Below are 140916 nucleotides of genomic sequence, written 5' to 3' on the forward strand. Positions count from 1 at the left end.
AAAACAAAAAAAAGCTGGAAGTGCACTTAAGTGGCTCAAGTGGGAGAGTGCTAGCTTTAAGCAAAATAAGCTCAGGGATGGTACCCAGACCCTGAGTTCAAGCCTCAAACTGGGAAAAACAAAACCTGAAACACTTTTCAAGAAAATAACAAGAAAGAAATGCTGAAAAGCACTGGTGGCTCACACCTGTAACCTGGGTTACTCAGGAGGCTGGGATCTGAGGATTGCTATTCAAAGCCAGCCCAGGTAGAAAAATGAGCCAGCAAAATGCTAGAAGTGGAGCCCTTAGGGGCTCACGCCTGTAATCTTAACTATTTAGGAAAATGAAATCTGAGGATCATAATTCAAAGCCAGCCCAGACACTAAAGTCAGTGAGACTCTTATCTCTAATTAATCACTAGAAAATGGGAAATGGGGCTGTGGCTCAAGGTAGTCTTAAGCTGAAGAGCTCAGGGACAGCACTCAGGCCCAGAATTCAAGCCCCATGATCCACCAAAAAAAAAAAAAAAAAAAAAAAAAGCTGGAAGTAGAAGTGAGATGTAGCTGGTGGTAAGAGCGCCAGTCTTGAGTGAAAAAGGGAAATACGGTTCCAGGACTTACCCCATCCCCATCCCTGAAAAAATGCCACCTTCATCAGATTTGTCTTCCTTTGGTGTTAGACGAGATTGTCAATGAATGTATACAGAGCTGTTCATAGGAATATGAACTCTGTTCCTAGAATATCACTGTTGAGAACTTGGGAGTTTTTCTTTTTGTACTGTCCCTGAGCTCATTTGATCAAGGCTAGCATTCTATCACTGTGAGCCTCAGCACCACTTCTGGCTTTTTTCTATGTATGTGGTACCGAGGAATCGAACCCGGGTCTTCGTGCAGGCTAGGCAAGCACTCTACCACTAGGCCACACTCCCGGCCCCTGCAGGACACAGCTTTATCTTTGACGACACATCTTTGTCTCTGACGCACATCCTTATCTTTCACCCACAGACCCACCCCCCTCCTCTGGCTTCAGCGAAGCCACGCCTGCTCCAGGAAGGCGGGGATCATCCCCATAGCAGGATTCACAGGCTGTGTGCCCGGGCCTGCGGCGGGTCCACAGGGGTGGGGAGGGCAGAGCTAAGGGCTTGGAGCCCTTCCAGGAATCCCCCTCCTCCAAAACAACCCCGGATGACCAGGGCCAGGCGACCCTTTCTGTGACAGGCCCTGGAGTGGGGCATCGCCGAGCCCGGTGGTCACGCCTGGCTTCCACGCCAGACTCTTATCTCCAGTTAATCACCACAAACGTGGAAGTGGCTCCGCGGCCCAGGGGAAGCGCTCGGGGCAGCACCCAGGCCCACAGTTCCAGTCCCCCGGCCGGGGAGCCGCGGGGCGGGCGGGGCGGCCAGGCCGAGGGGCGCAGGTTGGTGGGTGCCCTGAGCTCCGATTACGCCTGGCCGGCGCGGACTCCCCACCTCTGCCGGGATCGATTCCCGCTCCCGGTGACCTCGGCTCGGGTCCGCGACCCCTGCTCCTGCCCAGGGGCGCCCAGCCGTCTCCCGCGGCGCGGAGGCCAGCGCTCGGCGGCCCGGCGCGCGTGCGCGTACGCGAACGCCTGTGGCTCACGCGCGGCCGGAAGGGCCCGCGGCGTGGTGCGCGTGCGCGGGGCCCGCCGCGGGGCGTGGTGCGCGTGCGCGGGGCCCGCCGCGGGGCGCGGCGCGAGGCCCGGGCGGGGCGGAGCGGAGGCCCCGGACGCCTGCGAGGCGGGCGGGCACGCGCGGGGCGGGCGGGGCCCCGCCGCGTTGACGTTGTCCCCGCCCTTCCTCCTGTCCTCCCTCCGCGCCCCAGGCCGGGGTTGGCAGCGGCCGAGCCCCCGCCCCGCCCCGCCCCCGGGCCTCCCGGCCGGAACCGATCGCGGCTGGTTTGAGCTGGTGCGTCTCCATGACGACGCGCACGGCGTATAAGTAGCGGCGCGGCGCCGGTCCGGGCTTTGTCAGGCTCTGCTGCTGCCGCCGCCGCCGCCGCCGGCCGCCCTCAGCCAGCAGCTCAGCGCCACCTCGGGCCGGCGTCTCCGGCGGGCGGGAGCGAGGCGGCTGACGGGCGCGGCGGCGGGCGGCCCGCGCTCCTCGGGCTCCGGCTCCGGCTCGGGCGGCGGCGGCGTCTCCATGGGGCCGGCGCGCGGCGCGCGGACGCCCTGAGGTGAGGACGGGGGGCGGCGGGCGGGCGCCGCGACCACGTGTCCCCACTCGGGACCGGCCCGCGGCCGCCGGCGGGCACGTGGCCCCCGCGCGCTCGCGCCGGGCGGGTGGCGGGGCGGCACCCGGGGTCGTGACCTTGGGGGCCACGTCGTCCTTGGCGCGGGCTCGGCGGGGCCGGGGCGGCGCGGGGCGCGGGGCTGCGCTCGGCTCGGCTCCCCGGAACCCACCCGGGCCCCTGGCCACGTCAGCGCCGGAAGCCGCGGCGAGGCCGCTGCGCCGCCGACCGCTAGGTCCCGCGGCAGGTGCAGGGGAGCCGGCCGCACCCCCTTTCTCCAGCCTGGAGGCCGGCGTGGGTCCAGCGCGGCGGGGCCTCCGGGGAGAAAGGGCCGGGCAGCGTGACTCGGAGCACACGGGGAGCGCGGCGGGCGGGCGGGCGGGCCGAGGCTTCCCCGCGTCCCAACTCACCGGGGCAGCCGGAGGGAAGGTCCGGGAGACAAAGGACGCGGGGGCTCCCTCGACTCAACCCGAAACCGGCTGGAGTCGGGGAGCTCTACGTTTCTGTCGGGATTCGCGGTATCTTTGAAGGTTGCCCTCTGCGTGCCTCGAGCCATCTGTTTATAGTTAAAGGAGACTAGGCGGAAACTAAAGTGTTCCTAAGGAACTCTTTTTTTTTTTTTTGCCAGAAAAAAAAATTAAGTAGCACTTTAAACGATACAAAGAAAGCGAAAATACTAAGGGATCGTGGGTTTCCAAGGAGAGAAGGTTAAGTATAGGCCTGAAGGTTGCCTCAAATATTTAACAAGACCATTTGGTTCCTGGTTGAGCCCCATTTATCAGTCTGTTGTAAATGTCATGCTTGTTAGCCAGTGAAAAGAGGCGGGCTGGCTTTCCCCTCGGGTGATTCAGGCAATTTAGGAGGTCCACAATGTCAAAAGGTCACATTGAATGGAAGCTTAAAGCAAGTTATACCATGCATGGGTTGAATTCATTAACAGTTTAATGAAAAGGGAGCTTGAGCCCTGGTGGCCAGCCTTGTAACCCCAGCTCCTCAGGAGGCTGAGATCTGAGAATGCAAATCTCAAAGCTAGCTGAGGCAGGAAACTTCTTGGAACTCTTATCTCCAGTTAATCTCCAAAGAAGCCAGAAATGAACCTGTAGCTCAGGTTAATAGAGCCACTGGCCTTGAGCAAAAAAACCCAGGCCCCAGGACTGGCACCAAAAAGGAGGCAGGGAGATAATTTCCTGAACTCTCACCAGTGTCACATTTCATGAAAGCCAGGGACAATGCCCTTTACTCATCCTAGCATAATCTTATTTTTTTACTCATAAGGTTAGCCAAGATGACCTCTGTGGTAGTCATAGATACTGTGGGGGCAGGTCTCTGGCCCATAGGGACAGCTGAAATGACCAGAATTGCAGTCTGGTAGGCAGCACTGGTTCCAGAATACTTACTATTCTGCTTAGCTGACAGCAACCAACAGTGTATTGTGTTGATTTGGAGATTAGCTTCTAAAAATACCTACACAGCTAGTATTAGCTCATACAATTGTTAGAAAATGTATGATCCCTTTCTAACTAAAGTCTTTGCTGTTAATAAAAAAAACCATATACACGAGACTGAGTAGTGGTTGCAACGCTGATAAGTTTCTAAGGAACTGAAGCAGTTCTCAAAGACTGGCAAGCCTTTATTCATAGCATCAAGCTATGTTGAGAGAAGCCTGCGCACCCTGCAGTATTTAAGTGCTCTGCAGGTGTCTGCAGGTTGCTTTGGAGACAGCATATTATGTTTGGGATTTTTTTAGTGTGCTGCTTTGAAAACCCAGTGTTTGCACTGCAGAGGTTTTATCGGGCCATGGCACTCAATGCCCAGGAGTATGTGATTCCACATCATTGAGTGATCTACTTAAAATGTGGGTGCTTGACCTGCAGTTCCTGTAGTGTGCTGTTACAAGGCCTGATCTTTCAGTTTGGTGAGATCCCCAGAGAGCACATTCATGGGTTTCTTTCTGTAGTGTATTTCTGCTGCAGCTTCTCTGTTGGAGAATTGCTTCCTTCATTCCATCTCTTGGTTTTCCATGGAAGTTTTCAGCTTGCCACTTGTTTGTTGCAGGTTCATTTGTTAAGAAGAGTTCTTGCTAAATCTTCAGAGTGAACTCTTTGGCTGCTTGGAGCTTGTTGCATTTCAGAGGCACATTCAGAGCCACAACCATGAGCCACTTTAATAAGGAAGAGGTTGACTGCCATATCCTCGATGAAGGCTTTACTGCCAAGGACATCCTGGACCAAAAAATTAATGAAGTTTCTTCTTCGGTAAGGATTTGAGGCCCATGCTGAGCTGGTAGCAGTTGGCATAGCTGGCCAATGGGAAATCCTGGTGTGGTCTTGGAAAGAAAATGTAGTGAAATACTGGAGTGTATGTGTCTTGTTTTTGTGCCAGTATTGGGGCTTTGAATTCAGAGCTGTTCACTGTCCCTGAACATTTTTACTCAACTGGGGTTTGTACTTTACCACTTGAGCCACAGCTCTACTTCTAGCTTTTTGGTGGTTAATTGGACATGAGTCTCATGGACTTTCCTGCCTCAGCTGGGCTTTGAACCAGTCCCCAGATCTCTCTGCCTCCTGAATACCTGGTATTAACAGATAACTCCCTAGCATCCAGCCCTAACATGTATGTGTTGTCAGGGATTTAGAGTTCAACTAGTTATAAACTGCCCAATGATAGTGGTGACCATATGCCAGTAGTTCTGAGCTAGATGAATTAAAGGCTGGGGAGAAAGGGAGAGAAGCTTCCTGTTGTGGCTGCGAGACTGTTAACAACTTACCTGTATCCACTGTCATTACAGGATGATAAGGATGCCTTTTATGTCGCAGACCTCGGAGACATTCTAAAGAAGCATCTCAGATGGTTAAAAGCTCTTCCCCGAGTTACTCCCTTTTATGCAGTGAAATGTAATGACAGCAGAGCCATAGTGAGTGCCCTGGCTGCCATCGGCACCGGCTTTGACTGTGCCAGTAAGGTAAGCAAAGGCAGGGGGTTTGAAGATACTCTAGATGATGGTCCTGTGTTGGTGAGGTGGTAGGAGCTGAGCAGAGGACACCAAGGAGGTCCACTTCCGACCACACACACAGGAAGCCTGATGCAAACATTTTTTTTTTTTCAGACTGAAATACAGTTGGTGCAAAGCCTCGGAGTGCCTTCCAAAAGGATAATCTATGCAAACCCTTGTAAGCAAGTGTCTCAGATCAAGTATGCAGCCAGCAGTGGAGTCCAGATGATGACTTTTGACAGTGAGGTGGAGCTGTTGAAAGTCGCCAGAGCGCATCCAAAGGCAAAGTGAGTCCTCTGAGAGTGGTGGTGCAGTGGGATTCTTTTTTCTTTTTGGAGGGGGGCCAGTCCTGGGCTTGGGCTCAGGGTCTGAGCACTGTCCTTGGGTTTTCTCAAGGTTAGAGCTCTACCACTTGAGCCACAGCACCACTTTGGACTTTTTTTCTATGTATGTGGTACCAAGGAATCAAACCCAAGTCTTTGTGCATGCTAGGCAAGCACTCTGCCACTAGCCCAAACTCCTTGCCCTAAGCTTTTCTTCTTACCCAGTTTGTAGCTGCTAATTTGTAACTCTGTGTCTGACTACAAAGGCAGTGAAACAGTTGACTTAAAAAGTCAAGTCAAGCTGGGTATAGTGGCTCAGACCTGTAATCCTAGCTACTCAGGAGTCTGAGGTCTGAGGATCAAGGTTCAAAGCCAGCCAGGCATTAAAGAACATGAAACTCTTGTGAGTCTTGGGGCTTGAGAACTGGCCTGGCCGTTGTCTCTGAACCCATCAGCTCAAGGCTACTGCCCTACCCTGGAGCCAAGTTCCACTTCCCTTTTTCTAGAGGTTAATTGGAGATAAGAGTCTCAAGTCCTTTTGTGCCAGAGCTGGCTTTGAATCTTGATCCTCAGTCCTTTTGTGCCAGAGCTGGCTTTGAACCTTGATCCTCAGATCTCAGCTTTTTGAGTAGCTAGGATTACAGGCATGAGCCACTGCACCTGCTTGGGCTGGTCAAGGTTCAAAGCCAGCCCAGGCACAAAAGGACCAGAGACTCTTATCTCCAGTTAACTTCTAGAAAATGGGAAGTGAGGCTTGGGCCCAGGCTGGCTTTGAACCTTGGTCCTCAGATCTTAGCCTCTTGAATAGTTAGGGTTACAGCCGTGAGCCAGTATGCCCAATCATGGGGATTGAGCTCAGCCCAGGCTCTTCAGCTCAAGGCTACCACCCTACCCTTGAGCCAAGCCCACTTCTGATTTTCTAGAGGTTAATTGAAGATAAGAGTCTCAGGTCCCTTTAGAGCCCAGTCTGGCTTTGAACCTTGATCCTCAGATCTCAGCCTCCTTAGTAGCTAGGAGAACATGAAATTCTTACTTTAGTTAACCACTAGAAAACAAACAAGCGAGGCTGTGGGTCAAGTAGTAGGAAGATAGCCTTGAGCTGAAAAGCCCAGACAGTGCCGAGGCCCAGAGTTCAAGCCCAATGGCCGACAAAAAGAAGTCATGTCAGATTCATTTGGACGAGTGTCTGGCCTGTACTGAGAGCAGGTTCTCTTGATTTGACTTTGGTTCTCCTCACTTCTAGGCTGGTTTTGCGGATCGCCACTGATGATTCCAAAGCAGTCTGTCGCCTCAGTGTTAAATTTGGTGCCACACTCAAAGCCAGCAGACTTCTTTTGGAACGAGCAAAAGAGCTAAATATTGATGTCATTGGTGTCAGGTGAGATCTTGGTGGCATACTTGGAGGTTAAGATAGTAAGCAATGTATTGCAAGTTCTAAACCCATTTCCACTGGAATTTGGGGAAATGTAAGGCGTGGCATCTGGGTTTTTTCTCCCTGGTCCTGGGACTTGAACTCAGGGTCTGGGCTCTCTGTCTTTGAGCCTCTCTGTTGCTCAAAGCTAGCACTCTACCACTTGAGCCACAGCGCCACTTCCAACCTTTTCCGTTTATGTGGTTCTGAGGAATAGACCCCAGGGCTTCATGCATGCTAGTCACTACCAATAAGCCACGTCCCTAGCATCTGTTTTTTGTTTTTACTTCAGCTTCCACGTGGGGAGTGGCTGTACCGATGCAGAAACCTTCGTGCAGGCTGTCTCTGATGCCCGCTGTGTCTTCGACATGGGGGTGAGTACACAGACCCATGAGGATATCAGCTCCCACCTCGGCATTCCCTCTTGCAGAAGTCTGGACCCATTTCCACCTAGTTGCTTGACTTTCCGGCTTTCTTCATTCTAGGCTGAGGTTGGCTTCAGCATGTATCTGCTGGATATTGGTGGTGGCTTCCCAGGATCTGAGGATGTGAAGTTGAAATTTGAAGAGGTGAGATAAGCATGAAAAGTATTGCTTGGTATAACAGTGAATGACTTCTGTGATATTTGAATTTTTATTTGCTAGTATTCTCCCCTCTATTTGTGGTTCTGGGGTTTGAACTCAACTACTTGCTAGAGGCAATTACCTTTACTAGTAAGCCATATCTTCAGCCTAATTTTGCCTGGTTTTTCTTGGTTTGCTTTTGTTTTTGTGTTTGGTTGGTCTGGTCTGTCCCTGAGCTCTTTAGCTCAAGACTAGTAGTGCTCTGCCACTTAAGCCACAGCACCATTTCCAGCTTTCTGGTAGTTAATTGGAGATAAGTCTCCCAGACTTTCATGCCAGGGCTGGCTTTGAATCTCGATCCTCAGATCTCACCCTCCTTAGTAGCTAGGATTGCGGGCGTGAGCCCCTGGTGCCCAGCATGTGTGTTTTGAAATAGGCTCTCAAATGTGCCTGAGCGTCATCAGCTAATTTTAGGCTTCCTAACAGGCACCTTGTCTAGCTGGTATGTGTGTACCACATCCAGCTCTCCCATGCAAGAAAAGGGTAGGCTTAGAACTTTCCTGTCTAGGTGGGCCTTCAAATTATGATCCTCCAGATCTCAGTCTCCCAACTCTCTAGCGTTAGAGATGTGAGCCATAGGCACCTGCTGCTAATATTTTCTTTTTTCTTTTTTTTTTTTTTTTTGCTAATCCTAGGGTTTGAACTCGGGGTCTAGGCACGATCCTGTCCCTAAGTTTCTTTTTTTTTTTGCTTTGTGGGTCATGAGATTGGTTCCTCAGCTCAAGACTACCGCCCTACCCTTGACCCAAGCCTCACCTCCCATTTTCTAGAAGTTAATTGGAGATAAGAGTCTCCGGTCCTTTTGTGCCTGGGTTGGCTTTGAACCTGACCAGCTCAGATCTCAGCCTCATGTATAGCTAGGATTATAGGCAAGAGCCACCACATCCAGCTCCTAAGTTTCTTTTGTTCAAGACTAGTGCTCTACCACTTGAGCTACAGCATGACTTCTGGCTTTTTCTGTGTATATGGTACCAAGGAATTAATCCCAGGTCTTTGTGCATGGTAGGCAAGCACTCTACCACTAGGCCAAACTCCTGTCCCCTCCGCTTGATTTTCTAAAAATACAAGTCAGCCTTTTGAAGAGTCTGGAGTGTTGATTATACATTAAGAAATGCTGTTATAGAATAGAGAACATGATAACTTCAGAACATTATGCAATAGGTTTTCTTAGACTTTGTACTTACCATTGACATTTTTAACTGTTTAGTCTCATAGGAAGTGAAACTATATAGTGCTGAGGTTAATAAATAGATGGACATTGTTACAATTTATGTGGACTAGGCAGAATATAAAGCTTGTTGGCCTATATTTGCTAAATGAAGCGTTTGGTGCCTGGACACTTGACTGTGATCGATTTTGTACTTAATTGCTAACAGCATGGCTAGCACATGTGAAGGGGTGGAGATAGGGTGCCCAGGCAAGAACGAAGTGGAGCACTAGGGATGTGCATGCTGGTTGGTGTCAAGGGAGATGTGTGCAGGCCTGCTGGTGGCAGCTTCTGGGGCAGCCTTATTTCTCCAGGTGAATTCCTATAATGAGTGGTTACTTTCTTCTATTCATTAGATTACCAGTGTGATTAACCCAGCCCTGGACAAGTACTTTCCATCAGACTCTGGAGTGCAGATTATCGCCGAGCCAGGCAGATACTATGTGGCATCTGCATTCACACTTGCAGTTAATATCATTGCCAAAAAAATCGTATGGAAAGAGCAGAGTGGCTCTGATGGTATGTGCGATGGCTGAGGAGAGGAGGCTTGGCAAGGGTAACTAACTGGAGGTTAGTGCAAAGTATGGTAATGTAGATGAATCTGTTTGCAGATGAAGATGAGCTGAATGAGCAGACGTTCATGTATTATGTGAATGATGGCGTATACGGATCCTTCAACTGCATCCTTTATGATCACGCACACGTCAAGCCCCTCCTGCAGAAGAGACCCAAGCCTGATGAGAAGTACTACTCCTCCAGCATTTGGGGACCCACGTGTGATGGCCTTGATCGCATTGTTGAGCGCTGTGACTTGCCCGAGATGCACGTGGGCGATTGGATGCTCTTTGAGAATATGGGCGCCTACACTGTGGCTGCTGCTTCTACTTTCAATGGCTTCCAGAGGCCAACTATCCATTATGTGATGTCACGGCCCATGTGGTGAGTGAGGCCGAAGTGACAAGCATTTGTTTCTGGGTTCAGTACCCAGCATTGAGCTAAAAGGCAGGGGATACAGAAAGGAGATCTTACTTTGTTGGGGGGGGGCGGGGGTCATGGGACTTGAACTCTGGGGCCTGGGCACTATCCCTGGAGCCACAACACCACTTCCCATTTTCTAATGATTAACTGGAGATAAGAGTCTCACCTTCTTTTAGTTCCTGAGGTGGCTTTGAACTGCAGTCCTTAGATCTAGATCTTCTTACCTTCTTGAATTTGTGCTTCCGTGTCTGATTGAATAAGAAATCATTTATTTGCTTTAGATTGAGCTACATACAGCAAAAAAAATTCTTGTGATTGTGCTGATCTGTATTTCCTGGATTTGAGTATCTTAGCCAGGTGCCAGTGGCTCATGCCTATAATCCTGGCTACTCAGGAGGCTGAGATCTGAGGATCACAGTTCAAAACCAGCCCAGTCACAAAAGTCTGTGACTCGTTTCCAATTAACCACCAGAAAACTAGAAGTGGTGCTGTGGTTCAAAGTGGTAGAGCAGCGTGAACTCATGAAGTTTCCAGGTTACCAGTGCTCATGCTTGAAAGATGCATTTCGTTGATTGCTAATGATGTAGAAACCAATTGTCCCATGGGGAGTGACAGCATTCTGAGTGTCCTTTCTTTGTGTCTCAGGCAGCTCATGCAGCAAGTCCAGAAGCAAGGCTTCCCGGCCGGTGTGGAGGAGCAGGACGCTAGCATGCTGCCCCTGTCCTGCGCCCAGGAGAGCGGCCTGGAGCGGCGCCCAGCGGCCTGCACGTCTGCCAGTATCAATGTGTAGAAACTTCTTGTAGCTGTCAGGTGCAAGTGTAGCTTGAATTAAGGGATTTGGGGGGACCACTTAACTTAATTACTGCTAGTTTTGAATGTCTTTGTAAGAATAGGGCTGGCACAGACTCAGCAATAACAAAAGACTAGGAGATGGGGCCACACTTTTCTGTGTTCCTATGGAAACTATTTGCATATTTGTTTTCTATGGATTTTTATTCACTTTTCCAACATGTTATAAAGAGTGCCCTTCGCTGCCAAGCAAGCATTTGTAGCTTGTACAATGGCAGCAAGGGCCAGAAGCTTAGTGTTGGGAGCTGTTTTGAAAATAAAGTATCTTGAAATAATGAGACATTGGAAGTGCTGTGTGGTGTCCGTTCTAGTGTTTCATGGGGCTTGTGCAGCCCAGCTGTGGTTGGCTGGGCCACCACCTAAGTAAAAGGGATGTAGGAGACTGCTGGGGCAGTCATGTGTTCGCGTGCATGCGCACGCGTGCATGTGTGTGACACCAAGGGTGGTCTAACCAGTCCCCCTTTCTAAAGCCCAAAACGTGTGTGTGTGTGTGACACCAAGGGTGGTCTAGCCAGTCCCCCTTTCTAAAGCCCAAAACGTGTGTGTGTGTGTGGCACCAAGGGTGGTCTAGCCAGTCCCCCTTTATAAACCCTAAAACACATTTTTCCTAGTTACAAGTTAAGAATACACTACTACTACTTGGCAATTATTACGTCCTAAAGCGTAAAGCCTTTACCTTCTTGTCTGGCTTTGATACTGGCCTTTGTTTTTTTTTTTTTTTTTTTTTTTTTTTTTTGCCAGTCCTGGGCCTAAGCTCAGGGTCTGAGCACTGTCCTTGGACTTTCTCAAGGCTAGAGCTCTACCACTTGAGCCTCAGCACCACTTCTGGCTTTTTTCTGTATGTGGTACCAAGGAATCGAACCCAGGTCTTCATGCATGCTAGGCAAGCACTCCACCACTAGGCCAAACTCCCGGCCCTGGCCTTTGTTTTTTGACTCAGCTTGGACCTCTGCTTCCCTGAATGATGTCAGGCTCTCAGACTGCTGAACCTTGGCTTTTTAAACTCGCTGCTTAGGGAGCCATAGGAAGAAAGCGAGGAATAAATTCTAGATGCTTGTGGGAAATGCCCACAGTAAACTCCTCAGAAGGCCAAGGCCAAGAGAGTGGAGTTATGAGGGGCTGGGAATGTGGCCTAGTGGCAGTGCTTGCCAAACATGCATGAATCCTTGGATTCAATACCAGTAAACAGAAAGCTAGAATTGGTGCTGTGACTCAAGTGGAATGCTAGCTTTGAACAAAACCTCATGGACAGTGCCCAGGCCCTGAGTTCAAGCCCCAGGGGCAAAAAAAGGTGTGTGTGGGGGAATAGGAGTTCTAGTCCAGACTGAGTTAAAAAGGTTACCTATTGTTCTAATGTTTTGTTTTGTTTTTAAGCAAGGGGGTGTTAGCTCCAACCTGAAGTCTAAAAGCCAGTGGACAGTGCCCAGGACTAGTGCACACAACGATTCTGAACATTGTAGAGGCTTGCCAGCACCACTGGAGGGTCAGAAAGACAAGGACTTCTGCCCCCTAGAGGAGCGTGTCTAAGTTGAGGAAGGGAAGAGTCCCTCGGCTAGACTGACAGGCTGACGCCACCTGGTCTTTTCCGGTTATGAAGACAGCTGTGGAGCACAGATAACTTGAGTTGGGCATAATGGGAAGAAGAAAAGCTGTGTCTGGCAGGCCACCCTCCCTCTCCGGAGCCCCGGTACTGCCCACCACGTGTGACCACTCACTACAGGACAGCCTCCGTGTTGGGCTCACCTGTTGGAAGAGAATTGGCTGTGATGTTCATGCCACAAGTCTGAGCTAAACACCAAACCTTGCTAGATTTGGGCTTCCATTTGGAAAGTTCCCAAGGCCACTGGATAGGAGTTTACATTGAAAAGAGTACAGAACTGTTCAGCCAGGGAGGATACTGGAGGTCTGGAGGCCACCCTCAGCTCATTAGGACTGTAGCTCACCATGGGGGGGTGGGCGGGAGCTGTCTTGGGTCATCCCCTACTGTCCACAGCCTGGCCCAGCCACTGGGCCCAGCGTGTCCAGATGCTGACAAGGCTAAGCATGGCCTGGGGACCTCTGGCCCAAGAAGCTCTTAGGTTCTCATTTGCAGGTGTTGTGTGCAATGCTAGATGTCTGTCCAGACCTAGGATCTAAAGCTGGTGAGGGGACATGGGGCTTGAACTGGGCCTGAGAGCTGCCCCTGAGCTCTTCAGCTCAAGGTTACCTCCCTACACTTGGGCCAAATCCACTTCCCCTTTTTCTACAGGTTAATTGGAGATAAGAGTGTCAGGTCCTTTTGTGCCCAGGCTGGCTTTGAGCCTTGAGCCTCAGATCTCAGCCTCCTGAGTAGCCAGAATTACAGACGTGAGCCATAGCGCCTGGCTGTGAATCAAATTTTTGACCTTAGAAATATGTATCTTAGGACCAAAAGCTTGTCCTAGTGGTAGTTCCATTCCTTGGAACCACATACACAAAAAAACGGAAGTGGCACTGTGACTCAAGTGGCATAGTGCTAGCCTTGAACAAAAAATGTCCAAGGACAGTGCCTAAACCCTGAGCTCAAGCCCCAGGACTGGCAAAAAAGAAACGAAGGAAAGGAAGGCAGGCAGGCAGGCAGGCAGGCAGGCAGGCAGGCAGGCAGGCAGGCATATCTTAGCCAGGCACTAATTAACCATAAAAAAACTGGAAGTGGGGTTGTGACTCAAAGTGGTAGAGGCTAGCCTTAAGCCAGGCTCAGAGTGCAAGTCCCTCAACCAGAAAAAAGAAAAAAAAAGAAAAATGCATATTTTTCTCACCTGTCGGATTGGCTAAGAGGACAGATATGTTCACACCACAGGTGGAAAAGGAGGAATGATGTGGCTAGAGGAAGAGGCCAAGAGAAAATGACTTGATCTTGGACCCACTTCCAAGAAATTTTCTGAAATACTCAAGACAATAAATTATGGCACTGGCTGTAGAAGAGTTTGTTCAGAAACGCTATTTGAGAGGACACAGATGACATCGATGGCTCGGGATGGGTCTTTATGTACCAGTGGAATAGTGAACAAGCAGGGTGTGGAAATGTGCATGTGTCCATACTTAACACATACTTAGAACATTTCTGGAAGAATTTAGGAAAACTGGAGGCCTGGGGAAGAGAGGAGCCTGAAGTTTCCCTGTGTTGCTGCCAGGAAGAAGCCCAGAGAAGGACATCTCAGCCACAAGCTCAGCCCACGAACGCATCTGATGACTCCAGTAAGCTGGGGTTTCCCTCCCCTTGTGCATGCTCTGAAACCAGTGGGAGGAGTGGCCGGTGGGCTGGCTTGGGGAGGAGCTGGTCAAGCCCGGTCCTCATCTTTGCAGGGCTGGTCAGCTCAAGAGATCAAGACCCAAGAAGCAGAACGTTTTGCCCCTGGAGTGTCAGCATATGGCCTCGCTGCCTTCCCTAGAGAAAATGCCCACCCAGTCAGACTCTTGAGTGGCAGACCTGCTGAGGGAACGGCTCTGCCAGGACTAGCCTGCGGCCACCACAGAAATCACAGGACACACGCCGCTAGCAGCCTGCCCTCTAGTTCCTGGCTGAGCACAACTTTGCCTTCTTGTTGGGGCCCCAGCACTGCCAGGCCTCACTTGGGGTGTCCTGGGCTCCCGTGCTCCTGTGGGCCACACGGGGACGGCTGCCACCTTTCCTCAGCAGGTTCCCCAGTGATCCTAACTATGCATGTGTGTGTGTGTGTGTGTGTGTGTGTGTGTGTGTGTGTGTGTGTGTGTGTGCGCGCGTGCGCACGTATGTGCTGGTCCTGGGGCTTGAACTCAGGGCCTGTGCACTGTCCCAAACCTCTTTCTTTTCCTTTCTTTTCTTTTCTTTTCTTTTCCTTTCTTTCTTTCTTTCTTTCTTTCTTTCTTTCTTTCTTTCTCTTTCTTTCTTTCTTTCTTTCTTTCTTTCTTTCCTTCTTTCCTTCTTTCCTTCTTTCTTTCTTTCGCTCAAGGCACTACTACTTGAGCCATAGCTCCACTTAAGAGTTTTTGGGTGGTTAATTGGAAATAAGTGTCTCATGAATTTTTGTTTTTGGCAGTCCTGAGGCTTGAACTCAGGGCCTGAGCACTGTCCTTGTGCTTTTTCAAGGCTAGCGCTCCACCACTTGAGCCACAGCACCACTTCTGGCTTTTTCTATGTATGTGGTACTGAGGAATTGAACCCAGGGCTACATGCATGTTAGACAAGCACCCTACCACTAGGCAATACTCCCAACCAAACTTTTTTTTTTTTTTGGTGGGTCATGAGGCTTGAACTAGGTCTGGGCACTGTCCCTGAGCTCTTCAGCTCAAGGCTACCACCCTACCCCTGGGCCTGGGCACTGTCCCTTAGCCCTTCAACTCGAGGCTACCATCCTACCCTTGAGCCAAGCCCCACTTCCCATTTTAATTGGAGATAAGAGTCTCAGGTCCTTTTGTGCCTGGGCTGGCTTTGAACCTCGATCCTCAGATCTCAGCCTCCTAAGTAGCTCAGATTACAGGGGTGAGCCACCATGCTCACTCACTTTTTTTTTTTTTTGGCCAGTCCTGGAGCTTGAATTTGGCTTAGGCACGGTCCCTGAGCTTCTTTTGCTCCAGGCTAGGGCTCTACCACTTGAGCCACAGCACCACTCCTGGCTTTTTTGAGCAGTTTATTGGAGATGAGTCTCATGAACTTTCCTTCGAGGCTGGCTTCAAACCATGATCTCAGACCCTTGAGTAGTTAGGATGACAGGCATGAGCTGCCAGCGCCCAGCTTCCCAGGTTATTCTTGCAGGAGTGGCGAGCTGGCCACTTCCCATAGGGGCCAACCTTCATTCTGTACCTCTCTGCCATGCTGGATCTGGGTCTGGCTCTGGGGCTTTCTTTGAGCCATCTCTGGACTAGAGGGAGGAGAGGCAACCTTTCCCAAACAGCTTTCAACCAACAAGGGACGCTGAGTAGACTCAGCAGCAGAAGAGGCATCAGCAGAGGCCACCCTGACCACTGGGGCCCTGGTACCTGAAGCCTCCTTCCCCCTGGGAACTGAGCCAAGTGCTGGACAGATCCAGCTGAGCCTGAGCTCCCCCGCTCTAGGCACAAGGCTCTACCATGGCTGCCCCCTGGTCAAATAGGAGGCAGGCCAGGCCCTGGGTTCTTGTAGAACCCAGAACCTAACACATGGACTGAAATTGCCTGAAATGACCTGCTGACAGGGGGACAAAGGGCTCAGTGCCAGGGTTCCTGCTAGCTAGCTGCAGGGCTTTCCAAAGTGGGAGCCTGGAGCTAGGGCAGACCGAGGATAGGACGGTGGCTTCGCCCATATGCAGGGCCCTGGGCTGGCTTTGGGCCTGGCCTCTCCAAATCCTAACCTGTCCCAGGTACTCTTGCAGGCTCGGCCTGTGGCTTGGTAAGGTGGCTAGATTTAGGAAATAAAAATGTAAGGCCTGGTACCTAGGTAAACCAAAACATTATTTGCAGCTTAGCTGCAATTCACATTTCCTCAGAGCCCTGTGTTCTCTCTGGAAGCACTACCCACAGATCTCTGCGTTGTGGGTGCCAGAAACCCCACCCTAACTTCTGTGTGCTGTGTGGGCCCCCATAAGGTGGCCATCCTGCCACAGCCGACCTAGCTGCTCTAAGTATTCCGCCATGTTCCCAGTCACGGCCACCAGGTGGCAGCAGCACTTTGTGCTTTAAGATGTAGTCAAGGCAGCCAGCCCCTCCCCCCCTTGTGCAATGCCCACAGTGACCAGAGACCCCCTCCTGGGCCAAGAGCTGTAGGTCTTTGGGGGTGGCTTGGACCCAGAGCTATCTGCCTGGCACCTGGGCCTTTTAAGGAAGACCTGACAGACTCGTCCTGGTGAGAAACCTTTTCCCAGCTCACATGGCCGTCCATGCCACCCCATGCAGCCGTCCTACATGAGGAGGGCAGGGCCTCTTTAGCCTCTGTTCCATTGTCCTATGACCTCAGCCATGGCCTCTTGAGCTGGCTCAGTCCCCGCACGGAGCCTGCACAGCAGTGGCTGGCCCACTGGCTCTCCACCGCCGCCTGCGGTCCACCCCACTGGGACTGGGTCTCAGGCCTCTGGCGCTGACCTAGAGGCTCCATGCTGTCCCCCTAAGAGTCCATCTAGGGTGCCTCATCTTCACCCCGTGCTCCCACACCTGGAGCCGAGTCCCATGGAATTGAGCCCATACCTACTTGGCCTTCAGTCCTGAGCTCTTGGCCTGGCCAGACCCCCCCCACCCCAGGACCCTGCAGCAGCCAGGGAATAGAGCGTAAAGGTGATCCCTTGACTCACAGGCAAGGGCAGAGACATGTCCAGCAGGATGGTGTGGCTGTAGGGATGAGCCAGGGGTCCCTGTGGGAAGGAGGGCGCTGCCTGGTTCTGAGCAGCCTAGGGGCCACATGAAGAAGTTGGGTTTCCAGGGCAGGCCAGCAGGAGGCTGGGAGGCTGGGAGGCTAGGAGGCTGGGAGGGAGTGGGGAGCCCAGAGCCACCCTTCCGACCTCACATGGAGTCCTAGCACACTGCCAGGCTTGGTGTGGGGATGGGGTGGGGATTCTGAAGTCTACCTTCCGGCCGAGATTCTGGTGCCGCCCCAGGGGACATCTCCGGCCCCAGGCCATGTTTTGAGTGAGAGCATTGGCTGTCCTGCCTTGACATTAGAACTAAAACTACTTCTCAGCTCTTCTGGGATCTTTCAGCCTCCAGAATCACATTTATTCACATCCAGTTTCTCAGGATTAATCCAGTAACCTCCATCTATCATTTATCTATCTACCCACCCATCCATCCATCCAACATTGATCTACCACCTCTCCATTTGCCCACCTTTTCCCCATCCCCTCTCTCCATCCATCCCTGTCTACCCATCTCTCCACATCCATTCACCCATTCAGTCCCATCCATCCATCCATCCATCCACCCACCCATCCAATCTCACTGCCTCTGTTCTTGGAAAACCCACAGTGCTCATTCTATGTCCTTTCCATGATTCTTGCCCATGGCAACTGCAGCTCGCCCCACCCAAGCACTGATTTAACCCTTGTCAGTCCCAGAAGTAATGCTTGTAACATCCCAGCACCTCTGGAATTTTACACCTCCTCTGGGCCAGAGACACCCAAGTCACCACCTTGCCTCTGTGCTAGGATAAATCTGGCCCCAAGGTTACATGGTCTTGTCCTCTGCAGCCCTCCCCCACCCCGAGGCTGAGCAGCGTGGAAGGGGGAGGAACTGAAAAACTGCCCTGCTGTCCCACCACCACCACAGAGAGCATTGGGCAGTGGAGAGGTGTTAAGACGACCAGTCAACAAACCAGCAGGTGCTCAGCACGGAGACCTTGCCAGGCCCAGGATGAGGAGTTCCTGAGGCGGAGAGAAGCCCATGCCAGCGGTGGCTCATGGCCGACCCTGTGGTACCTGTGTCTGCTCCCTGTCAGGGAGATGGGCTGCTCTTCAGCCAGTCATGTCAGGTGCTTTGCCAGGGCACTGGCCTGAGGGTGTGTGGAGAAGGAGCTGGCTGGTGAGCTGCGAGGCTGGCAGGGAGGAGGCGTTCTTCCTTTTAGAGAAAGGAGCTGCTTCTTCCTCTAGACCACAGCAGCTGTGCGAAAGGGAGGGGGCGGCTTTGAGGATGAAAGTTGACTTGGAGTCTGTGTGTGTGTGTGTGTGTGCCTGTGCACACGCATGCTACTCCTGGACTTTGAACTCGGGGCCTGGATGCTGTCCCAGAGCTTTTGTGCTCAAGTCTAATATACTATCAATGGGCCGCAGCCAGGACAGTCTCCCATTCTTTCCTTCCTGGGCTGGCTTTGAACCAGGATCCTCAAAGCTCAGCCTCCTGAATAGCTAGGAATACAGGTGTGAGCCACTGGTGCCAGGCTCTGCAGGTTTTCTTTGGCTGGGGCCAGATTTATTGACAACAGCACTGACACCCCTGGGTCATGGAGGGGCCCCATTTCCCAACAGCCGGGATGCCAGAAATCCCACTTTCACTGGAGAGCGCTAACTGCACGGACAGAGCCCCCACGACGAACACCACGCTCAGGGAACAGTTTATTTGATCAATTTAATACAAGAAATGGCAGGCGGATCCACAGGGAAGACGGAGCACAGGCGCCCGGCGGCGGTGGCCTGGTGGCAGGCCCTCCGCAGCCCGGGTCACCTGCGTCTCTGTGAACTAGGCAGATCGAGAGTATATAAATACCACAGAACAACCGGGCTCGAGGGGACCACAGGCCACGAGGGGGGGCCATGCTGCAGAAGCAATCAGAGGCATTAAATACAGGACCTACACGTTACGTGTCACGTCACCATACACATAATTTATGTATTCAAGAAAGGAGACCACGGAGTATGTACATGCGAGCGGCTTTGGTGGGAGGAGGAACCAGGGCAGGAGCCATGCAAGGGAGGGACTTCCCCTCCCCATCGGCCTTTGTCCCCACCTATCCCACAGTCACTGGGCGTATCTTCAGTCTCAGCCCCTGGCTCCCTGGGGGTCGGGGCCAGGGAGCTGAGGCGGATCTTCCCGTCATGCCCTCGCTGGGAGTGGCCCTGGAAGGGGCTGGGCCGGGTGGGAGGGGTGGGGCATTGCTCTGGGCAGGTGGAGGAAGGAGGCGTAGGCCCAGCAGTGTGATGGACGCCAGGACCCTGGTCCTTGGAGAGTGCGAGTGACCACAGGATGCTGCCACTGGTACAAGCAAAGCTGAACTGGCAACAAGAGGCTGTTTCTCTGCACTGTCCACACGCCACGTCCTCAGAACTGACTGGCGCTGCTGGGGTCACACTGCAGCAGGCGCACGATGGAGGGGTCACTCTTGGCACCTTTGATGAATTCTTCCAGTGACAGTTTGCCTGTGGGTGGAGACGGGAGAGACAGGGTTAGCCAGTTGTGTGTGTGTGTGTCTGCGTGTGTGTGTGTGTGTGTGTGTGTGCGTGTGTGTGTGTGTGTGTGCGCGTGCGCGTGCGTGTGTGTGTGCATGCACTCGCATACACTCTTGCTTGGCTTTTTGCTCAAGGCTGGCACTCTACTACTTGAGCCACACCTCTACTCCTGGACTTTTGCTGGTTAACTAGAGAGGAACACCTCAGACTTTTCTGCCCAGGCTGGCTTCAAACTGGGATCCTCAGATCCTCAGCTTCCTGAATAGCTAAGATCATAGGCATGAGCCATCAGTGTCTGAACTAGGGTTATCTTTTGTTTTTGCCAGTCCTGGGGCTTGAACTCAGGGCCTTAGCACTGTCTCTGAGCTCTTCAGCTCAAGGCTACCTCCCTACCCCTTGAGCCACAGTGCCACTTTCAGTTTTCTAGTGGTTAATTGAGATAAGAGTCTCATGGTCTTTAGTGCCGGGCTGGCTTTGAATTGTGATTCTCAGATCTCAGCCTCCCGAGTAGCAAGGATTACAGGTGTGAGCCTCCGAGCCCAGCCCAAGTTTCTTTTTGACAAGCTTTTTTTCCCTTTAAATTACATTCTGGTTTTTTGTTTTGTTTTCCAGTCCTCAGGCTTAAACTCAGAAAGCACTGTTCCTGTGCTTTCTCAAGGCTAGCACTCTATCACTTGAGCTTCAGCACCACTTTCGGCTTTTTCAGTATAGGTGGTACTGAGGAATCGAACCCAGGGCTTCACGCATGCTAGGCAGGCATTCTCCCACCAGGTCACATTCCCAGCCCTGGGTTCTTAATGAGTAGCACATCAGGGCAGCAGTCCCTGAGAAACACAGTGTGCAGAGGATGCCAGGATACTTCGCTACCCCAGCCGACACTCAGGGCCCTGGAGGCATGGGGGGGGCGAAGCTTCTCGGCCACTGGGTGGTCCCTACGCCGCAGAGGAGCAAACTGAGGCCGAGAAGGCCAAGATGAGTACAGTCTATCCGACTCCACAGTCTCCCCTCTCGCTATGCTGCCGACGGGAAAACACGTTTCAACTCAGTCAAAGGCAACGCGAGGCAGGAGGCTGTCTTGTTTTCTGTGGGAAGGTGTTTGAGCCCAGCTTCCCTTGTGGTCTGGAAGCTTTCTGCCAGCGCCGGTTCAGCAGGGCTGTGTCTTCCTGCTGGGCTCAGTCCTTCACTCACCTGCCCTGGGCACTTAAGACTCTACAAAGCACTTTCTCCAGCATTAGCGTGTTTTTAATCTCGGCACAACCCAGGGAGCGCATTCTTCTTTTCGTGCTGCCTTTCTTGGTGGGTTAAAAGCAAATCAGTTCTGGCTCCCCAGCTGACCGCCCAGGCAGCCTGGCCTGCAGCGTGGCTGAGACAGAGGCAAAATCGGGGCATGTCCTCACAGGCACTGCTGCCACGCACAGCTCCTCTGAGACCAGCTTTTCAGGGTCCCAGGCACAGCAGGTGTAAGCAGAAAAGACGACACTATTGTGCCTGACAGCTCCCCTTAGATTCTTTGGGTGTCTGAGCAGCCGGGAACCTTGGAGTGATAATCAGGGAGGCCTGGTCAGTTTCTCATGATCTGTCTCATGACCTGGGACCCTTCCATCCTGTAGTCCTCAGCACGCCGCCTCCGCTCCCGCCCCTCGTATACAGCTCCAGGGACCAGCAACAAGCCCACCGCCACACAGCAGGGGACAGGATGCGGAGTCTAGCCACAGTGGGTGGGCAGGGGTGGGTGGGTTGCAGAAAGGAGGGAGTCCCCAAACACATCAGGACCAGCGTCTGCTCGCACGTGCGCACACACACACACACACACACACACACACACACACACACACACCCCCTCCATACCCCGTCCCTACCATCGTTATTGGTGTCCATCTGCCTGAAGATCTTGTCTGTGCGTTTTTCCGGGGTGGACTCGTCCTCTGGCATTTTCATCACCGATGACACCATTTTGTAGATCGCCTGAAAGAGGCACACAGGTGCTCAGAGGATCTTCCTGGGTGGTTGGCCTTCCGCCCTGCTCTCGGCAACACCCGGGCGGGCGGGTCGGTCATGTGCTGTCTGGAGGCCTGGGGTCCTCGCCTCATCAGGAGATGGGAGGTTAGGGAAAGGCGTCCAGACATGCTAATGAAGTTGAGAAGATGGTGAAGGCTGGGGGTGGGAGGTGGACAGGGCCAGGAGGATGCTTAAGGGATCTCTGGGGTCCAGAGAGGCGGTGGCAGGCCGCCCCAGGGCACACACCGGCTCTCCCACCTGCAGATCTGACCGACTAATCACAAAGAACATTCAGGGAAAAAACTGCATCAGTATAAAACATGGGCAGCTAGTGTCTATCATGAATAATAAGAATTATTATTATTATTATCATTATCATCAGTAGTGGGGCTTGGGCTCCAGGCTTTGTGCTCTTGCTTGGCTTTGCTTGCTCAAGGCTGGCACTCAGGTGCCCGGCGGGTGCCAGGCCCCCCGCCGCCGCCTACCTGCACGATCTCCAGCATCTCGCTGCGGCTGATGTAGCCGTTGCCGTCCAGGTCGTACATGCTGAAGGCCCACTTGAGCTTCTGCTCCAGCTTGCCCCGGGAGGTCACGCTGAGCGCGATGATGAACTCCCGGAAGTCGATGGTGCCGTCCCCGTTGGTGTCGAAGGTGCGGAAGACGTGCTCAGCGAACTTGGAGGCGTCGCCGTAGGGGAAGAAGTTGGCATAGATCTTCTTGAACTCGTCCACGGTCAGGTGGCCGGTGGGACAGTCCTTGAGGAAGCCCTTGTACCACTCCTGCAGCTCGTGGTCGGTGAACTCGGTGTTCTCCCGCAGGTCCTGCAGCACCTCGGGCCGCAGCTTGCTGTTCTGTTTGCCCATGGCGGCCGGCGGCGGTGACTATACCTGCAAGACACCAGCTTGGCCGTGGGTCCCGCGCCACAGGCTGGAGGGACCCAGGCAAGGCCACCATTGTGCAAGCATCAAAACACATCACAGCTCCACTCCTACCACGAGGTGACGCCCCGGCAGCCCTGGCCACTGTCACAGCAAAAGAACTTGGCACTGAGCACTCACGCAGCACTCACTGGTGGCGGGTTCCCTCACCCTCCTCAGCTCAGGGCAAAGTGGCTGCACCCATCAACCCAGTTCCTTTGTTCTGACAGCTCTCTTCTTGTTGGGTACCATGGTATGTTTTTAGCCTTAGAAGACATAGCTGGCAAAGGCCACTGTGCTGGAGGCGTGACTGGAGCACTCGAGGACCAGCCAAACATGCTGACCAAATGGGAGGCTGAGTTCTGAGCATCGTGGCTGGAAGTCAGCCTAGAAAGGAAAGTCCATGAGACTCTCATCTCCAGTTAGCCACCAAAAAGCCGTGGCTCAAGTGATCGGGTGGCGGCCTTGAGTAAAAGAGCTCAGGGACGGTGCCTCAATGGCAGCGTCAGGGTGCACTTTTGGATGCCAGGATGGGTAACTGCAGGGCAGAGGCTGCCTTCTCCCCATGCTTGCACCTCCAGAGTTGTCTCAGCTGGATCTCTGCCTCTGTGGTTGGTCCCCTGCTAAACTTTGTGTCAGGCAGTCTCACGTGGTCTCCCTACAGTAACTTAGAGAGGTCAGATGGAGCCTACAAATGCCAAGTAAAGCAGAAGGCTCCAGGCAAGTCAAGGGCCCTGGGAAACACGAAATGCAAAGGGCCTATGTGAGCTTGGCAGAGGCTGGCTGTCTCTCAGGCAGCCGCCAACAACGGGGAACAGGTAGAGCAGCTGCTGTGACCCCCGCTGCTAGCACTGAGCACTGTGCACCCCAGGAGAGCCTGACCAGTTTTATTGACACTCAGCTTCCTGGGAAGATGGCTGGCCAGAAGCAAGCTTTTCTGGGGTGACACAAGGCCATGGTTCTGCCTCCCGCTTCCCAGCGGACAGGGCTGGCTTCATTGATCCGTGTGACTTTCCTCTCTTTGGGAACAGGAGGGGGTGGCTACCCCCTTCCTTCTCAGCTTCAAATGCTTCCTACTGCACAGGGCTCCGAGGAGCCATTAAGACCACGCACATCCTGGGAAACGGGGCGCGGAAGGCGTGAATGCAGCTCTTTGAAGCATCTCTCAGCTACCCGGTTATTGTTCTTAATGTGCTAAATTGTAAAGAAAAGCAAAAATAAACACACAGCTAGAGACCCCCAGAGTTGACACGGCCAGCAATGAAAGCTTTACTAATGGCAGAGCTGCAGCTGCTGCTGGCTGAGCTCAGGGAATGTCCCCTCAGCCCGGCGTGACGCACCAGCTCAAGGCCCAGGCTGCACTTGGCCCAGGCTCCAAAGCTTCCCAGGACCCTGAGGGGAGGTGAGGGGAGACGGGACACCCAGTCCTCACAAGGCCAGGGCTCAGGACAAGATGAGAGCAGCGTTCTGTCCGGGCTGGGACAGGAAACAGCTGGGTGTGTTTACCCCATCCTAGCTCCTTCTCTGGGTGAGACACACACTTCCTGGATTGAGCTCCTGCCCTGGACCGTATTTTTCCAAAACAACACGGACCTGTCTCATTCTTTCCTCCAAGAGCCAGGCCCTAGTGCCGTTCTCCCAGGAAAGAACTCAGTCTGGTCCCAGGGGGCTGCAGGAACCAGGTTCATGGGGTGGGGGAGGTGAAGACACAGCTGGGCCCTCACAGGCTGAGATGTGATCAGGGAGACACTAGAGGGCGCAGGCGAGCACGCTCTCCAGGCCTGAGCTCTGACACCTCCACCCTCCACATACCTGGGCCACAGCTAGGATGGTGCCTCAGTTTCTCCATGTATAACCTAGAACGTTTTGTTCCACATGGCAATCCACCATTTCCATATGCTGAGCACTGAAAATATGGCTGGTCTGAACTCAGATGTGTCCTCACATAAAACACACACTGGATATTGATGATTTGATATGGTATGGGAGGGGTTGGGGGGGGGACGGGAATCTCATGAAAACCTTCTCTATTTTGGTTACACATGCAATAATAAATGGTTCCCTTTGGTATGAAGCGAATTAAATCAAGTTGTTAACATTAATCATACCTATTGCGCCTTTTAAAATGTGATTGGAGAAAATAAGTAAAAAAGCTCATATGCACTGGATTCTGGTGGCTCATGCCTATAATCCTAGCTCCTCAGAAGGCTAGGATTGCAGTTTGAAGCCAGCCCAGGTAGGAAAATCTGTGAAGCTCCTATCTCCAATTAATCACAAGAAAAATACATAACTAAAGCCGGAAGTAGAGCTGTGATTGAAGTGGTAGAGTACCAGCTTTGGGCAAAAGAAGCCAAGAAGCTCAGGGACAGCACCCAGGTCCAGAGTTCAAGCCCCTGGACAGAAAAAAAAATCTCATATGCCTGTGTAATGTATTATATCTGTGCTGTTGTATCTCTACTGGGAGGGCGGGGCAGAGGAAGGGTATTAAATGGCTGAAAGCAGAGCCACTGAACAGGAGCACTCTCCAAGTTCACCAGCACTCTGGGGTCTTCCGCTTGCTCTATCCCTTAGTCACTCGAGTGTGTATTCACAACGCCTGTGGGTTTCTATTTCCAGATGCAGGGCAGTTTGGGCCTCTACAGGAGGCCTAACAGATCTGAGGCCTGAGGCCTGCCAGGGTGTGGGAAAAGGCTTCAGGCACAGCAGCAGCCTGGCCCTCTGGAGCCAGCTCAGCCAGTGCCCAATGTGGGGGGGGGGGGGGGAGGAAACTGGACTGTTATGGTTCCTGGTCCTCACCGCGCTGCTGAAGGACACGTGGTTAGGGTCCTGGACCCTGCCCCTGAGCTCTCTTCTTGCTCAAGGTTGGTACTCTACCTCTTGAGCCATAGCTCCACTTCTGTTTTTTGTTTTTGGAGGTTAATGGATTGAAGAGTTTCACAAGCTGGATGCAGTGGCTCACGCCTGTAATCCCAGCCACTCAGGAGACTGAGATCTGAGGATCACGGTTCACAGCCAGTCAGGGCACAAGAAAGTCCTTGAGACTCTTGTCTCCAATTAACCACCAGAAAACCAAAAGTGGTGCTGTGGCTCAAGGGGCAGGGCAGTGTGCCTGAAGAGCTCAGGGACAATGCCCAGGCCTAGAGTTCAAGTCCCAGGACCAAACAAACCAACAAAAAAGGTTTCAACAACGGCTCGCTTTGACCCGTGATCCTTAGATCTCAGCCCTGAGCAGCTAGGATTACAGACGTGAGCCACTGGCTCCCAGCGTGACTGGCCCTTGTAAAACTTCCCTGGCCCTGTGCCCATCTCCAGTAGCTCAATTCCTGCCTTGTGAGGCCTGAAAGCCTACAAGACACAAGAGAGGTAGAGACAGCCAGGCAGAGCAGGGAATCCTTCCCCACCCGGGGCCATTGTCCTCCATGCTGCCTCTATGCCACCGCCCAGGGTGGGAGATGAGAAGAATCCCCAAAGGAATGCTTCCTTGGCAGAAACTGCCCCAGGAGGAGGAAGAGGGACACGGGAGGCTCTCTTGGGATGCCCCGTGCCTGGGCAAACCCCAGTGCATCCATGGGTCAGATCTACTTCAGTCCTGCACTGAGCTCCTATCCACCCACCAAAGCCCTACACAAATATTACTTCCCCAAGATACATTTCCACACCTGGTACCATGGTTCTCGCCTTTGCAGTCCAACACTAGTCTTCATTTATTTCTACTGGGACGCCAGTTTTTGTGACATCGTTTGTCTTTTCCCTTCACTAGATTGGGATGAAGAGAAGACTTTGTGCACCCCAGGAGAGCCTGACTAGAAGGGACTGCAGCTGAGTCCCTCCACTTCTCTGCCCTTCCTTCCTTCGAGGGCAGAGGGTCCCACTGGTCTCTCAGCTCAGTCCTCAGCATGCATGCTTCTTCAACAGGCTTCCTAAAGAAGCCTCTTCCAGAACCCCATCAAGTCACAACTGCCCTCATGCTCGGGTCCCTCTCCACGGCACTTTCCCCTGGCTGATGGCACGTATGTGTCTTGAGTGACCGTTTTGCTTCACCGCCCAGCTTCTTTTACTCCCTGGAGCCCAGCACCCAGACTCGGAGGAAGGAAACCTCTGGGTTTTTCCCTTGTCCGACAGAAACTAGAGGCCACAGCAGGCTGGAGATGGTGGACAGAGGTCGGTACCCTTGGGGCAGCCAGCCCCGCACCCAGCCTGGCTGTGATTCTGGCTTGCCAGCCCCTGGTGCCAGAGCAGCTTCCTTGGGCTCTGGCATTGGCTGTGTGGAGTCCTGTGCCAGTCCCCACCTGGATGGGACAAGGGGCACACAGGAATTGTCATCTCAGCTCCACTAAGATGCTCAGCCAGGATGCCAGCCACAGCCCCCCTCCAGAGAGAAACAGTCTCCAAGGCTGGCTCTGTGGTCCAGCCACAGCCGTTCACATCTGCAATCCCAGCTACGCAAGAGGCTGAGATCTGAAGATTCTGGTTTAAAGCCAGCCCCAGCACACAAATCTGACGTTCTTATTTCCAGTCAACAGCAATAAGCCAGAAGTGGCAATGTAGCTCAAATGCTAGATCACTAGCTATGAATGGGAAAGCCCAGCAAGAGCGTGAGGCCCTGAGTTCAAACTCCAGAATACCAGCTCCTGTGTTTCAAAGTGAAGATGAGCAGAGGAAGAAACTGGGTCTCACAGCAGCGGGGCAGGCGGGATGGCAGCTGCCTGCCCTCCCAGGTGCCTATCTTCCAGGCAATCCAGGGACCACAAATTTGATGGACAGGAGGGAGGGTGGGGGTGGGGGGAGGCGTTGGAAGGACAAAGGTCACTTCTTTCATGGCAGTGAGTGTGCAGGGAGTGTGTGCAGGGTTTGGGGCGGGTTTCTGTGGAGTGTGGGGCTGTTGCCTGGCTTGGGCTTTTTCCAAAGACAGCAGGAGGGACCACAAATCTTCAGACACTAAAAGGACAGTCTGGAAACCACCCAGCAACAGGTCCTGCTAAGGAGAAACAGAAATCAGATCTGAGTTGGACCAGACAGAATCTGACCCTGTGCACATATGCGCGCGCACACACACACCCCCCTATACCACATACCTACACTATATACACAGGTCTATCCACACATATCCACCTTTCAGACCACACACACACACACACACACACACCAGACACACCCATCCCAAACACACCATCCACCACAGCATAAACTATATACACACACCACACTGCCCCATACCACACACACCCCGGAACAGACAAACACCAACACACAGCACACATGAGCCGGCCCTGTCACCGCTCAAAGGCCTCGATCCTTTCTAGCTACTGGTGGGAAGGATGCCCACGCTGAGAGGGTTGCTCCGAAGAGGCCTTCCTGGCCAGCCAGGTACGGCACAGCCGGCATTTTTCTAGTTCCTAGAGAAAAATCACGGACCATGTTTCTGTCAGTTCACCCATGAACTATTCACACAGGTTTGGGGTGACAGGTAAGCCTGTAGTGTGCAGGGGGTCTGCCATAGAGAAGGGCATCTTGTGCCTGCGCTCTGCCAGGGCCTGGCAGGAGGCCTCTGAAGTGAAACTAGCTTGCTGGCACAGGGAGGGGGACCCCAGAGGAATCCAGAATGCTGCAGGAGAGAGGGGATGGAAAAGCACAATGCGACTAGCTGGTGCAGAAATAGCCAAGCCAGGGTCCCCCATCCGGGGTACAGGGGCCCCTCAGAGCAGCTGGGCTTTAGAGGCTTGAGTTTGGGGAAAGTGGACCAGCTACTTCCTTGTATCTGAGGCACACCTCTGAGCCCATTACCTCTTTAGACCCCTCCACAGGCAAAGAACAGGTTCCCATAAAGAATGAAAACAACACAAAAGAGACTAGAAAACGAGAGACCTGGAACAGTCTAGAACAGTAAAGAGGAAAACGAGACAAATGCATGATGAGTGACAAACTGTCTTTTTTATATAAATGTGTTGCTTAAAAGTTCCTGCTGTGCCTGGTGGACTGACTCTTGTTAAGAAAACAAGGAACTTATTCGATATAAGGATCTTTGAAATGGTTTCTCAGCAAGATGGATTACAACACATCCCAGACTGTTCAAGAAACACCAGAGGGTGAGGCTTCGTTTTGAGATTACTTGTGAATTCAATCTTATTCAATGTCACTGTATGCAAATAAGTTTACCCTATTCAAACTAGCCAATCGCGAGCAGAGTGTGACCCTAAGCTCAACCAATCAGAGCAGAGGGGCAGGGTCTGCTGAGTCAGGGATAAACAGAGAGCAGCCAGCCGGCTCTGTGTGCTTGTCTGCCAGACTTTTGGCTGATGGTGCATCTTCCTGCAGAAGTAAATTTTGCCTTGCTAAGACAATTTTTTATCTTCATGCCTATAGTTTTTTGTTTTTGTTTTTTTCTTTTTTGTCAATTGTGAGACTTGAACTCTGGGCCTGGGTGCTGCCCCTGAGCTCTTCAACTCAAGGCTACCGCCCTATCCCTTGACCCACAGCACCACCTCTAGTTTTCTAGTGATTAATTGGAGATAAGAGTCTTATGTTCTTTAGTGTCTGAGCTGGCTTTGAACCATGATCCTCAGATCTCAGCCTCCTGAGAGGCTAAGATTACAGATGTGAGCCAACGTGCATGGCATTTCATGCCTATAGTTTTGACTCCAGTGATTTCCCCCCCCCCCTTTCTCTTTTTCCCTAGTCCCAGGGCTTGAACTCAGGGCCTGGCACTCTCTCTGAGCTTCTTCTGCTCAAAGCTGACTCTGTACCACTTGAGCCACAGCAACACTTCCAACTTTTTCTATGTATGTGGTACCAAGGAGCTGAACTCAGGGCTTCATATATGCTAGGCAAGCACTCTACCACTAAGCCACATTCACAACTCTCCAGTGATTCATTTCCCGCCTGCCGCCCCCCCCCCCATCCTGGGGCTTGAACTCAGGGACCAGACACTATCCTTTCTCAAGGCTAGCATTCTATCACTTGAGCCACAGCACCACTTCTGTCATTTTCTGTGTATGTGGTACTGAGGAATCAAACCCAGAGCTTCGTGCATGCTAGGCAAGCATTCTACCACTAGGCCACACTCCTGGTCCTCCAGTGATTCTTGGAGAGCATATTTATAACACTGAAGCCCTAGGGAGGAGAGGTGGCAAGGAGAAAGCTTAAAAAGTATCATCCAAGCCCGGAGTTCAGGCTTACTGCTTTGCTCCTAGCCCTAGAAATTAGTGTTGGGCAGACCCACTGCTTCGCTCTTTTCCCCATCAATGGCAGAAAGCTGAACTTCTTCCAGGTCTCTGCTTGAGTGATGAAAGCATTCTCAGTTTATGGACCAGCTTGAACTGTGGCCAGATGTGTTAATCCATGAGCCCCAGCCGAATGAGCTTTGGCCACATTCTAATCGGTGTTGGGTGGAAGGGACTATCCCTACCTATGAGGTAGGGTCTGGGCTTGGGGGCTCAGATGCCAGAGGCGCAGGCCCTGGCTGAGCACACAAGCCAAGCTGCAGCCATGAGCCTCCTCTCACAGTGCACACACTTTCTCTTATTTTGATGAACTTGGACACAGCTTCCCTCAGGGACCCAACCCACGTGCTAGCTGACCCACGGCTGTGTCTTTGGGAAGAAATCAAAACGAGACCCTCATGAAAGCAGCACCAGTCCACAGCGATGCTGCTGAAGCAAAGGATGGGCTGAGCCAGCTGCCCAGGTCAGCTGTGGCCTTGAGTTTTGCTCCACGGTGGGGCAGGTCGCCTCCCACCACTTCTATTAGTATTATTATTAGTGGGTCATGGGGCTTGAACTCTGGACCTGGGTGCTGTCTCTGAGCTTTTCAGCTCAAGGCTCCCACCCTACCTTTGAGCCAAGCCCCATTTCCTGTTTACCGGAGGTTAACTGGAGATAAGAGTCCCTTTGTGACTTTGAACCTTGATCCTCAGATCTCAGCCTCTTGAGTAGCTAGGATTACAGGCCTGAGCCACCGTGCCCGGCTACCACTCTTGCAGTGTGACAACAAAAGCTACAGATGGTGCAGGGAGTGCTGGCTGAGTGCTCCCAGAACGGCTGGGTCCCTTCCCCCCTCCCCCACCCAATGCTCCTGCCCAACCAGGTATGGCACCATGGAGCAGGGCAGCAGAGTGAAGAAGGGAGGCAGTAATGGTAAGATGGGCAGCAGAAGGGCATGCTCCAGCTTCCGGGCCCACCCAGTCACCTCCTGACCCCCTCCCCCAAGGACAGGGAGCTAGATCCACTTACACAGGGCGCAGCTAGGAATGATCCCCCAACCAATTAGTGCACAACCCGAACTCAGGAAGTGCACAGTCATTGTCTGATGGGAGGGAGGAAGGAAGGAAGGAAGGAAGTCACAAGGGAGGGACCCCCAATCTCTGCAATGGCCCAAAGCAGGGTCCCAGGCACCCTCCAAGGCCCACTTCCTTGTCTCTGAATTCACCAGCCACTTTTCTAAGCCAGAGAGGCCGCCGAGGTGAAAACCCAGCTTCCCGCAGCCCCGAGGCTGCAGGAATATCCAGCTGGCAGACATTTGTCCAACGCTGGCTGTGTTCTCCATGATTAGCTCTAGGCTGAAAATGTGCACAGGGGGCTGACAAGTCCTCGGCTGTTGAAGGGGTCGTAACCCAGGCAGGACCCTGGGCGCTGCAGAAACCAGCCCAGTGCCAGGGCCTCGGCGCTGACTTACCTGGGGCTGACAGAGCCGGGTCGGGCCGGTCCGCAGGGGAGGACGTGCAGAGCAGGGGTCAGGCTGCGAGGTGATGGCAGCTAGATCATGCCCTGGAAGAGAAGAGCGGGTCAGGGGGGCTCAGAGACCCGCCATGCGCGCTCCTTCCCCTGTGCCTGTCAGAAGGCAAAGCGTGCCCCATGCCAACAGACTGATGGCACATTCGCTGTCCCGAGGGAGCGCCACCGCCCTGCTCCAGTCCCTTCCAGTCCCTCCGTGGCTGCTTTCTCAGCTGGCACCACTGGGTGGCCCCTCCTCACACCCAGCCTCCTCCTGGACGGCCACATTGCCCAGGTGGAGGCCATCACGCCCACCACGGATGCCACATTCACACCCGCCACCACACTCAATGCCACCACTTAGCACGACTGCCACGCTCACCATGAATGGCACCCTGATGGTGGCTCGCCACCCTGTACCATGAGTAACACAGGCCCCTGCCCTGCATCGTGTTTTCTGCCAGGGCCATCCCTGTGCCTCTGGCCACTGGGCCAGTTTAGGGGAAGGTGCTGGGGGCTAGGTGAGTCGAGGGGAAGGAGCTCTAGTTCCCTTTATGTCTCCGCCTATTTGCTGTGGGCACACCCCCACTGTCCTTGCACAGTCTCCAGCTGTGCAGTCAGCCACCAGAAGCCAGCAGGCTGGGGACGGGCTCTGGGGACAGCCTCTGGGCAGGTCCCCCTCAGCATCTCCAGCCTCCAGGGAGCTCCCATCTCTTGAAATGCAAATTTGCTCCCTGCCCTATCACTGAGCTTTGTGGTTGCCAGCCACCCGCTTAGCAGCGGCAAATAAAGGTGACCACCAAGGCTGGAGCTGGCGTCTAGGAGTAGAAGCCATCAAGTGCAGGAACAATCAGGCTGAGCTGCGGCTGGCTGACCGCTGGCTGCGGATTGTCTTGCAAGTACATGGGCGTCAGTCTCTTGTCAGTCTCTGCAGAAGAGCCCCACGCAGAAGCTGTGTGATTCGCCCAGAATCATTGCATGTGGCTTTCCCCACCCAAACCCTTCCAGCAGGCTGGGTAGGGGCGGCCCCGGAGGGCTCAGCGTGGAGACAAAGGCCAGGAAGACAAAGGCCCTAGGGAGGAGACGGCACCCAAGAACCGAAACAGTCCAGTCCACACCTCCTTCTCTCCCCGTGGTGCTTCCTGACCACTTTGCTGCCTCACTTCCAGTTATCTGGGAAGCAGTCCTGGCCCACTGGACACGCCAACTCCTGTGCAGGCTCGCCCAGGGCAAGTGCAGGAGAGCTGGAGGGAGAAGAGGCAAGCGGAAATGGTGTGCGGGCCTGCCCTAGCTTGGTTGCTCTTTTTTGTTGTTGTTGGTCATGGGACTTGAACTCTGGGCCTGGGCGCTGTCCCTAAACTCGTCAGCTCAAAGCTACCACCCTATCCCTTGAGCCACAGCACCACTTCCAACTTTCTGGTGGTTAATTGGAGATAAGAGTCTCACAGACTTCAGTGCCTGGGCTGGCTTTGAATCTCCATCCTCAGATCTCAGCCTCCTGAGTAGCTGGGACACAGGTGTGAGGCACCGGCGCCCAGCTTTGCTTGCTTTTGAGACTTATTTACAACGATCCTGGAGGCCGTGCCAGCAATCCTACCTACTCAGGTGGCTAAGGTCTGAGGATCACAGTTCAAAGTCAGCCTGGCAAGAAACTCTAGGAGGCTCTTATCTCCACTTAACTACCAAAAAAGTAGGAAGCAGAGGTATGGTTCAAGTGGTAGAGCACCAGCCTTGAGTGGGAAAGCCAAGCAAGAGTGAAAAGCCCTGAGTTCAAGCCCTAGTTCTGCCACAAAAAAATAAATAAAAGTATGCTAACCAGGATAATCAGGCCAGAAAAACATTAAACAGAAGACATCTATATTGAAAAAGAAGGATTTTTCTCTATTTTCTGATGTCATATTTTACATTATTTTATATACAGCAAATCCCAAGTCATCTAACTAAAAAGCCAATGGAACTAATAAACAAGTTCAATGTGATTGCCAGATATAAGGCCACAAAAACTGAACTGTTATTGCTATATACCTACAACTCAACGCCAGGTGCTGGTGGTACACACCCGTAATCCCAGCTACTCAGGACACGCAGAGCTGAGGAGCAAGGTTTAAAACCGGGCAGTGCAGAAAAGTTTGCAGACTCTATCTCTAACTCAAAAGCGAAAAATGGTCTGGAAGTGTGGTACAGTGGTAGAGCACCAGCTGTGAGTGAAAAAGCCAAAGCAGAACATGAGGCCCTGAGTGCAAGCCCCAATACCAGCACACTAAAATGCACCACACACACACACGCACACATACACGCACCACACACACACACGTACATGCACCACACATACACGCACCACACACACACACACACTTACTTACAATTCAAAAACAAAATTAGTAATTCCATAAGAATAGCAATAAAAAGACTAAAATCCTAAGGAACAAATCTAATAAAAGAAATGCGAAAGTCCTAATCTGAAAGCTATAAAATACCACTGAAAGGAATCAAAGCAGCTCTAAATAACTGGAACAAACGCCATGCCTATAAATCAAAAGATAAATCTACAAGCAGGCTTTTGTAATTCCACAAATCATAATTGGATTATGAATAATTATTAAGTTGCTACTATTTTTTCACACTGATGTAGATTCAACATAATTCTCATCAGAATCCCAGCTTACTTCTTTGGTACAAATAGAAATGTTGATTTAAACACACACTCACACACACACACACACACACACGCACACACACGCACACACGGAACTACAAAGCAGCCTGAACAGCCAAACTCTGGAAAGGAAAAAAAGCAATTCCCCATTTCACAGTGTCCATCTAGGAACTATCACGAGCTGCATGTGCACTGGTGCAAGGACGGGCGACACAGAACAAACAGAGCCACCTTCCAGAAAGAAAGCCACATGTGCAGTGAACTGGCTTTCCACAAAGGTGCCATGCCAACCCAAGGGGAGAGAGGAGCTGTTCAAGAAACGGCGCTGAGAACTGCGCAGCCGCCAGCCAAAGAGCCGAGAGAGCGGCGCTGGGCCCGTCCCTCTGCCATGTACAAAGTTAACTCAACATGAAGGTCAGAAAGAAACCTCCTGGGTGCCCGTGGCTCACACCTGGAATCGGAGCTGCACTGGAGGCTGAGATATAAGCATGGAGATTAGAGCTCCAGGACACTCTTCTCTCTAACCACCAAAATGCTGGAAATGGAGATGCAGTGGTAGCATACCAGTCTTGAGCAAAAAAGCTAAGGGCAGCACAGCCCTGCATGCAAGCCCTCCTGCAGTGTGTCCACCTGTCACGTGTGTGCATACATGTCATACACACACACACACACACACACACCAAGTCGAAAAGAGCTATTAAGTTGTAAGAGCTATAAACATAAGACTCTTAGAAGAAATAACAGAGGTAAGTGTGTTCACGATTTTGATTGGAGCTTGACAGTCCATTTTCTTTTTTCCTTTTGGTCCTAAGGCTTGAACTCAGTGCCTGAGCACACTATCCCTGAGCTTTTATGCTCCGGGATAGTGATCTACCACACGAACCATCCCCCGTTTCCAGCTTTTTGGTGGTTAATTGGAGATAAGACTCTGTCCTGCCTGGGCTGGCTTTGAACTAGATCCTCAGCTCTAAATAGCTAGCATTATAGGTATGAGCCACTAATGCTGGGGGCAAGGATTCTTAAGCCCAAACAATCAAAGAAAAGATAAAGTGGACTACATTAAAATACATTCCATCATTCCTACATCTGAAATGGACTCATAACCAGAATAAAAAACACACGGCTCATGCCTGCAGTACTAGCTGCTCCAGAGGCTGACATCTGTGGATAATGAAGCCAACCCAGGCAAGGAACTTCATGAAACTCTTATCTCCAACTAACCTCCAGAAGACCAGAAGTGGCACTGTGGCTCACAGTGATAGTGGTACTAGTCTTGACAAAAGAAACTTAAGGATAGATCCCAGGCCCAGCGAAGGAGGAGGAGGAGGAGGAGGAGGAGGAGGAGGAGGAGGAGGAGGAGGAGGAGGAGAGGAAGAGGAGGAGGAAGAGGGCAGCAGCAAGGAGGGTGAGTTTGGACTAATGGCAGAGTGCTTGCCTAGCATGCATAAAGACCCAGGTTGGTACCACATACATGCAAAAGCCAGAAGTGGTGCTGTGGCTCAAGTGGTAGAGCTCTAGCCTTGAGAAAACCCAAGGACAGTGCTCAGGCCCTGAGCTCAAGCCCCAAGACTGGCAATAAATAAATAAGTAAATAAATAAAATAATAAGAAGTAGTCATCAGATCAATCTAAGTGTTGGCAGAAGTTTGGGAAAATCAGAACCTGCGTGCATGACTAGTGAGAATGTAAAGTGTGCCCGCTTTGGGAAACAGTCTGTTTAAATATATAGCTATCATTTAACTCAGAAATTCCCCACCAGGAGAAAGAAAACATACGCCCATCCAAAAACTTGTAAACAACTGTTCATGGCAGTGTTATTCATATTAGTTAACAAGACAGAAACAACCCCAGACGAATGGGTTAGCTAAGTGTGTTATACCCACACAAGAAATATACAACCATTAAAAAATAGAAAAATATTGATGTGTGCTATCACATATAAGCCTTGAAGACCTTTTCTAAGTTAAACAAACTAGCCATAACAGGACAACTGTAACTGGCACAGTGATTCACGCCTACAATCCTAGCTACTCAGGAGGCTGAGATCTGAAGAAGCCCAGGCACTAAAGTCAGTGAGACTTTATCCCTGGTTAACCACGGTGGCTCAAAGGGTAGGGTGGTAGCGTTGAGCTGAAGAGCTCAAGGACAGTGCCCTGGCCCGGAGTTCAAGGCCCACAACTGCTACCTATACCATCTTTCTAAAGGGTCTTGGACAGCCAGGTGTGGTAGTGTACATCCGTAATGCCAATGGGAGGCTGAGGCAGGAGCACTGCGAGTTCAAGGCCAGGTAGGGTTATGCAGAGAGACCATATCTCACAAATGAATAAGTGAGAGAAATCACAAAAATCTCAAAGACGGATAAGCTAAAGGGAAAGAAAGCATATTTGTGATTTGTTAGAGTTGGGGGAAAAGAGGCTGAGGTTAAAGAACAGAAGTCTTCTTAGAGGTGAGGACAGCATGGTCGCAGACACCTGTGACTTCACACGGTGTGCACTGGATGGGTAAACAGCAGCTGCGTGAATTCATGTTCACAAAGCTGTTCAAGGAAATGAAGAAGTCCAAGCCAAGGCTCTCCTCCCTCCACGCCAGAGGACAGAGGTGAAAAGCCAGAGTCCCAGAAGCAGGGGCTGCCAAGCCTTTCCCGCGGCAGCATCTCAGCACCCGCCCCTCACAAGCGAGCAGGGAAGAGGCACCCACTTAGCCGGCCACAGGAGCTCGGAAGCCGCTCTCACTCCCAGGGCATGGGCCCAAGTTCACTCTTGATGTGCCTCAGGGATGGGTGCTGCTGGCTCCACCTGTAATTCCAGCTACGCAGGAAGCCAAGATTTGAGAGCAAGGCTCAAAGCCCGCCTGGGGAAGGAAAGTGCATGAGACTTGAATCGCCAATGAACTCCCAAAAAGCAGGATGTAGAGCTGTGGTTCAAGTGGTAGAGGGCTAGCCTGGAGTGGAAAAAGCTAAGGAACAGCACCTGGGCTCTGAGTTCAAGTCCCAGCACCAGCACAAAACAAACCTGATGAGGAATCAGCAGGAAGGTCACCCTCAGAGCATCCTGGAAATGGCCCTGTGCAGGCCAGGCACTGATGGGGAGCACACCTAAGAGGGTCAAGTGCAGGTCTCGGGGCGAGGGCTGGGCCAGCTCCTCGTGGTGGCCCTAGAGGCTGTCGTGTCTCTTCTTCGCCAGCCAGCCCACACTGGACATGGCCTAGCCAGGCCTGGACTTACCACGCTACCACCAAGACCTGTGGGAAACGGGAAACAGTGCCTGCTGTGTCCTCACACAGGGCCTGCGTGTGCTCAAGAGATGACAGATGATCTTAATATCCAAAATCCAGCTTGGGGAGGAACACACCGAGTGGGCCCGAAGCCAGGAGATGGCTCTGTTTTTCTGAACTGGGCAGTGCTGAGGTGACTGTTTCGCCATGACTCATCCCACCAGGCCCCAGGTAATAATGCGGCTCACAGAACACAGTCCTTTCCACGTCACGGAGGCAGACTCCATTGCCCAGCTCAGGAAACCGAGTAATGGTGAAGGCGCCTGGCCCGCGGGTACCTCGGAAGCTGAGAGGACACAGGGGACCTCCAGTCTACAGACTCACAAAAGCAGAAGGCCTAGGCTGTAACCCTAGACTCAGGAGGCTAAGAGCTGAGGATGGAAGTTCAAAGCTACCTCAGGCGGGCAGGAAAGTCTGAGACTTTTTTTTTGGATCACAGGGACTTTTCTGCCTAGGCTGGCTTCAAACCATGATGATCTAAGATCTCAGTCTCCTGAGTAGTTAGGATTACAAGTGTGAGCCACCAGCCTTCCAGACTGTAAGATTCTTATCTCCAATTAACTCCCCAAATGCGGAAAGTGGAGCTGTGGCTCATGTGGTAGAGTGCCAGCCTTGAACAAAACAGTTCAGGTCCTAAGTTCAAGCCCCAGAACAGGCACACACACACACACACACACACACACACACACACACACACGCATGCACGCACACGCACACGCACACACACAATGGATATATCTAGAATAGAGCCTACAGGATCCCTAGACCTCAGGACACAGAGAACTGAGGCCTTAAGACCCACTGCCACCTCTAAGCTCTAGATGGCTCACTCTTATGAACGAGGGGCAGGAGATACAATGGCTCCCTGCTATTAACACAATTCTTGCAACCTCCTGGGCCTAGGTCAAGGCCGCCTCCCGCTACAGCTACTCAATGCCAAGGACCCCAGGCCAGGGCTTATCTAAGGAAGATGGAGACTGCTTGGTACTCTTCTCCAACATTGTCAAGAGCCCAGGGTGTTCACTGGGGTAGACAGGGGACTTCCTTCAACCTGGAGGAAACGCAAAGCCTGCTGGGGTTGGACTCCAGGAAATCCCTTGGTGGGCCTGGCCCAGTCCCTTCCCACTCGAACCCTTTCCTCCTCTCGTAGTCTATTTTAGGCTTTAACTCAGGGCCTTGTGCTCTCACTTGGCTTTACTGCTCAAGACTGGTGCTCTACCACTTGAGCCATACCTCCACTTCTGACTTTTTGGCTTGTTAGTTGGGAGATAAGAGCCTCCCAGACCTTTCTGCCTGAGCTGGCTTCACACTGCAGTCCTGGATCCTTAGCCTCCTGAGTAGCTAGGATTACAGGCAAGAGCCACCAGTGCCTGGCTCTGTGGCTCTGTTGCTGGTTTTAACATCCTAATTGCTGGCCTGCCCTCCAAGTCAGGGCCCAGGACAGGCGACTGGAAGGAAACTGGCTTCCTGCAAGCCAGGAAAGGAAGCGCCCAAAGCAGAGGCGCTGGTGGCCCTGACAGGCAATCTGCAAACCAGCAGCCTGAGAAGGCTGTGCGCAGGCGCAGGGCTGGGTTAGGCCATATCCAGCTCCTGGAGCCACAGAATCAGGACCCACAGAATGCAGAGGCTCGACTGCAGCGGCGCGACACAAGCTAAGCCATGTGAAACAGAAATCAATTACTCACTGCCCACAAATGAGCATCTGCCATCCCACAATAGGCGTGGTGCCCAAACACCCCAAGTGCCAAGAGTGCCATTAGTGACGGCTCGGCCGAGCACTGTGGGGCTCTGCACCCCCTGCAGACAGCCGGCCAGAACCTGCCCATGCCAGCATAGGCAGCAGAGCACAGCAACCAAGTCACGACCCAGTCTGGTAGAGAGGAAGGCAGAAGAGTGGTGCTGCTTTTGTGCAAGGACTTGGCCGGGACAAGGAAACCATATAGAGCCCCCATGCAATCCCAGGCAGAGTCCCAGGCCCTGCACAAACTCAGGTCAGCATTTCTCTAAGTGCCTGAAGCGAAGGCTGGGAGCAGGGGTTCCAGGATCACCCCCAGAGACCATCCTTGCAGCAGGGTTCCGTGGGTGCTGGGAAGACAGCTGAAACATTAACACAGCCAGCCCTCAGAGCAATGCAAAGGCTGGACTGAATCATGTCCAAGTCCAACGCTTCTATGACTGGTCATTAAGTTATAGTTATAATCCTAGCTACTCAGGAGGCTGAGATCGGAGCATCACGGTTCAAAGCCAGCCCAGCCACTAAAGTCTGTGAGACTTATCTCCAATGAACCTCTAGAAAACAGGAAATGGGGCTGTGGCTCCATGGGTAGGGTGGTAGCCTTGAACTAAAGAGCTCAGAGACAGTGCCCAGGCCCAGAGTTCAAGTCCCATAACCGACAAAAAAAGTTATAGTTAGGAAGAATTTTAATGACACAGGAAGTGGCCATTAAAAGTGTTGAGTGTGGGACATGCAATGGTTACACTGCACAAGGACCACGACGTTCCCCGCCTCTTCACCTTGTGAATGGACACTGTCCATAAGAACCAAACCTGACGGCGGATGCACTTACCACCGAACTGCAGGACGGCGGGTTATGGTTACTGATTTCTTTTCTGTATGGTTCACATTTTCTAGGATGAACATTGGTCATCAATAAATGTCCCAGTGGTCCCGGGCTGGGAGGGTGGCTCAGCGTAGAGTGCTTGCCTAGCATGCATGAAATCCTGGGCTAGATTCCTCAGCGCCATATAAGCAGAAAAAGTGGAGCCGGGAGTTTGGCCTAGCGGTAGAGTGCTTGCCTAGCATGCACTAAGGCCCAGGTTCGGTTCCTCGGTACCACATACATAGAAAAAAGCTGGAAGTGGTGCTGAGGCTCAAGTGGTAGAGCGCTAGCCTTGAGAAAGTCCAAGGACAGTGCTCAGGCCCTGAGTTCAAGCCCCAGGACTGGCAAAGATAAATAGTAAATAAATAAACAGAAAAAGCTAGAATTGTTGCTGTGGCTCAACTGATAGACCGCTAGCCTTGAGCAAAAGGAGCTTAAGGACAGTGCATTTCAAGCCCCAAGACTGGCAAAACAAACAAAAATCCATTGGTATATTTTCTATCTAAACTAACTGTCTGTGTCTGTCCCAGTAGTTAGGCTTGATTCAAGCCCACCTCAGCCACGTAGCCATTTACCATCTTCAAATCTGCTTTGGCTGCCAGTTCATGTCTACAGTCCTAGCTACTCAGGAGGCTGAGATCCGAGGATCAAAGCTCAAGCCAGCCTGGGCAGGAAAGTCCATCAGACTCTTACCTCCAAATAAGCACCAAAATGCTGGAATGGCCTAAATGCTTGTGACACGAGTGGTACAGCCTTGAGGCATGGTCCGAGTCCTGAGTTCAAGCCCTTGACTGGTACAGGGGGCAGACACACACACACACACACACATGCACGCACACATGCACACACACACACACACACACACACACACACACACACACACACACACACACAAATGTCTGCCTTGGCTGGACTTGTGCTCCCTGTGGCAGGCTGTGCGTATCCGAGAGAAACATCACTTCTTACAATTCTCAGCAACTGCCCAAGAGGACAACGTCATACCAACACTGAGGAGAAGGCAAACACAGTCCCAGGCCATGAGCCACGGCGCCTGTGTGAGGAGGGGGCTGCCTCTGGTGACGCCTTTTTACTCTGCATTATTTTGCCAACTTTCTGGCTGGTTGTGGCCTCTTATAATTCAAGTGTTTGCTGCAGTCTGTGGTCCCTGGGGCCCTGGCAGGCTGCCCCCTGCCCTGAGGAGCCAGGCCAGGTGGGAGGGGAGGATCTGGAATGCTCTTCAGGAGGAAGGCGCAGACAGCTTTGGGGGCCAGCAGGAGAGCGGAAGCGCGGCCTGGAGACCTGGGCAAGCTCGGCCCGGCTGCTCCCAGCTCCTGAGACTCGAGGAGTGGACTGAACTTTCCAGCAGCCCAAGGGGAAAGCAGACCTGGTACGGGCATGATGGTGCATGTCTGCAGTCCCAGCCTTAGGAGGCCGGGGCAGGGACCCACAGAACTGAGGCCAGCCTGCCTACAGAGTAAGACCTGTCTCCACTATAGATGAAATACTAATTTTTTAAAAAGGGCCAGGTGCCTCACACCTGTCATTCCAGCTACTCAGGAGGCCAAGATCTAAGGCTCAAAGTTCTGCAGCAGTCTAGGCTTTTATCTCCAATTATCTACCAAAAAGCTAGAAATGTCCCTGTGGCTCATGGAGTAGAACATTAGCCTTGAGCAAAAAAAGCTCAGGGACAGAGCCCAGGCCCTGAGTTCATGTCCCAGGACTGGCGTGTGTGTGTGTGTGTGTGTGTGTGTGTGTGACAGGGCCCAGGCCCTGAGTTCATGTCCCAGGACTGGCGTGTGTGTGTGTGTGTGTGTGTGTGTGTGTGTGTGTGTGTGTGTGTGACAGGGCCCAGGCCCTGAGTTCATGTCCCAGGACTGGCGTGTGTGTGTGTGTGTGTGTGTGTGTGTGTGTGTGTGTGTGTGTGTGACAGAGCCCAGGCCCTGAGTTCATGTCCCAGGACTGGCGTGTGTGTGTGTGTGTGTGTGTGTGGTGTGTGTGTGTGTGTGTGTGTGTGTGTGTGTGTGACAGGGCCCAGGCCCTGAGTTCATGTCCCAGGACTGGTGTGTGTGTGTGTGTGTGTGTGTGTGTGTGTGTGTGTGTGTGTGTGAGCCCTACAGCCCCGATGAAAGAAGGAGAGGCTTCCAAGGACCCTGAGGTCCAAAACTGGGAATAGGGAAGAATCCTGGGGACAACAGGAGGGCTAAGTGTGGGCCCAAGCTTCCTCAACTGCAGGAGGAAGGATGGGTGGGCAGGGGTGCTGGTGGCCCCGTGTGGCCTATCTGCACCAAGGGGCTGAGAGCCAGGTGGTCCCTGGAGACTGGAGGTGAGGACCGATCCCTCCCTGGGAATGAAGGCTCTGTCGTTCCTGTCCTTGGCTAGGAACCCAGACACTGAAAGCCCCTCCTGGGGCCTCTGCATCTGATAGCATCTACATCTACAGCCAGCGAGCGCTGCCCAGCAGGCCAAGCTCCGGTTTCTAGGAACGTTTCTGTCACTCGTCACTTTGGATCACTTTAAATTTTAATTTTTCTATTATCAAGTCAGCCGATAATGATGACATCGCCTCCCCGCCTCATGCCTTATTCATGGAGAAGAGCAGGCTAGGAACAGGGCCGCCTGGACCCCCCTTCCACTCCAGGTCTGGTTTTCCCAGACCCCCCTCTGCCTAGACAGGGTCTGGCTGTGCCTGCCACATGCTGTGTGGGACCTCATCTCCTCCCAGCCTCCCCCTGCCTGCCAGGCTTGGCCATCCTGCCTGCTGCTCTGGAGCCTGCCACCCTCCCATTGGCTGTCACTTGCTGTGCTCCCCTGGCCCCCCCCAACTTGAACAGGTGTTCAAAGGTCAGGCTGGATGGGGACGCAGCAGGGCACAGGTCAGAGGGTCCCTGATGGGGCATGGAGAAGGTGCGGGGCCTGGGGGGGTAACCCAACCCACAGGCTCCTGCTTCCGTCCTTGGGGCACGGGAGCTGCCGCCCTGCATCTCCAGTAGCCGCTGTCTAAACAAACTCAGGCCGCCGCTGACAGCAGCGTCATCCATGTCATCCTTCTGGCAGACAGAAAAGGTGACAGTGTCGGCTGGGCCAGAGGGCCTCCTGTTGCTCTGTCAAGCCTTGGTGACATGGTTTGTCAGGGGAATCAAGTCAGGTGTTGGGCCCGTAGCTCTGGACACGGCGTGGGGACACAATGGGTGCTGAGTGACTGGCCCGAGGGGGGTTCAGTTGGTCCCCAGTGCGATTTCTCATCCTTGACCTCCACTAACACGGCCCCAGGAGCCGCACAGCTTCCCACCGGGGCTCAGGCCCTGGGATGGGGTTTCTCTGACATTTAGCTTTAGCTATGGAATGACTGGACCCAGAGACAAAAGAAAACTAGAATGAGATGAACTGGGGAACTAGGAGGCGGACGCAAACTCACTGTGCAAGTGACGTGAAGCAACGCGTTCGCAGGCCTCGAAATGAGCCAAGGCAGCCACAACACATCTGTGAAATCGACAGGGCGAGCCAGGCACTGCGATCCTAGCCACGCGGGAGGCTGAGACCTGAGGGTCTCCAAGCCAGCCTGGGCAGGAGAGGCCGTGAGACTCTCAACTCGAATTAATCACCAAAAAGCTCGAAGTGGAGCTGTGGCTCAACCGAGAACACAAATACCCAGAGACAGCACCTAAGCCCCGAGCCCAAGCAAACCAGGAGGAGGCCCGGGGGGCGGGGGGGGATGTGAAATGGCCTTCCAAGAACGAGAGAAATGCGCACATGGCCTGCAGACTCGGAAGAGACAGCTGCTAGACAGGCAGACATGACTCTTCAACAGTCACAAAACCAAATGCTCATCCTCAAACCACCCAGCTGCCCAGAAACCGTGCAGAGAAAGCCAGGCCTACCAGGCCCAGGGCCACGCTGTACCCTGCACCGCCCGGGGTGGCTCTCCAGGGGAGGATGGGGACCTCAGTAGGAAGGAGAATCTCACCCCAGAGAAGAGGCCAAGGGGAAGCTGCTGAGGACCCGGCTCTACCATCGGCCCCTCGTGGCGGTGAGACAAGGAAGGGGTCTACAGCACCCCTGGAACGAGCCCAGGTAGAAAGGCACAGTGGTTCACAGACATGGACAGATGGCTGTGACTTCCCCTCCAGCCCCAGGGTCAGCCAGACCTCAAGGCCAGGAGTCAAGCAGCAAGGCTGTAGCAAATACATCGCATGTCCCTGGAGCACCCCTGCCACCTGCCAGCCTCTCTACGTCCCCTGCTCACCCTCTCCCATCTGGGCCTCACCGCCAAAGTCAGTGCCACGACTGGTCGAGTTCTGTGGTGACTTAGATGGGGTACTTCTTCTACAGGTGAGGAAAATGACAGCAGGGATGAAGGCCAGCCAGAAGCAGGTGGCAAAAGTCCCCATCTGAACCTAAGTTCACTCACGACACTGTCACCACCCAGTACCCCCAGAAGCATGGTCCCACTCAATGAAAGACGCTTCCTGGGAGTTTCCAACAGTGCAAGGGCTCAATGCACCTTGTGGGCACCTCTGAGTCAGGGCCAGTGGTCACTTCTCTCTGCCTGTCCTACGTGTTTGAAGCATCCCAGGGCAGCCTGGCCCAAGGGCCTTTGCTGGGCCCTGACATGAAAATCACCCCAAACTGATGGGTACTGGTGCCATACCTCCACAATCCTAGCTACTTAGGAAGCTAAGGACTGAGGATCCCAGTTCAAGACCTGCTGAGGGAGAAAAGTCCATGAGACCCCGATGTCTAATTAACCAGCAAAAAGATGAAGTTGTAGCTCAAGTGACAGAGCACTAACCTGAATAGAAAGGCTAAGGGGCGGCTCCCAGCCCTGAGTTCAAGCTTCAATGTCAGTATGTACACACACACACACACACACACACACACACACACACACACACACACACACACAGCAACTCACTGAACAGCAGCACCTTCTCTGCTCCCTGGTGCCTCTTCTAGCAGCAGCTTGTTCATATACAAAGGCTCTGGACTCTCATAGAAAGAAAAGAGCCACAAAACAGGGCAGGGTCAAGCCCAGGATGGACGTCCTAACCCCATGCATCCCATGCATGCGCCCCTGGGCCCCTGCAGGCACAGCCAGGTGAACTGCACCGCTTTTCCTTCATAACCCACACCGCAGACTCACCCCCAGCCCCGGGTCAGGACTGAGGGATCAGACTGGAAAGAGGGAAACGCAGAAAAGGGGCACAGGCTGAGGAGTCCTGCCACCCCAGGCTCTAACCTGGCCGCTGGGAAGGTAAGTGGACCAGGCAGGCGCCTGCACGCGGAGATAAGGCTATATTTAGACGGCAAGTTGATTTTTCCAGGATGTCAGGAAGCATGCACACTTCAAGGAGCACAGAGGTTTGCTTCTAGGACAGGCTGGGGTGGCCCAGCCCGAGGCCAGAGCCTTTTCCTTGAACTCCTTGGAGAACAGCGGGCTGGGGCTTCTGGCACCTGGACCTCCTTTGAGCTCCCTTTTAGCCTTCCCTAGTGGATCATCCCAACAGGCAACCAGTGGCAGTTTCCAAAGCACACTGGTGTACTTACCAGACCCCTCCTCCAGGCAGGCCTCGGGGGTGCCTCACGGGGCCACCATCAGGTCTTAGGAGAGCTCAGCCTGGCACACACCTCCTAAGACTTTCTCTGGAGATCAGCCATGGTGGCTGCCAGGAGCGACAGCCCCAAAGTGAACAATCCCACGAAGGCAAAAGAGGCACAGAAATCGGGCTGTGGGCAGGGGCCGGAGGGAGGAGCTACTGTGGCTACAGCGACTGCCACCACAGTGGTGTGGCAGGCATGGCTGGCAGGACGCAGTGCCAGTCTGAGTCTGGCTTTGCCGATCCAGGGAGGAGCCTCCGGCTGCAACCAGTTCAGGAGCTGTGCTTTTGGGAAAATCAAGTAATGACGTCTCTCCCGCTTGGGTTAGCTGTTGGCTAAGAAAACGAAGACGGTGTGGCACTGACTTCCAACAGATATAATCAAATAATCTATTCCTGGATTCTGCAAGTACTGAGACGTTGGTAATTCAATTCCTAAAATGTCATTCTGACGCTGTGGGCACAGGAGATGTTCAAGAAACACACTCACCCGTCAGAGTGCATGCACGCGCGCGCGCGCGCGCGCGCGCACACACACACACACACACACACACACACACACACACACACACTGACTGACCTTGAACCCCAGCCATACAGTGCAGAAGGTCAGGCTCCCTGCAGATGGCCACCACAGGCAGGGCCCAAGGGACCAAGACAGGGATCAGCAAGGACAGTGGACAAATAGTGTGACAACAGCTGGGAGGTGTTTGGCATACTACTAAAAGCCAGGCTGGAGCTGGGTACGGGCATGAGAGGGGATCACCTGCTCTTAAGGAGCCCTGCCTGCTGGCACACACACATATACACGCACACACACGTGAACATCTCCCCCTCAGTACCCTTCCCCCGCTCACTCTGCAGATGTGAGATATTTAATACGACGCACTAGATCGCACTTGGAATTGCCTGGCAGAAGTATCTCGTATTTGGAGACTGCTGCCCTCAGCACCCTCAGGGGACAGAGAACTGGAAATCCCACTGGAGCCAGCACCACACTGCGTGCTTCCATCCCCTCCCTTGTCTCGGGGCCTGTCCAGGCCCTCTGTCAGACCACCTGGGAGGCGTCCATCACTGGATGGCGCCAGCAGGCTGGGGTCAGGACACTCGTGTGTGTTTCTGGAGACCTCAGTCTTCCTTCCACACACAGAGGAGATGACCGAGTTCAAGGCTCTCTGTCCTCCTTGTTGAGTCCTGGGAGTCTGGTTACCTGGTCTTTTTCTGGGGGCCCAGAAAGCTCTTCCCTATTGGGGACCTAGAAGGCCTTACACAGTCTCAGTCCTCCTCCAGGCCCGCCCCATGACCCTTCCACGCAGGGCCACCCCATGCCCGCAGGCACCCTGAATCGCCTAGCCCTCTGGCTCCTCATCCATCCCAGCTTAGGCACCACTCACTGCGCATGTGCCAGAACCACACTCAGGCTCTGGACCCCCCATGCCGTCAAGATGAGCAGGAAAGCCAGCAAACCCTCAATGACAAGAGGCAAAGGTTCACAGGTCATGGCCCCAAAGGGGGCCCAACACACCCAACAAATCCCTACTCTACAGTCTCTCCATCCCCCAGCCTGCCGCCACACATGGCTGACCTCTGAGCTGGCCAGAAGACACCTGCCACTTGGGTCCCAGGCTCCTTCTCTTAGACCCCATTACGTAGATGGGGAGAACCTCATGATCTGCATTCTGCCAGCCAGTAGAGACAGGAACCCCACGTTCAGAAGCAGCCCATCACCTCCCACAGCACTGGAAAGCCACAGGTAGGGATGGCAATGAGATGTATTATGACACATTCTTCTTAGCATGTTGCCTTTCTCTTCCTCTTCTTAAAAATCAGGGCTTGATCGGGCTATCTCCACCCCCCGGATAATAGTTTCTGCTTATTTTTATGTATTATTTTTGTCGGTTGGTCGTGGGACTTGAACTCTGGACCTGGGCACTGTGGCTGAGCTCTTCAGCTCAAGACTACCACCCTACCCCTTGGCCTGGGTGTCATCCCTGAGCTCTGCAGCTCAAGACTACTGCCCTACCCCTTGAGCCACAGGGCCACTTCCAGTTTTCTGGTGATGAATTGTAGATAAGAGTGCCCAGGCTGGATTTGAACCACAATCCTCAGATCTCAGCCTCCTGAGTAGCTAGGATTACAGGCGTGAGCTACTGAGCCCAGCTAGTTTCTGCTTATTAAAGAAGAACCAGATGCACTGAACAATCAGGACACATTCTTAGCCAGAAACTAGAGCCTCACATTCTCCCTTCTATGGAGGGTGCCACACAACACGTGTCTGCAAGGTAGGGCCACTTGAACTTGAAAGGGACCTTCCAGGCTGGGCCTTAGCACCTTCACCCCAAGAGCCAGGCAGGCAGGAGCCAAGCTCAGGATCTCTGTAGGAACAGAACAGGCCAGACACAGCCCTTCCCCTCTCCTTCTGACATTTCCTCTTCTTTGGTGTGACAGGCTGTTTTCCGCCTAAAGAAGTAGCTGCTATTTCATAACAGGAAGACAGTTTTGTTGTTCTGATTCCGGGGATGGGATTATGAAGGGAGGAAAAACACGGATCCCTCGATTCGCTTCTGGAAACTGCAGGCGGGGAAAACAACAGGTGTAAATACAACGCTCTCTCTGCAAACACCTCACGGGTGTGGGGGAAGAGTCGTGATGTTTAGAACGTGGGTTTTGTGCCGGATCTCAATGGAGGGGAGATCTAATGATGATGCCAGGGCCAGCTCTGCTGGGGTGGGGATGCCCGAGCGATCGGGGCAGGGTCTACCCCTTCAACAGCTACCCGCAAGGATCCTAGACCCCCGTCTCAGCCTCCAGAGCCAGGGAGGAGGCAGGACCCCTGTCACACGGCTCACGCTGCTCCGGAAGCTGCCAGAGAGGGAAACACCACGAAATACACATGCAAGAGAGAAAGAACACAAGAGCTGACTCCTGAGGTGAGGCTAAGGAAACCTGGCCATGCGGTCTTGCAGACTTGCTGCTCTGGCCTCCTGTGTGCATGCCTCTCTCATCCGGCCTCCGCCACCCCTGACCTGCATTTAATCCTACGAGGCTTGAGCATAGCAGGAGGCTCCAGGGCTGTAGAGGAAGACAGCAGTGTTTTGTTATCTTTCACATGGGTCTTGCTAGGTTGCCCTGTCTGGCCTCTAACTCCTGATTCAAGGGATCCTTCTATTATAGCCTCCTGAGTAACCTGGACTACAAATGTGAACTCCCAAGCTCAGCCAGTATCACTGTTTTCAGACGTATGAAAGAGCCAGAAGTTGGTGACTCACATCTGGAATCCCAGCTATTTAGGAGGCTGAGATCTGAGGATCACAGTTCAAAGCCAGCCCTGGCAAGAAAATCCATGAAAACTGGAAATGGTAAAACACTAGCCTTGAGCTGAAGAGCTCAGGGACAGCGCCCAAGACGTTCAGGCTGCATAACCAACTAATTAATTAAAATAAAAAGTACAAAGGAGAGAAAACACCTGTTTATTGTTGTGGAATTAGAGGAGCCAACTGAATGAACGGACAAACCTGGCACACTCAAGATTAGCACTTCCTAGGTACTGGCAATTACTAGTATTGAACCCATTTCAAGTTGGCTGGCACCAGAAGGGAACACGATGTGTTCTTTTTTCTTCTTTTTTTAATTAATTAATTTATTTATTTTTGCCAGTCCTGGGCTTGAGCTCAGGGCCTGAGCACTGTCCTTGGGCTTTCTCAAGGCTAGAGCTCTACCACTTGAGCACCACCCCCAGCTTTCTTTATGTGGTATCGAGGAATCGAACCCAGGTCTTCGTGCATGCTAGGCAAGCACTCTACCACTAGGCCACACTCCTGGCACAAACACAATGTGCTTTCTTCCACTGAGGAAGAAGAGAAAGAATTATTTACCCCACCAGTTAACCAACTCTGCCAGAGAGCAGAAACCAGATTCTATACCCCAAGGCATGGAGCCAGAGGGGCTCTAGGCCAGAGCAGCACACAGTTCTGGAGCAGGGAAAGCACACTGGACAGAAGTCTCCTGGCAGCTGGGGAACCAGGGTTCAGCACGCAGGGTCCAGGTGACCCACAAAACTGCTTCCCAGGGCAGAGGACGGCCATGTGCACAGTGACGCAGGGTGGCACTTCATCCTCCTTCCCTCTCTTCGTATCTCTCCTCTCATTCTCCCTTTCTGTCTCCACGTGGCTTCTCTGTTCCCCCACCCTCTTCCCCTACTTGCTGTCTCGGTGCCTCTCCATCTCTTCCACCTCCACTCTGCAGGTCGCTCTGGAGCTGCCCTGGCCTGGAATGTCTGCAGGCTGGCTCTTCTGCCAGCTATGCAGCAGGATGCTTTGCAGGCCTCGAATCAACACTGTCCGACGGCAATTCCGGGGTGGATGGCAGTGCCATGCCTCAAATGCCACCACTCACTGTCCCAGACAGGCTCCCATCCCCACAGAGGAGGGAAGAAGATTGACTTCTCACCAGGTGCGGTGGCTCACGCCTGTAATCCCAGCTACTCGGGGGGCCGAGATCTGAGGATCCAGCTTCAGAAACAAATGAGGCAGGAAAAGCCCATGAGACTCTTATATCCAATTAACCAGCAAAAGGCGTTACACTCTGGTGCGTGCGTGCGTGTGTGTGTGTGTGTGTGTACGTGTGTGTGTGTGTGTGTGTGTACATGTGTGTGTGTTTCAACTCAAGTCTGGCACTGTAACCCTTAAGTCACAGCTCCATTTCCAGCACTTTTTGCTAGCAATCATCCTCTAGCAGCCTTGCTACTCTGGGCCCAGGCTGCGACTACTGCTACCTTTAGCTTACCCTCCTCAACCAAAAGCCAAAACCCACACTTCCCTGCAGGACTGGCAGCGAAGGCCAGTCTTCTTCGGTGGCCAGGGTGAACACATGCGAGGCAAGTCAAGACTCTAATGGGCTCGGATTTGCTTTTCCCCCTTCAGATGTGGGGCTTGAACTCAGGGTCTGGGCGCTGTCCCTGAGCTCTTCAGCTCAAGGCTACCCCCCTACCCCTGGGCCTGGGTGTTGTCCCTGAGCTCTTCAGCTTACCTTACCCATGGAGCCACAGCACTACTTCTGGTTTTCCAGTCATTAACTGGAGATAAGGATCTCTCAGACTTCAGTGCCCAGGCTGGCTTTGAACCAAGATCTTCAGATCTCTACCTCCTGAGTAGCTAGGGTGACAGGTGTGAGCCACCGTGCCTGTTTTCCCTGAGCTCTTTTGCCCAAAGCTAGCACTCTGCCACTCTGAGCTATGGTGCTACTTCTGGTTTTCTGGTGATGAATTTGAGCTAAGAGTGTCATGGGCATTCCTGCACGGGCTGGCTTTGAACTGGGATCCTCAGCTCTCAGCCTGCTGAGTAGCTACCGTTACAGCTATGAGCCACCAGCACCAGCTGATTTCTTTTCTTTTTAATGTCATGAATAGTACTCAAACTAGAAGGTTTTTAGGCTGGAAGTGTGGCCTAGTGTAGAGTGCCTGCCTAGCATGCATGAAGACCTGGGTTCGATTCCTCAGTACCACACACACAGAAAAAGCTGGAAGATGGCACTGTGGCTCAAGCCTTGAACAAAAAGTGTCCCAGGACTGGCAAACAAATAAAGAAACAAACAAACAACAACAACAACAACAAAAACTAGAAGGTTCTTTTCTTCATGCTACTCACAGAATGTGGAAGACTAGTCTGCATCTGGGCAGAAGGCTGAGGCAAAACTACGAATACCTGCAAACGTTTCCAGGCCCTCGAAGGCCTGGCAGCGGGAGTGATGCTGAGCGAGACCCAGCCTGCACGTGCCATGGTGGGAGAGGTAAGAGTGGGCCCACAACGCAGCGTGGCTCAGGCCCCCAAGGGCTGCAGGCCTCTGCTGGCATGGATACACTTGAGGGTGCAGTCACCCGATTCCAGGATGATGCACCCAGATTCCTGACACAAATCTACCTGGAAACCAGCCCATGGGGAATGAGAAAGAGAAGTAAGAGCAGACTACACACGTGGTCAGAAGAGGGGTAGGGCTGGCGGTACAGTCAACGTCCCCACCGGGCTGTGAGGATTGAGGAGGGAGGAGCAAGGACTGCGGGAAGAGCCCTCTCTGGACGCCCTGCCGTGGGGAAGGGGACACAGGGCAGAAGGCAGAGCCTTCTTTTCAGTGCTCCTCTGGATTTAACTCAGGACCTCTCCCTTGCTGGGCAGACACACGACCACTCGAGCCACCTCCAGCCTCTCCTTGACTGGTGGTTCTTTTTGGAACAGTATCTTCCTTCTCAGCCAATGCCACTGGGGATGGCAGAGATATACCGTGGTGCCCGGACTGCGCGATTTCCCTCCTAGCTAGGATGACAGACTTGTGCCACAAGACCCAGAGTCTCCAGAACTTTTATGCCTGTGCTGGCCTCAAGCCACAACCCTTCAATCTCTGCCTCTAGGATTACAGGCTGGAGTCACCTCGCCCAGCTTCGTTTAGAACCTTGTATTTCCCTTCAAAGCAACCTCATACCCATGTTTTCCCGAGCCACCCAGAATCCACTTGCTGCCTCTGGTGACGCGGCGGGAGGAGGAGCTTTCTTATAAATGGAACTGCACAATGGGTGGCCTTTCCGGACTCATTTCCTAAGTTCCTTCACTTAGCATATGGTTGCCAAGGTGACAGTGCACTGTCCAGCTGGACCTCTCCCCTGACCGTCATCCTCTGTCACAACAAGGGTTGCAATCAACACGCAAGTCCAAGTGTTTCTGTGGGCGGAGGTCTTCACCTCTTGGAGATATGCCAGGGTGGAGTTGCGGGGTCACGCGGTAACCCTGTACACTTTCCAGGAACTTGCAGGTTTTGAAAGCAGTTGTTCTGTTTTCATTTCTACCAGCAGAGGACTTGGGGGTGGAGGGTGGGGTCACCTCTCCATGACTGCCTCTGCTGTCTGCATTCCGCAGTCCTAGTGGGTCTAAGGTAGAACCACCCTGTGGATTGATTGTGCTGCTCCTGGGACTTGAACTCAGATCCTCGTACCCTTGATTGGTGTTTCTACTAAAGCCTGGTACTCTTAGCACTTGAACTACTACACCTGGCTTTTGGGTGGTTCATTGGAAATAAGAGTCTCATAGACTTTCCTGCTTGGGGTGGATTTCAACCATGATCCTCAGATCGCAGCTTCCTGAGTAACTAGCATAAAGTCATGCTCCTTGAACCCCAAGTTTGAGCAAAAAAAGCTCAGGGACAGAACCCAGGCCCTAAGTTCAAATTCCATTATCAACACCAAAAAAATTAATCAAGTATCTAGTTTGTGGAGGTGGGTGGACGGAATGTGGAAGGGGAGAGCAATGTTCAAAGCTTAATGTCCGCAAGAGGTCCTGGCCCACTGGAGGACAGGAGGGAGTCTCGCAGTGGGAGTGGGTGGGGACGCAGTCCTGGGCTCATTCTTGTACGATCGTGGTGTAAACAGCTGGCGTGGGCACTGCAGGGCAATGCCACATTGCACCACTCCCAGGTCTGGGGTAAGGAGTTTTTCCGAGGCGCCCCCAACTCCCCTGGCCCTGTGCCTGCAGTGGCGGCCACTCTGTCCTGGCTGCGGAGTGAGCTCACGCCAACCAGGGCCCCCCATCACAGCGCCCCACCACGTCTTGCCCTCACCCACCAGCCGAAGAAAGGCACCAGTGCAGCCACGCTGCGGTCCCGCTGTGAACTGAGGGTCCCAGGACCCCTGGGGCATGGCACATGTACACCAACTGGCCCGGCTCTCTCCTGCACACGCTCACGGGCAAGCACACGCGCAGATAGGCCTGCAGGCCCTGACTCCATTTATTTCCAAACGAGTCTCCTGGTTTGGGTAAACAGACCATCTGTGTGCTCCAGCTTCACTGCAGCGCCTACAAACTCACCTTCAATCAATCGATCTTTCTGTCTGTCTGTCTGTCCTGGGAGCTGGGACACTACCACTTGAGCCACAATACACTTCCAGCTTTTTGATGGCTGGTGGAGACCCATGAACTCTCCTCTCCTGCCCAGGGTGGCTTCAGACCTTGGTCATCAAATCTCAGCCTTCTAAGTGTGACAGGCATAAGCCACCGGCACCTCTCCCCCCCCCCCCCGATAAACGTGTGTGTATTAATTGGATTGTCTGCCCAGGCTGGCCTGGAACCTGGATCCTCCGAGCTCAGCCCCTGAGTGGCTAGGAAGACAGCGGAAGCCACCAGGCGTCTGGCTCGTGTATCTCATGTATATTCAGAAGAGCTGAAGTGTTCGATTATTTAAGACAGTCTTGAGGGGGCTGAGCCACTCGGCCAGGCTGCGGCTGCCCCCCTCGCACCCCCCAACTTCACAGGAAAACCCATCAAAGACGTGTGGCTGACCGCCAGGCTGGCGAAACCTGAGTGTCTCTCCACTCCTGGGGAGGGAGGAGGGGGGAGGAGAGGGAGCGTGGGAAGCTGTCTCACTCATTTGATTATAAAATATTTCTGAGCCACCAGATGGTAAGAGAGCCGCACAGATGCCCGATGGCTTGCCGTGCTTCTTACCCAGGGCTCCATTTCAGGGCGTGAGTGGTGACACCCCGCTCTTATGCGGTTCCATGAAGGCAGCCACACCACAGGTGCAACTTCTGCAGCACCCCACAGCTGTGCACCCCTTGCCCTTCCCGGATTAATGGGCCCGATGCCAATCCTGCCACACCTAAGGGCTCGCCGCCCCTGCTGGCACACGGCCACCCCGACTCTGTTGCGTAATTCCCTGAGCCCCATGCCCCCCTCACAAGGCATGCCTCTTGTTCCTGGGTGACCGGGCCACAGCCAACATCAAAGGACTTGCCCTCCTCCCTCGGGAGGTCTGAGGCTGATGGGGTCCCAGGGACACGGGGTCTTGTGTGGCCCATGCTGTCTGTGAACGGGTGCTCTGACAGCTCGGCTGTCTGCTGAGATAGAAAGCAATGGGCGCATGCAAACTGCCAGCATCCACACAGGTCTGTCCTGGGCCCCACGAACAGAGGCCCGGCCGGAACTGCAGGCTTCCCCTCCTGCTCTCCCCTTCTCAAGCCACCACACCAAAGAGAGCAGCGAGGGATGTTAGAGGCTACCCATCCCCCATCTCTAAACCTCTTGGCAGGGAGAGGTTTTGCCAAGGCTGGCCCAACTGCCTACCTCTACCTACCAGCTCCCACACAGGAGTCCTGTGTGAAGAGGAATGGTGTGTTGTCAGCCCTTCCCACACTAGTCTGAATTACTATCTGGCTGTGTTCGTTTTATCCTGGGAAAGTGCCATTGGATGGAAGATGAGCCTTTCTAGCAAATGGGCAGAAGAAAGGGGAACAAAATGTCAGTGGGTGTTTACAAGAGAATAGTCTTTGGCAAGAAGAGCACACCAGGGCAAGGGGTGCACAAAGTGCAAAGAAGCCGATGTTTCCCTTTTTGGGGGCCAGTCTTGGGCTTGAACTCAGGGCCTTCGCTTTTTAGCGCCAGGCCAGAGCTCTACCAGTTGAGCCATACCTCCACTTCGAGCTTTTTGGTGGTTAACTGGGACTTTCCTGTCCAGGCTGGCTTGCATCCCCTCCCAGAGAGGCACAGCTTTCTGTACCACAGGAGACCGAGATGCCCCTCGGCCACCCCAGAAATCTGGCGGTCCAGGGACACGGGGTGCAGACATGGAGGCCACGGGCAGATTGGGAGGAGATGGGTCTCCAGGAAAGGCCCCGCTGTGTACAGCCAGCCGGGCAATCTCCGCTGGTGCAGCAATGTCTCTAGTGCCACTCTGGGTAGAGGGGGTGTGACACACGGCAGGGAAGGGCCAGTGGCCATCTTGGAGGCCGAAAAGAGGCCAGCACACATTCGAGGGCCATCCTCATGAGAGCGAGCCCGGGGACCTGAGCCTCGGGCCAGGCTCACCCAGGACCACCTGCCCACAGCTTGGCTTCTGTGGTCTGGCCTGTCTCTAAGAAGGGCGAGTACAGACCTGAGGGCCTCGGTACTCAGATGCTTTTGCATATGCTGTTCCTTCCCCCTAGACCCCACTGTCCAATTCCTGCCCAGGCCCAAAGTCTGCGGTCCTAAGAGGCCCAGAGGGCGCCTGGAAGGCGCCACCCACCCCAGGAGGACTTCTCTGCCCTGGAGTATTGGAGCAGTGCTGTTTACTCAGTCCTCCTTCCCCCACCAAGGCTGAGGACAGCAGGCCAAAACATTTCCCAACATGCAGTGTGCCCCTGCAGGTGTGCAACATGGCACGCATGCGCGCGCGCACACACACACACACACACACACACACACACACACACCCTACGCCCCCTCATCTGGACGCCACAACCTCGGCTAAGCACCAGCAATCCCTTCCTCCACCGCAGGCTCCATCTAAACACACCAGGCTACGACTCTTCTAATCCTGGACCTTCCCACTCGAAATTCCGGGGAGTCCTCTCCCCCTCCTGCTGGAGAAGGGGGTCCCTTCTTCATCGGGAAAAGTCGGACAACTGCAAACTGGCTTTGGAATTCTTCCCCAGCTTCCATGAGCCCTCGCCTGGAGCCCCAGAGCCTGACTGACCCCAGGAAGACCAGAAAATGCCTGGAGGGGTTTGAGCCTTGGCATGTGTGTGCGTGCGTGCGTGCGTGCGTGCGTGCGTGTGTGCACACACGCACCAGTCCTGGAGCTTGAACTGGGCACTGTTCCTGAGCTTCTTCACTCAAGGCCAGTGCTCTACCACAAAAGCCACGGATCCACTTGGATGTTTTGTGGCTGACTGAAAGCAAGGATGGCATGGGCTTTCCTGCCTGGGAAGCTAGGAGTACAGATAGAAGCGCATGGCCTTTGCTGGCTCAATTTCTTTGCTTCGTGCTGGCCCTGGAGAGATGGGCCCGGTTCAGTGGGGCGTTGCAGGGAGTTGATGGGAACGTGCTGTCCAGCCAGTGTGCGTGGAAGGGGAGTGGGGGTGATATTTAAGCTGAAGAGCTGGCTCCCTCCTTCCCCAGGGGTGGGGGTAGAGGCTGGCCTCACACTGGCTACAACCACGCCTGCCTCGGGTCCCTGGGGCCCGGCCCTTAATCGGGGAGCGAAAGGCCAACCCCCAACCCGCTTCTGCTAAGGTAAAGAGATTCTGACTCGCCCCACGTGAAGGGAACAGGAGTAACTAAGATCTCAGGAAATGCTGTGTCTATGGACGCCGTTTTTAGCCAATGGCCCTACCATCCCACGGGTCCGCCGTACTTGGTGGGAACAGTGGGGATGGGGACCCCCGGGCAGAAAGCACCAAACCTTCCTCCCGCGTGAGCAATCAGCTCAGAGAGGCCAGGCCAGGCACACAGCCGTCCTTCTTAGTTCTCCATCTTCTCATTTCTTCACTGCTGGAAGAGGCGATGCGGAGGGCGAGGAAGGCAGACCCCCTCCCACTTGTTGCTTGAGTTTTTGAAGGGTCACACTACGAGAAACAAGGTGGCAACACTTCACAGCACCATCAAGTGAGGAGACCCAAGGAACAAGCAGTATGGTGGATGACACCATGAGAGAGGAGCTGGTTCCCCAGGCATAAGGACAGATTGCAGATACCGCCCATCTCACGCCTGTAATCCTGGCTACCCAGGAGGCTGAGATCTGAGGAGAGAAGTTCAAAGCCAGCCAGGGCAAGAAAGTCTATGAGACTCTTACTGTCAGTAAGCTACCCAAAAACCAAAAGTGGAGCTGTGGCTCAAGTGGTAGAGTGCTAGCCTTGAGCAAAAGAGGCTCAAGAACAGTGCTCCAGCCCTGAGTTCAAGCATCCGGACGGGAAAAAAATGTTTTAAACGTATAATAATAACAGCAGCAGAGACAGCTAAAGGACAAAATGCAGGCCCCCAGCTCAAACACACACACACACATGCACACATGCACACCCCTCACTATCCATTACTAATGACCCTGTATCCTCACCTGCCTGACCTAAACTCACAGCCTCCACCTGCTTTCCAATAAGCTGTCAAAATATCAGCCGTTCATGTTTGTGGTCCAATTCAGTGGTTTTTAGTTCACTGGTGGAATGGAACAATTACCTAACGTATCAACTGTATCGCCACGTATACATCCATGGCTTCTCTCATGAAAGGCTGCAAGCACGTATCCGTTCTTTCTGACAGCTACGTGATATCCATTAGAGGAGTAGACCACATCTTGCTGGTCTGTTCAACAGTGGTGGGCATGGCAGTGGTTTCCATTCCAGGGCTTCCAGGAATGATGAGCTCTACACCTCTGCACCCAAGCGTCTGTGATGCAGCTCAAACAGAACTGCTGTGTTTCATGGCAGACATTTCTGTGTTCCATGACTGGAGATGTGGCCCCGCTTCCCAAAGCAGCTACAGCCACTTCACTTCTCAGCAGCAATGCACCGTGGCACCCTTCCTCTACATCTTCCCAGCACTTGTCAGTGTCTTTTGGGCCTAGCCATTCCACTTACCCTACAGGCTGTGTGTGCGCACGCGCGCGTGTGAGAGTCCTGGAGCTTCAGCTCAGGGCCTGGGCACTGTCCCTGAGGTTAATGGTCTACTACCAGTTTGGGGGTGGTTAATTGGAGATCGCGTGTCATAGACTTTCTTTGGGCTGGTTTTGAACCTTGATTCTCAGAGCTCAGCTTTCTAGTAGCTAGGAGAACAGGCAGGAGCCTCCAGCACTCAAGCCAGAATACGTTTTTCGGGTGAGACAGAAAAAAAAGCAAACAATCAACCTCCTTGGAAAGTAAAAGTCCAAGTTACTATCATGCATGATTCAATTGCTCCTTTGATCTAGAGACCAGAGATTTGCATTTCTATGCAAGTTTAAAGAAGCAATTGCGTGATTTACTCTGAGGTTTCCATAGATTTCAGCAACTGCATAAATATCACTAAACATCACCTATCAACTTAGCTCTACGCTAGACATTTACATATAAACAAAATGATACAACGTAGGATGTAAATGTGTCATCATTAAAGTCACTGTCTTCAATAAACCGCCCAGTCTTCAGTGCTAACAGGATTTGTGATGTTCCCTGACTTTTGCTAAAAATAGTTAATCCCTTCCCCCAGTCCAATGGCGGTCAGCCATACTTTAATACAGATTATGCTGCAGTAGCCAGGGCAGTCCCACCCCCAGAAGGCAGCTCTGAGGTGCTGTAGGGACACAGCCAGGGTCCTTCAGGGCCCCCATAAAGCAGCAGCTAGAGAAGAGCCTGTTCTCAGCTCCCAAACTCGGTGGAGGCCACGGAGCCCAGCAGAGGCCAGGTCCCACTCAACATCTGCTGAGCAGCCACGAGCCAGGGGAGAACCCTGCGGCCAGGGTGTGTGGGCTTCCAGGTCCATTGGCTTGGATTATGAACTCTCCCGGGGCTGCCTCTGCCCCAGGCCTCCACTTCCTGTACCAGCAGTGTTCCTAGAGCAAAGGCGAGGGGCGGGGAGTATGTATGGCTTAGTGGAAGGGCACTTCCTAGAGAGCCAGGATCTGGTGGCTCACACGGAAATCCTAGCTACTCGGGAGGCTGAGATCTGAAAATCAAACCAGCTTGGGCAGGAAACGTTCAATTATCTCCAATTAACCACCAGAAAATCAGAACTGGCACTGTGGACCAAAGTGGCAGAGCACTAGCCTTGAGCAAAAAAGCATAGGGACGGCACCCAGGCTGAGTTCAAACCCTAGGACCAGAAAAAAAAAAAAGTGCAGTGACTTAATGACTTGTAATAAATCTGTTCACAAAGAATTAATAATAATAATAATAATATAATATTCAGACATGTACCAGTGGCTCACATCTGCAAGACTCACCACTCAGGAAACTGAAATTTGGGGGGAAAAAAATCGCAGAGACCCTCAATCTCCCATTAATCAGCAAAAAACCTGAAGTTTGTATGGCTCAAGGGAGAAATCACCAGCCTTGAGGAAAAACAAAAAGCTAAGAGTAAGGCCTTGAGTTTAAGCCCCAGTACACACACATGCACATGCACATATGCACACGCACACATGCACGTGTCAAGGGCTGGAGACAGAGCTCAGTGGTAGATCTGTTGCCTAGCATGCATGAGGCCCTAGATTCAATCCTAGCTCTGAGAAAAAGAAAAAGAAAAACAAACAAACCTGAAATCGAGCTGAAGACCACGACAGCCGGGACTGACCCTCAGAACATATCCTCCTTGCACAAAGGAGGCTATGGCCTCTCCCGGAGCCCATGGCTCAAGGACTAACTCCTTGACCTGCCACACGGGCCCTGGTCCCCAGAGACTTCCCCGAGAGCAGGGGAGGCAGAAAGGGCTAAACCAAGTCCCTCAGTACAAGTGCCTATGATTAATTATGGTCATCTGATTTATGATTCAAGTTTCTGTCACAGAGGAATCAATAAATTTGAAAATGAGGAGTGTCTCTATATATGATCCACAACACACAGGGGTCTGCTCAAGGGCTCAGGGGTTGTGCACAGGCCGGGTCCCCAGGGCCTCAGTCAGGCACCAAAGAGCCCTGGCAGAGATGGCCTGCCAGCTGTGCTCTGGCAAGAATCTCCGACTTGATGCAAGCCACTGGGGCCTGAGCCTGGGCAGCAGCTGAAACAGAAGGATGGCTCCAGAAAAAGTAGATACCTTTCGAGGCCATGGGCCTATGATTAAGGAACAGGTCAGAGCCAGGCGCCATAGCTCATACCTGTAGTCCTGGCCCTCTGGAAGGTTAGGTCTGACAATCGAGGTTCAAAGCCAGCCTGGCAGACAAATCCATGAGAATCTCATCTCCAATAACCAGCAAAAACCTGGAAGTGGAGATGTGGTTCAAGTGGTAAAGGTCCACCCTGGATGTAAGAAAGTATAAGGACTTGAGTTCAAGTCCCTGTACTGGGAAAGAAAGAAAAGGGAAAGGAAGAGAAAAAGGAAAAGAAAGAGAGAAGAAAGCAAGCAAGCAAGCAAGAGCGAGAAACAGAGAAAGAGAAACGGGGATGGAGAAAAGGGGGGGGCGGGGATGACAGGATTCTATCTATCCCGTAGTGTATAAATGGAAGAAAATAGCCAGTGTCTTAGGAGATGGGCAAAAAAGGAAAAAGGAGCCAGGAAGTGAATTTCTGATGAGCAGGGCTGCAGTCCCGGCTCTGCCCCTAACTCAGTGTGACCTCCATAAAGCCACATCCTCTCTCAAAACTGTCTTGTCATCTTCCACAAGGGTGGAAGTGGGGAGGTGAGCAAATTCCACATTAAGGCCCCTGACAGTCTGACAGCCCACAGGACAATTCTGTCATGTTCCGAGGGCCCTCACCTGCCCTTGGAGATGAGGACACAGTCCTGTGGATGACAAGCCAGTGAGAAGGTAAAGCCACAAACTCCAAGCGGGGGTGTGTGTGTGTGTGTGTGTGTGTGTGTGTGTGTGTGTGTGTGCAATTTCCCAACTAACCTCAGGCTTTTCTAGACGTGCACTTTCTTGGATAGCTTGACAGCTCAGTGGAAGGCTGGGATTCCTCCTGGGTTTTGTCCACAGGACGGGTGACATCATGCACCTCTCCCAGGGATCCTGCCACCCCAGCTCAGGAGGGAACCCCAAGTGTCACTGCCTCAAGCTGGGTTCCCTCCCTTTCAGTGTGGGCCTTCCCCACCAGCCCCAGTCCAAGGCTTGCCCAGTGCCCTGGCATAGTGGTGGCGGGGGGTGGGGGGGAGAGGAGGAGAAACCGAGGATGGGCAAGGAGTAGCACATGGCAGGGACAATCGTCCATCCCTCTGTCACAGGCGTGGCTCCCCTTCCCTGGTGACTTCCTGAGGATATCCAGCTCACAGGATGGCACAGACACACCAGAACCAGAGCTGTGGACCCAGAGGCAATGAGAGGACAGGCAGCCTTGGCCAGTCACATGGGAGCCACGTCAGCAAGAGGCAGGGGAGGGGCCGATGGCCCTTCCTGAGCCAGACAGAGGGCTTGGAAGATGCACTGAGGGGCAAACTGCCAGACCACCCCGCTAGCTCACAAGCCTGGTGTGCGCCAGGATCCACATTCGCAGGAAAACAGGCAGAGTCTCCACTGGAACCAACTCATGGCACATGGGGCCCAGAAGAGCAGCTCAGAAGAGTTGACTTCTTCAGGGCGAGGGCAGCGTTCCGCATGGATCCTCTTACAGGGTGAACATTCAGCACCAAGGGAAACAAGGAGCTCAGCGGTGAGTCCCCACATCCATGCGTTAAAGCCCTCTGACTACAACGCCCTGCCCTACGACATGGGTCCATCAAAGAGGTGGCTGTGGTAAAACTCAGTCACCAGAGGGATCCTAACCCAGGGTGGACGAGACCAAGGCACAGATGTGTACAGGGAGATGTGACCCCAGATGTGACCACGTGAGGTCACCAGAGAAGACAGCAGCTACAAGACCAGCTGGGAGACTGCAAGCGAAAGTAGTCCTGTCATGATTTTGGACTTCCAGCCTCCAGGACTGGTAGAAAATATGCATATGGGGCCAGGTGTTAAGAGTGCTTGGAGTGCTTGCCTAGCATGCATAAAGACCTGGGTTCGATTCCTTGGTACCACATATGTAGAAAAAGCCAGAAGTGGTGCTATGGTTCAAGTGATAGAGCACTAACCTTGAGAAAGCTCAAAGACAGTACCCAGGCCGAGAGTTCAAGCCCCAGGACTGGCAAAAAGAAAAGAAAAAGGAAGGAAGGAGAAAGGAAAGGAAAGGGCAAGCAAGCAAGCATGCACTTGCTGCTTAAGGTACCACGATCCCTGGAACAGACTAACTGCAAGCAGTAGGGGGCAGGCTCAGAGAGACAGTTTAAGCCTAGACCCCTACTCCTACTGTACTCTAAAGCCACCCTCCTTTTTTTGTTGGGGAGAAGAGAAATGCAAGCACTGGTGATGGAGTTAGGACATGGTGTTCTCATTTGGCTTTTACAAAAACTCAAGGCTGGCATTCTACCACTTGAGCGACACCTTTATAAATAGGCTGTCCAAGAGCCATTGGAGAAACAATGATGGACACAAAAATTAAGAACGGTCTCAGAGAGGCAAAATTTACTCCTGCAGAAGGTTTACCATCAGCCAACAACCTGGCAAGCAAACACTCAGAGCAGGCAGGCTGCTCCCCTATTTATCGCTAATGCAACAGACACCGCCCCACTGCTCCGATTGGTTAGTTTGAATAAGACAAAACGTATTTCTATAAGGGACTTTTTTTTTTTTTCGTCTGTCATGGGCTTGAATTCTGGGGCTGGGCGCTGTCCTTGAGCGTCTCAGCTCAAGGCTATTGCTCTACCATACTGAGCCACAGCGCCATTTCTGGTTTTCTGGTGGTTAACTGGCAATAAGAGTCTCATGAACGTTAGTGCCCAGGTTGGCTCTGAACCAAGATCCTCAGATCTCAGCCCCCTCGATAGCTGGGATTACAGGCGTGAGCCACCGGTGCCTGACTAGGGATTCTGAAATGAGATCAACAGTACACGAGTAATCTCAAAATAAATATATCCACCATCTGCTATTTCTTAAACAATCCGAGGTGTCTTAATTCTGTCTTGCAAAGAAACCAGTTTAGGACAAAACCCTACATTTCAAAACCCCTCCTATGCCAAAGCAGTTCCTCTTTTCCTTAACAAGAGCCAAGCCACCAGACCAGAGGAACTTTTGAGCAACACACTTTGATAGAAAAGACAGTTTTTCTAAGACTTTAGTGCCCAGGCTGGCTTTGAACCTCGATCCTCAGATCTCAGCCTCCTGAGTAGCTAGGATTACCAGAGTGAGCCACCGTGCCTGGCTTTGGAGCCAGCTTCTTAATCACTATCCTTAAGGTACCAGGTACCAAGTAGAAATATACATCTAGTTAACTATCAAAACTTGCCCGAGGGGCCTGGAGTTAGCCTAGTGGTAGAGTGCTTGCCTAGCACGCATGAAGACCCGGGTTGGATTCCTTGCTACGACATACACAGAAATAGCTGGAAGTGGTGCTGAGGCTCAAGTGGTAGAGTTCTAGCCTTGAGAAAACCCAGGAACAGTGCTCAGGCCCTGAGCTCAAGCCTCAGGACTGGCCAAAAAAAAAAAAAGAAAAGAAAAAAGAAAACTTGCCTGAAGGTCTACAATGGGCCATTTGCCCACCTTGCCCACCTTGTGAGAGAGCCGAGGCTGGAATCTTCCAAACAAAACTCACAGCCCCCACCCCAGGGACACCCACACACAACCCACTCAGAGATCACCAGAGCCTGGCTGAGAAAAGCAAGCCCTCCCGTGTGCCACACATGTCTTGTGAGTCTCTACTCAAAAAGGAACACATACACACACACATGCACACACATACACATGCAAACACACACACACACACACACACACACACACACACACACACACACACACTCAAAAGGACCGAGATTGAAACAACAGGAAGCATTTTGTGGGCTACCAACCATCTGTGCAGGTATAATGAGAACATGGACTCCTGCCTCACAGCCTGGAGTCTGGCCCAGAGTCAGCCTCAGACCCTGGCCCGCTAGGGTAGACCCCACTCTCCACCCTACACCCTACGTCCATTAGTTACCCGGAGATTGCCGCCGATCACTCAGGAAGACAGCTGCAGATCGGAGGCCAGCTTCTGTGAGCAGCACTGCTGAACCTGCTGTGTCCCCATTGCTGGGAAATCCAAGGCCATGGCAGAGCCTTGTGTTTTTGTTTGTTTGTTTGTTTTATCACTCCTGTAACTGAATGTGCTACACGCCATGGTGATACCTTTGATCAGGTTTGTCAGTCACACACTTCTGACGCTGCCTCCTGGGAAGAAGGTCTCAGCAGGCCACATGCATTCTGGATGCTCCAGGCCTTTCTCAGCCTGAACAACAGGCTGCCCACATTCCTTGGCTTGTGGCCCCTTTCTCCACCTATAGTGCCAGCAAGGTTGCACATCTTGTAATAATACATCCATTTGTCATACTTCCATCCAGGCAGACTCCAGCTAGGACAGGTGATTCTCTCTCTCTCTCTCTCTCTCTCTCTCTCTCTCTCTCTCTCTCTCTCTCTCTCTCTCTCTCTCTCTCTCTCTCGTGTTTGCATGCCAGTGCTTGACTGTAGGGCTTGGACACTGTCCCTTAGCATTTTTGCTCTAGGTTGGCACTCTGTCAGTTAAGCCACAACCTCACTTCCAGCTTTTTGCTGGTTAATTGGAGATATTCTCAAGGACTTTTCCGACTGTGACCCTCAAATCTCAGCCTCCCGAGGATCTATAATTACATTTATGAGCCACAGAATTGGTACAAAAAAAAAGGACAAAAGAGAGATTTACAATAAGCAATGAGCTGAACTCATTACAGAGGCTGGAGCGTTGCAGTCTCTAAGCTGGAAACTCAGCCGGTGATAAGGTTTCCAGTCCAAGGCCCAGGGCCTAAGTGTAAGAGAGAGAAGAGAGTTGGGCTCCAGTGGCTCACACTTGTAATCCCAGCTACTCAGAAGGCTGAGATCTGAGAATCAGTACAATGCCAGCATAGGCAAAAAGTCAGTGAGATACTCTTATCTCCAATAAACCACTGAGAAAAAGCCGGAAATGGCACTGTGTCTCGAGTGGTAAAGTGCTAGCCTTGAGCTCAGGGGCAGCACCTGGGCTTAAGTTCAAGCCCCAGCACAGGGGGGGACAAACCGGTCATTGAACAAAGACAGTGGCTCTCCCTGAGGCCACTTTTCGAATCTCAAGGTCAGATACACACAAATTCTGTTACCTGGGGAATCAACCCTTGGACCAGTCTTTTATTAACCTCCCTGGACCTCAAGGTTCTCTGTAAAATAGGGTCCTAGCCATCTTCTGCCTACTGTGTAGAGTTCCTGGGAGAGGGAGTGGCACTGAGACAGTGCCATGATCAGAGAAGCCGGCCCTGTGGCTGCTTCTCTGTGGTGCACCCAGCCAGGCTCCGCCCACAGCTGTCCAGAAGCCCATGCATAACTCGGGGACACAAAGGACCTCCGTGTAGGTCCATCACACTTACTAAATCTAACAGGCCATTACCAGTGAAGCTTCTGGAAATGGAAAGTTAAGGGTCTGGGTTAGCCATAAATCACCCACTTTGGGAAGACATATATAGTAAGTCGTTACCACAACCACCATCTGCAGAGAATGCTTCCCGGAGGATCACGAACCCAACAGCTTGGCTCCAGATAACTCCACACTCTACACCAAGGCTCGTAGCCCAAATTCCGCCCGACACCTGTGGATGACTGGGAGAACGGCTCCTGTCCTAGTCTTAAAATCAAATGGAGTGGGTAAGCCCAACTACTTAGGAGGCTGAGATCTGAGGATGAAGCTCCAAAGCCTGCCCAGGCAGGATATTCCATGAAATTCAATTAACCACCAAAAAGCTGGAAATGGAGCCATGGCTCAGGTGATAGCACCAGTCTCACATGAAAAGGCTTAAGGGACAGCACCCAAGCCCTGAGTTCAAATCCATACTAGTATACTAGCTCTCGTGTTCTCTTTCTCTCCCTCTCCCTCTCTGTCTCTCTGTCTCTCTCTCTTTCTCTCACACACACACACACACTCACACAGAAAAAGTTCATATACAAAAATTCATACAGGGCTGGGAGTTTGGCCTAGTGGTCAAGTGCTTGCCTAGCACGCACAAAGACCCAGATTCGATTCCTCAGTACCACATACATAGAAAAAAGCTGGAAGTGGTGCTGTGGCTCAAGTGGTAGAGCTCTAGCCTTGAGAAAAAGTCCAAGGACAGTGCTCAGGCCCCGAGTTCAAACCCCACAACTGGCAAGAGCAACAAAAAAATCATATAACTCTCCTACTCAGTTTTATCAGGTCAATAAGACTGACAAATTGGGGCCGGGAGTTTGGCCTAGTGGTTAAAGTGCTTGCCTAGCATGCATGAAGACCCGGGTTCGATTCCTCGGTACCACATACATAGAAAAAAGCTGGAAGTGGTGCTGAGGCTCAAGTGGTAGAGCTCTAGCCTTGAGAAAATCCAAGGACAGTGCTCAGGCCCTGAGCTCAAGTCCAGGACTGGCAAAAAAAAAAAAAAAGACTGACAAATTGGGAAACTGAGGCTCCCAGAAGTTAAGTGACTGTCTGGACAAAAAGAAGCAGGACCTACCTCTACCAAGCTCCCCTCCCACCCCCGGCGGACTCTCCTCCCTCTCGCAGGCCCCCCTCACATTCTGAACAGCACTGCTCTCCTCACAATGCACGCTTTGCAGTTTTGTCTAACACAGGCAAGAATAAAAGCTAAGAATTCTTCCAACTCTCAGCCACGGCTGTAGACCACAGGAGTGGCGGGATGGTGTCACAGCCCGATGCTGCAGACCACAGGAGTGGCGGGATGGTGTCACAGCCCGATGCTGCAGACCACAGGAGTGGCGGGACGGTGTCACAGCCCGATGCTGCCTCAGGAAGGAGAAGACCCAGCACGGGGCAGGGGACGGTGCTGTAGCAAAAAGGCTCCAGCTCCCCATCTTCCATGGCGTAGGCACTCTCCCCCAGTGTGTCCTGGCCACCCAGGCACAAGGCCCCCCTCCAGGTCCCTCCCTCCGGCTTCCTGGCTGAGCTGAAGCCTGGAGCTGAGCTTTACAGAAGGGGCACCCAGAGCAGAGCGGCGGGCTGAGAGGGAAGGCCAGCACATTGGGGAAATGGCAGGGGGCCAGCTCACTGGGAGAGGGGAGATGCAGGATGAGCGGCTGCAGTGGCCGAATGCCCAGGCTGGGAGCTCGAGCATCTGCTCATGAGCATCAGCCAAGCCTAATGGGGGGAGGACGGTGCCCAAATTCTGCCCAAAGGGAGAAATCACACATGGATCATCTACTTATTAATGCTGTGGAGGCAGGGGGAAAGCCCAGCGAAGCCGTGCGGGATCCTCCCACGTGGCCAGGCGTGGCAGGCCTCTCTGATCTCACCCACACTGGGTGGCCAGGCCAGGGTCCTTCTACCCTCACAGAAGGGGCCAAGGTTCTGAGGGCAGCACGGGCCCAGGGCGAAGGCCCAGCAAGCGCTGCCTGTCCTTCCATCCAAACCCCAAAGAGGGCCAAGTCGAGGTTTTGGTGTGGTGTGGGTTTTGTTCTGCCAGGACTAGGGCTTGAACTCAAGAGCGGGATGCTGTCCCTGAGCTTTTTCCACTCAAGGATGGCGCTTTACCCCTTGAGCCACAGTTCCACTTTGTCTTTTTTGGGGGTGGGGGTTGTTAATGAGATATTATAGTCTCATGGACTTCCATGCCCAGACTGGCTTCAAGCCACAGTCCTCAGACCTCAGCCCGCGGAGCAGCTAGGATCTCAGCCGGGGCAAGATTTTGAAAGCAGGGAGCACAGCATCTGCTCTGTCGGGCGGTGCACCAGGCGCCGGGCCTTCCACATCCACCTCCCCTGCAGCGCTGCGGTGGGTGTGGTATATTAACTTCCACACACATGCAAGCCCAGAAACAACGTTGTCTTCCATGCAGCCTGCAGCCGTCCAGGTTTGTTCTATGCAAGATGTCCTCACTGAGCTCTGCAGGCAAAGGACAGGCCATCCTTCAGTTTAATGGCCTTCTGACTCCCCGGACCACATTTCCAGATACACGTTCTGAGGCTGACCTGCAGTCTATTCCTGCATGGTTGAAAAAGCTCCAACGTCTTCTTCTCCCAATAACTGCTTCCTCAGGGTGTGGGGAGAGGCCAGGCTGTGTGAAAGGGCGCAGACCTGTGGCCCCTGCTGTGGACACAACTGAGACAGAGCAGCAGGACTGTGGGGAAAGGGGGGAGGGAGCTGGGAACAGAAAGAAGCCGATGTGTAATGGGGGCTAGCAGCTGCTGTGGCCCTGGTGTCTTAGTCCCCCAGTGTCAGGAAGGCATTTGGCAGGGATACTCGGAAAGACACAGCAAGGCACACAGGACTCAGCTTGAGAACTGAGGCAACCGCCCTGCAAGGCCAGTCAGCTGAGAGGGGAGAGCCACGTGGGCTCACCCTCAGCAGGGAAAGATGAAGCACAAGAGAACGGCAACACACCCCAAATTTCCCTTCTCAGCTCCACTCCGGCACTGCCACCTGGAGCCCAGAGGCTGTGGATAAGTCACCATCTGAGCCTCAATCTTCTCACCTGTAAAAATGAAGGCCTCTGGGCCAGGCGTTTGGACCCAGGTTCAACTCCTCAGTACCACATCCATAGAAAAAGCCAGAAGTGCAAAGACCCAGGTTCAAGTCCTTGGTGCTACATACATAGAAAAAAGCTGGAAGTGGTGCTGAGGCTCACATGGTAGAGCTCTAGCCTTGAGAAAGTCCAAGGACAGTGCTCAGGCCCTGAGCTCAAGCCCAGGACTGGCAAAAAAAAAAAAAAAAAGAAAGAAAAAGAAAAGAAAAAGAAAAAGCCAGAAGTGGTGATATGGCTCAAGTGGTAGAGCTCTAACCTCGAGAAAGCCCAAGGACAGTGCTCAGGCCATGAGTTCAAGTCCCAGACCTGGCAAAAATAAAAAATAAAATAAGGCCTGTGAGATCAGTGGTGAAAACCAGGGTCATGATACCACAGAAGGGAAGAGTCACTAGGAGTTCAAACCCAACAACCAAGTAGAACCATCAACCCCCAGACCAGTACGGCTGGCCCTTAGCCACGAGGATACAAGGTCTGCCAGTCAACTGTCACCAAGTTATGCTGGACAGGCAGGACTGGCCAGGGCAGACCCTGTCCTGCTCTCACCTTTCTAATTCAAATTCCTCCCAAGCAGAGCTGAAAACATCAAGAAATCCAAATCAGCTGGTACCACTGGCTCACGTCTGTAATCCTAGCTACTCAGGAGGCTGAGAACTGAGAACCTCAGTTTGAAACCAGTCTAGACAGGGAAGTCTGTGAGACTCTGGTCACGTAGAATCTCAGTTTAAAACCAGCCTAGACAGGAAAGTCTGTGAGACTCTGGTCACGTAACCACCACCACCAACAACAACAAGACAGAAGTGAAGCTATGGCTCAAGTGCTAGCGCAATAGCCTTAAGCAAAGAAGGCAGAGACAGTGCCTAACCCTTGAGTTCAAGCCCCAGGGCCAACACACACACACACACACACCTCAGTGAGTTTAGAAATGCACGGAATGGCCACATTACACTCCAGCTGCAGGACAGCAAGCACTAAAGCAAGTAAACTGAGGTAGAAGGCTACTGTCATGCTAGATAAGCCTGGTCTAGAGTTCACAGCCCCCCCCCCCCAATCCTGGCAGCCCGGCTGTACCTGCCCAGTGTAGCTTCGGGACAGCGCTGGCCCAGGGAAGACTGGGCACACAGACCAGGCTCAGTGCAGCCCTGCTGCCATGGCAACCACGAGCTTCCCAACTTTGGCATTAACACAACCTCAGATGGATCCAGGGCTCCAAATTAACATGACAATGAATCAGTATTTGCATTTAATTTGTTTTAATGGACTTGTACAGGTCTGGGCTTCACCCTTAACAGCAGCAGGTTCTCAGTGCCCCACACAGACCCTGACACCCCCACGCCAGCAAACTCTCACTCTTAAGTATGTCTGACTCCATTGCATGTCCCCCAAATACACACACAGGCACCACAACCTTTGGCAGTTCAAAGTTCAGCCCTTCGAGGGTAATCTTGGAGGCTGAGAGCCAAGGACTGAGTCAAAACCTGTCTAAGCAGAAAAGTCTATGAGGCTCTTATCCATTAACCACAAAAAAGCTGAAGCAGAGCTGTGGCACAAGTGGAAAGATCAGCCTTGAGTGGAAAGCTAGGGGACAACACTTAAGTCCAGTACTGTCATGTGTGTCACACACACACACACACACACACACACACACATATGCAACTTAAGAGTCAGGGTCCCAGGAATTAACCCCAAGCCCCGGGCTCTGTGCTGTGCCCTCTGCCCTGGGCAAGGCCCTGCTGCCGTCCCTTGCAATCCTGTTTGCAGGAAGAAAGAGAAGATCCCATAAGCATCTGGGTGGAAGGCACACTGCCTCGCAAACAAGCAAGGGCTCCTTCTTGTTATCTAAAGCAAACAGATAAAAACAGGAGAGCATCTTGTTCCTGCTCCCTTCCAGCAATAAAGCAACAACCATTCTCCAGAGCTCCACCTGGGACAAAGACCAAGCTCCAGGTGGGCCAGGCCACCCTGAGATCTGGGACTGTTTACCTCTGCAGGCTCCAGCTCTCCCTGTGTAACCTGAGGTGGCCGGCCCTAACTTGGGCATGTGGGCTTTGGGTCTGGGGTCTCAAAACCTGGTTTCAGGATGAGAATGCGTGAGAAGTCTCTGTGAAGGAACTGCAGAGGACGTCCCCAGGGGGTGAGGGCTCCCTGTCCCTCCAGGGCTTCCCCAGGCACAGTGGACATGCCATGGATACGTGTAGAGTGTGGAAGGAAGGAGTGGGGAAAGCTCCGGGAGGTCAGCGCGCTGGCCGCTCTCCTTAGGGGAGGGGTGGCTGGAGGAGGGCACGTGAGGCCCGTGAACTCCAGCCCTGAACTCTAGGCAAGGCGCACAAGGGGACCTCACCTGGCCCAGACACCTCATCTGCCTCTCCACTGCACCTCAGCACCCCTACCCCAAGGACCAGGCTGCCACCGCCTGAGACTAGACCCAGAGTGGAACACAAAGACGCTTAGTCACCAGCTGTCTGGGGACTCTGTCTCCTGGGAAGACACTTTCTTCAGGGAATGTCCCCCCTTCTCTCCCCCCGCCACACACAGATGACCTGCGTGTTTCCTGAGGGACAGTGGGTGCTGGCCAGGCGCAGGTAGATGAGACACACAGCAGGAAGGAACAGCAGAAGGAAGAGTGCTATGCAGAGTCCTACAGTGGTGAGCAGGTAGTGAGCAACTGCCAGCGGGGCCCAAGATATTGAAGGAAACCATCAGCCAACTGGTTCAGGACAACGTGCCGGCTCCCAACCAGTGACACCGCCCAGGGGAGGGTCTTCTTTCAAACAAACCAATCACCCTCTGATGAACTGCCAAAAGGGAGGAGAACACGGCAGGGGAGACAACACAACACAGCCCTGCCCGGGCCACTGCTCACGCTCCTCAGAGGCCTTGAGCTTTTAAGTAAAGTCTTGACAACTGTGCTCACAACTTGACTGATGCATCCTGTCAGCCCAGGGGACCCCCAGCAAGCAGCTTGCTGGGATGGGAGGAGGTGGAGCTAACTAACTAACAAGGTGTCTGACGGGCCCAGAGCCAGCAGAGGTCTGGCTGAAGGCTGGGGACGACATGCCCCATGTTGGACATTCTTCGTGACTTTTGGTGGGGTGGGGGCAGGGAGCCCACCAGGCACCCCATGTTTTTCTGCTTCACTGTCCAAAGCACACAGATCTCAGCCCCAGCTCACCAGGGCTTTCTGCTCTGGGAAATTCTATGAGCCTTCCAGGGAGGAGGAAGATAAGAGTGACCCATTGTCTCTTATCTGGGGATTTGCCCTTCCTTCTCAAAGGGAAGGGCTTTTAACTGACCTTGAACGAACATAGCAAGGCCCGAACTCCCAGGCTCCCCAGGCTGGGGGTTTGTAATCTTAGAAGTAGTTTTCTGCCTGCTGTTCCTATGTCAGCTGCCTCTTCCTCAACTCTGCTCAAAGGTCACCCTGCCTTCTCTGACTACGAGAAGTGCTGCAGCAGCTCTCCCATCCCTAGAAGAGATGAAACACAAGTCCACACAAACCTATTCACAACTGTTGCCAGCAGTGGCACTTATAACAACTCAAAGTGGGGCCAGGAGGATAGCCTCATGCTAGAGTGCTTGCCTAGCATGCACAAAGACCAGGGTTCAATTCCTCCTTACGACACAGAAAAAGCCAGAGATGTAGCCTTGAGAAAGTCCAAGGACAGTGCCCTGAGTTCAAGCCCCAGGACTGGCAAAAAAAAATAATACTAATAATAACCCAAAGTGAATGACACATTATAGATACATGAGTTCCCCCTCCAAAATAAAGTGGTATATGCATACAGTGGAATATTAGTCTGCCAGTGCAAAGGATGGAGTGTGGACATGCATGGCTATGCCACTTTGTCATGTGAAGGAGGAACCATAAGTACATGCTCAGGAAAGGACGCCAGAACCGGCCACAGGTGCATTATATTGATCATTATGTCCACAATAGGGGAATAAAAAATTAAGTGGTTTCCAGGGCTGGAGTAAAAGAGACTGGAGGTGATTGCTAATAGCTATTGGGTTTTTTGGGGGAGCAGGGGCTGACAAAAATGTTCTGGAACCAGACATAGCAAAGGGAAGCTCAACTTAATGAATATAGTATAAAGAACAATATTATACATTTTTAAACAGTGGCTTTTTAGGGTATGTGAATGTCTGTATGAGAGAGAGAGAGAGAGAGAGAGAGAGAGAGAGAGAGAGAGAGAGAGAGAGTGTGTGTGTGTGTGTGTGTGTGTGTGTGTGTGTGTGTGTGTGTGTGTGTGTTGGTACTATATTTTGAACCCAGGGACCTGAGTGCTGTCCCTTTTTCATTCAACTAGTGTTCTACCACTTGAGCCTCAGCACCACTTTTGGTTTTTTGCTAGTCAATTGGAGATACGAGTCTTTTTGACTTTACTGCCTGGGCTGGCTTCAAACCATGAGCCCTAGATCTCAGCCTCCTGAGTAGCTAGGATTCCAGGCATGAACCACCAGCTCCAAGCTGCTGTTGCTGCTTCTTTTGAGGCAGTTTTCCAATGGAGCCCAAGTTGGCCTTGAATTCAAAACCTATCTACTTTATTTAGGTGGTACAATCATGCTAAGCTCCATAATATAAAACTTTTTGCCCTGTCTCCCCCAAAATTTCCATGTCTTGGGCTGGGAGTTTGGCCTAGTGGTAGAGTGCTTGCCTGGAATGCACAAAGACTGGGGTTCAAGTCCTCAGTACCACATACACAGAAAAGGCTAGAAGTGGTGCTGTGGCTCAAGTGGTAGAGCAGTAGCCTTGAGAAAGTCCAAGGACAATGCCCAGACCCTGAGTTCAAGCCCTGAGTTCATGACCCAGGACTGGTCAAAAGAAAAAAAAAATTCCATGTCTTACCCACCCAGAACCTCTTCTCTTTTTTGTTTATTTAGTTAGTCATGAGGCCTTGAACTCTGGGCCCGAGAACTGTCCTTGAGCTCTTTAGCTCAAGGCTACCCCGCTATGCCTTGAGCCATAGCACCACTTCTGGTTTTCTAGTGGTTAAATGGAGATAGTAGTCTCACGGACTTCAGTGCCTGGGCTGGCTTTGAACCACGATCCTCAGATCTCAGCCTCCTGAGTAGCTAGGATTACAGGCATGAGTCACCGAGCCCGGCTTCTCCTTTCTTTTATTCGTCTTCTCCACAGCCTTACCACTCCTAAATATTATTACATAATACAATCTACATATCCAGTTTACTGTCTACTGCTCCTGGCTGGAAACCTAAGGCTGAGAAGAGAGCATTTCTCTTTGGATGCTTCCTCTCGGCAGACCATGGGCGCTATGTCACCATGTGAATGAATGAATGAATGAATGAATGAAGGATGGAAGGAAGCAGCATGGTTCAAGCTCCATGACCAACAACAACAAAAAAGGAGCACTGCCCAGTAGATATGGGGACAGCACCAAGAAACATACCTGCTCCCCCAAACTGGACTTGAGGAAAAACATGCTGTCTCAAAGCTCTGGGGTCCACTAAGAAGCCAGGGCACTCCAGCCATCAAGCCCTGCTTTTAGTAACTACAGAGATGGGAAGGTCCTAAGGAGAGCCACTGATGGATAACTGACTAAGCACTGCTCACAGTCGGAAGATGCCTGTGAATAACAGTTCCAAGAGAGACAGCAAAAGGTTGGCAGGCTGGCAGGGAGGCAGGAGATCGGCCCAGGGCCTCTTCGACTTCATGCAGTCGATGGTGGTTAGGCTGGGATCTTTTTTCTTTTCTCTTGTGCTGGCCTCAGGGCTTGAACTCTGGACCTGAGCGCTATCCCTAAGCTTTTGTGCTCAAGGCTAGTGCTCTACCACTTGAGCCACAGCTCCACTTCCAGCTTTTCTGGGGCTTAACTGGAAATAAGAGTCTCACAGGCTTTTGCCCATCTTGGTTTTGCACCGTGACCCTCAGATCTTGCAGCCTCTTGAGTAGAATCACAGAGCCACCAGCACCCAGCTATAGTTTTGGATTTTAACTGTCTCTCAAAGGCCCATATGAGATAAGACTTGTCATCTGCTACATATGGGACAAGTTTATGATGACACCCTTGGGAGATGGGAGGAAGTGACATCCTAGGGGAATGCCCTCAAGAGAGATGCTGGGACCTGGTTCCTTTCTGTCTGCCTGTCCTCCTCCAGTTTATATTCCTGCCATGATGTACTTGCGCCACGGGTCCAAAGTGGCAGGCCTTGATTAGAACTTCTAAAACTGTGGGCTAAAATAAACCTCTCCTCCTCAAAGCCTATTGCTGGTATTTTGTCCCAGTCAAGGAAAGCTGGCTAACTCAAGACTTGTGACCATAACACAAAGGCACAGGGAAGGGCCCCGGCAGTCCAGCTGCAAAATTATCCCAGGGCCCAATTAAGGCTTGGCCTACAGAATGTCATTGTTAAACTAATCTGTTGAATTCCAAAGAGGGCACTCATCATTCACACTACAGCAATCATCCTGGCTTTATTGAAAAATTTGAAGTGAGGCTCCAGTGGCCCCTGCCTCTCATTCTAGCTGCTAAGAGGCTGATACTTAAGAGGACTGTGGTTCAAAGCCAGCCAGGGCAAACAAACCAAGAGGAGGCCAGGAGTTGGGCCTAGTGGTAGAGTACCTAGCATGCACAAATACCCACGTTTGATTCCTTGGCACCACATACATAGAAAAAGCTGGAAGTCGGGCCGGGAGTTTGGCCTAGTGGTAGAGTTCTTGCCTAGCATGCACGAAGACCCGGGTTCGATTCCTTGGTACCACATACTTAGAAAAAAGCTGGAAGTAGTGCTGAGGCTCAAGTGGTAGAGTTTTAGCCTTGAGAAAAATCCAAGGACAGTGCTCAGGCCCTGAGCTTAAGCCCAGGACTGGCCAAAAAAAAAAAAAAAAAGGATAGAAAAAGCTAAAAAGCTGGAAGTGGTGCTGTGGCTCAAGTGGTAGAGCACTAGCCTTGAAGAAAGCCCAAGGACAGTGCTCAGGCCCTGAGTTCAAGCCCCATGACTGGGGGCGGGGGGGGGGGGGGTAGAAACCAGAGAGGAGAGTCCCTGAGTTTAAATTCACAAAAAAAAAAAAAGAAAAAAAGGGCAGGGAGTTTGGCCTAGTGGTTAAAGTGCTTGCCTAGCATGCATGAAGACCTGGATTTGGTTCCTTGGTACCACATACATAGAAAAAAGCCGGAAGTGGTGCTGAGGCTCAAGTGGTAGAGCTCTAGCCTTGAGAAAGTCCAAGGACAGTGCTCAGGCCCTGAGCTCAAGCCCAGGACTAGCAAAAAAAAAAAAAAGAAAAAAGAAAAAAAAGAGAGAAAGGAAGAGAAAGAAAAGAGAAAGATTTCAGGCTGGGCTCTGATGGTTTACGCCTATAACCCTAGCTTCTCAGGAGTCTGTAATCTGAGGGTCGTGGTTTGAAACCCATCTGGGACAGAAAAGTTCATGAGACTCGTATCTCTAATTAATCACTAAAAAAATAACCCACAAGTTAGCTGTGGTTCACATGGTATCGTGCCAGCCTTGAGCATAAAAAAGTTCAGGGACAGCACCTAGGTCCTGAGTTCAAGTCCAGGGACCTGCACAAAACAAAAAGAAAGAGAGAAAAAAAGAAAAGAAAAAGAGTAGCCAGAAAGCAGAAAGATTTCATCGTCATTTTAGATATGCAATCTTAATACATTTACATTTTCTGTCAGGAAAAGAAAGAGGTTATATAGAATAATAAACAAAACAGAACTGAGGGCAAGATTGTGTCAAAAATCACCATGTCTAACCTTTGTTTAGAAAAATAGCTTAATTCACAGACACTTTCTCAAAAATATTCCCTAAAGCGAAGCTTGTTCTTTCTCCAGGATGGCTGGGATTCCCAGGAAACCAGACACACCTGGTCTCCATGGCAACACACCTGTCTCCAACGACAGCGAGCATGCTTCCTGCCTTAGTGTGGGATCCCAGAATGATCTGAGGACGTTGCATTTGAAGGAACCATTTTGATCACGAGTAATTATTTTCAAAATTCAGTTTCCTTATGGTGAAGATCCCGAGGTTAGATCCCAGACATGATGGAATTCTGCTGACAATTGCAGACTTGTTTTCTATTTCATCTCCAGATCATAAACACTCACTGAACTTGTAAAGATGTGGTTCGCTATCCATCTCATGTGGGTCCCTGAGCTGGCAGAAAAGAGCAACTTGGGTTTCCTTGACTTCACAGGGATGCTATCTGCCTGCAAGGGCCCAGCCCCAGGCGGCTCTCCCTCCTTCACACTGCCATAAATCTTTCCTATTAGCCCGTTTCTCTGATGGCTGTCTCATTTTCCTAATTTCCTACTCCTGACTCAATATCCTAGACTCAAATTAAACCTCTGAAAAACAACAGGGAATAACAAGCTTTTGGAACAATGCCATCTGAAGTCAGGCTGGGCCTATCAAGGGCAGAGATGGCCCCTGCCCCCAGCCAGCAGATAAATGCAGTCCAGCCAGCCCGGCTGAGGTACACAGAAAAGAGACGCTTGGTCTCCAGACAGATTCCATCCCCAGGAATGGAGACCTGGAGGGCACTGCTTCTCTGGAGGTCATGAGAAAGGAGCAGGGATAGGAACAGAAGAGGTTATAACCAAGAAGGGAGCTAGGAATATATTAACCAGACAGACAGACAGGCAAAGCCAGCATAGGTTAGTGGTAACAAAGGCATCAAACCACTGCATTAAAACACCCTGATGGGCCAGGCACTGGTGGGTCACACATATCATCCTAGCTACTCAGGAGGGCCGAGATCAAGGATCCCAGTTCAAAGTCAGCCCCGGCAGAAAAGCCCGTGAGGCTCTGATCTCCAATTAACCACCAAGAAAGAAGGGGAGCTATAGCTCAAGTGACAGAATGCTAACCTTGAGCACAAAAGCTCAGATGCCAAGGCCCTAAGTTCAAGCCCCAGGGCTGGCACCAAAAACAGATAAATAAAAATTAAAAAGAAACCAAAACAAAACAAAACAAAAAGATGAAAATGTCAGGAGCCACAAGCCTCCTCCAGGTCAAGAGAGCAAGCAAAAAAACAAAGAAAAAACTAACCAGGCACCACTGGCTCACACCTGTAATTCTAACATTCTAACTACTCAGGAAACAGCTCTGAGGATTCGGGGTTCAAAGCCAGCCCAGGCACTAAAGTACCTGAGACTTTTATCTCCGATTAACCACTAGAAAACTGGAAGTGGCGCTGTGGCTCAGGGGTAGGGCGGTAGCCTTGAGATGAAGAGCTCAGGGACAGCACCCAGGCCCAGAGTTCAAGCCCCATGACTTGGTGAATCAAAGGCAAACTCTCCCCTCTGCCACAATGAAATGGCGACTTGCTCGGAAGACTGGGACAATTGTGCTTTATGTGCAGTTAATGCATTTGCTCAGAATTGGATTTAGGTTTGTTGAACAAATTCTAATGATGTATTAGGATAAGTGTCCATTAACTCAAGGAATCACAGTGTAGAGCTCTGGGTTCCAGTCAGTCTGAGGACAAAGAGGACATATGCCAAGCAAATTAAGAAGATAAGCACTTGTGGGTGGGACAGGAAGGAAAAACTGGGAGAGGGCAAGAGAAGACGTGAGATTACCTAAAAAGAAATGTACTCTGCCGGGCCTACAGAACAGTAAACTCTCTGTACATCACTCTCCCCCCACCCCCAGCTCAAGGCTAGCACTCTACCACTCTCAGTCACAGTGCCACTTCCAGTTTTCTTATGGTTAACTGGAGATAAGAGTCTCACGGACTTTGGTGCTTGGGCTGGCTTTGAACCCTGATCCTCAGATCTCAGCCTCCTGAGTAGCTAGGATTACAGGTGTGAGCTGCTGGCGCCTGGCTAAGATATGTAGTTCCTTCTCATTGGTTTTCTGGGACTTTCCCCACCCTGAACAGAAGTGACATAAGCCGTCTATATAATTCTCTACCTTGCTTTCTAGCCCCACACTTAGGAGAAATACTCCAGCTCCAGCTTTTCATCCCCTTAGCTAATTACTATTATTTTCTACCATAGCAAAACAAGTCTTAGAAATTCACTAGACAGACCAATTTGTGGCAAAATCTGGCCAGAAGTTTGCATACTAAATATACTTTTGTCTGAAAATAATACAAATGGCTCTGTGCTGTACAATCCTTCCTAATGCCTTTCTCTCTAATTGTAATTAGGGGAAACAAGGCGTGCAGTCTACCAGTCTCTTGCATAATCGGAGGTGTGACCTCCTGAGAACACAAAAGCATCATTAGAAAGAGGAAACCAGCATCCTGGAGGTGGCAGTTCTTGCTTGTCTGTCCTTGGGGAACAGGAAATCGATTCTAAAGAAGGCCCAGAATTAAGTGACTGGGCTCTGAGCTCACCTGGCCACCTTTCACTGCTGCTTCCACCAGTAGCCAAAACCATTCACTTTCAGGTGTGCCGGCTTCCCCTGGAACTGTCCCGTGCCTTCTTTATTATCTCAGATCCCTAGGTACAAGAAGTTAAACACACACAGTCCCGCCCCCTCCCCTGCCACACTCTGCACATTTGTCTCTCAGTACTAGCCGTTCCTTCTGACTTGAAATGCCATTTCTTTTTTTTGCATCAGGGGGCTTGAACTCTAGGCCTGGGCACTGTCCCTGAGCTCTTCAGCTCAAGCTACAGCCCTATACCTGAGCTACAGCCCCACTTCCCATTTTCTAGAGACTAACTAGAGATAAGAATCTCCCGTTCTTTAGTGCCCAGGCTGGCTTTGAACCTTAATCCTCGGCTCTCGGCCTCCTGAGTAGCTAGGATTACAGCTGTGAGCCACCGCACCCAGCTTTTTTTTTTTTTTTTTTTTTTTTTAAACTCTAGGCCTCTGTACTGCTCTAAGCTTCCTGGCTCAAGACTTGAAACTTACTTCTAATTTTGGCTTTTTGGTGGACACTGGAGATGAGACTCACAAGCTGCCTGCCCAGGCTGGCTTCAAACCTCAATCCTCAGATCTCCCGAGTAGTAAGGACTGCAAGAATAAGCTACCAACACCCAGGTAGAGACGTCACCTAGTATCAGCCACCCAGGTGTCTGGATTTTCTAAGACACTCGTTTTTGTTTTTGTTTGCTTAGCTATGTAAATTCTCTCTGCAGCTTCAGGTGGATAGATCCTGAATGCAAGTTACTGCTTCAACTTTTTCCCCTGAATTGTACATGGAGAATGTGAGATATGAATGACGTGGGCTCACTCCACCAGCCCACAGAGCCTCAATGGCTTTTAATATTGTGGCACAAGGGCTGGGCATTTGGCTTAGTGGTAGAGTGCTTGCCTAGCATGCACAATGACCCAGGTTCGATTCCTCGGTACCACATACACAAAAAAAGCCAGAAGTGGTACTATGGCTCAAGTGGTAGAGTGCAAACCTTGAGAAAGCTCAAGGACAGACCAAGTCCTGAGTTCAAGCACAGGACTGGCCAAAAAAAAAAGTGCCACAAGTCTAACCAATGCACACAACAAGTCTGCATGGGTCAATGCTGGGCATAGAAAATACCACTGCTCACTGCCTGGACACTCAGACCTGCAAAGTGGGCCAAGCAGTCAAAAACTCAAGATTTTCAATAATTCAGTACACCCACCGTCCTAACAGCTAATGAAGCAGGAGTGGTTCAGCAACCCCCACCCACCCCCACATACACATCTGGGCATCCATCATGTCCCAGGCTCTGGGCTACCCTGGAGGAAGCTTCAGGTCCTACAGCCCCTGGAAGAGGGGGACAGGCATGGTGCCAAAGAGCATTCAGGGTCCCCTCTGCGGGAAGGCTGGCCTCCTCCTGGGCCTGAAGGAATGGAGAGATTTTCCTCAAAGCTGCCAGATCGGTAATTCTCATTAAGCCACGTTCAGAAGCAAATTCCACCATCCATCAAGTGCTCTACCGGCAACAATTAGACCATCCTGCCGCCCTCACTAACTCCCCGAAGCCCGAGCAAGGCCGACAGGACACCTCACCAGGCAGAAATGTAACAGCGCCTAAGGCAGACTCAGCGCAGACTGGATGAAGATGATGGCGACAGGATGACAACAATGGTGAGGGGGTGAGGATGACAGTAACCACGGTGATGCTGACAGTAGTGTTGATGGTGGTGACAATGACGGTGCTGGTGGGATGGAAGTGGAGTTGGTGATGATGAGTGAAGATGACAGTGACGACGTGGTTGTCCTGGGAAGCCAACAACTGGCCCCCTAACAAGTCACAGGGGAGGAGCTACAGCTGCAGGGAGCCCTTCATATTACACGGGGCCCCTGGCTCAGGCTTCCCCTCCCCAGATCTCACACTGAGGGAAATCATCCCCAAATGCACAAGCTCTGCCCTGGCGTGAGCCGAGCATGACCAGGCCACACTGCGGGACAGAATCACCAGGCACGCGTGGGATCACAAACGCAGAGCTTCTCGCTCATCTTCGGGTGAAATGAAACAGCACCCCCTCCCCAAACAAGCATGAAAAGAGGCCCCTGGCCTCTTTTCACCTTCCACCAACTGAGCAGAAGCTACCCAAAGGAATCACACCTCCCGGCCTCAGGGCACAGCCCACCATGAAGGTGGAGCCTCTGCTGGACCCACACGGCCTGGACCGCGGGGAGGGCACATGGCCCCTTTACAGGCTTTCACACAGTGTATCCGTCTGGCAGCGGCTGCCCTCTGCTTGGAGAGGTGGAGCCACTGGTTCCGGGAACCCCTGTCCTGCCTCAGCCCCAGGCGGGACACCACTCTGGACGCCCCACATTCACTCAGCCAAGAAGTGTTCCTCCAGAGAACCTCAGAGTGCTGAAAACGGATTTCAAGAGGTCCACAGTTCCCTCCCAGAGTGGAAAAGCTGGGGTGATAGGGAGCAGCGGGGCGGGTGCTTGAGTCCCTTTTGGGGGAGCATCAGTCACAGGCATGGAGAGCAGGCAGAGAGCCCTTGCACTGCGGCCTGGCCAGCTAGCTGACTGGCGCTCAAGCTCCCCCAAAGCTCTCCAGCCTCTGTGGGGCTGAAGAAAAGCCTGCAGACCACCGTGTGCAGCCCCCAACAACAGAGACAACGTGGGGTACACATCAGGGACATCAGGGACCCTGAGTGATGCTTCCCAGAAGTCATGAGAGGTCCAAGATGGCTCCCTGAGCACCAAACTGCGAGCCCCTAGCCAGAGCCCTTGAAGAGGCCTTCACATGACACCTATCACATGCTCCCGACACCCTAAACCTCAACTGGAAATGGGGAACCACCAGCGCCCTGCACACGTGACCAGCCACCCACTCCCTGGCGTGGACTCACAGCCATGCATCCTTTCATATGAGCATGAGTATGGTACTGGGCTGACACTCGGGACCTGGACACTGTCCTTCAGCTTTTTCATTCAAAGCTAGTGGTCTAACACTTAATACATAGCTGCTTAGTTAGAGACGAGAGCCTAACAAACGGTGTGGGCTCGATTCAACCTCGTCCTCAGACCTTAGCCTCCTGTGTAGTGAAGATTAAGATGTGATCCACCAGGGCTCTGTGTATACTTTGGTTGTGTATACTATGTGTACACTTTAATTATCTACGTGGCCTAGAACTCTTTTTCTGCCTATGAGCAAGTAAGCCTAGAAAACGTCATCTAGACAACAAATGTAGAACAGATAGACTATGCCTGTAACCCAGGTCCACCTGGCCCACAAAAACCTTGATGATTCCCTGAGGTATTTTGAGTCTATCTAGGAACCCCAACCCTTGGCAAACATGTTCTCAGCATCTACCATGACCATTTGCCACAGCGACTGCAGAGAGACCCTCTGTGAACTGCCATTTGGCATCAGGCCTAGCGCTAACGAGTGCAGGAGGCATGGCTGCCATGTCTAAGCCTGCTCTATGCCTCTGACACGGCCTCCTCTGTTTGCTTCCTAGAAACCTGAAGAGGCAAGCCAGACACGCTGCAATCCCAGCAGCTCAGGAGGCTGAGATCTGTGGGTCAGGGTTTAAAGCAGTCTGCGGAGAAAGTCTGTAAGACTCCAGTGAACCCACAGAAAGCCAGAGCTAGTGCCTCATGCCTGTAGCTACTCAGGAAGCTGAGATTTGAGGTTGGAGTTCAAAGCCAGCCCAGGTAGTAAAGTCCATGAGATTCTTTTCTCCAATTAACCACCAGAAAACCACCGTGGCTAGGGCCGGGAGTTTGGCCTAGTGGTTAAAGTGCTTGCCTAGCATGCATGAAGACCCGGGTTCGATTCCTCAGTACCACATACATAGAAAAAAGCCAGAAGTGGTGCTGAGGCTCAAGTGGTAGAGCTCTAGCCTTGAGAAAGTCCAAGGACAGTGCTCAGGCCCTGAGCTCAAGCCCAGGACTGGCAAAAAAAAAAAAAAAAAAAAAAAACCCACCGTGGCTCAAAATGAGCTGAAGAGCTCAGGGGCAGCATCCATATTCAGAGTTCAAGCCCCACAACTGACAAAAGCGGGGGGTGGGGGGAGAAGAGGGGGGAAGGAGGGAGACAGAGGGAAGAAAGGAGAAAGGGAGAGCAAGAAGAGAAAAAGGAGGAGGAAAGGAGGGAAGGGAACCTCAAGGTCTCTCCCATCCCCATCTATTTGCCAGGGGCCCTCTGAGCCGCACAGGCTGTAGTGTGTGGACTGGGCCCTGGGCAAATGAAGACACATCCTGGACCACTCCTGACCCAAAAGGCTGAGGCGGGATGACAGGACTTGTGCTGGAGAAACCAAACACCACCCAGGCTAGGGTGGCCCAGGCTAGGCCCACAGGAGGACATATAATTATGACCAAAATAGGGGAGGAAGAGAAAGTGGCCTGGTTTAATTTCTGCTTCTTCTCACTTCCTGCTGCTCATAGTGTTGCTCTGCGTCTCCTCAGTTTCCCACTTTAAAAAATGAGTTTAGCCAAGCACTGTGGCTCAAATCTGTAATCCTTGCTACTTGGAAAATGGAGACGGGGGACTGTGGTTCAAGACCAGACCAAGCCAAAAAAAAAAAAAAATAGTTCATGAGAGTCTACCTCAGGCAAGGCTGAGTGCACGGATCTATCACCACAGCGGCTAGGAAAACTCGAGGAAGTGGATCACAGACATAAGGTGAGACCCCATGTCAAAAACAGCCAACAGAACAGGGGCTGGAGGCATGTCTCAGGTGGTACAGTGCCTGCCTGGCACGTGCAAGGCCCTGCGTTCCAACAAATACCACCAACCTCCCCCCCCAACCCTGCCAAAAGAAGTTTCATGTCCTTTGTCTCACATAGTCTTTGTGAACAAGACAAAGAATGAAACAGACACTGCACACCCTGGATTCCAAATTCTAGCCTTGCTAGGTACTCAGAATAAAAGAACGGTGAGAAAAACAACCCCAGTCTGCACAGCGGAGACGCCTTGGGCATACAGCAAGCGCCAATGCTGTGCAGGAAGGAAGACAGCTCATCATCTCAAAAGAAGGTGGACAATGGCCAGGAGTTTGGCCTCGTGGTAGAGTGAAGACCTGAGTTCTATTCCTCAGTACCGCATACGTAGAAAAAAAGCCAGAAGTGGTGTTGTGGCTCAAGGGGTAGAGCTCTAGCTTTGAGGAAAGTGTTCAGGCCCTGAATCCAAGCCCAGGATCTGGCCAAAATAATAATAATAATAATAATGATAATAATAATAATAATAGACAAGTGCCCACCTCCCTTCCCTGGCACCGAGTTAAGGATGGGTTGGTCAGAAACAGAGACTCCAGGAAAGCTTCTGATAGAAACGTTTCTAGGAGAGAGAGGAAGAAGAAAAAGAGGCGGCTCTGGGGCGGAGAGCAAACAGCAACAAGCACCCTGAGATGATGGGAGTGCTGGAGTACGGTGAGGCTGCACAACTCTGGAGACTCACCGGAGACCACGAATGACACTTAAGAAGAGCCCGTGGTGTGAACCATCGCACATCTTCACACGTGGCAACACTTTAAAAGGGCGGCTCCAGGGGCTCCACCCATAGTCCTCGTTGCTCAGTAGGCTAAATCTGAAGATCACAGTTCAAAGCCAGCCTGGGCAAGAAAGTCTGTAAGGTTTGAATCTCTAATTAACCAGCAAAAAAAAGCTGGAAATGGAGTGGTGTTCAAGTGGTAGAGCACTAGACTGGAGTGAAAAGGCTCAGGGACAGCACTCAGGCCTGAACTCAAGCCCAGGGCACCCGCACACAAGCCCATGCGCATGTGCGCATGCACAGAGAAGTGTGAGGGAAAAAAGCAGAAGGAAACATCCAGTTCCACCTCCAGCCCTCCACTGCCCACCTCGGCTCCCAGGCAGAAGCTGCCTTCCCCAGCCCCTCAAGCTCTGGGGTTCTCCGGTCCCCCTACATGGCCACAGCCCCCGCCTTCTCAGAACTAGCTGGACCGAGGTCCTCGTGAGAGGAGAGGGCCAGTGACAAAATGTGTGTGGTGAAGGAAGCGGGAGCCTCGCTCCAGGTCAGGGGCCTTCAGGCCACTCCACGGCCTCAGAAGTGGAGCGTGGGGCTGCAGTGCCCGGCCCAAGGCCACAGAGAACACGGGGCCACCCAGACAGGTGGGGCAAGGAAAGGAACGTGCTGGAAGATGTCTGGCTTTCGCAGCTAACTAGTAACTGAGTCTCAGGTTCAGCCATAGGGAGAATCCTGGAAACCATCCTGGAGGAGGGTAAGCGTGGGGGAGGGGACTGCAGCTCACAAGGAGAATGCAACACAAGTGTGGGTCACCTGTCTCTGCACTGGTGTAGGCACCTGTGGGCTGACACACAAGGAGACACACAGCAAGGGAAGATCTCAGCAAAGAGACCCAAGCAAAACCAAGACTGCAAAACGGAATCCCCGCTCCCTCCAATCCACAGGGCCTTCTTCCTTTCTTTACAATCATGGGCACCTTAACCAAGCACTCTTAAGTCTTCCTAGCCAAAGGTTAGAGACCCACGTGGGACTGGTTCTGCCTGAGAAAACTATATAGGGAGGGGGAGGGCACTTGAGTTGTGCCTCACGCAATGGAAAGAAATCCATCCAGAGTCCATGCTGGTGGCACACATCTGTCACCCTGGTTACTCAGGAGGCTGGGCTCTGAGGACTGAGGTTTGAAGTCAGCATGAGAAAGAAAGGCCATGAGACTCTTGTCTCCAATGAACCACAAAGGGCTGGAAGTAAGCTGTGGCGCAAGCAAGACCCTTGAGCAAAAAACAAAAAAGCTCAGAGACAGCACCCAGGTGTGAGTTCAAGCCCCAATACTGGCACATCATACATCCCTCCGTGGACGTGTGTCTCAGTATGTCTGCATAGATGAAAGTAGGGACAGCAGTTCAGCAAGCACCCCGTGCGTGAGCACTGTATCTGGGAAAGGGCGTCTTGAGTTAGTCGTGCCTCATAAATACACAGATGTGAAGCTTTGCCTCTGCAATTCAATTTTACTTGAAACGACATAGCCGAGGTAGAACTCTAAAAGATTTACTGTGCTCTGCAGATGATTAAAAAAATATATATCTAGACTTACATCTTGCTCCTCAGTACCTAAGAAATGTTTCACCTGTCAAACTGTATTGATTACCTGAAGTTATATTACAACCTGCACCAACAGAGCTCAGCCAATGTGTGTGTGTGTGTGTGTGTGTGTGTGTGTGTGTGTGTGTGTGTGAGGGGGGGGAGGGAAAGTGACTGAAACACCTTCCCCACACCAAAGGATATTGAGATCCTAAACCCATCCTGACATCTCCATGTGCAACTATCCATCTGTCTTCTCTGTATTAGAAATTAACCCAAAGGGACTCAAGTTCAAGAGCCACATGAGATTCACACATGCTTCATTGCCTGTGACATAAAAACAGTAAGACTGCAGTGGCTTACACCTGGAATCCCTGCTTCTCAGGAGATGAGATCTGAGGACTGAGGTTTGAGGTCAGCGCAGGCAGGCAAGAAAGGCCCCAAAAAGCCAGAAGTGGAGCTGAGTCTCAACTGGTAGAACACTAGCCTTGAGCAAGAAGGCTTAAGGGCAGCTTCCAAGCCTGAAGTTCAAAACCCACAACCACACACACACACACACACACACACACACACACACACACACACACAAAGACTGGGAGAATGGGGAGCCTCAAAATACAGCAAAATTCAAATCTACAGGATCTGCTCATCTAAACTCCACAGAGGCCCAACCGCCCCACTGTCATGACGTCAGCTCTAACAAAACACACATAATCCTCCATCAAGCCTAGACCAGCAACTCATAAATCAAAAAGGCCTTCTCCCACAACGAACAAGTAACGTTCAGAACATGCTGGAAGGCCAAGTCCTAAGACAAACTGATGCCAATCTAGATAAAAAGGGAGCTACTGAGACGCTGGATCTTCATACCAAGCAAACTCGATAGTTTCCTGTGGGTTTCCTGAATTGCCAATGGGTTATGGGATGGTGGGGGACTCTATCGTGAACAGCCATTCAAGGTCTCAGATTAAGCTGGGGAGAAAGGCACGAAATCACGCAGTGAGAAGCACGCAGCACATGCCACATGGTTCTAGGCAAGGCCCTGTCAAACGTGGAGCGGTAGGAACGGTGTCAGGACTTCACTCCATAGTCTTGATGCTAAGAAGTGAGCAGACAGGAACCCATGGCACATCCAGGTAGAAGAGACCGAGGAGCAGAGGCCCTAGGCTGGGTGAGAGATGTGAATCAAAGTGAATCAAAAGTTCCTTTTGTCATGCTGTAGCTTCCTCATTCTGCAGAGCCTTGCGGCTATAAAGAGGCACTGAGATGAACTGTGACGCAATTTCGCCTGAGTTCTTTTTGTATGGGTGTGTGGTGGTACTGAGGCTTGAACTGAGGGCCCATGCGCTAGCCTTTAGCTTTTTTGCTCAAGGAAGATGGTCTACCATTAGAACTACAGCTCCACTTCTAGCTTTTTAGCAGTTAAGTGGAGACAAGAGTCTCAAGGATTTTTCTGCTCAGGCTGGCTTTGAACCTAGATCTTCAGACCTCAGCCTCTGAGTAGCTAGGATGACAGGCAAAGGCACTGGCAGCTGGTGTGCTTTAAGTTCTTTATTTCTCTTACCGCGTTCTCTGGAAGAGGGCCTGCTGGAAATAAATGGGTTACTGGTAGCTCTGGGGAAAATCTGTTGGGGAGGAGGGCTCAGATGTCCAGTTTCTCCTCAGATCTAGTGACCTTCCCATTATGATTCCTAAAGCTATGGCTCCCAAACTTGTGACACATTCACAGTCATACACCACCTTAAAAACAGAGCACAAGTGGGGCCCGAAGGGAACAGGACAGGCTAGGAGGTCCCACAGCCAGGCAGAGGTCCCACAGCCAGGCAGGGCACAGCCCTGGGCTTTCCCTAGGCACATTATCCAATAAAACCTCAAGAGCGCAGTAATTACAGGCACTTTCAAAAGTGAAACAGAAATAGATTTGGAGCCAAGCGCTGGTGTGCTTGAGAGACAAAGGGCCTGGCTTTCACTCAGAAAAAGAAAACAAAAAGCAAAACAGCTTTGCGATTTGCCTTGTCAACTGAGAAACCCATTGATTTATTACTAGTAGTAGTAGTAGTATTAAATCTGATTATGAGGGAAGAACAGCACTCAGATCAGGATCCCTTTTCTCTTTCAGGATGTAAAAATCACTCCACTGAGCACAGAACAAGGTGCATCCTACCTGCGCCCCTGGGGTGGAATCCAGATGAGTTATCAGCTTATGATCCTCCCCAGACAGCCACCGTGCCAAAGACCTCAGATTTCCATCTAGCAGAAGACACACCAGAGAGCCTCACCAGGCCCCAGGTTCCTGCTGTGGCGTCCAGCTGTGGGCCTTGGGGGACACACCCCACACCTAGGGCGGGAAGGTGTGCGCCCTCCCGGGCCCATGCCCCGCCACAGCTCCATTTTGAATGCCTGGGGCATCCGGAGGTGCGCTGTTCCCTGGCTAGAAGGCGGTGTTTTCCACCTGGGGAAGAAGAACCGGCTCGCTGGGCTTGCTGGCTGGGCAGAAGGCGGCAGGGCCGCCCCGGGGCTGCCAGGCTGGTGCGGAGCAAGTGAATGGCGGAGGGCGGCAGGCTGCGCAATTTTACCATAGGCTTCCAAACCAACGATTTATTGTGTAGGACCCAGGCCCCAGGCTGCCGGGCAGCGGGGAGGCAGGGGTCCCACGCTGAGTCCCCGGGGACCGGGACTTGTTGAAGCGAAGCCCCCCCGCCCCCGCCCCGACGCGCAGTCGCTACCTGCCGGCCAGGCGGGGAGCCCCTGCCCCGGCGGGCCGGCTGGGCTGGGGACCCGAGGGCGGCGGGCAGGCGACGCACCCAGCAGCCTAAACTTTCTCGTATCGACAAGCTGCGCGGTTAAGTTTAGGCCAGGAAAAGAGGCGCAGAGCCCCGCACGGGAGGCGACGTAACAGCTTCACCGACAATAAAACGATCTTAGGAAAAAGAAAGGAATTCGGACACGCTACTCTAGCGCCGCACCTACTGTGCGCAAGGCACCGGGCCAGGAGCTGCCCCCATTAGAAACCCTAGCGAACCGCGACCCCGGGCAGGTGGCGGGGCCGGCGCGGGTCGCAGGGCGGCTGGATCGGGAGGAGCGGCGGGATCGCCACCCTCCCTCCGCCCCCCACCCAGCCCCCAGCCCACCCACAGGAGCGTCCCGACCGCCCCCCGGGGAGGTGAGCCCCGTACCCGAGCAGCCGACGCCGGGGCGGGCGGGTCCCAGCCATCTCCCCAGGGATCCCCGGCTCCGCACTGCGCCGACCGGCGGAGCTCGGGGGCTCGCGCGCCGGGCCCGCGCCCGCCCACCCCGCCACCCCCGCGCTGCGCACGGCGCGCCTCCCGCGACGCCCGCCGGCACCGGTCCCCGCCGGCCGCTGCGCCCCGACACCCGGCTCCACACACGCAGTCCGGAATGCGCGCAGCGCATCCCCACGAGGCCACGCCATTCCAGACGCACCGCCGCCCGCGGCCACCCGCGACTCCGCCGCGCAGGTACGCGAGCCCTCCGCACGCGCGGACACACTCACAAAGCGCGGGCACCGACCCCGACCCCCGCGCACGCCCGCCGCCCGCCCCTTCCTACCGGCTCCGGCGCCGCAGGACGCGATCCGCTCGGCTGGCCGAGCCCAAGTTCCGCGCCCGCGGAGGCTGCGACGGGCGCTGCCCGGGACGAGCGCCGAGGCCGGAGAGGAGGCTAGGACGTCCGCAGCCGCCGCGCTGGCGCTGCGCTCATCGCCGCCCAGGAAGACAAAAGGAAGCGGGCGGCCGGGAAGGGAGCGAGGTGCTGGCGCCCGCTGGCCCGTCGGTCCGCCGCCTGCCGCCGCCGCCGCCGCCACCCGCCCGCCAGCCTGGGAAGGAAGGGACGCGAAGGCGGGACCCGGAGGCGGGAACCTGGGCGGGGCCCGGCGGGGCGGGGGCCCGGGCCCCGCCCCCTCAGAGGCCCCGCCCGCCGACCCTAGCCACGCCCCCGACCGCCGCGGGGCACGCCTCCTCGGTGACCACGCCCCCTGCGGTGCCCGCGCCCCGGGCTGGCGCGTCCGCCTTCACCTCGGTCGTCAGCACCTCCGGCAGCCTCGTCACCTTCCTGACCCTCGCTGCGTCCCAGGTCCTCTCCGGGTTCCAACCCCCGCGTGGATTTCGGGACCGAGGCGGATGTGAGCGCCGGCCCCGCCTCCCTAACCTTTAGCCTCTGGTCTGAGGGTGTGGGAGAGGCCCAGGCGGTGCCCGGGCGGGGACGCCCTCCCTCTGCCCTCCCCGGCCGGCAGGAAGTGCGGCCCGAGTGGCCTGGGCCGGGGAGGAGGCCCGAGTCGCCCTGGGCAGCCCAGCACCCCGCCGGGCCACCTGCCTGGCCCTCCGCCTCCCCTGCAGTCCAGTCCCCCTTCACACTCCCCACAGGGGAAGGCGCCCGGCCGGGCTCCCCTTCTGGTTACTCCTGCCCACCCCCAGCCTTGCTGCCCCCACTCATCCAATGGCCGGGAGGGCAGCCTCCTGCGGGCTTTCCTTCCCCGAGGCCCCTGACCCGCGCGCTCCTGGCTGAGGACTAGGTTGGCATCTCTATCCGAGACTGGTGATCTCCTGGGTCTGTTGATTTTCCTGCAGACTTCCAACCTAACTTGCCAGCTGTACCTGCCATGACTACCCACCCCTACATCCCAGAAGACAGGTAACCACAGAAACAGCCCTCCGTGCCGAGCTGGGTGATCCTGGAGTGCTGCAAGAACACTGTCTTTCTGGCATCTCTAGGGAAAAACTCAAGTCCTTCCTCAGATCCTCCTCCACAGAGTGGGGGGAGCGGGCGAACCACTGTGAGTGAACTCCTCCTTCACAGGCTGCTGAGGAGCTCTGAGTAAGGGGGCAGGCCCACAGATGGAAGCCCCTCTCTCTTCCTCCTTTGCCTCTGCAAGTTCAGTGGCCAAGTTAGCCTCCTGGCAGACCTGATGAATGATCAGTGAAATGTCATAGAACTCACTCGGCTCCCCTAGGGCTGGTACCTTTCTTCCTAGCAGAGCTAAGCTCATTGGTGGCCTCCTATGGGGTGTCCCCATAGAGACGAGGTAGTATTACAGGTGAGACGGCTTCCTCAGTCACCCAGTTCAGCCTCGGCAGCCAAGAGGTAGTGGTCAGGTATTGGGGTCCGCCAGGGTAGATGATGCTGTTCTGTGGTCCCTGATTTGCATCGGGGTTATAGTTCAACCAGAAAGGGAAGGGCTGCCTTGGGCATTGGAAAGAGCTTCTAGTTGTGATCTCAGCATCCTTACTTCCTAGGTCACTCCTGGTTCTTCTGCTTCCAGTAAGAGTAAAGAAGAGGGTTTGAAGAGATTCTTAAGGAGCTGGTCCTGAAAACGCTGAATTCACCAAAAAGTTCAACACATAGAGGTTTAAGTGCACAGTTCAATGGTAGAATACTTGCTTCACATGTATGAGGCCCTGGGTTTCATCACACACACACATGTAAATGCATGTAATATGAAATTAGTCACATGCCCCTGTCTGGGTGCAAGGGACTCTGGGAGTATTTACCAGAAATCAGAGTCAATTTGTTGTGGGATATCCTCCCAGAGAAACCGCGCACAAGTCTTCCAAGCACTGGGCCACAGATATCTGCACTAGCCCCAAGTTACTGTCCTCAAGGCCTGGCCTGTGACCAGCAGCAAAATCAGGCCATGAGGGCAGGCCACAAAGGCTCGCCAAGGAGGTGATTGAAGCCAGTCTCTGCCCAGCCCCTGTTGGACCCTTAGGGGCTCTGCATTAAGCACTATTTTTAAAAATTACTTGTAGGGCAGGGAGTATGGCCTAGTGCTTGCCTACCATGCATGAAGCCCTGGGTTCGATTCCTTGGTACCACATACCAAGGAAAGCAGTGCTGTGGCTCAAGTGTTAGAGTTCTAGCCTTGAGAAAACCCAAGGACAGTGCTGAGTTCAAGCCTAGGTCTGTCCAAAAAAAAAAGACTTATATGCCACTTGAATAAACCTGAGCATGTATTCTACTAGGAAATATATTTCAGAGAAACATGGCTCCAGCTCACACAGTGGTGCTCAGGAATGCATGAGGAAGTGGAAGCCAGCTGTCGCTAGGTCCTCTTAGGATTCTGTCAGCTCCCTTCCTTTGTTTGTAATCACAAAGTATAAAAATGAGGCTGTGAAGCTTAGAGTGCAGGAGGTTCCCGCCCTGCCAGCCCCACCTCGGCCTCTGCAACCGCACCAGGCCCCAGAAGTTCATTCCCAGTGCAGCATTAAAGACCAAGAAAACTCCAGCAGGGGGACATTGGGGCGGGGCATTCTTTAGCTCCTAGCCCGCACAGTTTCTGGGTCCTGCCTCAAATCATCAGATGGGTCAGAACTGGGGCTCCATTGAGAACATGGAGAGCTTAATTCTGTCTTGTGCAGATGCTAGAATGGGCCTTGCCCTTTGTCTTTGCAAGCTCCAGGAATCAAGATAAAGTAGGGCACCCCAATCTGACTGAACTGTGCACACACACACACACACACACACACACACACCCCTCAGGTAAGGAAGCACTAAGCTCCCATAAACTGTATTTGGAGACAGGGCTTGTAGGAGGTGTGATAACTCTGTGTTCCTCCAACGAATATCTGAGACAAGCGACTTATAAAGAAAGGTTAGCTGGGCACTAGTGGCTCATGCCTGTAATTCCAGCTACTCAGGAGACTGAGCACTGAGGATCACAGTTCAAAGCCAGCTCAGGCAGAAAAGTCCAGTCCATGAGATATTTTTTTGTCAGTTGTGGGACTTGAACTCTGGGCCTGGGTGTTATCCCTAAGCTCTTCAGCTCAAGGCTACTGCCCTACCCTTGAGCCTCAGTGCCACTTCCAGTTTTCTGGTGGTTAATTGATTATAAGAGTCACACAGATTTTAGTGCCCAGGCTGGCTTTGAACCACAATCCTCCTGAGTAGGATTACAGGTGTGAGCTATCTCACCCGGCTCAGTCCATGAGATTCTTTTCTTTCTTTTTGTGGGTCTTGGGACTTGAACTCAGCCTGGACACTGTCCCTGAGCTCTTCAGTCCAAGGCTACCACCCTACCCTTGAGCCAAGCCCCACATTCTATAGAGGTTAATTGGAGATAAAAGTCTCAGGTCCTTTTGTACCTTGGCTGGCTTTGAACCTTGATCCGGAGATCTCAGCCTCCTGAGTAGTTAGGATGACAGGCGTGAGCCACCTCGCCCAGCTTTCCATGAGATTCTTGCTCCAATTAATGGCCAGAAGACTGGAAGTGGGCTGTGCCTCAAAGTGGCTGAGTGTTAGCCTTCTGTGAAAAGGCTCAGGGACAGTAGCCGGGGCCTAGGAGTGTGGCCTAGTGGTAGAGTGCTTTGCCTAGCATGCACGAAGACCAGAGTTCAATTCCTTGGTACTGCATACATAGAAAAACTGGAAATGGTGCAGTGGTTCAAGTGGCAGAGCATTAGCCCGCCGTAGGACAGAGCTCAGGCCTGAGTCCAAGCCCCAGGACTGGCGAAAACAAACAAATAAAACATACTTGTGAGTTAGCCCTGAGTTTGAGTCTCAGTAATAGCATAAAAAAGAAAGAAACTGGGCACGGTGGCTCACGCTTGTTATCCTAGCTACTCAGGAGGCTGAGATCTGAGGATCAAGGTTCAAAGCCAGCCCAGGCACAAAAAGATCTGAGACTTAATCTCCAATTAACCTCTAGAAAAAACAGGAAGTGGGGCTTGGTGACAGAGGCAGGGCGGTTGCCTTGAGCTGAAGAGCTCAGGGACAGCGCCCAGGCTGAGCTCAAGCCCCATGACCCACGAGGGAGGGAAAGAGAAAGAGGGGGAAAGAAGAAAGAAGGGAAAGAAGAGAGGAGGGAGGGAGGGAAGGAGGGAGGGAAAGAAGGAAAGAAAAAGGAACCAATTCCAACTTTCAAGTCAGAAGTTGGATGCTGGATGGTGTGACTGAGCGAGACGACTGCGTTCCCCTCCTCAGAGGCTCTCCCGGCAGATGACCAGAGGGAGGGAGCCAGATCACTGAGGAAGGAGAAACGGCTTTGTTGGCTATGAACACATTAAGCTGACCCAAGATTTGCTGAAGCAAGACTTGCTAGGTTGGATGAATGCCTTGTGCACTGGGTTGCACAGCTGGATGGGAGAGGAGCCCGTGGAGGCAGCAGCTTGAGAGAGGCACTCGTAAGACAGGAGTCCCTAGTGGGGTCAAGAGGGAAAAACTTGGAGAGGGCAAAGAAAGGGATGATATAGTCCAAAAAGATATGTGCTCTTTACCTGACTTAGGAAAAAACAATTACCCTTCAGAATAACAGTTTAAAAAATTAAATATATATATACATACATACATAGTGAAAGAGTAAAAAAAAAAAAAGAGCATCCCATCTTTTCCTTGTCCTTAAAACATGAGAGAAGTGGCCAGGGTCTGTTTGCCATACATACTCGTGCCATAGCACAGAGCCCCAAGCCAAACACAAACATGGCTTTGACTGCTCTTCAAACCAGCTTGAACCAGAAAAGGTTGCTTCCCTTTCCAGCTCTTTTTCCAGTGGCTTCTCTTCTGGGAAATAAGAGCTCCCAGTGCCTGCTAACTCTGTATGTCCCTTGTACAGGACATAGGAGACATTTTTGTGACATATAGCATACCATGGCTTAAAGAAGTAAAAAGGCTAGCAAACACAGCCCTGCCAAAATCCCAACGGAAAATGCAACCCACGTATGTGATTTAAAGCTTCCTTGCATGACCACATGTGAAAAGTAAAAACATACAGGTGAAATAAAACTTAATGACACATTTTATTTGGTCCTATAAGCACTATTATTTTTCAACATATAATCAGTGTCATGAATGAGATATTTCCTATTTATGAATGAAGTATTTTTATCATCTGCCACATTTACTCTTTGAAATTCAATGTGTATGCTGTACTTACTGCACATCTGTTTGGACTGCAATTCTGATGCTCACTAGCCACCCATATATGTTAGCTACTATCTTTCTAGACAGTGCAGCTGTGATGAAATGAACCCTAGACCTCAAAGTCCAACAGAAACTCTTGAAGGGCTTGTTAAAACAGAATTCAGGGGCTGAGAATGTGGCTTCGTGGTAGAGTGCTTGCCTAGCATGCATCAAGCCCTGGGTTTGATTTCTCAGTGCCACATAAACAGAAAAAGCCGGAAGTGGCACTGTGGCTCAAGTGCTAGCCCTGAGCAAAAGAAGCTCAGGGACAGTGCCAGGCCCCCGGAGTGGCAAAACACATACACACACACAGATACAGACACACACACACACACACACTGCACTGGCCTGGTGGTGCACACCTCCTTATTCAGGAAGCTGAGATCTGGATAATTGCAGTTCAAAGCCAGCTCGGGAAGAAAAGTCAAGATCCCAGCTCCAAAATAACCAGTAAATATCTGTGCTAGAGGTATGGTATACACGGTAGAGCATTAGCCAGGCAAATGTGAGGTCCTGACTCCTGGCACCAGCAAACAAACAGAAACAAACACAGAGATTGCCAGGTCCTCGCCCCAGAGTTTCACATGGAGCAGATTTGCCATGTCTGAGAATTTATATTTCTGCCAAGTTTCCAGTGAGGCCAGTAGGTGTGACTGGTTTCAGGGCCATACTTGGTGAACCACTGACCAAGGCAGTCCTCTGAGGCAAGCAATAAACATGCTTTCTACCTTACATTTGAAAGACTATGCCATTACTACAAAGTACTGATTAAGACAGTATAGTGCTGAGGTAAAGTTCAATGTCTGAATAGATGGCATAAAATCAGAAGTCCAGAAAAATGAACCTTCACACCTGTCAACTGCCTTTTTTTTTTTTTTTTTGCCCAGTCCTGGGGCTTGAACTCAGAGCCTAGGCACTGTCCTTGAGTTTCTTTTCTTCAAGGCTAGCATTCTACCACTTGACTCATAGTACAACTTCTGCTTTTTTCTGATTCTATGGTACTGAAGAGTCAAACTCAGGGCTTCATGCATGCTAGGCAAGCACTCTCCCACCAAACCGCATTCCCAGCACTCACCTGGCTTTCGACAAGAAACCAAGAAAGCTCGGTGGGAGAAGACTAAGTCTTCTCAGCAAATGTAGCTAGAACAACTAGACAAAAAGAACGAGTGTGGATCCCTACCTCACACCATGTTCAAAACTGCACTCAAAGACTCTCAGACTCTTAAAAAAGAAAGCAGGGCCAGGAATGTGGCCCTAGTCTGCATGAAGTCTGAGGTTTCATTCCTCAGTACCACACATACAGAAAAAGCCAGAAGTAGTGCTGTGGCCCAAGTGGCAGAAACAGAAGTGCTAAAGGACGGTGCCCAGGCCCTGATTCAAATCCCAGGATTGGAGACAGAGACAGAGACAGAGACAGAGAGCAAGCAGTGCACATCTTCATGGCCTAGGATTAGAAATGACACCCCAAATTCATATAACCCCCCAAAAAAACTCAATAAGTTGGAATTCATCAAAGTAAAAACTGTTTCCAAGGACAATATCACCAAAGTAGGGGGAGGGGCCAACAAATCTAAATAGTAGATCTGATAAGGGTCTGGAATCTGGAACATAACTGGAAAGGAATGGAATAAACAGCTCTCCAAGAAAACCATAGGCAACTGACCAAAGAGCTATGAAAGAAAGAAGTTCAGTATCTTTAACCCTGTGGGGAATGCAAATGGAAACTTCAATGAGATTCATTCCACACTTCCTAGGACAGTTAGAGCCCAAAGGATAGACAGCTAACTGGTGTTGGAAAGGAGGTGAAGATGGAACTTGCCACAGTGCTCGCAGGAACATAAAATGTTGCACCAGCTGGGGAAAACAGTACAACGGTTCTTCAAAAATTTAAGAGAAATTATCATGTGACCAGTCCATTCCTAGGTTTATAACCAAGAAAAAGCTAAAATGTATGCCCAAATAAAAATTCAAATAGGGGGCCAGGAGTTTGGCCTAGTGGTAGAGTGCTTGCCTCGCATGCACAAAGACCAAGGTTTGATTCCTCGGTACCACATACATAGAAAAAAGCTGGAAGTGGTGCTGTGGCTCAAGTGGTAGAGCTCTAGCCTTGAGGAGAGCCCAAGGACAGTGCTCAGGCCCTGAGTTCAAGCCCCAGGACTAGCAAAAAAAAAATAAATAATTCAAATATGGCTGTCCTACAAAGTGGAATCCACTCCCATCCACTCCATCTACTGGGGAATATCGAACCTTGCCTACCACTGTGTACAGAATGAAAGAAGTCATACTGCGTGATCCCCTCTATACCAGAGAGAGCCCGTAGGTCTGTGCCAACCAGGGACTGGCAGTACAGGGGAGAGCAAAGTGACAGCTGGTGAGCATAAGGTTTCTTTTGAGATGTAAGTGGTACTTATGGCTGAACAAATTTATGAATCTACTAAAAGCCACTGAATTGGTGCACTTAATAAATAAGCTGAGGAAAATCAGGAAGACATTTACCTTGGAATCATAAATAATAAACGTTAAGTGGGAGTCAGACCCTGGACTACCAATGCCTAAGTAGATTTCCCCACCCTGTGGGGAAGGCCTGTGGGCCTTCTCTGCCATAAGTACTGTGAGCACATGACATTAAAAGGAACCCAAAGGGCAAAATCTTTGTATAAAACGAAAACAAATTGCACGGAAGGGATGGGTTCAGCCTCATTAGGGGTCAAGCAGGCAAATCACAGGAAAGGGAGGTGGAATTTGCCATCACTGGTCCAGTATGGGAGAGGGCATCAGGCACTCCCACATGCTTATGGGAGGTATGTGATTGGATGATCACTTTGAACAGTAATCTGACTTTATCTAATAAAGATAAAAGAGACAATTCCCTTCCACACAGGAGTTGCCTCTCTAGTTATATATCCCTAAGAAAGCCATGTGGGGGTCAGAAAGCCCTGTGCAAGGGTGCTATTGCAACACTGGAAGAGTGAACATTCAAATAAAGAGCATTGTACTTACACTGTATGGACTATCATTAAAATGAGTTAGCAGCCAGGTACCAGAGGCTCCTGCCTGCAATCCTAGCTACTCAGGAAGCTAGATCTGAGGACCATGTTTCAAAGCTAGCCTGGGCAAGAAACTCTCCATGAGACTCTTATCTCCAATTAGCCACTCAAAAATGGGAAGTGACACTGTGGCTCAAGGAGGTAAAACACTAACCTTGAGCAAAAGACCTCAAGGATAGTATCCAGGCCCAGAACTTAAGCCCCACAACTGACAATAAACTAAGTAAAATAAATCAATTAGCTAGGTATATGTGAACCAATATGAACAGAGCTCAAAGAAAGCACTGAATACAAAAGGCAAGAAATGGAAATGAACAGTATGATATTTGTCTTTACACAACACAGCACTAAGCTTAAGCACTAACTTTAAGGAGCATGGCAGGCCCCATAACTGACGAGAGAGAGAATTCCATACATTCAGGAGAGTAATTGCATCTGAGACAGGAGGCCATAGGCAAGAGATTAAAGTGACAGGAAGGAAACTTCCAGTGCAACTGATGGATTATTTGTGAAACTGGAAACACATATGAAATCATTTTTTTTCTTTTTCTTGATGTGGGATTTGAACTCAGGGCTTAGTCACTGTCCCTGAACTTTTTTGATCAAGGCTAGCATTCTACCACTTTGAGCCACAGCGCCACTTCTGGTTTTTTGGTGGTTGATTGAAGAGTCTCATGAGCTTTCTTACCTTAAAGCCACAGATCTCAGCCTCCTGATTAGCTGGAATTATAGGTATAAGCCACCAGTGCCTGGCAAATATGACATCTTGATTATGAATTCATCCATATCTGATTTTTTATTCTCTATAGTCCCCTGTGTTTAAAAAATATGGTTTATTTTTCAAGTATGATTAGTAAATTGGACAGACCAGTGGCTTCTACCTGTAATCTCAGCTACTCAGCAGGCTAAGATCTGAGGATCATGGTTCAAAACCAGCTTCCACAGAAAAGTCCATAAGTCTCTTCAATCAAAAGTAGAAGTGGTAGCTGGGTGCTGGTGGGTCGCACATGTAATCCTCATTATTCAGGAGGCTGAGATCTGAGAATCACCAAAGCCAGCCTGGACAGGAAACTCTAATTTCCAATCAACCACTACATGAGACTGTGGCTCAAGTGGTAGAGTGCTAGCCTTGAACAAAAAGGCTAAGCGACAATACCCAGGCCCTGAGTTCGAGCCCCAGAACCAACACCAACATAAAAGAAAGGCAAAAGTGCAAGTGTGGCTCAAGTAGTAGAGCCTCAGTATTGAGGAAAAAGCTAAGCAAGGACTCAAGGCCCTGAGTTCAAGTCCTAGTGAAAGCTAACATGAATAATCTACCTCAAACTTCCTTTTATCTTTTACAAGTCTGGATTCCCCAGCTCATTTGAGAGTCAAAGCTGCAGAGAGCACAACCATTCGGAAGATAACCCTCGACCCAGGAAGAAGAGAGGGAAGAGCTCGTGGTTGGAGGAGGCAGCCATTGTGCTGGTCCCAGAAGGCAAAATAAAGCAGAATCCAAGACACAAGGGATGTTTCTAGAACGTCTCAGAAGGAAGCCAAAGGTCATGCCTTGCAAGGAAAGCCCAGGAAGTCACTACCAAGCTTAAAATAAGGCAGTAGTAGGACAGACAAGCACAGACAGAGTGGCACAGGGGGACGGAGGTCAGACGTGACAGCTACAAGACATTCCACCCCAACAAAGGTCAGCTCAAGAGGGTGATGGGAGAAAGTACCTGGAGCCCAGCCTCTTAGGAATGGGGAGAGGAGGGTGACGTCAGGAGGAAGGCCAGAAAAGCCGTAGACGCAGACAACGTTGGAGACAGGGACTTGCTTTTGGCAGTGCCAGGGCCCTGTTCTTTCCAAGCTTTAGGAGCCACACAGAGCCAGACACCGGCTCAGGAGACACTCGGCTCCCAGAGCAGGCTGTGACGAGGCAAATCCATGGAGACTGACAGTGGATGCCTGGTTGCCAGGGGCCTGGCGTGGTGGAGAGTGGGATGTGATGGCTGCTGGGTGCGATCGCCTCACACGCAGCGAAGTGGTCCCGAGCATGCTCACTCCCCCGCTGCCCCCAGACTGTGGCTAATGGTGCTCTTCTCCACTGCCACCAGCGCCATGCCCCCTCTGTGACACACACACACACACACACACACACACACACACACACACACACACACACACAGAGCTGATTGCCCTCCCATAGAAAAAGCCCTGAGCCTCAGCTTCACCTATCCCCAGGGCCAGCCCGCATCTCAAGACTGGCCATACAGAAAGAGAGTACAAAGCCAAGACCCACATATCCATGACCCCTGTCCTGCAACCCTGGCTGACTGAAGACCTCACCCCCCTTGCACAAAACACAAGGCCACAAAACAAAGCAAGCCAATCACATCGCCTCTGCTTAGAATCTTGATAAGTTTGCTCTCATCACCAATTTTGACATCAATTTGGAGTATAAAAACATTACTTGAAAGGGAGGGGGAGTGAAGGAAGGAGTGTCATTGTCTAAAAAGAAATATATTCAGTACCTGACTTCTGAAAGTCCTCTGTACCAAAACCTCGTGCCTTAATCCTAACTACTCAGGAGGCTGAGATCTGGAGGGGTGAATTTATTTCAACGTCAGTCTGGGAAGAAAAATCCTTGAGACTCTATCTCTAAAATAACCAACAAAATGCAGGGCTGCAGACATAACTCAAGAGACAGGGTGCCAGCCAAGCAAGGAGAAAGCACTGAGTTCAAACCCTGGCACTAGCAAAAGAAAGGCATGGGTGTGGGCTGCTAAGTACACCAGTCCAGCTGTTTGGGAGAGAAGACCAGAAGGTTCAGCAGGACAAAAACTTACCACGACCCCATTTCAATCAAGCTAGGTGTGCTGGCGCATAAATGTATGGGAGGCTATGGTTCAGAGGATGGCATGGGAGGCCAGCCTCAGAATTGGGCTGGGAATGTGGTTTAGTGGTAGAGCACTTGCCTAGCATGCAGAAAGCCCTAAGTTTGATTCCTCAGTACCGTATAAACAGAAAAAGTCAGAAGTGGTGCTGTGACTCAGGCGGTAAACTGCTAGCTTTGAGCAAAAGACCTTCAGGGACAGTGCCCAGCTCCGGAGTTTTAAGCCCCAAAACTAGCAAAAACAAAAAAAAGCAAAACAAACAAACAAATGAAAAAAACCAAAGCAGATTTACCTGAAAAATAACTAAAGCCACTCTGAGAGAGTGGCTCAAATGGCAGAACAGCAGTAGTCTAGCTACTGTAGGTAATAAGTTCAACCTTTAGTACCAATCCCCCCCAAAATGAGAATGGGGGGCAATTGGAAGAAATGAGGGGTGAAAGAAGAGATTCAGAATGAATATAATCAAAGTATTCCTTACGTATGTATTAAAATGGACTAATGAAACCCTTTTAAAAATTGTTTTTGAAGCTGGGCGTGGTGGCTCACACCTCTACTCCTAGCTACTCAGGAGGCTGAGATCGGAGGATCAGGGTTCAAAGCCAGCTGGGGCACTAAAGAGCTTGAGACTCTTATTTCCAATTAATCACTAGAAAACAGGGAGTGGGGCTGTGGCTTAAGGGTTAGGGCTGTAGCCTTGAGCTGAAGAACTCAGGGATAGAACCCAAGCCCAGAGTTCAAGTCCCATGAGCCACACACACAAAAAAATTGTTTTTGAAAGAGGAGGAAGAAGGATAAGAAAGAGTAATCAGTGGGGTAAATTTGATCAAAGTACATCATAAACATGAATGGAAATATCACAATAAACCCCTTTGTACAAGTAATAGACAATAATAAAAATTTACTGAGCCAAGTGCCAGCATCTCACACCTGTAATCCTGGCTACTCAAGAGGCTGAGATTGGAGGATTGTAATTCAAAGCCAACACAAACACACATTATATTAAGATAGATTTCTTTGTGATGGGTTTACATTTTTTAGCACCAAATGAGAGTTCTGATCCTGAAGTTTTTGCCCCCATTTTTTGTATCACCTCCTACAGCCTGCTCCTACATGCTTCTGGAATATTCTGATCACTGCGTTTTGCTATAAGCTCTGAATGAACTTGTCTCTGACCTTACCCTGGGGAGAGGGACTTGCCTGAGTCTTCATCTCTGTACACAAAGCTTAGACAGGCTGTGCCTTGGGGCCAGCACAGCAAACAGGTGCCGTGACGTTCTTCCAGTGAGGTCTTCCAGGCACCCTTGGCCATTTCTCCCTTTATAGGAAAAGAACAGAGTCCACAATCCAGTGTCCCTGCCTGTCCCCTCACTGCTTCTAGAGAATGTAGCAGAGCCATACGCTAAGTTCCATTTTCTCTCCCAAGTAAAGCCATTTGCACTGGGCCAGACTTTATCCACAAGGCTAGCTGGTGGTCTCAGCGGAATTGTTATCCTATGCCCTCTGTCCTTGGGGTACTCAGATCAGTGGCCAACAGACTCCCCAGGTTTGGTGTGTTACCTCAGCGTCTCAGCCGCAAGGGCCATGGGCTCCAGGAGGCCAGGGCTTGAAGATCCCCCTTCAGAGGCATGGCTAGCAGAGGCCAGGGGCAGCTCTGGGTGAGAACCAAGATTCTGTCCCCTACCTACCTTCCACACCCAGCCTCTGTCCCCATCTCCCTTCCCGCTGCCCCAAAGCCTCTGGGGACAAAAGCCAACCATCCCATGGTCTTCAGGAGGGGCAGGAGCGGAAGGGAGGGTGCTGGTTTCTCTATGTGGCCACAGGCTCCACGCCGGGAGCCACCAGGCTGGGCTCTGTCCCCAGGCTGGGCTCTGCCTGAGGGAGGCAGCTTCTGGGAGGTTTTGCTTTGGGGCAAGGTCAAAAGCCCAGGAAGCCCCGAGTGTCCTCCCTGGAGCCCCAGAAAAGCCATCCACTCCCCAGAGGCTGGGGCGCTGTGCCCAGGAGTCAGGCGTAACTGGATTAGAACCAAGGCTTCCTGGGGTATTTTGACAGAGCCAGGTCCACAGCAGCACATTCGCCCCATGCTGTCCAATCTCATTATGGCTGGGACCGGTCTGCCCTCCAGCTCCAGGACAGGCAGGGAAAGTTCGTACCAGGTTGCCACATGGTAGCAGCTGGGCTGGGTGCCCTGGCAGAGGGAAAAGGCAAGGGAGGACTTTACATAGGCCAGGCCTGTCTCTGTGTATGGGAACCAATCCCCATTCCTACCAGGCTGCAATGTGAGAGAGAGAAGAGAGAGAGAGAGAGAGAGAGAGAGAGAGAGAGAGAGAGAGAGAGTGTGTGTGTGTGTGTGTGTGTGTGTGTGTGTGTCCGACTGTCTGTCTGTCTGCTATGTATGTGGCTGTGCATGCATGTGTCTAATGTGTGTGTGTGTATATGTGTGCACTGACCCACTTGAGCAGAAGCTTTACGTCCAGCTTTTTTATAGCTGATTGGAGATAAAAGTCTCGTGGGCTTTTCCTGCCTTGGCTGGCTAGGTCCTTGATCCTCCTATCTCAGCCTTCCCGGTAGCTAGGATTACAGGCCTGAGCCAAAGGCACTGGCTCCAAGGCTGCTCTTGAGGCAAGATCTCCACCTCCTCCTTTTCTACCCAGGATACCATGTAGACCTGTCGGAGGCAGACTAGTGGGCACCCAGGGCCTGAGCAGCGGGGCCCAGAGCAGGCCGGGGCCCCGCCCCAGCTCCACATCCTTCCATAGTGCAGTCTGCCTGCACCCATGCACTCTGCCTCTGCTCTTCCCAGCAACCCTTCCCTATCAGACGTCTTCCTGCCCAGCTAGCACCAGCTCCTCCCACAAACCCTGCAGCCCCAAGATGGTTGCTTCCCTGCATCCCAGCAAGCAGGGAAACCCCAGGCCATATGCAGAGGAAGAGGAGGGGCTGGAGGATGTCGTGCTGACGTCGTGCTGGCTTGTGTGCAGCTGGGCAGGACCAGGGGGGTGCTGGAGACCTGGGAAGAGGCTGGGTGGTCACAGAAGCCTCGGTGACTCAGCACTAGAGACAGGCTTCCTGCTGAGGAGGCAGCCATTTCCATTCTGGGGCTGGAAATTCATGTTTCTGACATGACATCCCTGGAAGGTGGCCAGGAACCTCAGACCCTAGCTCCTCTCTCTCTCTCTCCCTGTCTCAGCTGATAGCTTACCACTTGAGCCACAGCTCCATTTTCTGCTCTTCGGTGGCTGATTGGTCCTGAGAGTCTCATGAATTTCTTGCTCTGGTTGGCTTTGAACCTCAGTCCTCAGATCACGGCCCCCTGAGAAGGTAGGATTACAGGGGTGAGCCACTGCTGTCCCTTCTGAGTAGTTTTGGGTATGTTGGACCACAAAGCTGAGTCTGGCCTTCCCCATCTCTGAGGAGCAAGAGTTTGAACTTAGCATTTCCCCAGAAGCTGATTGGAGACTTTAAAAAGGACTCCCTCCCCTGAAGCTCCAGCCCCTTGATCACGTAGGCCCTGTGGTCTCTCATGCAGCGCTGCACCTGCTACACAGCCCAGCGTCCTTCCTACTCTAGTGCCAGAGAACTCAGAACGCTAGTCTGCAAGGCAGGGCTTGCTCCCACGACCTCCTGCAGCAGAGTTAGGTGTATGGGTTTCATTCACAAGGGCTTGGTAGGCGCTTCAAACAGAAAAGATGGCCAGGTATGAAGGTGCAGGTCTGTAACCCCAGCACTCAGGAGGCAGAGGCAGTGGCAGGAGGACTGAGAGTTCTAGGCCAGCCTGAGCTACTCAGACAGCAAACAAACAGGCCAGCTCAGTAGGGTTCATGTAACACACAGGAGGCTGAGAGCTAAGAATCACAATTAGAAACCAGAGCTGGGCACTCCTGTCCTCCTAGCTACTCAGGAGGCTGAGATCTAAGGATTGCAATTCAAAGCCAGCCTGGGGAACTGAAGACTGGGAGACTCTTATCTCCAATTAACCACTAGAAAACCGGAAGTGGCACTGTGGCTCAAGGGGTAGGGTGATAGCCTTGAGCTGAAGAGCTCAGGGACAGCGCCCAGGCCCAGAGTTCAAGACCCATGACTGACCAAAAAAAAAAAAAAGAAAAAATTGGAAACCAGCCCATGGAAGGAAAGTTCATGAGAATTTTACTTCCAATGAACCAGAAAAAGCTAGAAGTGAAGCTGTGGTTCAAGTGGTAGAGCACCACTCTTGAGTGAGAAGGTTAAAAGACAGCGCGTAGGCCCTAAGTACAAGCTCTAGTGCTATCCCCCCCCCCCCCCACACACACACGGGGAATGTTCAGCTGCAAAACACTGACATAGCATGTGCAAGGCCCTGGATTTGATCCCTAACACTGCAAGAAAACTGAAAACTCCTTCCACCCCTGAAATATGGAAGCAGAGCCAGCAGTGTGATTCAGCCAGCATTTGCTCTGGGGCCTTAGTTTCCAAATCAGAGTACATGCCACACGGTCTGAACTGAGGAGGGAGTTTTAATACTTGTTCATCCTGGAATCTCTGGGTCCTCAGGCTGCTCCGGGTACGTCTGCCAGCTCCACAGCGGGCAGAGAGGGCAGGGAGCTGATATTTCAGGGCTACACAGGGCCCCTCTTGGAGACATCTCCTTAGAGCTGACTGGGTTTCCGCTGGCTGTGAGGCTTTATCAGCGCCTGGCAGAGAACACAATGCAGCTTTGTGCTTGCCCTGGCATCTCTGCCATCCCAGGCCTCAGCTGCCCTGGCTGTAGTGAAGGGGGGCTGGGCATGGGGGGTCCTGGCTTTGAGCCAAAGATGTGGGAGCCTGGGGTCTTCCTAGGATGCCCTTCACCCTCCCGAGCCCCTCCCCCGCCAGCGTTGATGCCACCTCCAGATCCTGTGGCTCAGGTCTGGGCCATGGGTTTGAACTTGGAATCCCTTTCCAGTCTGGCCAGCCCCCGTCATTTTGAACCCTGACACCGCTCAGAGGACTGAGACTCACACCAGGGGCTCACGCCTGTAATCCTAGGTAGCCTTGAGCCGAAGAGCTCGGGGACAGCGTCCAGGCCGAGTTCAGACCCCATGAGTCACCAAAAAGAAGAAAAAAAGAAAAAAAGCCAAGGTACAGTGCTAGCCTTGAGCAAAAAAGCTAAGGGACAGCACTCAGGTCCTGAAATCAAGCCCCAGGACAGGCATAAAAAATAAAAATTTGGGGGCTGGGAACGTGGCTTAAGTGGTAGAGCGCTTGCCTAGCATGCATGAAACCCTGGGTTCGATTCCTCAGTACCACATAAACAGAAAATGCCAGAAGTGGCACTGTGGCTCAAGTGGTAGAGGTCTAGTCTTGAAAAAGCCCAAGGATAGTGCTCAGGCCCTGAGTTCGAGCCCCAGGACTGGAAAAAGGTATCAAGGAGAAGGAGATAAAAGTGTGTAGGAGCTTTCCAAGATGGGGGGACAGCAGGGCACCTGAATCCAGAGAATGTGGAGAAGATGGGAAGCTAACGCCTGCCATTACAACCCAAGATATATGTCCTAGCACATCCTCTTCCCTGGTGAGGAGAAAAAAGACACAGAATCTCCACCACACAGTGTCAACCTGAAAACCAAACCCAGGGAACCAGCCTCAAGGATCCATGCTCTCAGCACCTCACCCTATAGTCTGAAGCACCCCAAATGCCAGGCCAGGCTTTGAGAGTTTATCTTGCACTGTCGAGAGTGTCCAATAAGCTAGAAGAGCAGGGGACACGTAACCTTGGATGTTCTGGCCAGAACACTCTCCCTCCCACTTTCTCCCTCCCCTCCCCCTACTACCTCTCTCCCTCTTTCCATACAGGAGAGCCTTGGAAGTAGAACAGAGAATTAATCATATGTTTCCTCTAATTTCAGCTTTGTAGCTACCCCTGAGGTGGGCAAAACTGAAGAAAGAAATTGCTTTCCTCCTCATCCCTTTCTTCTCTGCAGATACCCCATCCCACACAGCGGGTATCTGCCATGCCATGCCACTCTAGCCCTCCATCTCTTCTCCTTCCCTCAGCCCCGGTCTCTCCCTCCCGTGATCTGTGAGGACCATGGTGTGAGTGGGAGGGGGGCAGTGCTGGAGCTTGAATTCAGGGCCTGGGTGCTATCCCTGAGCTTAGTTGCTTAGGCTTTTGGGGTGCTTAATTGGAGGTAAACGTCTGGTGGACCTTCCTGCCCAGGCTGGCTTAAGACCATGATTCTCAGATCTTAGCCTCCAGAGTAGTTCGTATCCCAGGGGAGCCACCAGCACCTGCTTCTGTTTGTTTATTTATTTATGCCAGTCCCAGGGCTGGAACTCATAGCCTGGCTGGGCACTGTCTCTGAGCTTCTTTTGTTCAAGGCTAGCACTCTACCACTTGAATCACAGTGCCACTTCTGGCTTTTTCTGTGTATGTGGAACTGAGGAATCAAATCCAGGGCTAGGCAAGCATGCTAGGCAAGCGCTCTACCACGAAGCCATATTCCCAGCCTAGGTACCACTTGTTCTTTCCCCACCTGTCCTGGGGCTTGAACACTGTCTTTGGGTTTTCTCAAAACTAGCCCTCTACCACGGGGGCCACAGCATCGCTTCCAGCTTTTTCTATGTATGTTGTATTGAGGAATCAAACCCAAGGCTTCGTGTTTGCTAGGCCAGCACTCTTAGGAACCATCTTCTTCTTTTTTTTTTTTTTTGCCAGTCCTGGGCTTGAACTCAGGGCCTGAGCACTGTCCTTGGACTTTCTCAAGGCTAGAGCTCTACCACTGGAGCCTCAGCACCACTTCTGGCTTTTTTCTATGTATGTGGTACCAAGGAATCGAACCCGGGTCTTCGTGCATGCTAGGCAAGCACTTTAACCACTAGACCAAACTCCTGGCCCCTTAGGAACTACCTCTAAGCGCCCTGTCTCCCACAGCTTAGCCCAGACTCCCCTTTCTCTTCTTCCAGGATGTCTGCCCACTAGCCTCGCTGGGGCCTTTCTGCCCCATGGGCTGTCCTCATGTTCCCCCTTCTATCCTTGTCCCTGCTCCCCTGCATTCCAAGTCCTCCTCTACATCATCTTGACTCTCTCTCTCTCTCTCTCTCTCTCTCTCTCTCTCTCACTCACTCTCCCCCACAAGCCCCCACCACCCCCACATCCTCCTCTATTCCAGTCCCCCCCTTTTCTTTTCTTAACAAGCATTAACGCCCTCTTGGCTCTCTGAAAGCTTCAGATCGCCTGTGCACACCTGGTTCTGGACAGATGAGCTCCCGCGTCTCTTGGTGACACACAAGTCATCAGACAAAAACATCTTCCTTCCCTGCTGCTTTGTCTCAGCCTCTAAAGCCCGTCCTTCCTCCCGGCCCTCCTGGAGAAGTGTCCAGAACTTTCTGCTCTACTTGAGGCAGACCCCGGCCTTTCCCCCATTCCAGGTTCTCAGGAATGGGAAGCCAAAACCATCTACCCTCCCCACAACGTAGGCATTGCGCATTCATATTTCAATACAACGTGGCCGTGGCTGCCGGGGGGGGCACCAAGGTCCATTCTCAGTGTCCTTAGCAACAGAAGCGTGGGCAGCAGGTGAGGCCGAGGGAAGGAGTTCTGGCCGGCGAGGTAGGTGCGGGCAGTGGTTGCTATGGCCGAGGTCAGGAAAGAGGAAGGACAGGGCTTGCCTGGCACTGCGAGCTGAAGCTGCTGCCATTCCTGCCAAGCCACCAATCTCTATGCCTAGAATTGGTACCACAGCCAAATCCAGTCATATCAGTTACACTCCACTCTCCCCGATCAGGGGCGGAAATAACAATAACGGCCCATCTTCCCAGAATTCCAGGCGCCTTTCTGGGTTCTGCCTTTTCCTATTTAAAGTAGAATTCTACTCAAAATAATAGAATAGAAAACAAGAAGATTGATGGTTTCCATGCATGAACCCCTCATTGGCTTCTGGAACAATCTGGCATCAACTTCCATCTCATGTACAGGCCAGCCGCCTGTACTCCTAGCTACTCAGGAGAGAGACTGAAATCTGAAGATCACAGTTCAAAGCCAGTCTGAGCAGAAAAGTCTGTGAGACTCTTATCTACAGTTAATTAATTACTAAAAAGCTGAAAGTAGAGCTATGGTTCAAATGGTAGAGCACCAGCTTTGAACAGAAAAGCTCTAGGACAGGGCCCAAGCCTTAGTACTGGCGCTAGCATAAATGCATGTGCATGTGTACACACACACACACACACACACACACACACACACACAGAGCCCTCGTGACCTCCCAGCCAGTCACTTTCTGGCTGTCAGTGTCCTCTACCTGGCTCCTCCCTTGTCCCCAGCTGGCCTTGCAGGCTTGCTCCTCTCTGGACTTCCACACCTGAGGCCTCCGGCCTGGAGTGGGGCCTCTCCTCCAATTACTGCCAGTCTGCCCTCACCCCCAGCCTCGCGTCCCAGCTTCTGTCACCACTGTGGCCTCTCACACAAGGCCTCCAGGGAGCATTCTCCTCTCCCTCCTGATTCCATTCATCCAAGTCAGCTTGTAACTCACCAGGGGGCCCAGTCACGCTCGGGTATAGCTGTGGCAGTCCCTTCTTCTTCTGCCCACCGCACGCCTCAATCTAGGTGGCACCTCTGGGTTGGCTTGTCCTCCAGCGGGCCCACCTCTGTGTCTATGTCCACCATGCCTCAGCCTCGTCAACTGTCCCTTGATCATCTGGCCAGCCTGGAACGTCACTCCTCTCGGCCAGGTCAGGTGTGCAGTATCTTTAGTTTTGTGCCGGTCCTAGAGCTTAAACTCAGGGCCTGGGCACTGTCCCTGCGGTTTCTCACTCCAAGTTAACCTCCCACTGGAGCTCCACTTTCAGCCCAGTCCGGCTCTGAACCTGGATCCTCAGCCCTCAGCCTCCTGAGCAGCTAGGATTACAGGTGTGAGCCACCAGTGCCAGGCACGATTATCTGATTAAACCCACCCCCCCCCCCCCAGGTGGAAGCTGGGAAAGGACCAGGAGCAGCACCAGGCGTCTCTGTTGCCAGCAGAAAGGGAGAAGGGAGGAGGCCTGGGGGCCTGAAGGACTCTATGGGGAGAGGAAATCAGGGAAGGGAAAGGCAAGGAGCCTGGCGGGGCTCCTGGCCCAGGGATGGGTAGAAGAGCCACCATTTGTTGGCAATGGACACAGTAGAGGGTGAGGGCCAGGCCGGGGGAGGAGAGGGAAGAAAGACAAAGCCTGGAGGAAACGGACAAAATGCCAAGTGGCGGCCACCTGCCTGGGCTGGAGACCAACCAGGCTTTTCTTTTACCCCTTAAGCTCCTGAAACAAAGGAAGAAACCCAAATTATCTTCCAGCTCAAGACTGGGACAAAGGTAGAAGAGGGACGCAGCTGCGCAGAAAATCACCTCCAGCAGGAACTCTGCAATCTGTCCCAGCCGACGATGCTGGAAACTTCCTAAATTTAGTCTACGTATTTATTCCCATTTTGTGTAAAGTTACCTAATGGGATATCAATTTTCAGATGTTCGTGTATTTGTTTTGTGCCAATACTAGGGCTTGAACGGCGGGCCTGGGTGCTTTTCGCTTTAGTTTTCTCACTCAGGCTTCTTCATTGGTTTTCTACCACTTGAGCCACAGCTCCACAATTGACTTTTTGCTGGTTAATTGGAGATAAGAGTCTCTGGGATTTGTTGGGCTTCAAACTCTGATCTTTAGCTCTCAGCCTCATAAGCAGCTAGGATTACAGGCAAGAGTCACCAGCACCTAGCCTCGACTCCTATGTGGAAGTAATCTCCAAGTCAATAATATTCTGCAGGGGAAGAAATAGTCCCCACGCTGACCCAGGAGACCACGTGGGCCTCCAGGAGGGCCGCTGCTGCAAGGAGTCCTGAGGGCTAAGTAAGTGTTTTCTTGGCAAAGGGAAGATGGAGGGGAGCTGGGCTTGCTGTGGTCTGCAGGGAGGAAAGGCCACAGGCCTTCAGTGTGGTGGAATGTGGGGCTGGGCAGGAGACGCCTCCCTTGTCTCAGAAGCAGTGGCAGATGGGGCGCACCCGGCCTGCTCCCCCTTCTCAGGGCCTCACAGGGAGAAGAACGAAGCCATGCCAAGTCCAGGGCCAGGCCGCTGCCATTGGTGATGGAAGGGAGGGACTCCTGTGTCATTTGGCCTTGGGCATGGAAAGTTAAATCAGCTGGAAAGAGTAAAAGGATGTAGGGGGGATTTTAACTCCAGTACAAGCAGGATAGCGACAATGAGATGAGGAGGCAGGGGGCCCATTGGAAAAATTGGTTTGTCCAGAACCCATGAGTTGGGCATGGAGGGCCAGGTCTTGGGCCAGGGTTCCCTGAGTGGATTAGAACCTTTGCCATGGAGACATCCAGATCCGTGGGCGTGGCAGTGGTGGCTCGTGACCCTGGTCCTAGTGGCTCAGGAGGCTGAGAGCCGAGAGCGTGGTTCAAAGTCTGTGAGATTCTTTTTTTTTTTTGCCAGTCCTGGGCTTGAGCTCAGGGCCTGAGCACTGTCCTTGGACTTTCTCAAGGCTAGAGCTCTACCACTTGAGCCTCAGCACCACTTCCGGCTTTTTGCTATGTATGTGGGGTACCGAGGAATCGAACCCGGGTCTTCATGCATGCTAGGCAAGCACTCTACCACTAGGCCAAACTCCTGGCCCAAGTCTGTGAGATTCTTATCGCCAGCAGTGGTGCTGTGACTCAAGTGGCAGAGCACTAGCCTTGAGCATGGAGAGGCTCAGGGACTGAGCCCAGGCCCGGAGTTCAAGTTCCAGGACTGGCAAAACAAACAAACAACCCCCACAAAACCACAAAAGATCTCCACACCTCTGTGAGCTGCTTAGCTGCTGTGCCTAGAACCCACCCATGGGAGGAGGGGTGGCGTTCCTGTTCTGCCCCTGGTCGGGCTTCATGGAAGTGGATGCTCTTACCTGAGGGCACAGGAAACTCACAGAGGCACAGGCAGAGTGGGGTCAGAGGCCTGCATACCCGGCCCAGATCCCTATCCACTGATTCACCACGCCCCAGTCTCCTGCCCCTCAGTAGAGATGCAGTGTGATCGCTGCCAAGAACCCTGGGCTTAGCTGGGTGCTGGTAGCTCACACCTGTAATCCCGACTCAAAAGGCTAAAACAGAGATGTGGCACAAGGGGCAGAGCACTGTCCTTGACCATAATAGTTAAGGAACAGGGACCAAGCCCTGAGTTCAAGCCCCATAGGGGTGAGCGCGTGTGCGCGCACACACACACACACACACAAATAAAACCAAAAAAAAGCCTGGAGCTTGTGCCCCTCCTTCTGAGCCTGACTCTGGGGTCTCTGAGCAGCTGAACCCCTAAGTTCTTAGGGAACAGCCAGAGAGTGGCACCAGTACTAAGTGGACTGGGCTCCAGCATTTTAGGCGATGGCACCGGGTGTGGTGTGTGAACCCACCAGCAGAGGTAACGTCGCAATGAATAAAACTTCAGTTGAGGGCCGTTGCATGATTTACCTCAGTACAGGAATCCTTGTGCAAATCCGTACATGAATAAAGCAGGTGCATGTTCTAGACCTTTCTGAGGTCCCAAACATGTCCTCTCACTAGGCAGACCTGGCACTGTGCATAGTTCCCCGAATCACCCCCTCCCCCCCGGCCTCTCTTGCAGGCTCTGTGCAGAGACAGAGCTGAGAAGCTCTGGGGGCCCTGGTACTCCTTCCTCAAGGTCAATGTGACATTCTAGTCCAAACAGAGCCCCCCCCCACCGCAGCCACCCAGCTTGAGCTGCCAGGTTTACCAGCTGGGGTGCTTTGGGTGGCACTCACCAGATAAGGCTCCTCAGCTGGTACCATGTGGAGCCAGCTGGCACAGCCCAGGGGCCCTGACTCCAAGGGAGTGAACTCAGGCTCTCCCCGAGCTTTTCCCCCCACTGAAGCTCTGCCACTGGAGCCACAGCTTCCCTTCCTGCTTTCTGCTGACTAGTGAGAGAGACTTTGGGATGACTCTGAACCTGTAATTCTCAGATCGGAGCCTTCTGCCTAGCAAGGATTACAAGTATAAGCTGCCAGTGCCTGCTTTATATTTTGTTTTTGAGAGAGACTCACATGAACTTTGCGGCTGGCCTCAGAAACTCAGCGTCCTCCGTCTCCACCTCCCTCATAGCTGGGATTACAGACATGTGCTACCAAGTCCTACTTCAAGCCCTCCTCCACAGCCCTGCCTGCAGCCAGGGGGGAGGAGGTCCTGGACGAAAAGATAGGCCCAAGGCCACCTATTTATTTCGTCAGCCGCCGTGGCAGGCCTCAGGCTCCTTCTACTGCCCTCTCCCCCTCTGTGCCTGAGTGGCCATCAGGATGCTCAAGAATAGTCAGGTCCAGAGGGGCTGGGCTGGTCGGGATGGGTCCAACAAGGCAGAAGCTGGAAGAGGAAAGTCCTCTGCCGCCTTCACAGCCCGTCCCAGCCTCGCCTGCTTGGGAACATTTGGCACCGGCTGAGAAGAACACTTTCTCATTGCTTCCCACCTTTCCAAGTCTGGAGGCCTTCCTCTCGCCTCCCCCTCTCCCTCTGCCCCCCTCCTCTCAGGTGCTTCGACCCCCATGCTTCGAAGGCCTTAGGGAGCAGCCTGGGACGGCAGGCCGAGGGGGTGGAAGGGGAAGAGGAGGGCATTCCACGGCAGCCATTTACAAGGTGCTTCCTTGGGGGAACTCCTGGTGCAGAGCCGCGTGGAAGGCCCAGCAGCATGACGCTTGAGGCGCCTTTCTCCCACCCTCCACCCCGGCTGCTTTTGGTTCTCTTGAAGCTCTGAGGCAAAGCAGGACCCATTACAGTCCCTGGACAGAGCAGGGGTTGGCCTGAAACCACCCCACACCTTGAGTGGGCCCCAGGATCCTGTACCCCCCCACACACACCTCCCGACTTCTTCTCAGCTCCACACTGCGGAGGCTGCTGGGACCATGGGACTAGGCCAGCTTTCTCAGAGATCTAAAGACATCCGAGTTACGAAGGATCCCAGAGCATATTTTTCAGAAATAGGGGTGTGTGTGTGTGTGTGTCTGCATGTGTGCCAATCCTGAAGTTTGAACTCAGGGTGTGGGCACTGTTACTGAACTTTTTCTTTTTTTGGTGAGTCATGGGGTTTGAACTGGGCGGTGTCCCTAAGTTCTGCAGCTCAAGGCTACCGCCCTACCTTGGAGCCAAGCCTCACGTCCCATTTTCTAGATGGTTAATTGGAGATCAGAGTCTCAGATCCTTTTGTGCCGGGCTGGCTTTGAACCTGGATCCTCAGATCTCAGCCTCCTGAGTAGCTGGGATTACAGGCATGAGCCACAGCGCCCGGCCTGTTCCTGAACTTTTGTCCCAAGGGTAGCACTCTACCACTTTGAGCCAAACCTCCATTTTCAGCTTTTTTGGTAGTTAATTTCAGATTTAAAAAGTCTCAAGATAGCTTTGAACCTCTATCCTCGGATCTCAGTCTCCTGATTAGTTAGAACTACAGATGCGAGCCACCAATGCCTGGCTAGAAAGGTTTTAATTCACTTAAAAATAAACCTATGTGGAGAGAGAGAAGGAAGAAATGACATTGTCCAAAAAGATGTATACTCCTTACCTGACTTATGTAACTGTCACCTCTCTGTACATCACCTTTATAATCATTTTTTTTGTCAATCCTGGGGCTTGAACTCAGGGCCTGGGCACTGTCCCTGAGCTCTTCAGCTCAACGCTACCATGCTACCCCTGAGCCACAGTACCACTTCCGGTTTCCTGGTGATTAATTGGAGATAAGAGTCTCAGGACTTCAGTGCTGGGGCTGGCTTTGAACCGAGATCCTCCAATCTCAGCCTCCTGAGATTATAGGTGTGGCATCTTGTGGCTTTTTCTGTGTATATGGTACCAAGAAATCGAACCCAGGTCTTCATGCATGCGAGGCAAGCACTCTACCACTAGGCCAGACTCCCCACTGATTAAAAATTTTTCATTGCATGAGAAAAAACATCAACCTATGTGCCTCCCTGACCGAAAGATGCATCCTCGATCCTGGACGCCTCGCAGTGTCTGCCAGCTCCTCCCATCAGGTCCTCGTTCATGTGATGGTCCATCTTTTTAGATGGAGATCAGGCTCTGTAGTAAAAGGATCACAACAGCAAATGTCTGGATCAGGCCCTGTTCCTGGGTGGGAGGCACTTGTGCCCATCTTCCAAGGGCCTGGGCAGCCTTGCGCTGGCACCTGAGCAGCCAGGTATGGGCACGCAGGAGGCACAGCCCCTGGTGGATTTGTGGCTCCTGGGCTGACTCCCTATCTTGCCCTGGCCACTGGTCTAGGTCTCTGTCCCTGCTCCCATGGCAGGGGAAGGGGGGACCGTGGAGTGGTTCAGGTCTATTCCTCTAGCCCAGGACCTGACATCCAGCCAGGCTTGGGTGCAGGCCAAGTCGGTGGCTGCAGGTGGGGCTGAGCTGCAGGAGGGCCTTCCCCGCTGAGCAGCTGGCATTTGGCACAGCCAAGGCTGTAACTGGACACGGAGGAAAGCTGTGCTTGGCAGCTCCTGGCTCCTAAAGATAAGCAGGGCAGGTCTCGGGAGGGGAGAGCTTGCCCAAAGGGAACTGCTGGGAATCCCCAGGAGAGCACTTGCAGAGGCGGGGACTACAGGGAGGCACATGGAACCCCTACCCCCTCAACTCAGGCCCGCTGGTCTCTTCCTCCCATGAATACCATTTCCTGCTCCGTGTAGCACCTCCACCTCCAGTCCTGTACCCAGCCAGCACTGTGAACCTGATAAGCACTTCAAAACTTCAATGTTTTAAGTGTAGTGCTTTGATTAAGGGGTTTTGTTTGTTCACTTGGTTTGCCTACTGACTTCTTTTTTAAAATTGCACTGTAAAGGCAATGTATGGAGGAGTTCCAGGTACATAACATCTACTGACTTCCAACCTCCTGTGTCAGCCTCCTGAGTAGCTGGAACTACAGGCGTGACCCACTGTAGCTGGCGGGAAACTTGTATTGAGATAAACCATCACTCATGTACTTTCTGAGTTACGTTTTACTTGATTTTATTATGTTAAAGGAAATCTTCGCTAACCACAATGCCAAGGAAGCTGGGATATTCAAGAGTTCTGTATAAAGCAGAGCAGAATGTGCTTAAAAGAGGTGAGCAACTCCATAAAGAAGCTTCTGGAAGTCCTGAAGGATTGCTGGGGACCGAGCAGGATTCAGACAATAAAGCTTGTAATGCCTGGGTCAACCCTGTGCCCTTCCCGAACTGACAGCCTCGAGGGCTTCTCCTCATGCAGTTGCCAACTGTGAACTGGAAAATTCTAGAAGGCTCACAGACCAGTAAGAAAGGCCAAAGAAGAACAGGGCTAAATACAAGCAGCCTACTGAGTTGTTCTAAGCTGCTTAGCATTGCTGCAGGAGAGCTGTGCACGCAGGCCCAGATGCAGGAGAGGGTGTCATGAGGGCACAGGAGTGACCACACACACACACACTTTTCTAGGGCCATCCCAGAACAGCTTCTAAAATCTGACTATCAGAGACTCACTGTTGTACAAAGGACACATACAGAACCTGAAGAAACAGGGCAGTCCAAATTGGGGTACAAATATCTTAGGGAGGGCTGGGGGGCACTGGGGGGCGTGCATAGCCATGCTGGACAACACGTCTTTCTGGGCATCCATAGCTCGCAGATTTGAGGAGAAAACATGAGCTTTATGATAGAACAAAGAAGAAAGCCTCATGGGAGCCAGCCTGTGTGTGTGTGCGTGTGCGCGTGTGTGTGTGCGTGTGTGTGCGTGTGCGTGTGCACATGTGTGTGCGTGCACGTGTGCGTGCGCATGTGCGCGTGTGTGTGCGTGTGCGTGCGCATGTGCGTGTGTGCGTGTGCATGTGCATGCGCGTGTGCATGTGTGTGTGCGCGTGTGTGCGTGCATGTGTGCGCGCGCATGTGCGCGTGTGTGTGCGTGCGCATGTGCGTGTGTGTGTGTGCGTGTGCGTGTGCATGCGTGTGCATGCATGTGTACTTGTGAATGTTTCCTCTTTTGGCAACTGAAAAGTCGTGGCTCTTGGACTATTTCTTCCTTCCCTACCTCCTGTGCAACAACTCAGGTGAGTTCATCTGAGCATGGGTCATGCAGTCCACTGCTTGACCCAGGGTACGAGCCCAGTAGATATGCGTTTCAGAATCAGTATTTGTTCCAGGCCTGGCAGCACATGTCTATAAACCTAGGCACTCAGGAGGCAGAGACCCAGACTATGATGGTGATGGGCCCCAGGCAAAGCTAGCAAGACCTGCCTCAAAAACAAGCCAGGCAGGCTGGCAATGTGGCCTAGTGGTGGAGGGCTTACCTAGCATGCATGAAGCCCTAGGTTCAATTCCTCAGTACCACATACACAGAAAAAGCCAGAAGTGGTGCTGTGGCTCAAGTGGTAGAGCTCTAGCCTTGAGAAAGCCCGAGACAGTGCCCAGGCCCTGAGTTCAAGCACAGGACTAGCAAAAAAAAGGAAAGAAAAGAAAGAAAGAAAAGAAAAGAAAAAGAAAAGCCATGCCTATGATCTCATCTCCTCAGGAGGCAGAGATAGGAGACTCCTGGTCTACGCGAAGTTAGCTCAAGACACTATCTGAAAACAAACAAAAAAACAACTAAAAGTAACCAGGTACCAGTGACTTATACCTATAATCCTAGCTACTCAGGATTACAGTTCAAAGCCAGCCCAGGCAGAAAAGTCTATGACTTTTATCTCCAATTAGCACCCTGAAAACTGGAAGTGATACTGTGGCTCAAAGTAGTAGAGCACTAGCTTTCAATGAAAGAGCTCTGGAACAGTGCCCAGGACCTGAGTTCAAGCCCTACTACAACAGGAAGAGGAAGAGGAAGAAGAAGAAGAAGAAGGGGGGAGGGGAAGGGGAAGGGGAGGGAAGAAGGAAGAAGACAACCTAAAAGTGAAAGGCTTGGAGGCATGGCTAAGATGGTAAGGAGCTTTTGAGGCCTTGAGTTCAATCTCCAGGGGAAAAGGAAAGAAGAAAAGGGAAGGAAATAAAGGGAAAGAATGACCCAGAGTTGTCTAATTTTTCCTGGAACAGTTCCAGAATTGAAGAACATATTTCTAGAAAAATCTAGAACCCGGCAGAAAGATGGCCTTGGTCCCGGGTGTCTTTCTTCTTATCCCATCCTGTTTCCTTTCTGCAAGGCTCTAGGTTTGGATTGATAAAGCCAAAAGCTGCACTCAGGATAGTGCAGGTCACAGAGATTTGACTACGAAATCAGCAAGAACGTCTGCAGGCACTTGCAGGGCAGTGAAAATGATAGAAGCTGCCCCAGGAGGATGGGACCAGGGGCCCTGGAAAGGGAGGTGAGAGGGTATAACTTACCCACAGGGAGGGCGTCAGGCAGGGAGGGCAGGAGCTTTGCAGACACGGATCCTGTTTAAAAGGCAATCATTTGTTCCATTGTAATTGCAGGTCAATTCAGCTGTGGACGCTGAGTGTTCCTAGAGCAATTTAATAGAGCAATAACAGTTTTAATGACACCCCTCCAATGCCACTTACCTCACCTTTGGGTAATAGACAGACTGTGCTTTAAAAAAAAAAAAATGGGTATTAAAGCTGGGAGTTTGGCCTGGTGGTAGAGTGCCTGCCTAGCATGCACGAAGACCTGGGATCCATTCCTTGGCACCACATACTTAGAAAAAGCCGGAAACGGTGCCCTGCCCAAGGACAGTGCTCAGGCCTGGAGCTCAAACCCAGGACTGGCAAAAAAAGAAAGGGGGGAGGAGGGGGGGCCTTAAGTGGGATCCTATGGCTCCTGTCTGAAATCCTGGGGTCTGAGGACTGCGGTTCAGAACCAATCCAGGCAGCAAAGTCTATGAGACTCCTATTTCCACCAGAGAACTGGAAGTGGTGCTGTGGACCAAATGGTAGAGCACTAGCCCTGAGAGAAAATGCTCACAGGAACAGCGCCCAAGCCCTGAGTTCAAGCCCCAAGTATGGGCCAAAAAAAAAAAAAAAGCCTCAGCAGCCATGCAGGTAGACAGGGCCCTGAGCCTGGGTGGAGGGGAGATGCTGCAGAGCCCTCTCCGCCATCGTTTTCTAGGATCTGACAGCGAGGCCCCGCTAAGACAAGAAGGCCCTCTGGATCCTGAAAGAAAGGACTCTAACCCCAGTCCCTGCGTCTCTGGCTCTGTACATGGGTTTCGGCATGCCAAGGCTGTCACCAGGGGTGACACGCTGCCTCCTTAGTGGGGTACAGCTGTGGGGGTCTGAGAAGATGGCATTATAAAGTGCACAGAAGGCTCTGCCTACACTTCGTTGTTCCCACACGCCCTCTGCGGGGCGGAACAGTGAACTGGGCTCGAGCCGCTAATCATAGCTACGCAGAAGGTTGAGATGCGGATGATTCAAGTTGGAAGCCAACCTGGAAAGTCTGTGAGAATCCATTTACAGGGCATCAGCAAAAAGTTGGACTGGAGGCATAGCTCAAGTGGTAGAGCACCAGTAGACCAGAGGGCTTGTACTCAGTGGGCCCTAAACACATATTTGTTGCAGGAATAAATAACTTTGGTTGTGCTCAATTTCATGCAATCTGATGAGTTAGGGGTGTGACAAAGCAGCCCCTTTCCTGGGTGTCTCCTGACAGGGCCTCCCCTCCCAGGAAACTGCCGAATGGAAGCCCAGCCCATGCCTGTCTGCCCCAAGCCCAGGGAAGCCAATGGTCAAGGGTCACCCCTAGAGCAGAACCAGCTGGCAAAAGGGTGACTCAGGGCTCATTTCCCCTCCCGGGCTCTGGAGTCCACAGATTCCTTTAAACAAGCAGGCGCATGTCTTTCCTGTCCCTGCAGACATTTCTCGAAAGCATTTTGGCAGAGGATGAGTTGGGAATGGTCCCAGAAAAAAAGAAAGAAAGAAAGGACAGCTCTGTGCAGAAGAGGAGCCCCGGGGGGTTAAGGGGAGCCCGTGGGGAGGGGGTACCCAGACCTCTGCCCACCACAGGCCTCCAGGCCCACGGAACACACGGCATCTGCCTCTAATTTGGGGGTGTAGAGTCTCCAGCACAGCTCTGCCAACCAGGCTTTCAGCAATCTAACCACTTCCGGGTCCAAACTCTGCCCTCGCCCACTGGCAATGGATCAGGGGAGCATGGAGAGAATGACGGCAGAAGTGACAGGCGCCCCATCTCACTCCTTCCAGAAAAACAGACAAACCTGCCCAGCCAGCTCATCAACAACCCCGGGGCACAAAGCCAGTGCCTTCTACACCCAGACCCTAAAAATAGTCAGTAGTAGAGTGCCTGCCGGGCACGCACCAAGTACCACATAAGCAGAAAACGCCGGAAACACGCGGGGCTCAAGTGGTAGAGTGCTAGCCTTGAGCAAAAGAAGCTCAAGGATAGTGCCTAAGCTTTGAGTTCAAGCCCCAGAACTCCAAAAAAAAAAAAAAAAAAATTCAGCTCTGCAGCCAGGCACCAGGTTAGGAGGCTAAGGATTGGGTTCAAAGCCAGCCTGTGTGACTCTTATCTCCACTTAACCATAGAAAACTGGACATGGAGCTGTGGTCCAAGTGATAGAGCGCTAGCCTCGCTCAGGGACAGAACCCAGGTCCTGAGTTCAAACCCCCACACTGGTGGGCATGCCCACACGCACGTGTACGGGCGCGCATGCGCGTACACGCGCGCGCGCGCGCGCGCGCGCACACACACACACACACACACACACACACACACACACACACACACACACGCACACACACTCCTCCAAACTCTGGAGAGAATGTTCTAGAACCCTCAGCCTCTGTGAAGGCTCAGTGAGTCCATCACACCACAGCAGGGCTTAAGCACAAGCACCACCCTGCCTGGGAATCTGGGCAGCTCATTTTGGGTGTTAGAGGCCTGGCAGAAATGAAGCCATTTCTGCAAGCAGCCAATGAGCCAGCTAGACAGTGAGGTGACGCTGACTGCTACAGGTGGGTCCAAGGTGAACAGGCTCCCAATCCCCCCCACGCGTCGATGTCCCTGTGCAGAATGACAGTAGTCTTCGTGTCACTGGATAAGCCGTGTCTGCTGGGGTCAGGAATTTTTGTTAAACCACCAAGATATAATACATGCAAAATGGTGTGTGTGTGCACGTGTGTGCATGTGTGCTGATGTCCACCAAATACAGGACATGGCAGGGCATGATGGAGGACTCTGGGAGGGAGGGGGAGGGAGGGGGGCCAGTGCTCCGAGGCCTGAAAGTTCTAGGTCTCAGCCTCGGGGTTGTCTCTTGTCGATGCAGGTCGGGATGTGTGGAGGACAAGCCCGCGGCAGCCAGGACGAGCCCTGCATGCGGTCGGCCACTCCCCATCCACTACTGCACAGGATTATAAAGCAAAGCTCCAAGAATCACCCTTGTGGGAAACTTCCCACATCCTCATTGTTATTTGTGTGTGTGTGTGTGCTAGTACTGCGGTTCAAACCCAGGATCTCCCACTCATTCTTTCCCCTCTCAAGACTGGCACTCTACTACTGGAGCCCCCGCTCCCCTGTGGCTTTTCTGGTGGCTGACTGGAGGTGCGTCTCAGCAGCTTTCCCGAGCAGGCTGGCTTTCAACCGCTGTCCTCGCGCATGGCAGGTGTGACGCTCGGGCGCCTGGCTCGCTTCCCCACATCCCCGAGCTCCTTGCCTCCAGCAAGCTTCGGGAAGGGCTCTCTGCAGTGTGTGCGGGCCTTGGGGTCCTCTCCTTGGACAGCAGAGCTTCAGGCCACGGAGGGCTGGGTGTGGGACAAGCTGAACGGACACTGGGCCACTACTGAAGTTTCTGTGCAGAGATTCCAGTCCACTCGTGTGTGGTGGGCTCTGAATGTGGCGCCATCTCCCCAGCTCACATCCCAGGGAGCTGTGCCCCTCGACCCTGAGCACCAAGAAGAGGGCAGCAAGAGGCTGCAGGCCTGAGTGGCCAGGTTACTACCCAATCCTCTGCGTCTCGGAGTGCCTCCTGTTACTAGCTGGGCACAATTATCTTTGTTCCCTTGGGTGCCACCCAGTGCTTAGCACCCAGGCCCTGGGGAAGCAGTGTGGGGGGGAGGGAACTCAGGAAGGAGAGAGGGCACCTGCCGAGGCTCCGCCCCCAGCACTCAGGCCTTGGGCCTCCCGTGGAGTGGAGCCTGCTCCTGAGCTCACAGACCGCAGTGAGCGTCATGGGCTGCCCAGAGCTTCTACAGCAGCACAAGCCCCTGTGGACAAGCCTTTTTTTTCTAGTGTCAGTGAGCACTGACCTGGGACCTTACCCTTCACTGGGTTCTGGAGCCCTGCACGCAGGAACCACCAGCGAGGGCGGCCTGGTGCCCATGGCAGATGATTGAGGGTGAGGAGAGCCAGGGTGGTCTCCGTTGTGTAAGGCAGGGTGATTGCTCCCCAGCTTCCATCACAACTGCCCGACAAACACTCTTGCTCAGTTGTGGCCTGTGGCTCTGATATCTTTCGGTTCCTTCTCTGGCCCTCCCAACACTCAGTACATGCACACGGGACCAGCCCTGCTACACCACAAATCTCCCCAGGACAAACATCCTCAGGGCCTTTGCACATGACATTCCCTAGCATGGACTCCTTCCCCTCTTATACACCTGTCTCTGCTCAGACATTTCCTTCCAACTCCACCTGTAAACTGGGCTTCCTATTCTGGATCTTTTACTTTTCTGCTTAGCATATGTCCTGCAAGACAGACAGATAGAAGACAGACACAGACCGAGATATCTTTTTTAAGGGAGGAGGTAGGGGGTTGGTCGTGGGGCTTGAACAGCCTGGGTGCTGTCCTTGAAGTTTTTTGTTTTTTGTTTTGCTTAAGGCTAGCATTCTACACTTGGAACCACAGCACCACTTCTGGTTTTTCTGGTGGTTTATTGAAGATAAGAGTGTCACAGACTTTCCTGCCTGAGCTAGCTTTGAACCGCAATCCTCAGATCTCAGCCTCCTGTATAGCTCGTTTACAGCCACGAGTGCCCAGCTCTGCCTCGTACATTTTTATTTATTCCCTCTCATCACGTGAATGTGAGCAGGAGGGCAAGCTCACTGCTTTGCTCACTGCTGGATCCCCATCCTGGCATGAAGTAGGTGCCCTGACAATATTATTTAATGGAACAGAGAATGGCGTTGAAAATATCTACTCAGCAGAATGCTTGGCATATAAAAGGTGCTCAGTAGATGTCCTGGCCAGAGTCCTGCACGCAGTCGTCAGACTCAGCAAATAAAATACACGCACTAAATCTGAATGTCAGGCCTCGCGGGGGCGCCCTCTCTCCCCACCCCACCAACTCTCACAGCCCTTCTGCGACCACAGCCTCCCCGTCTTTTCCTCCATGGTCCCCTGAAACCCCGCAGTGCCACTGATAGCCAGCCAAGATCAGAATACCCCAAGACTCGAAACTCCACGGGGAAAGCACAGGAGGCCTGAGCGCCCTGTCCACTGCTTCCTCCACGGCTGGGGTACCCCAGAATTCTGTCCCTTTGTCCCAGAGGCTGGTCCTCCGTCTTACGAGCCTGATGAGAAAGTGGCCACGGGGTGGGCTGGATTCAAGCCTGCCGCAGGGTTAGAGTCAGACTACATCACTGAGAATAGTCGTAGGAAAGTGCTGCAAGGCGGAGCCCGGCCCACCCCTGTGGAGCCCCCGTGAGCGTCAGGTCTCTGTAATCCAGCCGAGACTCACGGGAGGACCAGAATGTTCCATGTAGCATCGTCGGTAATCAATACAGCCTTGCCAGCCTCCCCTGGGAATTCCAGGGCTGTGGCGTGCCTGGGTCCCAGGCAGGTGACCTGAAGCCTCAATGAAGAGGGGGAAACAGAGCAAGGAACAGAACACGTCTGGGAAGAGAGGCAGCAATCTGCAGGCCTGCAGGCCTGCCCACCCCTCCCTGAGCACAGCTTTGGCCTTGACTGTGTGGGTCCTTCCGCTTGGCCCACGAGAGCCCGGGGACTGCAGAAGGAAATCTGCAGCGTTCCGGAAGGCATACCCTGCCAAGGCGTCTTAGGCCAGACGCACTGCAAATGGAAATTTCTTATTTCCTTTAAATTTCTTATTTTGTTTGTGTTGGTACTAGGGCTTGAACTCAGAGTCCGGATACTGTCCCTTAGCTTTGTCACTCAGGGCTGCTGGCACTCTATCCCTCAAACTACAGCTCCACTATCAGCTTTTTGCTGCTTAATTGGAATTAAGAGTCTCATGGACTTTCTTGCCTAAGCTGGCTTCGAACTGTGATCCTCAGATCTCCGCTTCCTGAGTAGTTAGAATGGCAGGAGGAGCCACAGCACCCTTCACGAAGCACCACCTCCCCACCTTGCCCACACATGGCAGGGCCACTGTGCATGTCTTTTCCTTCTCAGTTGCCAGGAGAAAAATCATTTCCTGCAAGTGTTGTTCTCATGTCCCTCTGATCAATATTAATAACGGAGGTTATTGGGCTGCCGTGACGCGCCGGGCATGGAGACAAGCTCTCGGAACTCATTGCTCTTAAAGATTGCCTGGCACCCACGAAGAACTCCAGGGAGCTGACTTTCTCTAGGGACAGGGAGTGTGGGGTCCCAGGCTCTGAGGGGACTTAGGGCCCCCCTCAGGAGGGGGTTGTAGCCTAGATCTAGCACTCCTCTGTGCAACAGCCTTGGGATCACGGGTCCTCTGTGGACCTCAGTTTCCCTGTCTGCAGGACACAGGGCCTGGAAGAACCAGATGCTCCTGGGGTCTCTTCTGGCCCTACACTGATTCTGTGCTGAAATGATGACAGCCACACAGGACTTTGCTTACTTACGAGAGTCCTGGTTTCCTGTCTCCATTAATACAGACACATTTTTAACATCCTCCAGTGCCCTCAATTTGTTTTCTCATCTTCGTCCTCATTCCTGTCGCCTCTTGGGAGTTGGGACCTAATTTTAGTGAAGGTCAGGGGCGGTCTCTTGGGACTGCCTCCTATCTGGGTACCCACCTCTGCAGAGACCAAGACAGCAGGCTACCGGAGGCCATCTCAGTCTCCTGGCTATGAGGAAGGCCGTGTGGGCTTAGGCTGAGACTGAGAATGGAGACCTCCACTGGCAAGGAAATTTCCCAGCTCGCCTGCAGGGAATCCTGGCTTGGGTTCACTGGAAATCAGGGCGGCTATTGGTCTCAGTGGTCTCAGCTGCCAACTTCTCACTCACAGCTGGGGAAAATGAGGTACTAGGAAGGAGCCTGGTATAAACCAGGTCAAGTGTGAGCCCAAGTCCGAGCTGCATTCTGATTTCACCTCAGGATGGGGGCAGCATAGAACGTTGCGTCCGCTTCAGCAAATACACCGCTATGTGTTCTGGGAGGAGGGGGTCATAGAATCAGCCTTTCCTCAGACCTGTGCCTGGCTCAGCATGGAGATGGAATGAAATGATGGCTAACGAGTCCTACAGTAAAGTGTGCATGGAAATGAACATGAACTTGAATGTCCATTAGAAATCCAGGGTCCAGGAGGAGGCCTTCTTGGCTTACCTAGTCCACAAAGGATCTCCTGGGCAGAGAGCAGAGACTGGGAGGCAGGACAGGGCGGGCCGGTTCCCTTGGGCTTGATGTCTTTGTGCCTGGGAGGAGAGCTCCAAGATTAGAACGACACTGATGGCGCACTCTTGTAATATTAGCTACTCAGGAGGCTGAGAGTTGAGGATCAAAGCTTGAATCCAGCCCGGGAAGGAAAGTCTGTGGGGCTCTTCAATCAATGACCAGAATGCTAGAAGGAGAGCTGTAGCTCAAGTGATAGAGTGCCACCTTGAGTGAAAAGGCTAACGGGCAGCACCCTGAGTTCAAGTCCCAGTACCAACACACACACACACACACACACACACACACACACACACACACACACACACAGCCAGCACCCTGAGTTCAAGTCCCAGTACCAACACACACACACACACACACACACACACACACACAGCCAGCACCCTGAGTTCAAGTCCCAGTACCAACACACACACACACACACACACACACACAGCCCCAGCCTCCTCTGGCCCTGACCCCCACGCTCTGGGCAGTCTGCTTGGCCACTGCGTCTGTGTTGCCCTTTCCTGTGTGGAGTGCTCCACCTCAGCCTCTCCTGGCTTCGCTCTCCTCTTTCTGGTAGTGGCTGCTGCCACCACAAGCAGAGAGGTGGCAAGGACAGGGCCTCTGGATAGTGCCCGCTGAAGCCAGGGGCTGGCCAAGGGAGGGGGTTTGCCCTCTCCCTGCAAAGGGGAAAGGGCTTCCAGTTGGGCCTGGGTGGGGTGAAACACAGAATGACCTTGAAGACAGAACTTCTGCCTCCAGGCCCAGAGGCCTGGGTGTAGGAAAACCCCAGCAGGTGCGCTCCACAAACTCAGAGGACAGAGATAGACAAGCTGAAACGAGGCCAGGAGGCAGGCCTGTGGCTCGGAGGGAGGCTTCACGGCAGTCCCTCTCTGGACACCGGCAGCCCAGACCACCCTCTCCAGGCCCCCTCTCCTGCACCCTCCCTCTGTGAGGAGAACCCTGCTCCTGCTGGCTTGCCTCAGTTTCTTCTCTTGCCAGATGTTCCTGAAAGTCTCTAACTCTGCCTCAGCCTTCTGCTTCCCTGATGTGGATTGTGTGTGTGGTATGTGTGTGTGTGTGTGTGTGCGCGTGTGTGTGTGTGTGTGTGTGTGTGTGTGTGTGTGTGTGCAGAGGGGTGGCGGCCAGCCTCACCTGACTCCTGAGGATGCCAGAGCTCAGACACTGGCCAGGGCCCCGGCTTCGGCTGCTGGCTCCTTCATGAGTAGGTTATGTGTTGGGGAGCTTGGCCGGGGTCCCCAGCCCTGTCAGGTGCTTCCCCCCCGCCAGCCTGTGACAGCGGTGCTGTGAGAACCCGGGAGCCTTCACATCACTGCCTGCAGGAAGCGGGGCTCCGAGTCTCCGTGCTCACCACTCCCAGCCCTGAGCTTGCCTTGTGGTCCATCATGGGGGACCCTCGCTGGCCAGGGGCTGGGTATGAGGTGTGTGGGACCTGTCCCCTCCCACTAGCTTGATGTGGGACCTGCGATGCTCCCCATCATGTTGGGAGCAGGGGCTGGGGATTCACACTGAGGAAATGACAGCAGGCTCCCGTGGCCTGGCAAGAGGCGCTTCTCCTTTCCAAGACCATGGCCTTCCTGCCACTGGGGCCCCTGCAGAAGGATCTGGGTAAAGCTGCCCCCAAAGGGTCCCCCAGAGATGCCACTCTGGGCTGGGCAGGTACTGTGGAAAATTCTACCCTGGCCTGTGTTCCCTGGCCTGCCTCCAGCTCGCCTGCCTCATCCCCCAGCTCGGCGCCCAGGAAAGCCTTTCCACGCCTTGGAGATCTTCTTGCTCTTCTTTCCCCCTTCCAGTTAAAAGAGAATTAAGTAGTTGCAGAAAGTGTGGCCTGAGCATCCCGGATGGGGAAGGGTGGAAGCCCAGGGAGGCAGGGTGCCCCCATTCCACATGGCAGGTGCCCAAGAGGGCACCTGAGCCCTGCCCCCGCCCCCACACAGAGCAGGACCTGGAGGATGGGGACTGGCCAAAAAGAAACAGGGGAACTAAGATGTCCCATCAAACCAGAGAGTTTGAGACCTGAGTTTTAAGCTCCAGGCCCAAACTCCTATTCACCCGGAGATGCCATATGCTAGGAGCAAAGAAAAAAAAATGTTACATGGCACAGACGGCCACAGAAAGAGGCCAAGTAAGTATTCCACTCACTCTAGCCATCTTTCCAGCACAAACAAGCTATACATTTGAATGGACAAAGAAACAAAGGTGAAAGGAACACATAATTATTAACCAATCCTGGTCAGTATCTAGAGTGTGCCAGTGAATCAATATCTGGGTCCTTGCTTTTGGGGGGGCTAGAGACGCTGCCATCACCCCTCCTCGGGGACAGCTCCTTCCTGCCCTCTCTGTGCACATGCAATGCCTCCTGCTTGTCCTTCCTGGATTCCAAAATGCCTGGATGGTGAGCGGCTCTAAGCTGATACAGACCCCCAGCCTAGACAGACGCCCAGCTTTTCTTCTGCCGTTAGTTACTTCATGGGCTTTTGCTCTGCAGCAAAAGACATTCAAGGGTCTGTGATAGACTGATGCCCTCTGTTGCTCTCCCTTGCTTCTGGGCTTTGCTGTGTGGAAGGAGAAAGGGGAGGACTGTGAATGCCCCACAGGGATCCCAGACCTCATTCCAAACCAGTGAAAGGGACCAAACGCTTCCACGGACAAACTAACTACCACTCACAAGGTGGCAAGCCATCTGGGTGAAGAGAGCCAGCAACAGTGGCCCCAGAGTCACACAGAGGTCCTTTCTGTCCCTGTGACAGATCAGAAAGACATTGTCATAACTGACTCAGCCGAGGACAAGAGACCCATCCAAGATGTGGAACTGCCACTAACTCAGAACTTCAGCTACCAATTCGGGGTGTCCCAAAGCAAGTCACAAACTGCTCTGAGCCTCCGTTTTCTCATCAGCAGAGATAAGATGGAACCAGATGACCTCAACCAACCATAATCATAAGAAGGCCAACAGGAGAACAATCATCTCTAGGAACTGGCTGAGAGGCGCGGCCCCCCCTGTCTGACCTGTCACTCAGGTATGGGGCTGTTCCTCCTGCCAGGCTGAGGGCACAGGCCAGGAGCAGCCAGTGAGCTTGAGTTCGAGGACAAGTTTTATCAGCTCCACAGTGCTGCTCACGTGAGCACAACATTGTCACAAGTTAAAGGCAGCTCTGAACCTGGAGTGCGTGGTTCAGGCTTGTAATCCTAGTTACTACGGCTGGGATCTGAAGATCTAGCCCGGGCAGGAAAGTCCATGAGACTCTTCTCTCCAATTAATCAGCAAAAAGCTCCTCTCACTGTGGTGGACAGGCTGGTGGCCCACGGCAGAGTCTCTGCCAGCTGAGAAGCTGGTAGCACTGTGTGCCAGGCCAGCTGCTGGCCCCAACTCACCAGATGAGGCCAAATCCCTGTGCTCAGAACATAAACATCAGCTGCGAGGAAACAAGAAGCGACCTGGATATCTAAGGCCACCAGGGCCAGAACCCTTCCCCTCCCCCTCACCACCACCACAGCTTGCTTTCATGTCATACAGATTCCTAGGCTCCGGCAACACCTGCACTCTGCTGCCCCATCTCCAATCCGATTGCTCACTGTGCACTCCCTGGTGGGCTGGCAGCATTATCTACAAAGAGAATTGTTGATGCATTTGGGGACTAAAATGAGAAAGCAATTGATTTGATAAATGTCACCTAGTAGAGTCATTTTCAAAAATATATGCAGCTGCCGAAGCCCAAGCTGTAAACCATGTGGAAGAAGGCGCTTCACGTTGCCACTAAGGGATGACACTGGGGAGATGGGGACCCACCCCAGAACCACAGCCGCACTCACCCGCAGAGCCGCTACCTGAGGGCAGCCAGCAAGGCACTCACCTAACCAGATGCTCAGGTAACCAGACATCCAGCTACCATCGCACATGCTTCTAGATAGCCCTCTTCAAGGCTGGAACCACCTTCCACCACAGACAGGGTCCCAGGATCCATTTCACACACTCCCACCAAAGGCTTAGGCTGCAAATGGAGGGGCTTCTCCCCAACACCCCCTGAAGCTAGAAAGGAAGTGGCAGATGGCATCACACCACTTCTGGCCAAGCTCTGCACACGAACAAAGGTGGTCCCTGTGGAAGTGAGCGGGGTGTGGATAAAGGCGGGGTCTCCGCTGGAGGCAAGAGGCCCAGTGAAGACAGTTCAGGTAGGGAGGGCAGTCACCCTGGACAGACGGTCACCTGTGCTCAGGAGGCAGCAGCTGCCCAGCTCTCACTCTGCGCCCCTCTGCTGAGGGCCTTCCAGCCAAGCCCACCAGCTCTAGATGCCAACTTCCACCGTGCCGCCTCCCGCAGCCCGGAGCCCTGACAGTGCTCACATCTTCCCACTTTCCAGGGCCCCCGCTTTTCTCCGGCCTCCAGGACAGGAATGAGCACTATTTCTGATCTGAGGTTTTAGGCAAAGGGGCCTGGAAACGTCGGTAAATGTGACAGCTGTAGCATTTCCACCTCTGCAGCCGAATATGTGACGTCAAGAACTTAAGAATCTTTACGAAAGGCTGCGATGAGGTAGGGAAGGGAAAGACACCATTTTGGGGTGCCCAGACCTCTTCACAGTAGTCAGCTTTCTGTCACTGTGACAATCAGCTTACAAGGAGGAAAGGGTGGTTTTGGCTCACAGTTTAGGAGCCATCCAGGGCCACTTGTCCCTGTTGTCTTGGGCCTGGGGTGAGGCCTGGCTAGAGCTGGCAGGAAGGATCTGCTTACTTCATGGTGGCCAGGAAACAAAAGGGAGAAAGTGTTGAAGTCTCAATGCCTGCATTAGGGGCCTGCTACCCTCAGTGACTCAGCTGCCTTCCACTAGACCCTACCTCCTAAAGCTCACAGGGTCCCCCAGTATCACCAGCTGGTGGACAAGCCTTTACCACATGGCATTTTGGGGAGACCCTGGATCCAAATGACAGTGCCGGTGCAGCGAATGAGCTGACGCCGCCAGGCCTCGTCTGGCTCATCCCTGTCATCCCAGCTACTACGGAGGCTGAGATCTGAGGATCATGGTTCAAAGCCAGCCCAGGCAGGATAGTCCAGGAGACTTTTTTTTTCTAGGCCTGGGGCTTGAACTCAGGGCCTAGACACTGTCCTTGGGCTTTCTCAAGGCTAGTGCTCTACCACTGGAGTGCCACAGCACCACTTCCGGCTTTTTCTGCATATGTGGTACTGAGGAATTGAACTTAGAGCTTCATGCCTGTTGGGCAAGCACTGTATCATTAGACCACACTCCCGGCCCCCAAGAGACTCATCTCCTTAACTACTAAAATAGCCACAAGTGGGGCCAGGAGTGTGGTCTAGTGGTAGAGTGCTTGCCTAGCATGCACAAAGACCCAGGTTCAATTCCTTGGTACCACAACCACATACACAAAAAAGCCAGAAGTAGTACTGTGGCTCAAGTGGTAGAGCTCTAGCCTTGAGAAAGCCCAAGAACAGTGCTCAGGCCCTGAGTTCAAGCCCCAGGACTGGCAAAAAAAAAAAAAGCCAGAAATGGAAGTGTAGTAGGCTCCTGGATTGATCCATTCTGGCCATCTACTCCGCCAGAACACAACGAGAACCCAGCCGCTTTCCTATCCACACTCCTCCATCTCACCAGCCCATCTCAGGCACGATTCCTTGCTGAGCAATCTGAGATGGGGAACCTGAGCCTGTGGCTCAGAAGCCATGGTGTCCAGAGGCGTCTTTGTTCCAGGCCCCAGCCTGCTCCCCGTCTGCTGAGCTCCTTCCTATTCTGAGCCCATCTGTTAAAACAAGAACAAGGAGCTGGGGTGCCAGTGGCTCACACCTGTAATCCTAGCTCCTCAGGAGACTTCCTAAAGAGGAGACTTGAGGATTGAGGTTCAAAAGCATCTGGGGCAGGGGCGGGGGCGGGGAGGGGGGAGTTTGGCCTAATGGTAGAGTGTTTGCCTAGCATTCACGAAGACCCAGTTTTGATTCCTCCATACCACATACATGGGGGAAAAAAATATAGCCAGGGCAGGAAAGTCTATGAGACTCCTCTCACCCAAGAGTAGGAAGTGGTGGTGTGACTCAAATGGCAGAATGATGATCTCAAGCGAAAGAAGATCAGGGACAGCGACCAGGCCCTGAGTTCAAGTCCCAGGACCCAGCCCTGGGGACAGGTGCCCAGGTGGGGCAGAGCCTCGCCCAGAGTCACCCAATACCTTCATAAACAAGGTGTATTCGTGCTTCCGCCATCCCCTTGATGCCAGTTTCCACGATGCATTTTACAGACTGGAAGATAAAGAACCAGTTAGGGCTGGGGTAAATAACCAGAACTGGGTGCACCTGCTGAGCTGGGGCCAAACCAGTTTTCCCCAGTGACCCTACAAGGCGGTAAGCACCAGGGCTGGCCGGAGCCGACAGGGCTGGGGAGGGAACATCTACAGGTGTGTGTCTGCCGCTGGCTCCAGCCTTGGGCATGTAAAATCACCCTGGAAACTGAAATTCCCATGTGCCTGCCCCACTTGAGAGCCAAGTTTAATTAAATTGGTTTGTGGCATGGCTTAGGCTGCCAATTTAAATGTCTGGGGGTCCCAGCAGAAGCCAGGATGGGGGCTCACTCGGCTGAATGGGGCCTACCACCCATACTAAGGCATTTTCCAATGCAGTGGTGTGATGGATGAGTCCTAAGCTGTCGAGTTTTAGCCTCCAGCCCCACTGTCCCCCCACTGCACATGGCCCCCCGGGGAACCTGCACAGCTGATTTTCCACCCGAGCTCCTTCCATGGCTGGGCAGGCGGGCACTTGTGTGATGTCTTTAGTTCCTTCCCTGGATTAGCACAGAACAAGAAGGAAGCTTCTGGAGAGTTGAGATCTGATTTTGAAAATGATGCCTTGTGGAGGGAGGAGGGGAAGACAGAGACAGAGTGCTTGTTTAACCCCCATGAGAGCTTGGATTCAATTCTAGCATCCTAGGAAATTTTTTTTTTTTTTTTTTTTGCCAGTCCTGGGCTTGAGCTCAGGGCCTGAGCACTATCCTTGAACTTTCTCAAGTCTAGAGCTCTACCACTTGAGCCACAGCACCACTTCTGGCTTTTTTTCTACGGATGTGGTACCGAGGAATCGAACCCCGGTCTTCATGCATGCTAGGCAAGCACTCTACCACTAGGCTAAACTCCCGACCCCTATTTACTCATTTTTTAAAAAGTCTTCATTTGGAAAAAGTTTCATTCAAGTGGGTTTAAACATTGTTAATAATAAATATAAAATGCTTTGGGCCAGGCACTGGCAAGTCTGTGGCTGTGTGCCTGCCCGGAGCGTCTCTTCCCAGGCCAGCATGGGGAACGCTGTTCCTGAGGGGCTCTGTCTGTTGAACTTGCTGGCCTGGCCTGTGCTTCACACATGGGTCAGGGAGCAGCGACCAGACATGAGTTACAGGCACAGGGCTCAGTTGTGGAGCTGCATCTCCCTGAAGGCTGCTGTTAGGAGCTCTGACTCCAGGTTCTACCCCGACTCTTGAGAAGGGAAGTGAAGGGCTAGGAATGTGCAGCTGGAATCAAGCTTTGGATAGCTTACAACAAATGAGAGCAGCACTTGCAAGGAAACTTCTTCCTAAGCAGAGGGGCCTGGTGTAAACGATCAACCGTTCATCCCTTTATGAGTGATGGGAAAACAGACAGTGGTTCCTTACTTTTTTGTAAAACGTCTTCCCTTGGTAGAAAATGTAATAGGTGCTGGGGGCTCATGCCTGTAAGTCTAACTACTCAGGAGGCTGAGATCCAGAAGATCGTGGTTTGTTTTTTGTTGTTTGTTTTCTTCTGGGTCACGGGGCTTGAACTCAGCCTCGACGCTGTCCCTGAGCTCTTCAGCTCAAGGCTACTGCCCTACCCTTGAGCCAAGCCCCACTTCCCATTTTCTAGAGGTTAATTGAGAGAGATAGGAGTCTCAGGTCCTTTTGTGCCTGGGTTGGCTTTGAACCTTGATCCTCAGATCTCAGCCTCCTGAGTAGCTAGGATTACACTCGTGAGCCACTGCACCCAGCTAGAGTAGACAAGAAAGTGTGAGACTCCATTTCCACAATAACGAGCAAGCCGAGCACTGGTGGCACATGCCTGCAATCTTACCTACTCTGGAGGCTGAGAGCTGAGGACTGTGGTTTAAAGCCAGCCCGGGCAGGAAAAGTCTGTGAGAATCTTCATCTCCAATTAACTACCAAAAGCCCAGAAATTGAGCTGTGGCTCAAGCAATAAAGCACCACCAGCCTTGAGTAAAAAGCTAAGGAACAGCCAGGTGTGGTGGCTCACGCCTGTGAAGGGCAGCAACCTTGAGCTGAAGAGCTCAGGAGCAGCGCCCAGACCCAGAGTTCAAGTCCCGTGACCAGCAAAAAAAAAAAAAAAAAAAAAGAGCTAAGAAACAAACTGAACTCAAACTCCAGCACTGGCACAAGTACACACACACACACACACACAGCAAAAAGCAAGGCTGGAGGCATGGCTCAAGTGTCCATACCCTCACCTACGGATGGGATCACATTCCTCAGTGGGGTGGAAGAGAACGGTGGAGGCCAGGACAAGGGGAAATGAGTCACAGTCTGGAATTGGGGCTCAGATGGCAACACCCACTCCAGGCTCTGCCCATCTCAAATCCAAGAAAGCTCAGCATCCCAAGCATGGCCTCAACACCCTGCTGCCACAATGACAAACTCCCATAACGTAGTGGCGGATGCAATACAACGTTGACTTATTCCTCTAGGCTTGGGACAGAAGCTTCAGGCCTCATGCTTTCTGGAGGCCCCTGTTGAGATGATTTGCCAAGTTCAACACCAACGCCATCATCATCACCCACTGCCTGTGTGCGAGTATGTGTGTGTGTGTGTATGTGTGTGTGTGTGTATGTGGGTATGTGTGTACATGTGTGTGTGTGTGGGTATGTGTGTGTGTGTGTGTGTGTGTACACATGTACTAGGGCTTGAACTCAGAGCCTAGATACTATCGCTTAGCTTTTTCACTTAAGGCTAGCCCTCTACCACCTGAGCCACAGCTCCACTTCTGGCTTTTTTGGTGGCTAATTGGAGATAGAAGCCCTATATGTCTGTCTTTCTGTCTGTCCGTCCTGGGGCTTGAACTCTAGGCCTCTGTGCTTCTTTGCTCAATACTAGCCCTTTACCACTTGAGCCCCAGCTCTACTTCTGGTTTTCTGGTAGAGAGAAGTGTCTCATGGACTTCCCTGCCCAGGCTGGCTTTGAACCCCAATCCTCAGCCTCCTGAGCAGCTCGGATCACAGGCGTGAGCACTCGTGTCAACTCACCCAGCTGTCCTTCTATAGGCTGGGGATTCAGGCATGAGTACAACCTACCCGTGATCTACCTTCCCATGCTGGGGTGGCTGGGAGGCCACATAATTGAGGAACCTGGGCAACCACTGCTCCCCATATAGGCCAGAGCAGAAACTGGAGGAGACTCCAGAGCTGGGGACACCCAGTGGGAGCCAGAACACATGACCCAGGTGAACGGGACACTGGGACCAAGACCCCATTGTGGCCATTCCGGCACCTCCCAGCCAGGCTGCAGCAGCCGGGACAGGTGAGGATGAACACACACCTGTATCAAAGCAAGGGCAGAAGCAGCCGGAGGAGGTGCGGAGAAGAAAGGGGCCGTGGAGAAGTGGCCAGCCCCGGCTCCCGGAGTCCAGGCCCAGTTGGGAAACACAGGAAAATCAACTCTGAGAAGACACGTGGTCAGGCCTCATGCTTTCAATCAGTGAAATTGACTTTTAAAAAACCTCCTGTAACAGTGCCATGAGAGGAAGAGAATGTCTCCACGAAATCAAATTGGTCAGGCCCCCAGGGCCTCGCAGCTGATGAGGGAAAATTCCAAGTGTCCTCATTCAAGCTGAAGCCTCTGATTGAGGACAATCACTGTGGCGGCACCTGTCACTGCTCGAGGACCTGGGGCGGGGGCATCTCCAGGAGCAGAGGGAAAGGCCCTGTACTTTGGGCTCAGACAAGCCTGGCCAGCTCAAGTCCTCTCAAGTCAGTAATGTTAAACTAGCCAGGTGCTGGTGGCTCAAACTAGTAATCCTAGCTACTCAGGAGGTTGAGATCCGAGGACGGAGGTTCAAAGCCAGCCGGGGCAGAAAAGTGCCACCAAAATATCCTAGAAGTGTACCAGACAAAGGCTACATTTATTAAATGCTTCCCACTGAATTGGAGTTTTCTATGAAACAAAACATCTGATTAAAAAGATCCAAGGATAAATGATGAGCAACCACTGATGATTGTATTCAAGAGTGATTCGTAATTCAGAACGGGTTGAAAGAAGTTAAATACTCAGTGGTGGGATTTTTCTTAGGGAGGTAGAGGACATTTGGAGTTGCTAATGATGGAAGTCCAGCTCCAGCAGAAGAGAGAATTGACCATAAACCCAGGAAGCCATGGGATTCAGACACGGCTGCCTCCAGGTGCTCAGATGCTACTCTTAGGTGACATCAGTGCTCTCTCAGGGCCTGCTTTCACCCTTGGGAAGGAACCCTTGTCAACGGCAGAGACATTTACTGGTTCTCCACCCTCTCATGTCTGTCCCCAGCAGCCCTGGCTCTCTGGCAGATCTTCCTCAACTCCAGACCCACGGGCCCTTCCTGACTGCAGAACTGAGAGGCAAATTCTCATCAAGGCAGAGGGGCAGGGACCACACCAGACCGAACGTAGGGAGTGGATGGATGAGGGGTGAGTGGGAGTGTCTGCGAGGCCCATGACCCCGGGGCAGCAGTCCTCCTTTACCTCCCCCTTCCCCTGGACTCATCTTGGGTTCCGGCTGAGTGCTCTTAGTCTTACTCTGGTCCTGGAAGCCCAAGGAACCTGGGGGAAGCCCAAGTGACTCCTGATCAAAGGCAATCAACAGTACAGCTGACCCCAGCCCACGAGGGAAGAGCACACGGCTGGACCCAGTGAGAGATTCAGCGCTCGCTCCATGGCCTCCTTCCCAGCACATTCTCCATCAGTTTCCATCTCTGCTTCCCACCCCCCGTGGCGGGTCTGAAGCCCCTGTGATTGTCTCTCCAAATCATCCCTGCCACAAATGCCAATTAACATGCCTTGTCATCAGACGGGGTCTCCAGAGCCCCACTCCAGGGCCAGGGCGTGACTCACTGCATCAAGAGCAAGTTCACCCCAGGCAGCCGTGATGACGGGCCTGGAGGCGAGCCATCCATGTAGACATCCTCATCGTCGGCCCCTCCTCTTTCCCTGGTTCTTTTCATTCTGCCTGCTTCTTTTATCAGCTCTGTTCCGGGAGCCAGCCATAGCCGTGCTCACCTGTCATCCTAGCTACTGAGGGGGCTGAGACCTGAGGATCACGGTTTAAAGCCAGCCCTGCACACCGAAAGTCCTATCTCCAATGAACTTGCAAAAATGGAAATGGAACAGTGATTCAAGTAGCCCAGCAGCCTTGAAGAAAACAGCTAAGGACAGCACCCAGGCCCTGAGTTCAAGCCCCAGTATTGGCACAGGACTCATCCACCTGCTGCTGACACTCCTTTCCTGCCAGAGCAGGAAGGAGAAAGGCGGCCTGGTGGCCCTGCCCCGGACCTCACCCAAGTTCAGGCTAACAGCGTTCCAGGACGACGCACAGCAAGAGCGAAACAGTGATGGCGGAAAATGATAGCTGCCTGGTGATGGAGTGCAGCCCTCTGAGCTAAACCCCAAACTACTGGCTATTGATGGAGGCCTAACGGGAACAGCAAAGGCTCTGCACGCAGAGGCCTCACGCATCCCTGATGGCTGCTGGTGTACTGGCCTGCAGCCCCGAGACACATCCTGTCCCTCCTCAGCCACCATCCTAGGTGGGGCTAGAACCTTCTCTGTAGCTGAGGGGGCCCTGTCCTGCGCTCCCCCACCCCAGACGAGGTGCAGTGAATTAGCCAGTCCTCCATAAATAGTTATTAAAACCTCTGGTTCACTCTCCTCCCTACCCCCACCTCCTGCCTTGCCAGGAGGAAGAAGCTGCTCCTGTTTGGCTGCGTCTCCAGCACGTTCTAGGCTCCCTTTGTTCCGTTTGTAATTGATAAGATACACCAAACACCTTAGCCTGGTGGGTGCTAAGGCCTCACCCCCTCAGGAGGCTGAGAGCTGAATATCCAGGGTCAAAGCCAGGCAGGGCAGAAAAGTCTATGATTCTTACCTTCAATTAACCAGCAGCAGTTGGGCGTGGAAGTGTGGCTTAAGTAATAGAGGCCAGCCTTGACGAAAAGAGCCAAGCAAGATTGACGGCACACACACACAAAATAGGCACACAACACAAAACGGCAACACGGAAGTTGCTACATTCCTTGGCATTAAGTCAGTGCACATGGTTACACAATCATTCAACTCCAAACTGAAATTCTAACTCTCTTACACAACTCTTTGCCAGCCCCCTTCCCCCCATAGACAGCCACACACACACACACACACACACACACACACACACACATGACACAGGCCTGGCAGTCCTCCTTGCTGTCTTAAGAATCTGGCCACTCTCAGACTGGGTGTGGTGGCTCACGCCTGTAATCCTAGCTGCTCAGGATCCACCCCAATTCAGCACAGCCCTGCACGGCTGAACCCTTCCTCCAATAGTTCCCTGTGCCAAGCGTTCCAGGCTCCCCACATCTTTATCAACACGCCTTTCCAGGATTTTAGTCATCCCTACAGGAATGCTATGGCGCTGTGGTTCTGTGGCATTTAAAGGACCCCCTACTGCCTGTCTCCCACTGGACCACATTCCCAGGCACTGCCCATGCTGGCCTCAGGGCTGGACATTTGTCAGGAGTTAGCGAGCCCTGCTGCCTCTGTAAAACATGCTTCGCCAGCATCCTGGGAATTAACCCCAGGCCCCGGGCTCTGTGCTGTGCCCTCTGACCTGGGCAAGGCCCTGCTGCCGTCCCTTGCAATCCTGTTTGCAGGAGGAAAGAGAAGATCCCATAAGCATCTGGGTGGAAGGCACACTGCCTCGCAAACAAGCAAGGGCTCCTTCTTGTTATCTAAAGCAAACAGATAAAAACTCAGGAGAGCATCTTGTTCCTGCTCCCTTCCAGCAATAAAGCAACAACCATTCTCCAGGGCTCCACCTGGGACAAAGACCAAGCTCCAGGTGGGCCAGGCCACCCTGAGATCTGGGACTGTTTACCTCTGCAGGCTCCAGCTCTCCCTATGTAACCTGAGGCTCTGTCTCCAGGTCTGAGGATGGTCCTGGCCATGGAGCCCCCTCTGCCCTTCTCCATGTCTCTAGCTGGCACACGGGGTGAGTGGCCGATCCTAACTTGGGCATGTGGACTTTGGGTCTGGGGTCTCAAAATCCAGTTTTACCCCTTCTGTGTCTACCTCCCTCGCGGCTTTCCTCTCCCTGCCCACCCCTCACCTCCCACTGCAGCCCTGGCCTTCCCTTCATTTCTCCTGCCAGCCACCATTTGCTCTTCAGACTGCAGCACTGTTTACAACAGCACACATCCTCCTCTCTCTGCTGATCTGCAAAAACAGTCATTACCAGGCCCTGCGCCCTGCGGCTCACAATGGCTTAATGTGAAAACCAGCACCAAGGGCTCAGAGGCCTTAATTACTCTTCCCTGTCAGTTCTGCCTGCCTGTGAAGTCCCCCAGCCCAGCTGCCAGGAGGGGGTCAGCTGTGCCCAAGAGTCCCAGAGAAGAGGCCTCCCTTTAAAATAGACCAGAGGGTGGTGATGGCTCACGCCTATAATCCTAGCTATTCAGAAAGCTGAAATGATCCTGGTGCCAGCAGATGAATCTGAGAGACTCTTATCTCCAGCTAACCAGCAACAAACCAGAAGTAGAGGTGTGGCTCAAATGGCATCGGACCAGCCTTTATGCAGAAAAGCTAAGCAAGAACTCAAGTCCCTGAGTTCAAACCCCAATACTGGCCAAAAAGCAAAATTAACAAACAAATAAATCACAAAAGCACTTCCGTTCGAACAGAGGTATAATAGTGAGAGTGCGCTCGTAGGCCATTTGGGGTTCAGCCCCTCACGAGCTGATCTCAGACCCAGGTTTTGGGTTAGCCCAGGCTCAAAGAAAGAATATGGACTCATGGCATGTGCCCCCACCCCAACAGCCTCATATGCTGATGCCAGCGCCCAGCTCCTCCAGGAACTCTCCGTGTGCCTCTGGCTTGGGCCAGTCAGATCTCCCAGAACAGCTGGGGAGAGGAGGCCATGAGACCACTGCGTGATAGAGCAGAGAGCTCAGGATTGCAGGGCTCCACAGCCCTCAGGTCAAAGGGGAGTGTGCAGACTTTCTATGCTTGCTGCCATGGAGACAGGTCCGGAGGCTCTGCCCCCAGCCCGAGGCTGCATTGTGGCGCCATTCTACTATGGCCCCTTGAGCTGGATTTTCATGTGTGCAGGCCAGGGAGGTTCTAGAAGGTGTCTCTCATCTTCATTTCCACCCCGCGTGGGGCTCCTGGTGGGCCCAGGACCAAGGGTTCAGCTTCAAAGCAGGGGGAGCAGCGAGGAAGGGGGGGGCCTCGCCCGCCCAGCAGGCCATGATTCACCATTCTAAACATGCACCATCATCAATAATAGAACAAACCAGACTCCATGATTCAGTGTGTCAGAATAGAGAAGGGCCATTTAGGAGCGAGTGACAGAACTGGATGAGAGGTTCCCTTCCTTCCAAAGAAGAAGCCAACAGCACAGGGCCAGGAGACACCCAATCTCAACCCCTCCCCACTTACCAAACCCCCAGGGCCTCGCCTGCCCACTCCCTGCCCTTCTGCACTGCCTGAAAATCCCCCACGCGGTGAGAATGCGCACAGGAAACCCACGGTCGCTGGGAAACAAGGAGTTAAGACCTGGAATGCTTCAGATCCGCAACAACACAATCTCTTCCTTGCAGGAATTTAAATAATTAAAATGCACGTGTTTAATACAAGCACTTTCAAATTGCAGTCTAGAAAAAGTAAAGCAATTAATCAAAACTCGCCAAAAATAAAAAGAACAAAAAAAACCGCATGCAAACAGATGTATTCTCATTTATAGTCTCTAAACTCCATGCCGAGGAGCTTTAGCTTCTGTCTCACACATGCATGTGTGTACACACCCACACGCAGTCGTTGCAGTAAGGGTTGGAGGAGAGATGTGCATTCCCCAGCTTGTCCATTCCTGCCAAGCACACAGGCTGCAGACTGTGGCCAGGTGGGTGCCTGGGCCACGGTGGAGTGGGTCTCCGCTTGATGAGGCAGGCCTGGACAGAGTGGGGCAAGCTGGAGGAAGGGCTGAGAGAGGCAGGCAGCAGCCAGCCGGGGGCTGCCCTTGACCCTTTCTGGGTGGAGTGGGACTCCAGCTTGACTCCAGCGAGCCAATGGGAGCCACTGTTCCCCACTCCCACTGAGATTCCCCATCACCCCGAGATCGAACACTCAGCTACCCCAACAGTGACAGAGCCCAGACTGGGGCAGGGGAAGGGGGGAAAAGAAAAGACTGGAATTGAGACCAACGTGGCAACCAGGCAGGAGAGCGGACAAGCCTTGCACTGGCTGGGTGACATGTGTGGCGCATCACGGGCTGGAAGGCAGCAGGAGTCACAGCACGGGATCTGGACAGGATGGGCACACAGGGAGGGGAGAGGCCTTTGAGGATGAGTGTGGGCTGGGAGGTGGTGGCGGGTCCTGAGATGGGATACACACAGCAGGAGGGCAGGTGTTAGGCGAGTGGAGTTTCTCCAATAGCAGGCAGAGCTAGAGCGCTTCAGCTGGGACGTAAAGTTACAGCGAGCCCACGCGAACCCTTAGCAAAATATTTTTGTTCTCTGAAATTAAATAGGAAAGCAGCTCGCAAAATAAAAGAGCTGGATCAATAGCCCTTTGGCCATCTTCCATTAAGGAAGACGAGTGTGCCCTGACCCGCACTCAGCCTACCCCAGCCCGCAGGCCCCCAGAGCCCACAGGAGGCACTTCCTGTGTCTGCTCCACTACCCAAGTGTCTGAGGCCTTAATCCTTTATGACTCAGAGTTATTGACGCCTGCTCCTGGGTCTCACCACTTTCCCAGACACATAAGCAACACATTTCCTTCCTTCCTTCCTTCCTTCCTTCCTTCCTTCCTTCCTCCTCCCTCCCTGTCTGCCTCCCTCCCTCCCCTCTCTCCTC

The 140916-nt window shown here is 52.5% G+C and overlaps 3 protein-coding genes across 5 annotated transcripts; 2 read left to right on the forward strand and 1 right to left on the reverse strand.

Moving 5' to 3' along the window:
- The first annotated feature begins 1963 nt into the window (after window positions 1–1963).
- Window positions 1964–10889, forward strand: Odc1 (ornithine decarboxylase 1). Its single transcript, XM_090337450.1, has 10 exons — window positions 1964–2172; window positions 4282–4481; window positions 5015–5188; window positions 5333–5505; window positions 6785–6919; window positions 7245–7326; window positions 7438–7521; window positions 9139–9301; window positions 9394–9721; window positions 10406–10889. Exons 2-10 carry the CDS (start codon window positions 4380–4382, stop codon window positions 10548–10550), a joined length of 1386 nt encoding a protein of 461 aa, XP_090193576.1. The 5' UTR covers window positions 1964–2172; window positions 4282–4379; the 3' UTR covers window positions 10551–10889.
- A 7721-nt stretch (window positions 10890–18610) lies between these two features.
- On the reverse strand, window positions 18611–99444 carry Hpcal1 (hippocalcin like 1). Of its 3 annotated transcripts, none has more exons than XM_090337453.1 (5): window positions 99230–99444; window positions 31038–31129; window positions 21936–22337; window positions 21312–21417; window positions 18611–19422 (listed from the first exon to the last, which is right to left on the reverse strand). In XM_090337453.1, exons 3-5 carry the CDS (start codon window positions 22311–22313, stop codon window positions 19325–19327), a joined length of 582 nt encoding a protein of 193 aa, XP_090193579.1. In that variant the 5' UTR covers window positions 22314–22337; window positions 31038–31129; window positions 99230–99444; the 3' UTR covers window positions 18611–19324. The 3 variants fall into 3 exon arrangements, with proteins under 3 accessions (XP_090193579.1, XP_090193577.1, XP_090193578.1); XM_090337451.1 differs by lacking the exon at window positions 99230–99444 and adding an exon at window positions 89131–89215; XM_090337452.1 differs by lacking the exon at window positions 99230–99444 and adding an exon at window positions 88737–88822.
- On the forward strand, window positions 87932–91295 carry LOC150061101 (uncharacterized). Its single transcript, XM_090337592.1, has 5 exons — window positions 87932–87975; window positions 88486–88723; window positions 88783–89701; window positions 90147–90210; window positions 90813–91295. The coding sequence occupies exons 1-5, from the start codon at window positions 87932–87934 to the stop codon at window positions 90859–90861; spliced, it is 1314 nt and encodes a 437-aa protein (XP_090193718.1). The 3' UTR covers window positions 90862–91295.
- Window positions 99445–140916: the final 41472 nt, after the last annotated feature.

This window comes from Megascapheus bottae, chromosome 7 (genome assembly GCF_031878675.1).
Source record: "Megascapheus bottae isolate mThoBot1 chromosome 7, mThoBot2.hap1, whole genome shotgun sequence".
In the NCBI taxonomy this organism is placed as follows: Eukaryota; Metazoa; Chordata; class Mammalia; order Rodentia; family Geomyidae; genus Megascapheus; species Megascapheus bottae.

Excerpts from the sequence above, each read along its gene's own strand:
- Odc1 (XM_090337450.1), top strand. The coding sequence starts at position 4,380 with ATGAGCCACTTTAATAAGGAAGAGGTTGACTGCCATATCCTCGATGAA. Across the intron at positions 5,189-5,332 it reads GCTTTGACTGTGCCAGTAAG|ACTGAAATACAGTTGGTGCA; the intron begins GTAAGCAAAGGC and ends TTTTTTTTTCAG. Across the intron at positions 5,506-6,784 it reads AGAGCGCATCCAAAGGCAAA|GCTGGTTTTGCGGATCGCCA; the intron begins GTGAGTCCTCTG and ends CCTCACTTCTAG.
- Hpcal1 (XM_090337453.1), bottom strand. The coding sequence starts at position 22,313 with ATGGGCAAACAGAACAGCAAGCTGCGGCCCGAGGTGCTGCAGGACCTG. Across the intron at positions 21,418-21,935 it reads AGATGCTGGAGATCGTGCAG|GCGATCTACAAAATGGTGTC; the intron begins GTAGGCGGCGGC and ends TGCCTCTTTCAG. Across the intron at positions 19,423-21,311 it reads GATGGACACCAATAACGATG|GCAAACTGTCACTGGAAGAA; the intron begins GTAGGGACGGGG and ends CTCCACCCACAG.
- LOC150061101 (XM_090337592.1), top strand. The coding sequence starts at position 87,932 with ATGCCCCGCCACAGCTCCATTTTGAATGCCTGGGGCATCCGGAG. Across the intron at positions 87,976-88,485 it reads AATGCCTGGGGCATCCGGAG|GAAAAAGAAAGGAATTCGGA; the intron begins GTGCGCTGTTCC and ends AAACGATCTTAG. Across the intron at positions 90,211-90,812 it reads CCCTACATCCCAGAAGACAG|GTCACTCCTGGTTCTTCTGC; the intron begins GTAACCACAGAA and ends CTTACTTCCTAG.